The sequence below is a fragment of the Odontesthes bonariensis genome, chromosome 18 (genome assembly GCF_027942865.1).
Source record: "Odontesthes bonariensis isolate fOdoBon6 chromosome 18, fOdoBon6.hap1, whole genome shotgun sequence".
Lineage (NCBI taxonomy): Eukaryota > Metazoa > Chordata > Actinopteri > Atheriniformes > Atherinopsidae > Odontesthes > Odontesthes bonariensis.
The window spans coordinates 16255963-16365680 of NC_134523.1; the positions used below are offsets into that span (position 1 = coordinate 16255963).

At 41.0% G+C, this 109718-nt stretch overlaps 8 protein-coding genes and 1 non-coding gene across 21 annotated transcripts; 5 read left to right on the top strand and 4 right to left on the bottom strand.

Annotated features, from left to right (window-relative positions):
• Window positions 1-695: 695 nt before the first annotated feature.
• On the top strand, window positions 696-14612 carry LOC142368311 (phosphatidylinositol 4-phosphate 5-kinase type-1 alpha-like). Of its 5 annotated transcripts, none has more exons than XM_075450455.1 (17): window positions 696-829; window positions 1197-1344; window positions 4613-4839; window positions 5272-5306; window positions 5534-5620; window positions 6431-6561; window positions 6700-6817; window positions 7030-7182; window positions 8482-8781; window positions 8910-9118; window positions 9241-9324; window positions 9762-9810; window positions 9892-9976; window positions 10063-10221; window positions 10315-10525; window positions 10885-10969; window positions 11053-14612. In XM_075450455.1, exons 3-17 carry the CDS (start codon window positions 4821-4823, stop codon window positions 11056-11058), a joined length of 1731 nt encoding a protein of 576 aa, XP_075306570.1. In that variant the 5' UTR covers window positions 696-829; window positions 1197-1344; window positions 4613-4820; the 3' UTR covers window positions 11059-14612. The 5 variants fall into 5 exon arrangements, with proteins under 5 accessions (XP_075306570.1, XP_075306567.1, XP_075306569.1 ...); XM_075450452.1 differs by lacking the exon at window positions 4613-4839 and adding an exon at window positions 5028-5069; XM_075450453.1 differs by lacking the exons at window positions 696-829; window positions 4613-4839 and adding exons at window positions 934-1023; window positions 5028-5069.
• Window positions 14613-16098: 1486 nt separating this feature from the next.
• On the top strand, window positions 16099-21710 carry LOC142368313 (26S proteasome non-ATPase regulatory subunit 4-like). The gene is made up of 10 exons (XM_075450457.1): window positions 16099-16149; window positions 16763-16903; window positions 17044-17158; window positions 18121-18207; window positions 18328-18396; window positions 18544-18759; window positions 18992-19100; window positions 19185-19316; window positions 19415-19467; window positions 21143-21710. The coding sequence occupies exons 1-10, from the start codon at window positions 16124-16126 to the stop codon at window positions 21311-21313; spliced, it is 1119 nt and encodes a 372-aa protein (XP_075306572.1). The 5' UTR covers window positions 16099-16123; the 3' UTR covers window positions 21314-21710.
• A 219-nt stretch (window positions 21711-21929) lies between these two features.
• On the top strand, window positions 21930-30196 carry znf687b (zinc finger protein 687b). Of its 2 annotated transcripts, none has more exons than XM_075450450.1 (10): window positions 21930-22033; window positions 22735-25083; window positions 25418-25713; window positions 25802-25986; window positions 26238-26414; window positions 26524-26686; window positions 26985-27383; window positions 27540-27640; window positions 28012-28099; window positions 28303-30196. In XM_075450450.1, exons 2-10 carry the CDS (start codon window positions 22749-22751, stop codon window positions 28903-28905), a joined length of 4347 nt encoding a protein of 1448 aa, XP_075306565.1. In that variant the 5' UTR covers window positions 21930-22033; window positions 22735-22748; the 3' UTR covers window positions 28906-30196. The 2 variants fall into 2 exon arrangements, with proteins under 2 accessions (XP_075306565.1, XP_075306566.1); XM_075450451.1 differs by having other exon boundaries at window positions 25451-25713.
• LOC142368356 (small nucleolar RNA SNORA13) lies at window positions 26753-26888 on the top strand. Its single transcript, XR_012767325.1, has one exon. It is a non-coding gene; the product is annotated as a small nucleolar RNA SNORA13 (small nucleolar RNA).
• Window positions 30197-30778: 582 nt separating the features above from the next.
• Window positions 30779-34704, bottom strand: aqp10b (aquaporin 10b). Its single transcript, XM_075450458.1, has 6 exons — window positions 34405-34704; window positions 33806-33932; window positions 31889-32026; window positions 31474-31592; window positions 31071-31288; window positions 30779-30980 (listed from the first exon to the last, which is right to left on the bottom strand). Exons 1-6 carry the CDS (start codon window positions 34702-34704, stop codon window positions 30779-30781), a joined length of 1104 nt encoding a protein of 367 aa, XP_075306573.1.
• Window positions 34705-48374: 13670 nt separating this feature from the next.
• On the bottom strand, window positions 48375-50621 carry hax1 (HCLS1 associated protein X-1). Its single transcript, XM_075449386.1, has 7 exons — window positions 50431-50621; window positions 49907-50166; window positions 49596-49801; window positions 49449-49512; window positions 49243-49376; window positions 48914-49034; window positions 48375-48810 (listed from the first exon to the last, which is right to left on the bottom strand). The coding sequence occupies exons 1-7, from the start codon at window positions 50493-50495 to the stop codon at window positions 48737-48739; spliced, it is 924 nt and encodes a 307-aa protein (XP_075305501.1). The 5' UTR covers window positions 50496-50621; the 3' UTR covers window positions 48375-48736.
• Window positions 50622-51791: 1170 nt separating this feature from the next.
• ubap2l (ubiquitin associated protein 2-like) lies at window positions 51792-77981 on the bottom strand. Of its 7 annotated transcripts, none has more exons than XM_075450116.1 (30): window positions 77912-77981; window positions 76470-76607; window positions 74406-74483; window positions 73272-73382; window positions 72731-72905; window positions 72319-72420; window positions 72154-72199; window positions 69126-69170; window positions 68233-68339; window positions 67835-67894; window positions 67678-67730; window positions 67417-67502; window positions 66819-66999; window positions 66421-66616; window positions 65901-66229; window positions 65557-65729; window positions 64350-64440; window positions 63201-63240; window positions 62871-63069; window positions 62688-62754; window positions 62155-62482; window positions 61632-61720; window positions 61473-61526; window positions 61282-61363; window positions 59195-59412; window positions 58706-58811; window positions 57390-57515; window positions 54829-54896; window positions 54505-54699; window positions 51792-53273 (listed from the first exon to the last, which is right to left on the bottom strand). In XM_075450116.1, the coding sequence occupies exons 2-30, from the start codon at window positions 76563-76565 to the stop codon at window positions 53178-53180; spliced, it is 3597 nt and encodes a 1198-aa protein (XP_075306231.1). In that variant the 5' UTR covers window positions 76566-76607; window positions 77912-77981; the 3' UTR covers window positions 51792-53177. The 7 variants fall into 7 exon arrangements, with proteins under 7 accessions (XP_075306231.1, XP_075306229.1, XP_075306230.1 ...); XM_075450114.1 differs by having other exon boundaries at window positions 64350-64470; XM_075450115.1 differs by lacking the exon at window positions 77912-77981 and adding an exon at window positions 77730-77898 and having other exon boundaries at window positions 64350-64470.
• A 985-nt stretch (window positions 77982-78966) lies between these two features.
• Window positions 78967-81512, top strand: LOC142367430 (protein C1orf43 homolog). The gene is made up of 7 exons (XM_075449402.1): window positions 78967-79318; window positions 79408-79509; window positions 79599-79707; window positions 79829-79882; window positions 80166-80332; window positions 80449-80507; window positions 80890-81512. The coding sequence occupies exons 1-7, from the start codon at window positions 79256-79258 to the stop codon at window positions 81095-81097; spliced, it is 762 nt and encodes a 253-aa protein (XP_075305517.1). The 5' UTR covers window positions 78967-79255; the 3' UTR covers window positions 81098-81512.
• A 181-nt stretch (window positions 81513-81693) lies between these two features.
• On the bottom strand, window positions 81694-104624 carry tuft1b (tuftelin 1b). 2 transcript variants are annotated; one of them, XM_075449401.1, is made up of 13 exons: window positions 104529-104624; window positions 104341-104407; window positions 90406-90483; window positions 90204-90299; window positions 89980-90054; window positions 89430-89495; window positions 87278-87361; window positions 86393-86503; window positions 83967-84190; window positions 83702-83807; window positions 83315-83398; window positions 82918-83009; window positions 81694-82787 (listed from the first exon to the last, which is right to left on the bottom strand). In XM_075449401.1, the coding sequence occupies exons 2-13, from the start codon at window positions 104383-104385 to the stop codon at window positions 82715-82717; spliced, it is 1134 nt and encodes a 377-aa protein (XP_075305516.1). In that variant the 5' UTR covers window positions 104386-104407; window positions 104529-104624; the 3' UTR covers window positions 81694-82714. The 2 variants fall into 2 exon arrangements, with proteins under 2 accessions (XP_075305516.1, XP_075305515.1); XM_075449400.1 differs by having other exon boundaries at window positions 90204-90302.
• Window positions 104625-109718: the final 5094 nt, after the last annotated feature.

The window sequence follows — 109718 nt, forward strand, 5'->3', positions numbered from 1 at the left end:
GAGCACCATGTTCTACTGCTATAGACCCACAACATATGCAAAATGTATAGATGCAATCCTTCTCTCGATAGTGTACTGGTAACTGGATAGTGGGACTGGATAGTGTAGTGGTAACATTGCCACCTTTCATGTAGGTGACCTGGGTTCATATCCCCAGCATGAAAGGTACTATCTCCAGTAGGGGTCCTTAGGCAAGACCCCCTCACCCTACCTGTAACTCACTTTTGGATAAAATGCATAAACATTCTCCTTAAAAGTTACAACAGTTGGGTGCATCAGTTTCCAAATACTTACAAAGTGTTGTCAAAACAAATGGTGATGAAGCACAGGAGTTGTTTTTTTTTTAAGTTATATGAGCATTCATCTAAAAAAACATTCCTTAAATGTTAGTATTTAATGTAAATCAACAATTTTTAATCAAGTACAAGTTCCCAAATCTCTGCAATTTGTATTTTTTTTAGTTTTGGGAGGAAACGCGATTGTGTCATTACTTTTCAAATTAAATTTTCAGATCCTCTGAAATGTGTTGGAATTGTTATTCAGTTATGTTGTATCATGTTTCACTAAATATGACGCCAACGTGACGTTTCTTGTGTTATATCGTTGATGTCACGTTAAGGTTTTTGGCGGCCTTGCAAGTGTGCGTTTTATTGCGAAAAACCCAGAGTAAACCGGAAGTGTTGTTCGTCCTTAGGTTGGCTGAACCGATCCAAAAACTGCTGCTTCCGCATTGCTTCCTTGTTTACTTGTTTTGGGGGAAACATTTCTTTTAGAAGAGGAATTTCTCTTTTTCGGGGAAGTCTCAGAAGTCCTCCACAAGGATTTTCGAGTAAGTTGAGCGTTTGTTTGTGTCTTTTGTCGGAAGTTGTGGGTGTGATTCGCTCGGTTAACCTTAAAGCGGAGGTAGCAGCTAGCTTTCTCGCCTCTCTTTGATTAAACATCGCAACACAGACACTTCGTTGGGTGTCATCTTAACCAGTCGAAACATGTTCTGGTATTCTCATTCGTGTTTGTTTCTCTAAGGTACATACACGAGTTAACCTACAGTACGTGTTAGCGTAGTGGTTTAGTGGTCTTGTCGTGGTTTTGTCCCGATTCTCCATCGGCAGACCCGGTCAACGTGGCCGTTTCTATAGAATTGTGGCATCAAGTTCTCTGAAATGTCTGTTTTAACGAGCTCCTGTTTGTCTACACAGATCCACGTCTGCTTGAGCTGTTTTCATCGAGAAACTTGATGGTGAAAGTATAACGAGGGACCAGTTTCATTAAACTCTTCCGTTTAGTTTCTGGTTTGAATGGCCACAGCTGCAGAGGAGCCTCCAGGGCTTCAGGGCCACACTGCTAGTAAGTACTGTGTTACTGTACACCACCTGTCTTTTAAAGATCAGTTGTGTTTGACTTTAGTTTATTTCATCTCAGCTTTTTAGTTTATGCACATAGGTTGTTTTACCCATTGGGTGTCCATGACTGCCTTTTTAAGTTCAGTTAAGATATTCTTGAAGGCTCCAATTTAAACGAGGGTGTCTCTTTACACAAACTTTGGGCCATTTGACAAAGCCCACACCATACAATTTGAAATGAAAGTCTTACAGCTCTACATGAGGTGCCACCAGGGACATAAATCAGAATTAACTTCCATATACACATGTGAAATTAAACTCATCCACATACTATACTCAAAACCTTGCACAAACACTAGTGAAAAGCTCTCACATAAACTAGTGAAAACATTTACCTCTTATATAACCTACTCAAAAGCTCTCATACACACTACTGAAAAGCTTTCATATATACTAGTGAAAAGCTTTACCTTTCATATATACTAGTAAAAACCTCTCATACACATGTCAAACCTCTCATACACATATGTCAAACCTCTCATACACATATGTCAAACCTCTCATACACATGTCAAACCTCTCATATACACATGTCAAACCTCTCATACACACATATGTCAAACCTCTCATACACATATGTCAAACCTCTCATACACATATGTCAAACCTCTCATACACATATGTCAAACCTCTCATACACATGTCAAACCTCTCATATACACATGTCAAACCTCTCATATACACATGTCAAACCTCTCATACACATATGTCAAACCACTCATATACATATGTCAAACCTCTCATATACATATGTCAAACCTCTCATACACATATGTCAAACCACTCATATACATATGTCAAACCTCTCATACACATATGTCAAACCTCTCATACACATATGTCAAACCTCTCATACACATATGTCAAACCTCTCATACACATATGTCAAACCTCTCATACACATATGTCAAACCTCTCATATACACATGTCAAACCTCTCATACACATATGTCAAACCACTCATATACATATGTCAAACCTCTCATATACATATGTCAAACCTCTCATACACATATGTCAAACCACTCATATACATATGTCAAACCTCTCATATACATATGTCAAACCTCTCATACACATATGTCAAACCTCTCGTACACATATGTCAAACCTCTCGTACACATATGTCAAACCTCTCGTACACATATGTCAAACCTCTCGTACACATATGTCAAACCTCTCGTACACATATGTCAAACCTCTCATACACATATGTCAAACTTCTCATACACATATGTCAAACCTCTCGTACACATATGTCAAACCTCTCGTACACATATGTCAAACCTCTCGTACACATATGTCAAACCTCTCATACACATATGTCAAACTTCTCATACACATATGTCAAACCTCTCATATACATATGTCAAACCTCTCGTACACATATGTCAAACCTCTCGTACACACATGTCAAACCTCTCATACACATATGTCAAACTTCTCATACACATGTCAAACCTCTCATATACACATGTCAAACCTCTCATATACACATGTCAAACCTCTCATACACACGTCAAATATTTGTGGATTTCAGTTGAAACGGAAGGCATTTCAGTTGAAACAGGAAGGTGTTTTATTAAACCGGGAGTTGTAGTTTTAAACAGAAGTCATTCTGGTTAGCTTCGTGCATTTTGTGCAATCTCCTGCCGGTATTTTATGAAATAAAATAAACGACAATTGCTCAGCCACCCGCTGAATACCTCACACAAACAGCGGCATTACTCAACTGTATTTTGGCTTCAACGGAGACCCTGCAGCTGGCAAAGACATGCTGCGCTGGCAGGACGGAAAAAGCGATGCTAAGCGGCTATCCACCGAGTCCGGAGCTGGAGTTGAAGTGATCGGTTGCTGCCCAAGCCTTGTAGCATTTGACAGGGTCCTGATCGTCTCCGTTGAAGCTAAAATACTGTAGACGCGCGCTCGATTTTCAAGTGTAGATAGCGCGACCGTGCCTTTCCGAAGCGCAGATGGCGTGACTGCAGTCCGCTGAACACCTCACACAAGCAGTGGCATTACTCAACAATATTTTAGCTTCAACGGAGACGATCAGGACCCTGTCAAATGCTACAACGGAGACGATCAGGACCCTGTCAAATGCTACAAGGCTTGGGCAGCAACCGATCACTTCAACTCCAGCTCCGGACTCGGTGGATAGCCGCTTAGCATCTCTTTTTCCGTCCTGCCAGCTGCAGGGTCTCTGTTGAAGCCAAAATAAAGTTGAGTAATGCCGCTGTTTGTGTGCGGTATTCAGCGGGTGGCTGAGCAATTGTCGTTTATTTTATTTCATAAAATACCGGCAGGAGATTGCACAAAATGCACGAAGCTAACCAGAATGACTTCTGCTTAAAACTACAACTCCCGGTTTAATAAAACACCTTCCTGTTTCAACTGAAATGCCTTCCGTTTCAACTGAAATCCACAAATATTTGACATGTGTATGAGAGGTTTGACATATGTGTATGAGAGGTTTGACATATGTGTATGAGAGGTTTGACATATGTGTATGAGCGGTTTGACATATGTATATGAGAGGTTTTTACTAGTATATATGAAAGCTTTTCAGTAGTGTGTATGAGAGCTTTTGAGTAGGTTATATAAGAGGTAAATGTTTTCACTAGTTTATGTGAGAGCTTTTCACTAGTGTTTGTGCAAGGTTTTGAGTATAGTATGTGGATGAGTTTAATTTCACATGTGTATATGGAAGTTAATTCTGATTTATGTCCCTGGTGGCACCTCATAGCTCTAGGCCCTCTAATGTACGTGTTGCCAAGAAAGTAAATGTTTCCTTGTTCCTGTGAGAGTGTGTCGCCTTTTTTTCGGGCAGCTGTTTCACAGCAAAACACTGTAAGGTGTTGAGTGTACATGATGCTGTGCTGATTACCATGCTTCTGTATGTTGATATGGAACAAAGCTTATGTACTCTCAACACTCACAGCCAGGTGTAGCGATCAAGTGAGTGTAGGAATGAATTGGTCAAAACTGTAGAAGACAGATATTCTGCTTTTCTTGTTTTTAGTAGAGCTTTAGCTCTCAAAATGCTTGATTGTCTATATCTTTGCGACAAACAACCTCAAGTTTTTTGGAGAATTTATTAAAGTAAATTCTTAATAATATTTCCAAATACATTCAGGGTTGTGTATAATTTTTTTTGTTTTATTCTCGAACCTCATTAAAATGGGTTTCTTTTTTTTACATGCGGTGCACAGATATGTTTATCACGTTGGTTATGAAGGGTCGAGACGGACTGAGATGTGGCCGTAGAGACTGATCCTACAGTTTCAGGGAAGAAAGCGCTATCTTAAAGTTGGAATGCATGGAGGTTTTGTACACAAAAGACAGACTTGGAGCTAACAGGAGTACAGTGTGGCATCCAAACAAACCAAAGTCAACTTCAGATTCCCCTACAGTGCTTTAATGCTCAGCTTATCTTTAGGTGAATAATTTACATTCATCAATCTAACTGAGTAGTCGGTGCCATTGGGGTTGTTTCACTCTAGAATGTGTAGCTAGCGCCATCGTGTGCTTTAACTTTCTAGGTTTTAACTGCCTTCTCTTTTTATTGGCGTTGTATGAAATCACTTTAATAGCGTCCCTATTTAATTCCTCCTAATGCACACAAAGACCTGCAGAGTCAGTTCTGGAGGGCACTGTCTTCTTTCAGAGGTAAAAAAAACAAGGTGTGTCTGCATGCTTGTTGCTTGTGTCAGAGTTCCTCTGCTATGTTTGTTTTCTGTAGTGGGGAGTGACGTAAGGCTGTGTTGTTTGATATTAATGCATCCAGTGTAAGAACTCTATTTGCCAGATCAACTCATTGCCTCTCCTCTGTGCGGGATTTTTGTCTAACTCGTATGTTTCCTCTGCTCAGATTCAACCGGAGCCCGAAAAAATGTTACTACAGAGGTGAGTAATAACTAATTTGTCGGGAGGAAATGTGCAATGATCTGTCCCTCTGCGTCAGTTAGGAAGTAGAGATTTCTATAATTCTAAACGGGGTGTAATTTACCAATATTTTGCTGACATGTCCTCTTCTCCTTCCTGTTTGACGCATGAGAATGTTCGATGTTGCTTCAGACTTCTGACTTCTTTTCCTTTAGTAACTTTCCTCTGTTTTGTGTTCGCGCTGACAGGGTCCAAGCATCGGCATGTCACAGGCCATGAAAAAAACCATCGGCCATCGTGGAATCAACCCCACAGGAGAGACGACGTACAAAAAGGTGCAAACAGAGACTAAGGAGGCTAATTCTTACCCAACCAAGCGTAATGCGTTGTTTAGTCTGCGCTGTTGTGAAAAGAACATATTTGTTGTGTTATCTTGTTGAGTCATATTTATGGTATCGGTTGGAATTGTGTATTAGCGGCAGATTGGCTGAAAAAGAAATGCCGAATCAGGGAGGGGGTTCAATTTGAGAGAGAAAATAATCCGATTATCTGAGATTTAAGTCGAATATGTTCAAAGAAAATCCAGGGAAAACCTTTTTTTTTTTTTTTTTTTTTTTTTTCTTTGTAAAAATAGCCACAACCTCATCACACCAGACACGGCTGCTTCCCGTGCCTCATGTCTGTAGAACATAAATCTCTTCAAAATAAACTGTAATATGAAATACGATGCTCTGATTCCAGCCCTTGAATTATGTGGGAGACTACAAAGAAAGGAGCAAGTGGCAGGATTGTGAATAATGTTGGGTCTCCTCTCTTCTATGCGCATGTGGCGTTCCTTGTTCACTCCCAGTGTCTGTGGTGCGATGAGGTTAATGGAGCTTTACAAACTGAAGAGATGGTTCCTTGATTTGTGATATAAATCTCAGAGAACCTGTTTTTGTTTTTTTTTCCACTTACAAATGTGTGACATTCCAGTCTCAGAGAACATTTTCATGCATTTTCCGGTTTTGTCATAGAAATTTGACTTCGTTTGACACTCGGGGATAAAATCCCTAAATCATATGATGTATGCAGTGTGATTCAATTACGGGTGGGTTGCAAAATCCCACATTCAGCCATCCTTACCTGCATCTGCATTCTTCCAGACAACATCATCAGCTCTGAAAGGTGCCATCCAGTTAGGCATCACGCACACAGTTGGCAGCCTGAGCCAGAAACCTGAGAGAGATGTGCTGCTGCAGGACTTTGAGGTTGTAGAAAGCATCTTCTTTCCCAGGTGAGTAATAATAGGCTGTGAGGATTAATAAATATCTTCCTTATTTACTGTTTGTGAATATATTTGACAGTAGAAACATACGACACTATTTTGCTTTGCCGCCCTCATCTGGAATGTATTGTTGTCTTTTTTTGGCAGTGAGGGCAGTAACCTGACACCGGCTCACCACTATGGAGACTTCAGGTTCAAAACGTATGCCCCGGTCGCCTTTCGCTACTTCAGAGAAATGTTTGGCATCCGACCTGATGACTACATGGTACTTTTCTTTGCCCGGCAACTATTCCGCTCGGAAAATGTGTCAAAACTCGGCCTCTAAAGAAAGCCTGTGAGCTGCAAAAGGAATTGAGCGATTGAGTAACTAGGAAGACTGAAACTGGGGAAGTGTGAAGAATGGAGTGTTGACACAGGAGAGGCAGAGGTTGGGTTCGTATCCCTCGCCTAACCACTCTGCCTTTGTTCTTTTTACAGTATTCTCTGTGCAATGATACACTGATTGAGCTGTCAAACTCCGGGGCCAGTGGATCTCTGTTCTATGTCTCTAGTGATGACGAATTCATCATTAAGACAGTGCAGCACAAAGAGGCAGAGTTTCTACAGAAACTTTTGCCAGGATACTTCATGGTAAGCTCTAACGTAATGTGCAGAATTGTGCTTCTGACTGTGTCACACAGAAAATCACGCGATCATAATCCTCTTAGGGGGTGTGTCCACATCGGGATTTTTCTGACAGAACAGCACTGGAAGGGTGCTGGAAAGTGCTACATCCCAGCACCCTTTCCAGCTGGGAAAAAAAAGTATTCCCAGTTGAGAGATTATTGAAACACAGCTAACAACAAGCTTGATACCTGAAACTCGTACAGTAATGAAAGCACAAGACTTTCTAGCAGAATTCAGTGTTTGGACGATCAGCTCCTTCAAATAGGCCGTTCCATGTTTGTGATCATTTCTGTCTGACTTGTCATTTTGGATTGACAAACGCAGGCAGAACTGCTTCTCCTCCATCGCCACTGTGACCAGGGTGACAGATTATGTCTATTTGATTGTCTCTGTAGATTTGCAGTCATTCCAGGTCATGGTAATCCTCAGTGCTTGAATGTTCTATCCCTCCTATTCAAGCACTTCAAACGTTCATATGATTTGTTGCCTGAAAGGGTCGTGTGACGACACCAGCGGCTCTCTGAAGAGTTCGCAGATTTACAACTAGCAGAGCTTTGAATGCTCTGATGAAAAGACATCAGGTGACAGATGAATACTCTATTGATGAATGGAGGGAACCGGTTGCACTGTAGCATGTTTTAAGGGATATTTCTTGGTGTAGCTGTCCCACGATAATTCTCCCCGACTCTCCAAACTGAGAGCAGTCTGACCGCTGTCTGCCGCAGGTGAGACGCTGACTGCTCATGAGTACTTCACACAACCCAACCTCAGAAAGAGCGAGAGGTGTAGTGCATCCACAGCTGAAAGGATTTTGCAGTTAAAGAATGAGTTAATTTCGTGGAAAAAATGATTTTGAATGTTTAATCTGAATGGGCTTGGACTCGAGAGTCATTTGTATCACTTTGGACTGGGTAGAACAAAATAGTTTTTATTATGTTCTGACATTGCAGACAAAATGTTAAATATTTATAATTAAACTAATTAGAAGTTGTACATTCCATTTTGGAAATAATACTCAACATTGGTTTTGTGCTGCTTGATGTGGAAGAGGTGAAAGTGGTTTACCTGTCGTTTACCTTTCCACCATTTATTTGCTATTTTAAAACAACTGTAACGGGATCAAGAAGTCTGCAATTAGACTTCAGGGATATGACTGATTGTTAATTCCAGCAATGGCATGTTTTGAGTCATTTGACTTACAGGTTACTGACAGTGATATGTTTTGTAATATGTTCTCTCTCCATCCTCTCTGTTCTTCCTCAGAACCTGAACCAGAACAAGCGGACCTTACTACCAAAGTTTTATGGGCTGTACTGTGTCCAGGCAGCCGGCAAAAACATTCGCATTGCAGTCATGAACAATTTGCTGCCGAGTGCAGTCCGAATGCACATCAAATTTGACCTAAAGGGCTCAACTTACAAGCGGCGAGCCTCGGCCAAAGAGAGAGAAAAGGCCGTGCCCACGTACAAGGACCTGGATTTCGATCATGACATGCCTGGGGGATTGATACTGGAGGGGGACAAGTACAGTGCTGTTTGTAAGACCATGCACAGAGACTGTTTGGTGAGAACTTTCACATGAATATGAAATTCCAACCATGACATTGTTGAAAGAAATGGATGAATTTACAGCAACCGCATCTTTTGTGACATTTTCATCTAAAAAACTCGTGTTCCTTGATTTCCCTTCAGCTCCTGCAGAGTTTCAAGATTATGGACTACAGCCTTCTTGTGGGAATTCATAATGTTGATCAGGCCCTTCGAGAGCAGGCCAGCGAAGAGGCAGTGGCAGGAGCTGCAGACCAAAGGAAGCCACAAGGCCAGAAGTCCCTGTACTGCACCGCTATCGAGGCCATCCAGGCAGAGGCAGGAGGCGTGGGGTCTCTGGAGTCAGAGGACAAGTGAGTGCCGGTGTGCTTGTGTCCATAGAGGGATCGTGTGCGCAGCAGCTTGCCTGTACCATACTGTTACTCCAGTGGAGTCTTGACATTTGGCGTTGCAATAAATGGGTTTTATTTTACAGGACAGGAGGAATCCCAGCACGAAACTCAAAAGGGGAGAGGCTGCTGGTGTACATGGGCATCATTGACATTCTGCAGTCCTATAGGTAACAGACGCACATATTTGCCCTTTCTCAGTCTCTGAAATTCAAATATCGCCCACATAGAAGCGACGCACATCAGCAGAGCACCAGCTGTGTCAGCGATCTGTCGACGTTGGCACATTCAGGTCGTTTGTGTTTAAGTTACAGTCAAAGACCAACAGACGATGTCAGCAGCGACGCACATAGTGTGTAAACTTAAAACCCTTATAACCAATCTGCTGTCTGTTTACACAGATTGGTTGACTTAGATGGTCTGTTCTGTCAGAAGGGTTCAAATGACATGACTATAGCATAATGTTGAGCCCAAGCTAAGCTCCATTTTCTTTATAAGAACCACAATGTTCAATTTTATAGTTCTGCTTTATAGGTTTCTGTCAATCTCCATATGTGTGATGATGTAACCTCTCAGATGAAGCTGTGGTTTATGTGACGTTTTTCAGATTTGTAAAGAGGCTTGAACATTCCTGGAAAGCCCTGGTTCATGATGGGGTAAGGTGCCTTTCCTTTCTTTGTTTGCTTGTATTGTTTGTCAATAAAGATGTTGACAAAACCATTTTTTCCCCCCCTCAGGACACTGTATCAGTACACCGACCAGGTTTCTATGCAGACAGGTTTCAGAAGTTCATGTGCACCACCGTCTTCAAGAAGATGCCGTGTAAGTGGACTTTACGCCCATCTAAGGATAAATACATCATGTCAGTTCCACAGTTTAGATTCTTAACTTTTCTGTCTTGCACATAGTTAAGACCTCCCCATCTAAGAAGCGCCGTGCTAACGGACCCATGAAGAAAGCAGCTGGCATGGGCCCGTCTTTGTCAACCCAAAGCAGCATCAACAACCACCCGCCTTCACTCCAGCAGCAAACCAGCTCAGACACCAGGGAGGACACAGAGGACAACGGTAAGAATGCAGCAGGTTCAACTGTAGGGTAGCCAGAAGAAGTGCTGCCTTTCGCAACACAGTGTTTAAAGTTTATCCTCCCCTCCCATCCAGTCATGCAGTCAGGTCGACCTGACCTCCTCCCACAGACCTTACCACCCAGCGATGCTGGTATCAACACTCCAGAGACCTCCATTTCCTCCTCCTTGGGAAACTCCGAATTAGCTCCCTCAAGTGAACCTCTGCCTCACTCTCAGGATACCTCGTCAGTGGGAGCGGGTGGAAGCAACACATCCAAGGACCAAGAGAACAGCACCCCCTTGAGGTAAAAGGGAAAAAGACACATGAAGAGTTGTCGTCCACATTAAGTGGATATAAAAGTAATTTAGAGGTGCCATACCTCATAGATGCTAGTTTCATGACAATACTGATGTTCTTATGATAAAAAGTATTAATAAGTGACATAATGCCCAATTAGAGATCAGTTAGAAATGTATGTTTGCGGCAGTGGTGGATCTTTGTGCTTTGGAAATGAAACTGCACCCAGTTTCTGAGCTAAACACAAAAATGCCTCTAAACCAGAAGCTCCTGAAAGTCGGCTTCTGTGAAGGATGTACAGCATCTTGGTCACCTACAGGGAAACTCAAATGTTTTATATGCTCACGCCTCTTTCTTTGTTTTCAGAGCTCAGTTCCAACTCGGCGAAACTATTGATTCAGAGGATACAATCTCACTTAGTGATAGCATTCCTAATACAAGCAAGTGCTCTGTAAGTAGATTGCAAGTTCTTCTGTGACCATTCTTACTTCTTATCATTTAGTAGTTTTATAACCTGGTCCTTTTGGTTTGCAGGTGTAGATGTGGAAAATCAAACTAGACTCGAATGAATCAGAAAAGAATTTTGGAGGAAATGGCTGAAATGTTTCAACCCCCTTGATTTGATTTAAGGTACCAGAACTAATAAAGCCATATAGTATGACATTGATACCAAGTGGGATTTTAAACGTTTGTTGTTCTTGTTTTCTACACTCCGATTTCTACATCTCAACACAGTTTATAAGAGAGTTGTTGTGTTCTGACACTAGTAGTTGTGGGTATGTTAATGTGGGTGGTAAACACTATCATTCATTCTATTGGAGTGCCTGTATTCATGACCAATTATTGTTCTTGGCCCTGATTTGCTTAGTTAAGCCAGCATTCATTACAGAGTGTAACATCAGGATTTTTGCCTTGTTTGTGAACAAAAATTCCTTATTCATGCCTTGTTTTTTTCAAATTCATTGTCTTTTTTTTTTTTTAATGAATTCCTCTTTTGTGTTTACCACATTACTGTAGCATATGCTCATGAAAACGTTGCTCAGTGTGTCTCTTTCCTACCAAGATACTGCATATAAAAGATGGACGTAACTACAGCGAAGTGGCTGTTTTGCAACTGTATTTTCTTGAATCAGAATTTACCATTTTTGGACGAAAGTGTGAAGCTTGAGAGGGATGCTTGAAACTTGATTTGACAAAAAATTTTGTCTTCGATCCCTAATATATGTTTATTTATGAGCAATCACCACACAGATTTTGATTGAATGTAACTAATGAGGCCATATTGACTTGTAGGAAAATTTTATTGGCTTTGCATTTCAGGAGAGAAATAGATTTTTTTAAATGAGATGTGTAGCATCTGCCAACTAGTGGCCATCGGTGGTGTTGCAATATAAGGCATTTCCACTTGGGCCTCACTTCTGACACCAGCCTGTCTCTGTCTTTTACATACGGTCTTTGAAGCCACCACTCAGAGGTTTCTGCTCTGTGTTTAATTTGGACGCTTTAACACAAAAACTTTCTCTCGGGAATGCACCTTTATTAGAAACGCTATTTTTTTTTGTACGGAATTACTTGGGCTTACTGTAAATGCCCATGATGCTGGAAAAAGTTGTGACCCACAGCTTGCAGTTTAATTCAACTAAGTCTTCTAATGGACATGTACTACTATAGAGACTGTGAATCCTAAATTACCACCTTTAATGTTCAGGTTCGAGCGAAATTTTAAAAGGTGGTTGGTTTTTAATATATTTGCAGACGTCGAATACATGTGATCAAATGTGACTGATGTGGGTCGACTAATGACCACAACAAACTGACTGGTGGCCTGTCTCATGAAGCAAGACTGCTGAGTTAGTCAGCAAAATTTGGACTGAATCTTGTCTTTCAAGGTTGAGTTCAAACTGAGATGTTTTTGTGGCAATTAACGCTACTGACCGAGCTTGCAAAGAGCGTCGAGGCTTCTTACTAATCATGTCACGGGGACTCAATGAACATGTAATGACGTTATTGCAAACTGGCCCGATCATTTTGTTTTTCTCTGCTATGGATCGAATGTGGTCGGCTCGGTTTGTTTGTTTTTTTGTCTACTTATTAGCTGGTCAATTTTGACCCATTTTCACCCAAAGCAAAGGTATGGGTTTGCAGATGGCTCTTGTTCATGCTATTGGAAATAGCAATTATAGTAGCAAATGTTTGCAGCTTGGTCGGTACATCTTGCGTGACCTTGTATGGCGCCTTTTCCAACTAAAATATACTATTACAGAACAATTGCCCTGATTTCTTACTATAAAGATATGACCCTACCTCTCTGGATTAGGGTGTCACTGTCTGATTCAGAGGTCCTGCAGTAAATTCTGCCCTCATGAAGGTTATGAAATTTTATATTTGAAGTGTCAGAGAGATTTTGATTCAACTTCTTGATGACTTTGGAGGCAGTTTGTACTCTGGTACGATACTATAGTGACGTATTTTTATTATTTTGTCCACACTGTTTATATCAGTACGGCCAGGTTAAATAGGAGAGCTGCAGCTGAGTGTACACAGCACGGATGCTCAAATGCGAGTCATTAACACCTGAAACCAGGCCGGTTGCACATGTAGCAGTTCCAGACGTGCCGACTTGTCGGTAGATACTTCATCAGTGTAGACACAAGTGTTCCCTGATAGCCTGTCTGTGTTAGAGTTCCTTGTTTGGTTTATGTGTGCCTTAAACATTTGCTACATTACACTTAATCACGCAAAAAAAAAGAGCATGATCGAAGAGCAACATGTTGCAGCATAGAATAAAACGACTTGCTTGAGCTTTACTGTCTTCACTGTGCTCTAACTTCCAGTTAATAAGAACAAGGCTTGTATGCGTGGGAACAAAAGAAAATAACCATTGAAGTGCTGCATTTTCTTTCAGTAATTTACACTTTACCAGTCTTTTCATGTGTTTGCTGCTGTGTAGCTATGTGGAATAGCCATTTATAGCATGACATAGTCTCAGCCTGATTTGTGTTGCCTTCAGCATTTAGATATTATCCTTATTAGTCTGTTGTGCTTATTGAAATCTTCGTTTGAGTGCAATGCAGCAACTTCTGCAAGGATGTTGATCTTGCACACGAGTGCTTTGTAATTGTTGTGAACAAACTCTCGCTGCTTGAATAAGTTGTGTTATCTTTGCGTGACAAGGTTTTTTTTTTTTTTTTCCAGAGATAAAGGTAGATATAAAATGAGATTCACAAAACGGGCCCCGGCTGTCTTACATTAGCTATTTCTCATAAGGAAAACATGGTGATGGCTGCCTGCTGCGTGAAAGTGAACAAAACAAAACAAAACGGTGCATCAAACTGTCGGAACTGTGCTTCAGTTCAAACCGGTTTCCAGATGTGTGTTCAGTGTTTTTAACCTGATGTCACGGTTGGACCACATTTGCTTTGTCAAGTGTCACAGTTGTTTGAAAAAGGAAAAAAAATGCAGAAATATGTTGGATTTGGATTTTCAGTCTGACAGCACTGGACTGTGCAGTGAAATCCTTTTGTTTACACCACATATGTTTGTCAAAATGAGTAAAGCTGTGCAATATATAAAGGTTTGTTGACCAACGTCCAACCAAGATGCATTTTTTGCGATCTTCCACATCACCTGTTAATGGTATGTAAGCAGTAGCACACGCAGCCCATGAACCAATCCTGTAAATATAGTGATATTTATTGTGATATTTATTGCTTTGTTTAGTTTTTTCTCTTTTTTTCCCCCAAAATGTTTGTTCACGTTGACGAGGGGCTGAAACTGTGCCTTTCCCTACACAGCACAACAAACTTGCATCCAAGGCATTCAGCTGTTTAATTAAAACCTTTGTTTTGTTGTTGCTGCATTATTTTGATTATTTTAACAACTGTTAAATGATCTGGTGTTTTCTTTATGCATTTCTCTTCTCCTGCCTTTGGAATTGTGCATTACAGAAAAATGCATATGTCTTTGTACAAGGATCACATCAATGCCTTTTCACAGAATCTGAATTTATTATGTCGCCATCTCGCTCTGTTTGGGGCTGTCATGTTTTGTACACTTGTACCTGAAGTCATTGAATAAAAAAAAATACAAGCTGATTGTGTTTCATTACATACTGCATTACAGACAATCTCAGCTGTCGACAAAGAATTTGTCGAATATCAGGTGCATTCATTTTTCTTAATGAGATAGAAACTGGTGACACATTTAAAGGAAAAAAAACTACGTAAGTGCAAGGCAAATTTGTTCACATAGATAAATTCAACAAGATGTTTAAAAAGGCTTTACAAGACAACATAAAATACATTAAATCAAAATTAATCATCAACATCATTCTGTACATATAATGAATAATTGATTAAATTTGATGGTAAACAGGAAAATCTTTTATTTGATATAAAAGGAGCTGGAACAGTGGCAGAACTGCAACTATTTAGGACTTTTTTTTTCTCCACATATATGACGCATACAAACGGAGAGCAGCTTCTTCTTGTTTAGTTCTAACTCAGAGGCCAAAAACTTAACCTATTCCAGATGGCCTAAAGGGCCCAGAAGGTTAATAACGAGCCAGATGACCTGCAATATATTTTGGCCCAAGCCATTTAAAACTATATAAACCAACAGCAATATTTTATCTCAGATCTGGCTTGATAATTTGTCGTGTCAACACAGGGCATCATGTTCCAACATAACAGCTTTGTTGCCCCTTTCCATTAATTTAACAAGTTAGTTTAACACCGTCTGTTGTGTGGAACACTTTTTCCTCTGAATATATTTCCTCATTTGGTATATTGATAATGGTGGTAGAGGATGCTGTTAAAACACATTGGACCAGAATCTTCTATGGGTGTCAAAACTGGGTGGAGATCTGGTGATTCCCAAGGCCATAGCATGTGACAGCCATATTCTCATATTAATCCAACCAATCAGCGAATCTTTGGGTCACGCTATTGATGGGATTTTTGTCATCCTCATAGAGAACCCTTCCATCAAGATAGAAATATCATAGGATAAAGAAGGTCAGTCAGGATGACTTTGTATTAATTTGCAGTGATTCTTCCCATTAAACAGAAAAGTGGACTCAAATTGCTTGAAAAATACCTCTTACATTATAACAGAGCCACCAGATCCTCTACTTGAAGGTGTCTAGAGTTCCAATATTTCACAGTATTGGAGATTTATAACCTAGGATTAAGTTGCTTGATTTTGCAAAGACACCCATGTGTTGGAATATTTTCTGCATGGATAAATAGTTTAGTCAGGGAAATTATATATATAAAAAATAAATAGTAAAATAATCTTACAATCCTTTTTATTTTAACAATATTATTTTCCTCGTACTCAGACAATATCATCATAATAACTGGGGAGAGTCATTGACGCTGTAAACCAAGGCTGTAAAAGAATAATAATAAGTATAATTAAAGAAAATTTTATAAGTTGAAAGTTTAAAGCTCGTTAGTGCGCCTTGACTTTAGATTTACTGTTCACCGCATCAGCAAATCGAAGGTGACAATGACTGACCAATGAGATTACGCCTTGTTCAGACGTTGTCCAATAGTATGCTATTTTGTAAGACTACGACAGAGAGCAACAAGAAGTTACCAAAATGGGGCTGGAAAGTACTATGGTCTGGTAAGAACTCTAAAGATATGTTTTTTAAAGTAATTGTTCAACTAATGGCGGTTCATTTGTGGACGTAGTAACTAAACACTCGATAAGGTCGTCGATCGATCTCAATAATAAGCTAATGTACCGGCCAACTTGACGGATATCTTCGTTAACGGTTAGCCGGCTAACGAAGTGTCGACCGGCTGAGTCATTGTAGCTACAGTTAGCTTTAACTAAATGTGGTCTCGGTGTTATATTTATGTAGCTCTAATGTATATGACATCATTTTGAAATGCTACAACTTACATTTTTGTGGTTTTTTTAATATACATTTTGAACTGAAAACACTAACGGAGCCATTGTTTAGACGAGCTACTCCTTTGATGTCACCACTTGCTAACGCTAGCGAGCCGTGCTAGTTAGTTTGTTCTGTTCGAGTTGTTAAAATCTTGTTATCACCTACCTGGTTGAGGGAGAAATTAGCCCCAGGGAGCTGACTGAAGTTGACCTAAGGTGTATTACTAAAGCAAACACTCCGCCAGGCCTTATAATGTTGTTATGGAAATAAACCAACAATAACTAGATGTTTACCAGACTGGTGTCTGAAAGCCCCGTTAAACTGATATCTCCCCTTTAGTGTGGACAACAGCGAATACATGAGAAATGGAGACTTTTTACCAACAAGGCTACAGGCTCAACAGGATGCTGTCAACATCGTTTGCCACTCAAAAACACGCAGCAACCCAGAGAACAACGTGGGCCTCATCACCATGGCAAAGTAACCATTTCTCTCTTTATTGAACAATCATTGTCAGTCATTTTGATAAAGTTGTACAGTTCCTTTGCACTGGCGTTTTTGTCTCACATGGTTGTGGATGATGGATTACAGTCTGCGTTTGTGCTTGTGTTTTTATGTAGTAACTGTGAGGTCCTCACCACACTGACACCAGACACTGGACGCATCTTGTCCAAACTTCATGCTGTCCAGCCCACAGGAAAGATGTGCTTCTGCACAGGCATACGAGTGGCTCATGTGCGTAATCTGCTGTTTCGAACGTAAAAGAGTCTTCTTTGCAGTTATTGTGTAATGTACTTGTAAGGTAACAAATGTTTTCTTATTTAAACTTGAACTGAAGTTGAACTACAACTTTGCTTTCTTTGTAAACTGCCTTGAGGTGACCTCTGTTGTGAAATTTCTCCATACAGATGAAACGGAAATTAATTTAAACTGAATTTTGTCACAGCACAGAAAGAGTATCAGCCATACAAGTAGCTTGAATTTGAATGACTTAAAAGAATCAGCAACTATATAAAAGTCGACCTGAAAAATAAAATCTTCCAGAAAGATGAGGGTGCATTCTGTTTTTAAGGACTTCACTACTGAAAAGTGTTTGACATCTCCTGCATCTGCCCGTTTAAATGGTACTAACTGGGCAAACTTACTTTTGAGTTTGTTGTAGCTGGATCAAGCTGTTAATGCAAACTGTAGATATAAATACTTTTGTGTCATTGCAGCTGTGATTGTCTTAGTTTGATAAACAAAACACAAAAGGCAGCAGATACTAATTGGAGGACATTAGTCTCAGATGAAGGTTTGTTAAACTGTCTGGTGTTACGTTGTCACTGCAGTGGAGGGTGTTATGAACAGACAAACTGTTCATAACACCTATTCTCTGAGTAGATGCATGTCATTTTATCAACCAACAAACAGGCTTGTTGGCTTTGAAAAAACTTTAATAATTCAACAAATTGCATTTGGGAGATACAAGCAGGAAGGTCTAAAATTATATTGCAATGCTTTGGGAATCTCAAGTATTACTCCAGTGGGATATGGAAATATGATTTTTAACTCATCCAAATGTGAGAAACTGTTTATTTACAAGAAGTTCACTAGTATTTCATTCTTTTCTCTTCTTTTAACACGTATGCGTTAAGAAGCAAATCTCTCATCTGTAAATTGGGGGTTTTGCTTTTTGTTTCTTTTTCCATGTGTAGCTTGCCCTAAAGCACAGGCAAGGAAAAAACCACAAGATCAGGATCATTGCTTTTGTTGGAAGTCCTGTGGAGGATAGTGAAAAAGATGTGAGTTGGAAGTCTTCCATCACCTTTCACGCCGATGCTTTACAAAGACATATCATTTTTCTATATCTGTGTATTCTCTCTGTCCCTTACTGTTTCTCTCCCAACTTGCTGATCATGTAGCTTGTCAAGATGGCAAAGCGCTTGAAAAAAGAGAAAGTGAATGTGGATATCATCAACTTTGGAGAAGAGGTGAGGAATTATTGGTTTATCCTTAATTTTCACTTCTACAATCTATGGGATCAAAATTGTAATTTACTTTTTTATTAGTTTAAATGTTCTTTCTTTCAATATCTGATGCTTCTATTTACAATTTTGTGTGTCTGACTATTCATTCAGGAGGTTAACACAGAAAAGCTGACTGCTTTTATCAACACTCTAAATGGGAAGGAGGGAACAGGCTCCCACCTGGTTACAGTTCCCCCTGGGCCCAGCCTGGCTGATGCGCTGCTGTCCTCTCCCATTCTGGCCGGTGAGGGAGGATCTATGATGGGTCTTGGTGCCAGCGACTTTGAGTTTGGTGTGGACCCCAGTGCTGATCCAGAGCTGGCTCTGGTAAGCACTGAATAGATGTGTGTTGTGAGTGCTGGGTAACTTCAGTTATGTATATAATGCTGATCCTGCACATGACAATATTGGAAAATGTGGTTATGGTCATCATTGAAACAGGCAAACAGTGCAAAAACAACAGCTTTTCTTCCTGTACTTTTCAAATCATCAAATACATTTGTTTACATGAAATTCAATTATTACCTCTCATTGTGCTGCCTCTATGCCTTCGCTGTAGGCCCTGCGTGTTTCAATGGAGGAGCAGCGACAGAGGCAGGAGGAGGAGGCCCGCAGAGCTGCTGTGGCTTCTGCAGCCGAGGCAGGAGTGCCCACGCCCAGCGCAGACGGTAACAGGAGGGTTGGCAAAAAGTTGCTGACAACTCGGATAAAGGCTTGTTTGCATTTGACTAGAATCATTTTTCTTGTCTCAGAATCGGAGGAGGCCTTGTTGAAGATGTCTGTATCTCAGCCTGAGAGCGGTGCAGCCGTGCTTCCTGATTTCAGCAGCATGACGGAGGAGGAGCAGATAGCCTACGCCATGCAGATGTCTCTTGCTGGAGGAGGTGAGTTTCAGTTATTATAACTATAAATGTTACTGTTATTCACAGTCACACTTCTGTGTTCTGGCTCGTCAGCTAAATAAGTGTCCTTATTTTTACAGAGTATGGGGAAATGGACACTGGAGCCCCTATGGACACTGCAGAATCAGCCAAGGTGAGTCATCATAACGTGTAAATTCAAACGTTTGTTTTTTCTTTTAAGTATAGGACATAAAGTCGAGGTGATATTGTGAGGTATAATTTCTGTATCAACAGCATTATCTGACTTCCACTCTAATACAAAGGCCGATTAAATAATCAGTATATATAAACATTTTTATAAGGAAAATGTCTTTTTCAAATAAAATGTAAGGAGAGAGACCTTTCAGCCAGTATATTTCCATGCCCCACAAGGCATTTTAATTGAACTACTGTCCTTGTCCCACTATACCAGTATAGGAGCAGAATTGACTTATTGAACAAAGTATTTCCCACTCAGTCACAATACGTGGCTTTTTGCTCCCTTTCAGCTTGTTACTAGTAAGCTTTTTCTGTAGCTAGGGCAAATTATTATGTCAAGCCGTGGATTGGACGGCTTTAAAGCTCTGTACGTTTCACGCGTGCTGCACACTTTCCTCGTTTATTTTCTTCCTGCTATCACTCGTGGTTATTCCGTTATCAGCTTCTACTGTTCAGGGTCAAAGACCAGGATGGGAGCTGTAGACAAAACAAGTAGGCCAGTTTATGTCCGATTGCATGTTTATACACACGAGTAATTTGACTTGCAACCACATTATCTGAGTCTGTTTGAAATTTATTGGGATTTTAGTTGGACAAAAATGTTTACATTTAAAGTACTTTAAAAGTCTGGTTTCAGACTGAGGTTTTACGTGTTTTGGGATTTTTTTTTTTTTTCATCCTCCTTCCCAAAAAAATCAAGTTTTTAACCTTTTATGGTGTCCATAAAATGTCTTTCTGTGTTGAGACATCTCATGTGCAAAATCAGCCATCAGTGCTATGGATGAGGATTTATTTTTGTCCATAGAGCAACACAAATGATTGTTTTAGGCAGGTGAGATCAGATCCATGTGCTACATAGACTATTAGAGGAACCGGTCCAAACCAAGCCAGACTACTGCTAGCTTCAGCAGTGAGCTCTCGGGCTAGCCCAGCACTCCTGGAGCTAGGGGCTTCTGCGCTGTATGAACTTCTGGTCTGCTCGCCGAGTACTGCGGCTTCTCGCTCGGCCGTGCTTTTGCTGTGTGCTGCCCATCCTGGGAACTGGAATACCATGGTAGCATCTAGTCAGCTAGCAGCTTTGAGTTAACCTTGGTTATGTAGGCGAGGCCAGGTTAGCATATTCATAGATATCTGTTCACTGAACAAGGAGGAAGAGCCATATCCCAAGCAGTTTTAAAGCCGTGATAGTTTTTTTTTTCTGCCAAAAACATTTAAATTAACTATTTGGAGGTGCACGGGTGATTGTTTAGAGGATTTATCATTTCTAAAGAGGGACTTTAAGTATGAATTAAGTTTCATACCTGCAGCAGCCGCTAAACCCCATTTGTGTATAGAACCATTCACGATACCAAACCAATGACCACAGCCTTGACCAATAGTATTCTGAATTTAGGTAACAGATTCCATAAATGTTCTGTGGTGGAAAAAAAAATAAGGAAACCATGAACAGAAAAATTACAACAGGGGGAAAATGCTTTGTCAAACAGGATTTGCTGTAAGTCAACAGAGTGACTCATAGGATGAGCAAGACGGTGATATTATGACAAAAAGGTGTTGATGTATGCAATACTCCATCCTAACTGATTGCATCTGGTGTTGGTCTTACAAAGGAGGAGGATGATTATGATGTCATGCAAGACCCAGAGTTCCTTCAGAGTGTCCTGGAGAACCTGCCTGGTGTGGATCCAAACAACGAGGCCATCCGCAACGCCATGGGCTCCCTGGCTTCCCAGACAGGAAACAAGCCAGATGGCAAAAAGGATGAAGAGAAGAAGAAATGAGGGGGAAAAACTGTCGAAAAATGAACAATTGCAGCCTTATGCAGGATTTCTTTAATATAAGATTGCTGATGCACCGCCATGCATGACAGCGCTTTGACATTTAATACCATCCTTTTTCAATACACTCAAAGACAGCAACCTAGGGGGGTTAGAGTATTGAATGACAACTTAGTGTCTAATTTGACTGTTAAGAATTTCCCAGAAATAAAAAGTGATAAAGTTAGAACTGGGGTCTGTTCTCAGACAGCCTTGTACACTCTTCACCATACAATTTTATCTACATGGTATTATTAATTGACCAAACAGAAAAATCTGTGATGACAAGCTTTCAAACTAAACAGTTAGCCAAACACCTGTCAAGTCTTTGTGTTTTTGCAATAAAAGCCATCTATAAATGCGTGGCCTTTTGTGGTGTTTTGCTTCCAGAGCTTCATTGCTGCAAATGTTGATGTTAAGAAGACAAAAAGCTGAAATGAGAGCAAACCATCAGTTTAATGAAGATAACACTGTCTTAGCTTCAAGCAGCTCTCCTTACTAGATGTTTGAAATTAGTTTGTTCTTGGCACCCCCAGTTAAAATGAACATACGTGTCGTTTGCAGCATCCTCCATGCATTTTTCCAGCGCGATCTCAGCCTGATAGGATGTCCCGGGTCACGTGACGGGAAGCGCAGCATTTTCAGCTGAAAACGAGCTAGGATAGTCGGGAATCGCATATCCAGGTAAACAATCAAAATACATGAAATATTAAAGGAAAGTCCCCTCCCCAGTCACGCTTTTCTGTGACATCGTCGACCCTACGATCACCGGGTTTAGTCTTCTGTCAACCCACACCTCAGCAAACCGCTCCGGTTGCTTTTTAATCGCGAACGCTAGCTAGTTAGCTAAATGACCCCTCTCTGTCTTGGCTGGAGCGCAGCGGCCAGCTAGCCAGCAGCCTTCAGACGGAGCTGAATATCGCTAGCAAAAAATAACGGAGGTCGCTGCTACAAAACGCTCTCTCGACCGAGTCGTGTCTCAAATGTCCACCGCTGCACAACATAGCATGTACTAAAAGCATGATTGGAGTAGTGTTTTTCATTCATGGTAAAAAAAAGGTGCTGAGCCTGTCACCAGAGATGGGTTTGGCTGCAGCACTGCCGCCGCTAGCGCACTAGCTGGCTAACTACATGCTAGTGCAGGATCCTTGTAGTCAGCCAGCTTCCTTGATGACAAGCTAACCTGCTGGAGCTTGCCAGTTTCTGATGAGCGAATGTGCATGCATGACATTTAATGTGCTGGATTTATTATGACCATACATTTTAAAGACAAAAATGTTTTTAAAATGCCGTTTGCAGCCTGGTTCATTGGTAACAACACAGGCAGATTCATGCTGGTGTATTTGGTTGTGTTCCTTTACCGAGTCTGTTTATTGCGTTTACAGGAGTCAATCCCGGTATGGGGGACATGAAGACCCCAGATTTCGATGACCTGTTGGCAGCATTTGACATTCCTGACATAGATGCCAAAGAGGCCATCCAGTCTGCCCCAGACGAGGCAGAGGGGCCCCATGGAGCTGCAGGTGCACCCCTTGGTAAACCGGATAGCGTGGTGGGTGTTGGGTCAGCGATGAGACCGCCAAGTCCCTCAGACTCCCAGGCGGACACCTCTATTGTGAGTGTGATTGTGAAGAACAAAGTCCGTCATGAGACTGTAGATGGAGGGGAGGGAGACGCAGACCAGGATCCCATCGACGTGATCACGGGGGTAGACGTGGGTCCCAGACTTGGTGCGTGTGCGCCTGGGATGGCTGAATCTGAGGCTCTCAACCATAACGGTTTTGGGGTGTCTAGTGTCTCCACACCGCTTCCCCTCAGCCAGGCGCAGTCTAACGGTGCGCCGTGGTCCATGAACACCCCTAAAGTGTCCGAGCCAGCAGGTGCCAGTACGGCCAAATCTCACAAGCAGGGTGGGAATATTTTCAACAGACTTAAACCACTTGTGGCGCAGGGATCCGGAGATCCAGTGGGTCGGGCCAGGAAGATGCAGCTTCTGCAGCAGCAACATCAGCAGCAGCAGGATACAGTTCAAGAGAGAGCAGATGGGGTCAAAGCATCATTACCTTCTTCTTCCTCTCTGCCAGCTGGCTCGTCTCCTCTGGCTGCTGGGGGACCTGTTGGACTAGCCTCGCCATTCTTTCCACCTTCCAAGCCTCTGCTTTCAGCTTCCCCTTCTGCGCCCTCATCTCACCCACTGCACTCATCTCAGCCTTTTAACGGAGCCCCCAAAGGTGGCTCTGCTGGATTTCAACACCCGCAGGTGGATGAGGAGGATTCTGACCCAGATTTGGGGAGTCCTCTTGTAATCCAGGAGAGCCCCGACTCTCCAACCTGCACTCAGCTGAGCCGCCGTTACAAGTCTGATTCTGTCTCACAGCCCACCTCCTCTGCTGCATCTCAACCTAAACCAGGTGACACTCCTTCAGGGTCATCTCTGACTTCATCAACCCCCCAGGCTGTCCCAACAGAAAGTCCCCAAGTGGAGGACAGACATCCAGAACATGTCATTGAAGAAAGAGACTCACCAGAAAGCCCTGAACCAGAGATGCCAAAATCAACAGCTCAAGTCACAGCGAAGAGATGCTCGAGCCCTGCTGTGGCCTCCTCTCCACCTCCCTCTGAACTGCGGGAGCCTAAAGAGGAGGAGGAAGAGATGGAGGTGGGCAATGGGATAGATAAGGTTGTTGATGCTAAGGCTGACAAGGGAGAAAATGTGAAAGCGAGTGAGGAAAGTATGGAGGTGGGTGAGGACAAGTCGAAACCCCTTTCCACTGACGGAGGAGAAACGGGTATCTCTGCACCTGCTGCCTCTGGAGCTCCGTCCCGACCCCTCAAAGTTCGGATAAAAACAATCAAAACCTCCACAGGTGGAATCACCAGAACTGTGACAAGGGTAGCTCCTAAAGGTGGTGCTGCAGGGAAGGGCTTGGACTCTAAATCTCAAACTGGGGAGCGTAAGGCATTAGGAAACAAAAACCAAAAAGCTGAGGCTTCTCCTGGTCACATGACAACAACTTCCCAGAAAGTAAGCGCTCTCAACGCTCTGCCAGTGTCTACACTCGCAGCCAGCAGCGTCATGCTCGCAGCTGCCACTAAAGTTCAAAACAAAATGGCTTCGTCTGACAAGGCAAAGGTTTCTGCCACTGCGGTGAGCATCACTAAGTCTGCTGCCCTGCCTGTAACTCCTGGGGCAGCTTCATCACCCAAGTTCTCAGTTGCTGCTGGTGGGATAAGTGTACGCACAGCCACCAACAAAACGGCAAACGGAGGGAGCGGAACCATCATAGGCAGCACCCTCCAGTCAAACAAACCCGCCTCCATTGTCAACAGCACAGGAGCCGTCATCTCCCGGAGTCAGTCGAGTCTGGTTGAGGCTTTTAACAAAATCCTCAACAGCAAAAACCTTTTGCCAAGCTACAAGCCCGACCTCTCGGCCCCTCCACCGCCGGAGTGGGGTCTCCCGCTCCCAGCCACAGGATACCGCTGCCTGGAGTGCGGAGACGCTTTCGCCCTGGAGCGCAGCCTGGCACGACACTACGACCGACGGTCGCTCCGCATCGAGGTGACCTGCAACCACTGCGCCAAGAGGCTGGCCTTCTTCAACAAGTGCAGCCTGCTGCTGCATGCGAGGGAACACAAGGAGCGTGGGCTGGTCATGCAGTGCTCGCACCTGGTCATGAGGCCCGTCACCGTGGAGCAGATGATTGGGCAGCAAGACATTACACCAATTGGTGGTAAGTTAAGACGCAGCTCGCTGTCATTTTGATTCACAATCTGCCGTTCGTTGTTGCTATTAATCGTTGAGCCCGTTAAGCATTTTCGATTCTGTTTTGTCGAGTTGACCAAAAACTTTCAATTTTTTTGGGATAAATGACAAATAGTATCAAAACTCCTAATGCAAAAGACTAACCATGACTTCATCATTCCTCTTTTTTTCTCTTTTTGTTGATTGATGAGTCACAAAAGATGTATCAACCTTAAAAACTACACACCTCCATTCACGTTTGGGTCATCTTCCCTGACCATCACCCATTTGTCTCCTCTGTTCTCCACCCTTTGGCTGACCAGGCCTGCTCTCCTCTTCGTCCTCTTCTCCTCCAGTCTCCTCACCCTCCGCCACAGCAGGGGGCGCAGCCGTCGCTGCCACTTCCAGCCCCATGAAAGACGCATCGTCTCCGGCAGCAGCTCAGCCTCGGCCTGTCCGCCGCGCACCCCAGGGCCCCCAAGCGCTGATGCCCCTGCCCTGCAAGAAGGCTGAGGGGCTGCAGTACAACAACTTCAAATGTCCAGAGTGTCAAACGCAATTTTCTGGCAAGACAGAGCTGGTCACTCACTTCCAGCAAATTAGAGGGGCTCCCAACTCGGTGAGTCTAAGCGATGAGCGAACTGTGTTGCGCTGCAGCCGGTCACTGATTACGTTTTGCTCAAATTTTCCTTTTCTACATCTTGCAGACGTGTACACAGTGCTCGCCTCCCATGATGCTTCCCAACTCATGTGCCGTGTCCGCCCACCAAAGGATCCATAAACACAGAGCGCCTCATGTCTGTCCAGAGTGCGGCGGAATCGCACGGCAGGCCAGCTTCCAGACCCACCTGGAGGAGGCCTGTCTGCACTTTGCCAGGCGCATCGGCTACAGGTGTGGAGCTGTGTGCTGTTTGAGAAATAGTTTTAGTCATTTCTTTTTTTTTTTTTTTTAAATGCATCGTGTTTATATTACTGCAAGATGCAACTTTTCCCAGTTTGTGCCTATAAATAAGAATAACTCTGACTGCCTTGAAGTTGTACAGGCGCTATTGAGATGCTCAAACTGTATCTGGGACAGTATGAAGTCGGAGTCGGTTAAAGAGAGTTATGGAGTTAAACATTGTCACTTTTTGCTTTGTCAAGGTGCTCGAGCTGCCAGGTCGTGTTTGGAGGGTTGAACTCCATCAAGTCCCACATTCAGACTGCTCACTGCGAGGTCTTCCACAAGTGCCCCAGCTGCCCCATGGCATTCAAGTCTTCCCCCAGCGCTCAGAGCCACATCAGCACCCAGCACCCGACACTCACTGGAGGACAGGCCAAGTACGTTACGTGCACCATTTCCACCTGAGCAAACTTTTGTCCTCTCAAACGTCAGAGCAGGCTTGAGATTTGGTGTCCCGTGTTCATGAATTCTTTTCTGATTCCGCAGGATGATCTACAAGTGTGTGATGTGCGATACGGTTTTTACCCAAAAACCATTGCTGTACATGCACTTTGACACTCATTTAGCCAAGCAAAAAGTGCATGTGTTCAAGTGTCCTGACTGCACCAAACTCTACGCCCAGAAAGGTTCCATGATGGAGCACATTAAGGTACGTTTTTGGAAAGGATCCTTTTCATACCGCACAAATTTGAGATGAAGCATCATGTCACATAATTGCCTTTTTGTGTTGCCCGTTCATGTGTTTTCTACAATGAATGTGGTGTCAGCAAAGGCATACATCAAATATTGGATCAGCCTTAGCAAGGTTCCTCACTGGTGACCTTGTCCTAAGTTCTGTCCCAAGTACAGCACTTCAGTAATTAGCCCCACTCAGAAGTAGTGCGTCAGATATTGTTGAATAGATTTAGTGCTATGCTGTGACATCATGCTCCTGTCGTCCCGCTCAGACTGCTCACAGAGGCCCCTCAGCCAAACAAGAGTCTCAGCCCGACACCTCTAATCCCCCCTCAGCCTCAGCCAACGCATCCGGTCCGTCTGGCCTCAAATCGAAGTCCTCTGGAAAGCCGGACACCTCTGATGGCGAGGACTGGGGGCGGGAACAGGAGGAGGAGGAGGAAGAGGAGGAGGAAGATGATGACGACGACGAGGGGGACGAGGACTACGAGGCTCCAGGGGGCCACTCCGGTGCCGCCGCTGCTGCTGCTTCTGCTACTACCGCCGCCGCCGCTGCAGGGGGCAGCAGCGCTCATTCAAGCGGCCCGACAGAGTGGACCTGCCCTCAGTGTCAGACCACCTTCACTGACAACGAAGACTACCTGAGTCACGTGAAGATGGAGCACGGCAAGGTGGGACATGTTGCACCAGATTGTATTCAGCCCGTTTATTTCAGCCACTAATTGCGAGGATGAAAACGTTTCTATGAAAACAGGTTGCCGAGCAGACAGATAAACTGACACATTTTCTGGGGGGATTCATTGGGTCTTATAATTCGTGTTCCACAGTTTCCCTGTCGGATTTGTGGCGGCACTTTCAGCACATCCTCCAGTCTGCGGCGTCATGAGCGCGTCATTCACGAGGGCAACAAACGAGTCTTCCATTGCCAGTGAGTCTCTTAAGTTTTCATTACAGGCCTGATTGAAGCAAAAATTCTCTCAGTGTAGCGTACAGATATGTACTTAGAGCGTTAAGAGGAATAAAAATGCCGAAACACCATTACTCTGGGCTTATTCTAAGTGACTCCACTATATAATCTGACCAGCAGAGAGCACTAACTACTCAATTTATACATTTTCAAAGTCCTGGATACTGTTCCTTTGAGAACCAAAGTCTTTCAGTTCAGTATGAAGAATCTGTTATACTGGTGTGTTTATTTATTTATCTTTTAAAGTTGCTAATGACAGGGTTTCAAATCTCTTAAATATTGACCTGTCATTGGTGGATGTTCATTGAAGCCTGTGTGATTATTTTCTTTAGATATTGCACAGAAGGCAAACGCACCTTCGGCAGCCGGTTCTTGCTGGACAAACACATCCGGCTCCATCACAGAACAACAGATGGACAGGTGGGTCCGTTTTACATTCTACATCATTCTGAGCAGGTTTTGGTCATATAATTGTTATTTGAAACCCCCAAAATCAAAAGTGTTAGCATTATTTGACTGTTCATCTTCATAAGCTACACAGGTTTTATGTTGAGTTGAGTACGGTACTGGGACACAGTGATAGAATTTGAAGTGCATGTGTTAAGCCTCGCTGTGGCCCTCAGGGTCCCCCCCTCACCAGGAAGCGTGCTGCCACAGGGGCAGAAGGAGCAGGCAGTTCGTCAGAGCAGGACGGCGAAGTTGGCCCTCCTGCAGGCCGGGCAGGAGATGAGGAGGAAAACGCCACAGAAGACGGCGGCGGCGGTCCTGCAAAGAGAACCAGGGCGTCCATGGCGTCCACATCGTCGGCGCCGAGCGAGCTAGAGGAGGAAGACAACATCTTCCGCTGCGTCCCCTGCGGCTTCTCCACAGAGGACGGGGCGGAGTTTCAGCGTCACATCCCGCAGCATCGGGGAGACACCGCTTCCTTCCAGTGCCTGCAGTGCGGCGTCTGCTTCGCATCGGCCGGTTCTCTTAGCAGGCACCGCTTCATCACTCACAGAGTCCGGGACACCCACAGCGACGCAGAACGCGGCGCCCCCCGTGCTCACGGCTCCCCCGACGGCTCCCCTGCCGCCTCCCCTCAGGCACAGGGCGAGGACGGAGAGGGGAATCTGATCTGCAAGGTGTGCGGTCGGCGTTTCGACAAGGCCTCTGACCTCAACACCCACTTCAGGACCCACGGTATGGCCTTCCTCACCGCACACAAGACGGACAAGCCCCAGTAGGAGGGGTGGGGGTGTTGCCTGAGACTGACGGGGCTGTAGAATATGAATGTTGATGAAACACAGAGCTGCTCCTGTGCCGTTTTTTTTAGCAGCCACAAACATTTTCCTCTCTATGGCACCCCTTCTGTGCGATTGTAACTGCATGTTTGATTACTGAACTCACCTGTGGTAGACTCGTGAGGAACATTTCCCTGAGTAGAGCATTTATATATCAGCCATACTCTAATACATCCTGTCCTTCCATTTCCACCACTCTCACTGCACTGACTGTAGCCACATGCCTGTTTCTAAATGTAACACACGCACACACACACACCTCCCACTGCACTCCTTAGAGCTGTAGTGCAGATATTCTTTACGCCACATTATATCCATGCTGCTTGCCTCAAAGTCCATGCTTGTTTTTCCGACGTTTGGTCATGTTTTAACACCTCCAGACACCTCTAAAGGCTCGTAAAACCGATCAAGCCGAGACATCTGAAGCATGAAAGGGAGTGTTTGGAGAATTTAACACTGATTTTTTTTTTTTTTTTTTTTAATTATTTTTTTTTATCTTGCTTTTATTTATTTATATGAAACACATTACTGCTGTTGGTATTCGCGCGGGTCTGTCACGTCAGATTAGAGCAACGGAGATATGAGATGAGAAACACTGATGGCATTTCATTAGGCGACAAGGTTACAGGAGGTCTGTAGCCTGTGTAGTGTGAATAATGTGTGATGTTGTTAATTGTTAAGTTAGAAGAAGACGAGGGGAGGTCAGGCTTCCTGTCAGTAGTGTATGTGTACGAGTTTTGCCATGTAAATGCATAGTTACACTAAAAGAAAGCATTCTGGTTTTAGTAACTTGCTATTATAATGTGAATACGTATAGTATTTGTACTTGTACCGTTCCCTTTTTTCCAAAACTAGTTGAAGTTTAAAAGAAAAGAAAAAAAAAATCCCCCCCAGAGATACACCTTGTAATTACAAAGCAGAGGGAGAACGTGGGGGGTTGTGTTGTCTTAACGTGTATGAAAACAAATGTTTATCTCTTTGAGACGATTCTTTTGTATCTACAGGATCAGTGCTTGCTGTACTCACATTTCTTTTGTATGTTCCAGCCTTTGTGGTCACATGACGGAGGCCTGTGTGTGGATGTTTTTGGTTTTTTTGTATCTTTTATATGTCATATCATATTTATATAGCTCGATAGTGGAAATGTCATGTCATTTTCTTTTCCATGGTTGTGGTCTGCTTGCTGAAATGCCATACACTTTTGTGCTGTTTGGAAATAAATGTGTAAAAGATATCCAACAGCTGCAATGGGTTCATGGGAGTCTTCCTCAGAGCCTTGTTTGCACATAGGACTATTTTCAGCACTCGGTTAAGGTTACATTTATTTAAAACTCACAATATTGTTGAACAAGACGTTTCTTCAACCCTGTGAGCATTTCTTTAAGGCTTGTTGAAGCATAGTTAAGTGACACGAGACAATATAAAATTTCCCACCATTATTAAATAGTTTAGCTTAGCAGTTACAATGCAAACATTTCCCTTTTAGCATTTTTTTCTCCCTGATAAAGCCACTTGATGAAAAGCCCCAGGATTGCTAAAGTCTCCCTCAGAAGAAATAAGAATAGCATGACTTTGTGCCCATCCTACCTGTAGATATTTACTGGAGAGCTCCTTTAGTTCAGTAGGATTCATCCAACCCTTCATATATTTTCATAGCAGTTTAACAGCAGTTGACCAAAGATTTAGCTGTGGAATCAAATAGATTTTAGAAATCTAAGCCTAGAGCTTCTGACGTTGAAAGACTGCTTTAGTCGCTAAACTGCATTAACCCAATACACACGGTTTCCTCCCTCTTTAACATGGCTCAGTTCTGCCACTAAGTCGGTTTTCCACATTCTGGTATCACTCCCTCCAGCTCCAGCCCCGTCTTGCTCTCATTGGCCTCCTGACATGATGTCTGGCACTCGTCCGATGTGGGAGGATGGTGAGCCTCAATCAGCAGCTCGTAGATCAGCGTCCCCAGCAGCGCCCCAACACATGGAGCCACGATCGGCACCCACCACCAGCCTCCTCCAGCCCTGTGAAAAGAGTTTGGATTTTAAAAAAAAAGTCTTAACTGCCATTGCATTCATTAAGGTTATGCAGGAATGTTTTTTTTAAATATCTACTTGAAAACATCGATTCCCCAGCCGCCGATGTACGTGAACAATCGAGGTCCAAAATCCCTGGCCGGGTTGAGGGCGTATCCACAGTTTGAGCCCATTGAGACGCCGATGACCAGCACCAACGCTCCCACCAGGACCGGCTGGAGGCAGTCGGGGACTGAAGTGTTCCTCTGGTCCCCGAGAGCCAGGATACACAGCAGCAGAGCAGCGGTGCCAATCACCTGGAAGACATGGAAACGGTTATGCAGAAAGCAGAATAACCTTATAGGCCCCACAAATTAATACAAGATTCATGTGTATATAGTTTCTGGATATCAAATTACTTTTGCCAATCTTTCACCCTCGATTCTGATGGCAACAAGGATAGGCCTTTTTAAAGATGATGACAACGACGACAGTAACTGACCTGGTCGATGACTCCTCCCCACAAACTGAGGTAATCAGCTGGGTAGGTTGAGAATATACCTGCTGTGGCGGCGGGACCCGTCACTGTCAGCTGACCCCCGCTGTACATTAGGATGGCGTCTGCAGACATTTCATCATCGCACATCCAAACACAGATATTCAGAATGCCCAGATAATATACAGCTTCGTAAGCTTGAACAATGATACTTTTTCTAAATGCATCAGTCCACACGAGTAATGGCTCCCAGTGAAATGTATCATTTGCTAAAGAGAAAAAAACATGCTTCAAGATATATTTGAACTTTTTATACGAGTGTTGCTTCATCTAAATCATCTCTTTTAAAAAAATGTTATTTGTCTACATTAAGAAACTACATCGACTGTAACCATGCATCTGAAGAACATTGAAGGCTCACTGTGGTACTGCAGACCAACCGTGGCTGCAGCCAGAAAGGCTCCGAGCACTTGGAAGAAGATGTAGAAAGGTAGTTTTATCCATGGATGTTTGCCCAAGACACACAAGCTCAGAGACACAGCAGGATTAAGATGAGCGCCTGCAAAAGAAATAGATAGATCTATCTTAAAACTGGTGGACTGATTAGATTTAAATATTTTTTTTTGTGGCTGCAGTGAGCAAAAAATGTGTATGGATTTAAAAAAAGAAAATAAATCAATTTACAAAAAGGCTGCAGAATTTTATGAAAACGTCTCCAACTGTTAAGCATGGAGGTGGACCAATCATGCTTGGAGCTTGTGTTGCAGTTAGTTGCATGTGTTTGGTGCCAATGTTAGTGGTAGAAGGAGGAAGAGACTAGAATATAAGCAGCAAACATCCCAGTACAAAAAAAACGCTTCAAAATCCACAACGGTCTACCACAAAAGATGAAAAAGGAAGGTTTTGAAATCCTGAACTTGAATTTGTGGACATACTTCAAAACACCAGTGCATGCAAGATGGCCGAAGAGTCTCAGAGATAGAAGCTGCTGGTGGGAAGAATTGATGAAAAATCCACCCAAACAGGAAGTGAAAGACATTTTTATTACGGTTTCGCAGATCTTAGTACTAAGATTAGATTTTTTTTTGAACAGCCAACAAGAAATTTGTGTCTATGGAAGTCGAGATAGTTGAATTTTATTTCCCTTATAGCTTTACATCAAGATCAGAAGTTGATTGCCTCATTATCTTGAGATAAGGGTAGTTTTGTGTGATGATAAATTTATGTAATCTTGAGATAACAAGTTGAAATGTTCCATTTGTTCAGCAGAGTAAAGTTCGGTTTCCACCACCACAAAGAGCGGGATGTCCTGAGAGGCAGCTGCTGGCTGAACTACAGCAGAGTTGGTTAAGATATGATCTGTGCCCACCAGTGTTTTTGCACAAACACGTTAAAAATGAGCACATTCATGAGAGCCGCTCATTATTTCTATTGATTTTTAACTGAATGAGGCCATTTTCACCTGATCAACACGAGAGCAGCTCTGTCTCACAGCATCGGGCGACGTTCTTTGACGACAGTGAATGCGTCAGGCAGAATTTAAGGTGCCAGCGAAACCCAATGCCCTTTGCAATGAATCGAGCATCAGTTACAGACATGGATACTATATTTGCAACTAATGTAGCTGCTTCAGGACAGTTACAGACAGGTTTGTCTGCACTCAAGCAGCGGACAGCGAAACGGAAGCTGACAAAAAGTGAAGTACTAAAACAAAAGTTATAAGACCGCTGTAAAGGAGAGAAAAGAAAAAGGAAGTGAACCTCCGAGCTGAATCTGAGGGATGGACTTGACGACTTTTGTAATGCAAGTTAAACTTTTGTTTTGGTCTTGGCACAGACAGATGTTCAAGGAGTCTGTCCTCACCTTTTAAAAAAAAAAAAAAAAAAAAAAAAAAAATCTATTTTATCCTAAATCACGGTTTGATTTCGAGTATCTTGATGATTAGTAATAAAATTGATAAATGAATAGATGTGCATGCAACTGTTAGAAGTCCATAGATGCCAAGATGGCCAGGGTCTGCTACCATGGACAGAAAAGGTGCACTTTGTGATATGCAGAGAACTTGTATCTTGGCCTTACAAAAAAATTCCATGTGCATCCTTTTAAAAAAAATAAAAATAAAATTGTTTTCTTTGACAAACCTGTGACCTACATTAAGCAAAAGTTGTGCTTGGTGGCTCTATGTTGTTGAATCAAGCAGAGATTCTTCGTCTTCAGCCTCAACTGACACAGACTTGTTTTGAAATGCCAAAGTTTAAATTCTCACCACTTTATGATGTGAAAAACAATGTCCAACCTTCTAACATTTACCTTCTAATAACTGTCTGCAGTCTCTTACCTGAGACCCCACGAGAGACAAAGACCCCAAATGTTACTCCAAGAGCAAAACCCAGATTGATTGACAGGTACTGGCCATTTTTATCTTGAGATGTGGTCACCTGGGCAACAGAGCCACATCCAAACAGCTGCAATGACAGGAGATGAAGAGGTGTCACAACACAGGTCCAAACTAATGATTGTATTTGTCCGTTAGTGTCCATTAAAAAAAACAAAAAAACTTTGCTCATATTTACTCTGAACTTATTTTATGAACTTAATGTCTGAGCAAAGTGCTTTATGATCTGTGCTGTAAATGTTCATTGGTTTGACAGGCATCAGAGATAAAACAGCAACACTGTCCACCAATCTCGCACATGATCCTCTCTTTTTACCTCACCCACTCCTCCCCCCTCAGTCACTGTAACTCATTTGTTCGGCCAAAGTCCTATAAAAGTTATCCATTGGGTAGTTTCACTAAACAGATGCACAGGCTTGTCTTTTTTTTTTTTTTAAACAAGAAACCATGTTAAACACTTGGCGTTTTGTTTACTCATGAGTAACCAGCTGAACTTTCTTTGCTTGGCAGCTTCCCAAAGTTAACAGCAAATAAATACTTACAATCAGGATGTAGACTCCCAGACATTCAGCCAAGCACTCCCTGACTAGTTGGCTTCTGATCCGGCACCTCTTCAGCAGCCTCTGCATCTCTGAGTTTTCTTCTTCACTGTCCTGGCCCAGGTGAGCTTTCAGAGATGGGTCACTGTAATCAGGTGGATCCGTCCTGGACAGCTCTGCACCCTCTGCCTCACTGAGCAGAGTTTGCCCTTTCATGCTGGAGCCATAGTCTACGTCACACAGTTTACTGCTTGGCTGGGGTGTTGCATTCAGGAGAGGATAGTAGTTCACTTTGTAGGACATCCTGAGATCCAAATCACAACAGGAAAGGTCTGAATCATCTCTTTGTACCTCTGTGAAGCTTGACAGCAGCTCACTTTACTGGTTTGCTTTGACAGCAGCTGATTGGAATTGGCTCTGATTGATCCTTCTCTTTGATTTATTACTCTGACTGAATTACTCCCTTTCTTGATAAAAAAAAAAACAGAGCCAGACTCTTGACATTGCTTTTCAGCTGAGCTTTGTTGTTGTAAAAACCGCATCCGCAGATTTTAAGCAAGGTTGCCATCAGCTTTTATGTCACAACTTTGCAGAGAATGTAAAACAGACTGTGAAAGGATGACCACACTTGAGTATTTTGAGAGTGAGGCACTTTTGCAAAGTTATGTTAAAATTGGCTTTGTTCTTAGACATTATAAATGAAATAGTCTCAGTACTTTTCCAACCCTCTCGGAAAGAGTTTCTGTTCCGAGTAAAATAATGGCATATTCCTGATTTGAAGGTGTAGCTTAAGCATTACAATTATGTTTACTATTTCCATGCCTGTGCAATGAAGATTTGCTTGCTGCTTTTAATTGCAAAGAAGACCAGCTTACACATGAGCTTACATAATGATATATGAAGTCACATCAAAAGGGGGATGACAGATATCTCCTAACTGGTTGTGCTACATCTTAAAAGGTAAGTGGCTCTTGCAGTTTGGGGGGTGGCTGCTAAAGTCTTGCTACTGGTAATACAGATGTGACACAATACAGAATATTACATTCCTACCTCAGTTATTTAACTGAATTAGTTGAAATGATAAAATCACTTCAAAAGGGGGATTGTTAAAATTGGCTTTGTTCTTAGACATTATAAATGAAATAGTCTCAGTACTTTTCCATGATGACCTAAAGTGATCCAGGAGTAGAACGACAAAACAATGAGGAAAGCCTGGGAAAGCAAGGGCAGATTCACACACACACATTGGTTTGGGCTGATCCAGAGAATATGACGAAGCATGTTGAACCTACTCATGTCCAATCATACTCGGTCGAATGTGAGTCCAACCTATGCTATAAATACAGATGATACCCGGAAATCAGGGCCAGTCTGACAGACTTCCTGCGGGAGCTCTGTTCCACTGAGCCCAGCGCTGATATGCTTTGATGTGTGACTACAAATAAACAATTCATTTTCACTTGAATTACTTCGGTCAGTTCTTGAGCCTCCTACTAAAAGAACCGTATCTAATAAATGGTGCCGTGACACGAGGTTCGAAGGCTAAAGGACCACCGTGCCGTGCGACCGACCCCCATCCGAGGGAGGACGCCTCGAGGTGATAGGAGAGACTACTTTTTTCAGACAATCAGGCGCCAAGAAAAAAGGTGAGCAGAACACCACTTAATGAATAAATGTGAAATTTCTGCATATTGAATAACCTAAATGAAGTTGTCTGAATTAAGTTGTCCTCTGGTCATGGTAAATCCAAGTGTTAATGTACTGTCTGTTTGCATTGAATGGTGACACGTCCAGTGTTTAAACACAGAGTTACACGCAGGGAAAGTAAATAAGTGTCCTGACAAGTGAATTCGAACAAAGTGACAAGATAAATTCATTTTATAAATGAATGTCCCATGTGGGGAGCTTGTCTTCAAATTTTTTCCGTGCACTAATAGCTAAGTGTGGCCGAAGTAGTTTATAAAATCCCCAAATTGAGGGGGGTCAACTAAATAAATAAATAAAATTAGTGGAATTCCGACACGGAAGGGTTCTCCTCTGACGAAAGTTAGGACGAGGGATTGAGACTTCTGGGGTTCGATGCAGTTTCCCGAAACAAAGTCGGATGTACTCAATAAATTTATACTGTAGGACACAGGGTCAGATTTTTTTTAATTTTCATGCAACTGTGGGGTGGGGTTCGCCGCTCGAAGATATTTGACTGCGCCAGCAGATCTCGAGTGGTTTCTGTTCAATATTGGGGTTGGTATAGATAAAAAGGGGGAAAACGAATGGCTGCGCGTGCTACACGGGTCGATTTGTTCGGGGAAAACAGTATTTTTATGGTGTGAATATGTCACAAAAAATTGAATGAAAGATGGAAGAAATGGTCCCGAGGTGAGAAGAAAAACGAGGGACGGATAAATTGGACTGGAGAAATGCAGAAAAAAAGAGTGTGCGAGTTTGCTCCACTGAGGCTGAGTGTGTGTGTTCAAAATGTTTTCAAAACAAACGAGAGACTAAGAATCAAGCACATGCATGATACGGAAGGAAAAAGTTGATATATAATATATTTGATCCCAAAGTTTGACAAAAGTTAATCATTTTTTTTCAGCATCAACACACTAATAAGAGAACTATAAGGAAAAAATTAACAGATTTGGAGGCTTGACCTGAGGCCTGAGGTTTCTAACTAAAGATCAGCTGTGCAGCAGCATTAGGCTACAGGAATAATGAATAATGAAAAGCCTCAAACGCTTTTTGAGCCATAATATTCCCAATTTAATTTTATAGTTGTTCTCTTTGCCATAAATGCGCACACCCTAAGATTGTCTCTTCTCAACCCTGTTTATTCTCTCATTCAGCCCTGAGAGTGAGAACAATCCAAACAGACTCTGAGTGATCATCGGCCTGAGTTTATAATGATATACTGATTATATTAGGGGTTTAATTTTGTACTAGAGCAAATAGTATTGATTCATCCATCTATTTTAAAATGCATATGATTAGGAAAGACACCGACTGAAAACAGCTTTACAATGAAAAAAATCGCAGAGATGAGATAAGAAACAATAAATCCATGAACAACAGTGTTTGAGACATTCATACAAATTGTTGCTGAAATAGGATTTAACATCTCTCTTAAAGAGCTAAAGTCAAATACACAAGCAGAGTGTTTAGGAGATTTGCTCCTTTTAATTAAAATACAATCTGAAAAAATGTTCTACAAAGTGAAACTTTATGATTCCACCTGAAAAAGGACTGAGATCAGGCAGTCAGACCATATGACATAAGTTAAAAAACCAGGATTTAGGACTTAATATCACGGCCAGACGGTCAGATGTCAAACAATTTGATAACATATTAAAGTTGTTAAAGCTTAGCCTTTATTCTTATTATGAGATATTAACTTAACTTTAAAATTTTAGCTGCTCTAAATTTTGTCAGCCTCAGGTCACCAATTCAATGGTTATCAGCAATATTTAGATTCAAACTAAACCATTTGACTATTTAAATAAATCATTTAACTACTTAACTGCAACAGATTTATGAAACAATTAATATGCTAACTTAATAAAGCAGCAAAGTGCTTCATAGAAGTTTAAATAAATTAGGGCATTAGGAGAATAACAACAGGACAGCTGCAGCAAAGACTGAGCCATAACATGACAAGTCAAGGTTTGTTTTTATGGCGCATTTAAAAACAATGAGCAGAGCGCAACTAGGTTAGCCGAAATAAAGATCTATGCAGACACAGACTTAATTTGGCTGAAGCTATCCCTATTAAGCATTATATTATACATTATTTAACCTACTATTTTATATGATATATAATATATGATCTATATATGAATGTTTTCAGGTGGTCCCACATGAGGCCTGGGCGGGGAGAAAATACCCTGTCCATAGCTTTTTTGGGACACTATGAGGACTTGTGAGAATGTGGAAAAGGTTCGGTTGCCAGGGGACAGCCATGGTGAGTGGGGGCTGAGGAGATCCCAAAGGGGGTGTTCCCAAAGGGGGCAGTAACGGCTTGGGGGACAAGGGCTACCTGAGGGGGGAGGAGAAGGACGCCAATAGGTGGCGTGATGGAAATTCAAACTGTGCTGAGTCATTGCCTGTGGTTGAAAGAAAAAGGATATGAATGGAATGAATGAAATGTTCTGTAATTAGGTGTTTTGGGTCATCGGAAGACGTTCCATTAGAGATGACCAGAAAGTTTTAATCTACTACACTAAATCGATCAATCAATCAGACATTATTTATATAGCACTTCTCAATCCAAGAAGATGTAGAACAAAGACCTTTCAGATCGAACGAAGCAGTGAAACCCAAGGCCACATACAGACACATATAAAGCCACACACACACACACACACACACACACCACACATACTGGATCCTCAAAGAAAAATAAAGGATGAATTAGGATAAATAAAGAAATAAAATTAACCTAGGCTTTTAATATCTGTATGGAAACATGTTAAGGTTAGGAACAGCTCTGATGTCACACCGTTGGTACCACATGAGGTGTTTCTGATTCAATTAGATCCGGAAAAAACTTAATGCTGATCCTGAACTGTCTGTGTACGGCTCAGCATCACGAAACAGCCACTGGTAAAAATTAAACAACATTATTACTAGCAAACAAGTAAGAATAAAACAGATTATGCTGAAATGTTATTTTTAACGATCTGACCTGAATTAAGAGAGGACAGACAATATTTAACCTAAACAAGTTAATCAGTTATTAATGGAAAATAAATGTCTGCTTTCTTGATGCTGTGCTGCGCCCAAGATGAGATCTAACCACAAATATTTCTGTCCTGCAGCAAACAACAACACAGGACGAGAAACTGCAGTGGAGCAGTTCGGCCATTAATTAACAATTTATCATGGTTTACTAAAACTTCTCAAATTTTCCCAAAAATTCTGTGTGTGTTTGTGTCTTCTTTTGCATTAAGACTTCCCGGACCTGGAAGAGGAAGACATGGAATCAAACTCATAATGTGAAGACCACTGTTTGTATACTTAGGCCCCAATGAAAACATGAGGTTTGCTTAAGCAAACCCAGAAATGCAATATATGTTTGTCAGCTGTTGTCTGTCATTTGTTGTCCTAACCTGTGGTGTCTGGTGTTGAGTGTTGTTTGTGTGTTGTCATGATCCCAAAACTGTCTAAATGATTTTCCACAGCAGAATAAATGGATAATACAGAAGATCTCATGAATGCTGGACAGCAACTTGGTGAGAATTCTGGTATTGTCCTAAAAACAAGGATTATACCAACTGTGTTGATGTTGATCGTGAGGATGTGTTCCCTAGATAATTTGAATTTTTTCACAGCAAAATAAGGAGATGGTATTGGATTTCTCATTAAGGCTGCACAGCAGTTTGATGACTATACTAGTTCCTTAACGCAAGGGTTATACCAACTGGCCAGTTGTTTTGTTTTGGGTTATGTTTATTTTTTTTATTTCTTTGATTTTCTTTTGTTTTGTTTATTTTAACTTTGGTTTTGTTTGGGGTCCATATGAAAAATAAATAAATAAAGAATGAATTGGGCATTGAAAATGAACCTTTCAAAGAGAGAGATGCCCCAAGTATAGAAATACAGTGCAAATGACATTTTGCACTACTGCGCTGGGAGATTTGCTAATATTATTCCACAGATTCAGAACCACTACAGGACGTACGGCCGGAGGACTCATAAGCTTGAGTTCTTGGAGGCCTTTCCCATCATGCCAAGATGATGGTGGAGAACTACACAACGAAATTATCCCAAAAGAAAATTAGTTAGGGAGGGGATGCTGAATATCCCTCAAGGAAGTGATGTACTGGTGATCTCTCCTTCCAAGATTAGTTCCGGATCAGAATGCTGAACAGACGTTCAGCCGAGAGGAAAACAGAGCACCGACAGGATTGGACCACAAGAGACCACACGACTCGTCATGTGGTCATCTAAGAAAGATATATAATTTAAAAGAAAAGTTAATCATAATTGTTCAAGAGGCTAATATACTCATATAGTCGAGCCTTGGTTAAATTTATATTTGTTGTTTCATTTTTAAAGTGTTTAGCTAATTCCTCTTAAAGGCTGATAATGAATCATTTTTAGAATGTCAATTGCCAGTGGGGTGACTCGGCTGTTTGGAGCGGGACCTTAGACTTTGAACGGTAACAAGTTGGTCGGTCGCTAAACGGAAATGGGGCCATAGGAGAATTTTTCCCGGTTCAGCCATCGGGTTTTTGCTCCTATTCGCTGCAAACGGTGGACGAGCCTGCTGGTAATGTTAATGGCCTTATGCAATGTTTGAGTCTCAGTAGTATAGAAATGATGTGAAAATTTTTGATTAATCAGTGTTGTGATGTTATGGTACTTATGGGGGAGCAAGGCCTTGCTAGCCACATAAGGTTTTAGGCCATAATGAACAAAGAGTCCACACAGATGATGGGTTCGGGGCCACATACATACAATACATATAGCAAATTATTATTTTCTTCATATAATCTATTAAGAAATGTGCTCATTTGCGGAATTATTATCAGTTGAGTAAGGAAGGTTTTAAACTTACTAGAAAAGAGTCTCTATTTCTGGAATCTTGATTAATACTCCTGATATAGAAGGTTTTGCTAACTCAGAATTATTTTCTAAATGTGCCTATTTGTAGAGTTATAATCAGTGACTTATGAAGGTTTTAACCCTCTCGGAAAGAGTTTCTGTTCCGAGTAAAATGATGGCATATTCCTGATTTGAAGGTGTAGCTTAAGCATTACAATTATGTTTACTATTTCCATGCCTGTGCAATGAAGATTTGCTTGCTGCTTTTAATTGCAAAGAAGACCAGCTTACACATGAGCTTACATAATGATACATGAAGTCACTTCAAAAGGGGGATGACAGATATCTCCTAACTGGTTGTGCTACATCTTAAAAGGTAAGTGGCTCTTGCAGTTTGGGGGGTGGCTGCTAAAGTCTTGCTACTGGTAATACAGATGTGACACAATACAGAATATTACATTCCTACCTCAGTTATTTAACTGAATTAGTTGAAATGATAAAATCACTTCAAAAGGGGGATTGTTAAAATTGGCTTTGTTCTTAGACATTATAAATGAAATAGTCTCAGTACTTTTCCATGATGACCTAAAGTGATCCAGGAGTAGAAAGACAAAACAATGAGGAAAGCCTGGGAAAGCAAGGGCAGATTCACACACACACATTGATTTGGGCTGATCCAGAGAATATGACGAAGCATGTTGAACCTACTCATGTCCAATCATACTGGGTCGAATGTGAGTCCAACCTATGCTATAAATACAGATGATACCCGGAAATCAGGGCCAGTCTGACAGACTTCCTGCGGGAGCTCTGTTCCACTGAGCCCAGCGCTGATATGCTTTGATGTGTGACTACAAATAAACACTTCATTTTCACTTGAATTACTACGGTCCGTTCTTGAGCCTCCTACTAAAAGAACTGTATCTAATAGTTATCAGCTTAGTCTTAAAAAAAATTCTGTAAGTGTTTGTGCAGCGCAAAAATACCACAGCTCAGAAATTAAAGTAATAATTATGTTAATGTGTTAAATGGTTAAAGCACTTTCAGAACACTTGTATGTTAGTATCAAGTACACTAAATTAACTAAACAACATAGCAATCAAATCGATATAGAAGATCATAGTAAAAGATGTGTGTTTGTGAGACAGAGAGAGAGACCAAGGTAAAATACTCAAAAGTAGGCCTGTTATTTCAAATGTTCATAATATCTCGTATTTAAGAACTCTTTCATGTGTTTTTTTTTTATCTTCAACGACCAGTTATAGTCTTCAAAAGAATGTGATCTAACTTACAACAGAGTCAGCCCGCCTCTTTGATAAAATAAGTTTCTTTGTCTTTTTCTTGCTCGTAGTTGTTCTGAGATTTGTCCTGAATCTTTCTGAGATTCTGAAGACTCAACTGCGAGTTTTTAAGCTAAGCATGAAGCTCTCTGAGAAGATTCAATAGAATCTTTATGGTCTCTGGTAAGCCTAATCTTCGTCACTCAGGCAGCACTGTATTAAAAAAAAAAAAAAGAACAAAACAAAAGCGTACATGATTCAGTCATGGAAATCACTACATAGGCTCGGGAGTGCTTCTAAAAAAAACCCAACACAGTTCTTCACCGCATGCACAAGTCGGAGGTAAATTTCTTCTGTGGACCTGAGCTTGTTTCATATGGACAAAGACGAAGTGGAGAAAATCTTTTCCCAAAATGATGGACAATGCATTCTCCAATTTTCATTGTCAGTGCACATTTGAAAAGCCGGCATCCATGATGGTATGAGGGTGCATGGCAGAGCGAACTAAGCGCCTGCTTATGGCTCCGTGGCCACTAGGGGGCCCCCAAGAGCAATTGACAAAAAATATGTATGAGGGATCAAATATATATTATCGTACAAAAACACAATTTTATATCAACAGAGTGATGCTGCTGATGTAGGCCCAGTGATGCTTACTGCCTCTTTAAATGTCAAAGCTCCGCTGCAACGGAAACGTGTGTCTCCTGCCCCGTGCAGTGCGTGCAGGTGCGGTGCGCATCCAAAGTGCAGGTGAAGGCAAAACAATTCCATGGAAGACTTCCATGGCACAAGAAAGACTGGCAGTGATAAGTATTAAAAACAAAGTTGGCCATCAGAATTATTACAGTGATGTCATAAATGACTTTACCTCCAGAAAAGCCAGGAAGCAGGTTTTAAGGAGTGGGTGGAGTATTGAGGAAGAACAGTTACAACAAAAAAGGTCAAATGTGTGGATTAGATTTAGAAACTTTTGCACATAGTTACATACATTAACATAGTTTTAAGACCTAATTATTCAACTTTATTATTGAACCATTTTTGTTACCTTGTTTCAGGTAACTCTATTCATTTACATCATTATTTAAGTATTTGCTTGATATTTTAGTTAATTCTGTCTCTTTTTGTACAATTGAATTTGTTATTCATTTTAAATATCAAAGTGATTTTATTTGTTGTTCTTGCGCTAAAAATTATTTTTGCACATTGCTGTTACAGTTTTTTTAAACCAAAAATAACAAAACAGATGACACTTTTACTGTAAATACAATGCTTTATCACCTGGAATGTTGTGGAAATCATCCCCAGGGTGCTCTTGTAGCCGAATTTTGCGATTAAAACCCATCTGGACATCATTCATTCATTATTTATGTTATTAACTGGGCCTTAAATGTGTAAAGACATGTCAGACTGACAATAGGATAATGTAAACACTGAGTTTATAGTGTAAATGATCAACAAGAATAGTATTGGCAGAAATAGAGGGCCCCAAAATCCAAATTTGCTTAGGGCCCCATAGAGGCTTGGGCCGGCTTTGCATATCAACATGTTTTGGAGCAACGTATGCGGATGTCCAGAGGACGTCTTTTTCAAAGACAATCACAAAGCACATTCTGCATGGCTCTGTAATGAGAGCCTGGTTGTGAAACCGAACCGACTTTATCCAGGAAGAATGGGAAAACGTTTCCGTTTCAGATCTGCAGCGGATGGGCCCCTCAGTTTCCAAACGCTTACAGGGTGTTGTTTAAAGAAGAGACGAGGTAAAGAAATTAATTTAAAAAAAAGCTCTGCTGTGTAGACAGAGCAACGAGATTGGACCAAGACCTATAAGGCCTCACATCATAAAAAACATGAGTCATGATGACAAAAGATCTGGATGAATAAGCCTCCGTTTAAAGTTCATTTTATCCTGCTGATTCTGACAAATTAATACAAGTCACACAACACATTTTACCATAAAATTCTTTGAAGCTGTGGCGCCCTGAAGGATAAAGCTGCTTTCAAAGGAAAAGTTCAGTGTTATCAGGGTTACCTCCATCCACCTCATGAAATGGCCAAAGGGAGGAGACCTGGGCCCAGTTGTTCAAAAAATTTAATCTGGATCAAAATGATCCGGATTTGGAATTCCCATGTTTTGCTATCCAGGATCACCTGATCCAGATTACTTTTATGCCAGTTTTTTAAAGAAACTTTGGATCACTGTGATCCGATCCAAATACCGAATTTCAGAATTACCAAATCTTGGTTAGCAGAAGTTTAAAATAGACTCAATAGTGTAGCCTACTGGCTTAGCAAAGAACAACAGGTACACCTAAAATACAGGTGGCCACAAACAGCCATTGTTTGTTTTAATGTGAAGAAACAGAACAATTATAATAAACTAAAACATTTACATTGCTTATTTTCTTATGATAAGTAAACAAAAAAACAGCACAGTCCAATATTCAAAAAATATTAGGATTGTTTACAGGACAGAGACCAGCTCTTTCCATCTCTGCCTTTAGGAGTTGTATCTCCATTTTAACTTTTGTCTGCTGCAGTTGGGTTAGCAAGAGTTTCTCTTTTGCCAGTTGAATCTGCATTTCCGCTTTTTCCGTTTCACGTTGCAGAAGCAGCTCATAGGTGTCACCATCTTGGCCCGAGGAACGTTTACGTTTTCTCTTACCAACTCTAGATACAACTGGCTCCATGCTCACTTGGGATCCATCCATCTCCTCCTCCTGAATCACTGGAGTCAGGTCCAGGGCAAATTCCTCTGCAGGAAGATTCAGCTCACATTCTCTAGCCTCTGAAATTGTGGCCTCTCCATTCCCTTCTACACCTTCAATTCCATGAAGAGCCTCTGAATTTTCACCTCCAATGATATCGAGGACCATGTCGGTGTAATCACCCCTTTTATATGTCTTGTTACCTGTGCTAGGGTTTTTTGCCTCACTGAGGTCCTTTGTTGCCTTGGCCCGCAGGTTTTTCCAGCGCAGTGTAACTTGTTTTGTGGTCCTCTTTTGACCAGACCCCATGGCATTAATCCGGTTGGTGATGTCTTCCCAAATGCTCTCTTTACCTTTCTTGGTGACTTCCCCACCCTTTGCTGAGCTGAAACCACCTACAACAGTGGCAAAATTGGCCCGAACACCCTCCAGCAGTGCATACGTTTCTGCCACAGTGAAATTAGGCCCTTTTGACTCCATGATTTCTCCTTGGTGTAGCCAACACTGATTTTATAAGCCTTGACCATTATTGCTTTGGCCTGTGATCAATTAGGCATGCAGCAATCAGCTTGTTGGTGGTTAACTGGATCGACCACTTAAACACATCATGTTTTGCACACATTTCTCTTAACCTACAGAGGCATCCACATGGCGGGTATTGTTCATCGTTACCATAGGAGAAGGCACCATGCTAGGGTGTATGCTGAACGTGCCAAACCACTTGAGCAATACACGTCAGAAGAACTATATGCACGGTTTCGCTTTGGGAGAGATGACATTAAGTACATTGCAGATGTCAGACCAACACTACAACACAAAACCCAAAGGAGTCATGCTTTGTCTGTGAAGGAACAGTGCTTAATTGCGTTGCACTTTTATGCATGTGGGACTTTCTATCAAGTAATAGGAGACAATATGGGAGTGGATAAATCAACCGTGAGTAACATGGTGAAGGTTGTGTCAGTGGCACTGGGTAGTGGGATCAATCAGTTTGTTTCCTTTCCCAAGGATGACCAGATTGCTCAGACTAAGCACACGTTTTTTCACATGGGGAACATGCCTAACACTATTGGTGTTATCGATTGTACCCATGTGCATATCCAAGCACCTCGTGAGAGGGAGTGGGAGTATGTCAATCGGAAGGGGAGGCACAGCATCAACATACAACTTGTGGGTAACGGCGACCTCATCATCACCAACTGTGTTGTAAAATGGCCAGGGTCTGTCCATGATGCACGCATTCTAAGACAGAGTGCACTTTACAGAGAGCTTCAAACCAACCGACCAAATGGCATTCTATTGGGAGACAGCGCTTACCCTCTTCTACCATGGCTAATGCCCCCTTTTCCAGTTGCAAATACACCTGAGCTGGCACGCTTCAACACTGCTCATTGCAAGACAAGATGTGCCATTGAGCGCTTAAACGGAGTGCTGAAGAGAAGGTTCGCCTGTCTGAACTACCTGCGAGTAGAACCGAAGGTGGCATGCAACAAAATCTTGGCCTGTATTGTTCTGCATAACATTGCAACCAGGCGTCATGTCCCTTACGATGCCAGTGACAATTATGATGGACCTGAACCTGATGTAGACCCAGAACAGCCACTACCTAATGAGGGACACACTGGACATGTAATAAGAGACGGAATGCTACGAAACTACTTTTAACTTAGCTACTGAATAACTGAGTAACATTTTTTGTTGTCTTTAATTCATATGGATGGCTGGTAGCTCTGAGATTTTTCTTTCGACATATCTCATTAGATATGAAATGCTTCATAGCTTTTTTTTGTTTTCTTTTTACTCATCATTATCATTTTTAATTATAATTTTTTTTATTTGTATTCATCCAAAATATGAATAAATGTACATCATATGAAAACATTGATTTTGTCAGAACTCATTTTGTTTTAAAAAAACTTGACATATTTGGAAAATCACAACTGAATCCACCCTTCTGATGGGATCAGGATTATCTTGTTTTTTTGGATCAAATATATCCCAAACCAAGTTCAAAGTTTTGAACAACACAAAACGAAGGTTTTATCCAGATCAAATGTAAGAGCGGATTACATGATCTGATCTTCTATCGGAATCCATCTTTTTGTTTTGAGCAACCCATTTTCAAGATTTGATCCAATCCGTTATCCGAAATCCCATTGGATTACTTTTGAAAAACTGGGCCCTGGTTCTAATCAGGTCTTAAAATGAGGTCAATGAAACCACAAATGAACAGCATCACATGACATTACACCTTTTACATGATCTATTAAGAAGCTTTATTTGTCATGCATACACATGAAATTTATCCTCCGCTTTTAACCCATCCAGGTTGGCAGCTGTTGACACACACAGGCACAGGGTCCCACACTCATAGAGACAGATGCCAACCTGGAGCGGTGGGCAGCCGTTCACAGTGTCCGGGGAGCATGGGGGTACGGTGCCTTGCTCAAGGACACCTCGGCCGTGACAAGGAGGTGGACTGACACCCCTCCAGTTGTCAGTTTCACCAAGTTTTTGAGGGGCGAGAGTGGGAATTGAACCTGCCAACCTTCCGGTTATTGGATGACCGACTCTAACCACTGGGCCACGGCTATGTGACACAAGCAGGGTCAAAATGCAGAAACACTTCATGAAAAACTAAGTACACCCTATAATTCAACAGTTTGTAGAACCATAGCAGCAGTAACTAGATTAGGAATTAAGATAAACTCTACTTTACAATGCTGCTTCAGTTCATTGAGGGTTGCAGGTTTTTACTTATACAATGAACTCTCGTACGGTTCTACATTTGCTGGAGGACTAAGGATCATCGTCCTGTTTCATGTTCCAGTTTGGCTCAAGCTTTCGCTGTCAGATGGCATCACATTTGTCTCCAGAATACTTTGGTATACAGAGGAGTTCAACTCAATGACTACAAGGTGCCCAGGTCCTGTGGCTGTAAAACGAGCCCAAAGCATCAGCCCTCCACCTCCGTGTTTGACAGCTGGTATGAGGAGTTTGTGCTGATATTCTGTTTGTTTTTCTCCAAACGTGCTGCTGTGCATTATGTGCACTGCACAGTCTGACCTTGCTGGGACGTCCACTCCTGGGAAGAGTGGCAGCCGTTTTGAATGTTTTCCACTTGTGAATAATCTTTCTGTTTGTAGTATGATGGACTCCAAATTGTTAACCCTTCCCAGATTGATGGGCAGCAACAACTGCTTCTCGAAAATCACAGCTGATGTCTTTCCTCCTTGGCGTTGTGTTAACACACACCTGAATGCTTCCGACCAGCAAACTGCCAAGACTTCTGCTTTAATAGAGGTGCTCACATCTCATTTTGTGCCACTTGAGTTCAATTCAGAAACTGTGCTGCCGTGTTCTTTGGGAACTCCTTTCAAACTCAGGCTTTCAGAGAACTCGTGTGCAGTATTTTATAGTTCCTAAAAACACGAGGCAAACAACTATGTAAATACATACATCCTTTATTTGATTCCTCTTTCACACACACACATCCGTACTGGCTTGTCTGCAAGACGATACAAAAATAAAATATTTCACTTCGCTGTTCTGTGTCTGATGTGTCTCACTATGTCTTCATCTCCAGTGTTTAGGATTGGAAGCTTTCTAGCCTACGCGCTCACTTTAGCACTGCTGTTTTACCTTCAACAAGCCAGCAACTTCTTAATCCAACACATTCAATTTGGCAAAGCAAGATCATGCAAGTGTCTGTCCATAAATAAGCCAACACACATCGGGAGACAAACACCTGTTGTAGAGGGAACAAACGCTACAACGGACCAGTCCAGAGCGCAGGCTGCAATTCACGTCTTATTTAAAGCCTCCAAAGAACTTGGAGAACAAAGAGCCGTCATCCCGCAGGTCTGAGAAGCGGTGTGGACCACCTGGAACCAAAACAAGAACACAAGCATTCAAAATAGCTCAAAATAGCTCAAACTGCTGCATCTGTTGAAATACTCTCCTTTCCTGTGAGGAAAGCGGACCTACCTGGCGGCACAGATCCGGTCTGGTGGTCCGGTCCCTCGAGCATCCCACCACCTCCTGAGCGAGTCACGGTGGTTTCCTCGTTGCCTTGGCCGTCCCTGACTGTACGCCTCTCCTCTACAGTCTGAGACACGGGCAGCAGGCAATCAGGGAAAAACATTTATTCACTGCTGACTGGAAACAGCACATCTATCTTATGCTCTGAGGCCCAAATCTAATACGATTCCTTAGATATTCAGAAGTTCTGCGGTCATGCTTTAACCCATCAGACCTCTCTTGGGTGTGTAAATTGTCTTTGACATTCCAGTGACACGTCATTGAAGAAAACTCACCCCATCAGGTTTCACTACTTTGGTGACAGTGACTGACTGGAAGAAAGATCGGATCCTGGGCTGGCTCGGTGTCTGACCAGCTGGCGGTGTCAGAATCCGATCCAGGCCTCCAGATGACACAGCAGAGTCCAAATCTTCATGGATTAAGAATGGAAAATCAGCTGGGGTCAATATAATAATCTAATAAAATAAAACAGGCCGCCTACCTCCGTCTTCTTTGAGCTCCTCATCTGGAGTTCTCTGTGGCCCCTGCCTCCAAACATCATTAAACTATTAGGACACAGTAAGAAAATCTTTAGTTTATGGTTCTAACATTTGTTGCAACAGGAAGAAAGTGTTGGTCATTTACTGACTTTGGAAAAAGGGGTCCAGCCACGAAAAGGCGTGCCAGGGAATTCTGGTGACTCATAAGAAGGTTGGATGTCACTCGGGGGCCCTTGTGTGTCACTGTCAGGAGATTTTAGCATCAGGTCTCTCAGGGGGTTCTTGCTGCCTCGACCTTTCTCTGCTCCGTCCTGAGGTGGAGGTGGAGGTTGCGGCGGGATGATTCTGGGAACACCTAACCCACAGAGCAGGGAGACAGGGTGAGACAAGCCCAGAGAACGGCCCGCTTTCGGTTCCGGATGGTGATCTAAACACAGAGATAACAGCTCCGTTTTCATACCGAGGTTTTCAGACCCTGGCTGTTCCTCCCAGCGGCCCAGCTGGGTGAAAATCTCCTCCATCTCCCTGAGGACGTGGCCGAACACTGGAGGCTCCTGGATCCTCATCCCGTCCGGACCAAAACTGAAACCAAACCTCCAGGCACCAAAAGGGTCCTGCTGGTCCCCTCTAAAGCCGTCATAGTGGAATCCATCTTCCTCTATATCATCATCGTCGTCGTCATCGTCATCATCACGAGTCATGGCATCGAAGAAGGGGTCCCTGGCAGAGGAAATAAAACTGATCAGAGTCCATGTGATGTTTCTGCATCAGCAGTAAAACCTGCTTTCAGTTAGTCCGCGAAATAGACCGAGAAGGCCTCAATCGTATTACACCAAGGCTTAAATAAAACATCGACCATGCAAGCTAAGGGACCCCCCGTGGTCTTCCTGGAAAAAGAAAACACTAATCTTGCCCTTGATAGAGCTGCTTCATTACCTAACAGCAGGCAACTTCTACTACTCGGCTTTGACTCTACAGACTCACCTTCGGCCTCGATAGTTGCCTCCAGGCACCCCGAAGAAGCCGCGAAATAAATCAAAAACACTCATTTACCGACAGCGTCCGCAGAGAGCCAACAACCATCATTTAAAATGTTAAAAAAAAATGACGAGAGTCGCACCAAGACAGCTGCAGATGTCAACAGTGTCGTAAAGCGTTCTGGACGATTCAGTGTGACGCAACCTGTCGTAATACAACGTTTACCGTAAACACGAGAAACGGCGCGCAGCTGAAATTACGAGACGACAAAACGGAAATGTGACTGAAATGAGTCGTTATGGAAAAAAGATACAGACGTCTTCTATGGGATGCCGTTTAAATAACTGAGTAAACAAACCACTGAAATAACCGGACATATTAAATAAATTAGTCAAATAGACAGAAAGATTATATGTGGAGTTGATACAGTACAATATATAAATATCCTTACTTAAGAATGACTTTTTTTTTTTTTTTTTTTTTAAATGGATATTTTTTATTTGATTTCAATCAAGTTTTTTTTTCACCTTATTTTCTTATGTCAAATTATTATTGATCATAAACCCGTTCACACAGCGCTGGGTGGGAAATGACCAAAAGTTCAATGAAGTAAATTAATAAATGTAGAATTTACCTAAAATAATAAAAGGTTGACCGTTGAAATTGTTAATTTAAAATATATATATATCTATCTATAAGTATTTCCACCTTCAATCAACAAAATTTTTGTTTTATTCTTAAATACAAGATTATTTTGGAGTATTTCTGCTGTACGGTGTCACTATATACTAGTAAAATCTATGTGCGACATTCACCATGAACTTCTGATGTGTACTTGCGCAAGCATCGTATTGTCGTTTCTTGGCAACGCAGCAGACTTTACAAACTCAAATGTAAAACATTGCTTGAATGATGAGGAGCCCATTTACACCTCTGTGAAGATGATGGTCTTAAAATGTCTAAATTGTTGGACTGGAGTCAAATGTAAGAACAGAGCAAACAGAAACATTTAATATCAGCTAAAGAAAAAAGCAAATTTCTTCAAAAACTCAACTGGCAGTAAGATGACCACTTATTTAGGTGACATCTCGTATTTTAGCAAAGGTTGAGTTAGATTCTGCTGCTGTCCTGGAGTCTCAATAAGCCGAATCAAACCAAAAGGCTCCACATCAAAGGTTTCCAGGCTTTCAAACACAAGGTTGCAACGTTTTTCCCTTTGTTTATGAATCGTTACCTTATTAAACCATCATCCAAAGCCTCCGGGCCACACAAACACAAGGAATCGCTGTCAGGTTGTTAGAAGAAGAGATGCCGCCACATTCACAAGCCACAAGAAATGGTTTATTAAAAGACATCAACATCCAAAATGATGAAAATGTCTTTTCCTTGTTTATTTACTTAATATTTATATATTTTTTACAAAATAAAAAAAACAAAGAAAAAAAGCTAACAAGTCTGCAAGGATTTGAGAAGGAAAAAAGAGAAAAGCCATCAAACAGGGACTACAGTACTTGTTTTTTGTGGTTTTTTTTTTTTTTTTTATATGTACAAGACAGTTTATCCATTTAATTTTTTTTAAAACGCACAGTACAAAAAGAAAAAAAAAAAAAAAAAAAAAAAAGATCACTGACGGGAAAAAAAACAAACCCTAAAACGAACAAAACCCCCCAAAACAACCCATAGTACAATTCTGTCCATCAGTATTGGATGCTGTAGATTTCCCTACAATGTTCGGGGACAGGTGGCGGGGAGGAGGAGGTGGGTGGTCGGGGGCCTCGGAAACAAAATAAAACACACTGGAAAGGCAGATTGGGTGTGTGTTGGCCTTGGAAACGATTCATAACGTCTGTCAAAACAAGCAGGACCCGATGCGACGTACTTAGAATTCATGAAAACAGTAACTGTACAAGCGCTGGATAATGAAAAATCCTGTGCTAGGCCAAAAACAGAGCACAGTACACAACCACGACCCCCAGTGTGTACGAACATGCACGCAGTCACATGACAAACACACTTTTCCTCACAGTCCAAAGCCAGTGAGCTCGCTTATATGTCTTTATATATAATATATCTATATTTGGTAAAAAATAAACTTCACAACTCTACCAATTTAGAGAATTGTTTCTTCAAACTTAAAACGACATAAAAAAGAAAAAAAACAAAACAGCAAATTGTTTTGGGGATACTTTTTTTTTTGTGGGAGGGAAAGAATTTCCATCAATATTGAAGAGAGGCGAGTCGAGGGTGAGAAATACAAAACCAGCCTGTCCCCCCATCTTCAGATATTACTTCATTCCTCCCCTTCTGCCAGAAATAAATGGGGGAAAAATAATAATAAGAAAATAAAAGACCATACAAGGAAATGTTCATTCTTTTAGAAAGCAGTTCCATGTTACATACAGGTCAAAGAAAAGGGGTGGGGTCGGGGGTTCATCACAATACAAATTCCCATTTTTCTCAATTCACCTCTTGACTTTTTTTTTTTTATAACCATTGAGCGCCATTTATCTCACCCCCCACCCCTCGCTTCTAAGCTCCTCCTGTCCCTCCGTGCGTCTCAGCAGGGATCGTTCTCTCGGCACAGCACCTCCTCTGACCGGAGTCAGAGCTGCAGGAGTGCTGGGCCAAGAGACTGGGGAGGGAGATCTCTGCAGGAGGAAGAGGGAGTTTATATGTGGAGACCGTTTGCAGAAAGAGTTGATGAGCCTCCCCTTTCAGCTCGAGCATTGTGGGAGGGGCCCGGTCAGTCGACGTTAGTTGGCCCCCCAGTTGTAGCTGTTGTACGCCGACTTGTTGATCTGAGACTTCTGTTGAATGGACGCGTTCTGGTTACGCTGTCCAGTGCCGCTCTGTTGAGACAGAAAAGAGGAAGAACATCACGAGGTGTTTGCACTAAATACCGTACAGCTTAGTGACACGCTGTTACTAGTCTTAAAAAGACACCTTAAAAGGCGTCTCAGGAGCTTTAAAGTGATTCACTCATCACATCTACATAGTCAAACGTACACACTACACAAGCATTAAACCTGAACTTCAGAGTCAAGTCAGAGCCTTTACATTAACTTATATTTATCACATAAGCCGTAGAAACTGTGGTGGTATTCTCCTTTTTCAGCTTGCGAACACGGAGCTTTAAGTTCTGAGGATGAGCACGAACGAAGCTCCAAAAGACCGCAGGATACGCTAAGCAGCCATGATAAACACGCGTATCGGTAATTAAAAGCAAGTATATTCCCGGCTTAAGACATACAAGCCTGACAGAGTACAACACTTATAAGACTAATCACAACCACAGACCAGAAAAAGAATGTAAATCTGACACTAAATGAAGAGTAGGCACCATCTCCTCATGTCCTGCTGCTGCTTTGAGAGGAGCTCTTCTACATCAAGCCGACGACAGGAAGCGGCAGCGATGACCCCCCGAGGTGTCAGTAGCAACAGATAAAACAGCTGCTCTTTAACACTGCAGACAAAACCTCAAACTGCTGACTCTGACGCTCAATCCACACATGTGCAAGAGGAATGGAGCAGGAGCCTATGAAATATTCACTAAAGTGTAAAAAAAAAAAAGTAAACAAAAGCAACATTTGTATGAAATCAGGTCAATGTTAGGTCAGTATTTGATATCCAGCATCGTTTTAGCTCAGTTATGGGCCAGTTCTATGTGATTAGACTTACAGGGTCTGACAGTACCGACGGTGCGTAACAGACAAGAGAGACAGACGTTACAGATGCTCCAGACAGCCGTTTGTCAGCTTGGTTTAACAGCACTAATGAATGCTATGAAATGCATCTCCTTGCCTTTTCAAAACAAAGAGAAACAGCCCAAACAAGCTCATTACAGTTCGAGTTAAACTGAATGTTTCACTTTCAGACCATCTTCTACTTAAACATTTCAAGGAAAAATTTGGAGCAGGGGCATCTTCTGTGCTTCCCCTGATAAGTGAACAAACATAATTCTGTTGCTGAGTAATTCCGAAACCTAAATACAATTCAGATGGTCACTTTTTGACAGATGCGGTCCAGCTGCAGTCGGTGGGAAGCACGAAATGAAAAGCTCAATCCGAGCATGTACACTACCTGCCCATCTTGCTGCAGGTGGTGGTGCAGAATCTGAGAGTGGGGTTGTTGGTGCGGAGCCAGGATGTGCATGAAGGGGGCCGGAGCATAGCCGGCGGCAGCTGGGGGGTTGATGGGCCCCCCGCTCCCCAGCGCTGAGGGCAGGCTGAATGACGCCGCTGGTGTCCCAGCGTGGAAACCCTGCTTTTCGAATGACTGCAGGAGTAAGTCAGAACCAGGCCAATTATGTCACTTTAACCCGCCCACATGGACAGAGAAAAATAATCCCCTTTTTGTTGAGAGGAGCTAAGAATTTTTGATCTAACAGTCATTTTCTGTAATTACCTGCGTCTTTGTGTAAACGGACCCTGAAATATCTGGGACCCCCGTGTTGCTCGATGTCACAGAAACTCCTGCAGAGACAGGGGAAACAATACAAGTTCAAGCTAAAAACTGGTCAGCTGACCATGTATAGATGACCAGTCCCCCTCCCTGAAAAAAAACATCACCAATCCAACCATGACCAGCTGCAGGGGTTTGGTGAATTAAAAAAACAAAACTATTTATTCATGATCTGGTGTTATTCTGCAGCCGCTCACGTGAGCACTGCATGGTGGGAGATTTTCAGCTGGAAATGTGAGGGAGGGGCTTTATGTCAGCCTGGAGCGCAGGTGGCAAAACGCGATGCCTATAGTAACCCTGGAAACCGCAGTTTTCTCCGTAACTGGGCAAAAATAGTGTCTGAATAATTGATGGACACTAATAATAATAATAATGATATCGGAGAATATAAACAAAAGCGAGGAGCGAGCAGCAAATAGGTCGGCAGAAAGGCAGAAAATCGGCTGCATCTCTCCCCAGCCCACACGATTCACATTTACTACAGGGCAGTGTGGAAGGTCTCCGCGAGAAGTCCGGAGCAAATGTGGATATCCGTGTTTGCACATACCGCCGCTCCGGGGCATCTGCAGAACATTTCAGGGCTCCGGTGCTTGTGTGAAAAAGGCTCAGGTCAGCACACGCTCACTGATGATTTCAAAAGGCGAGGAATGACATGAAGAAACAGAGGGATGAAAGAAAGATGGTGCTGAGGCGTGTCAGCCTGTATCTGGTGGTTACTGCCCCGCTTGTTTCAGCAGACGCTGACCCCCCCTCGTATCACCATGGAGACACAGAACAGGGTCAACTAGTGTGCCAAACCAGGCGGACGCTTGACGAGTAAACTTTTCTTTTTTTTTTTCTTTTTTTAACTGAAGACGTGGCAAGAGACATTTTCTTAAATCACTGCTTCCTTCAGTTCCCTAAAAGTTGGATGAAAATGTGAGAATATCTGAAGACGACTGAAAAACTGAACAGAACCAGGAGTTAGAACAGGTGTAATCTACACAATAACACTGTTGGAATTTGTTTTGAAAGTCATTGTGGAAAACTGTGTGAAATTAATCCCTTTCTTTCTATGTTCTAAATGCACCTTAAAGGAATATTTCTTAATGCTCCCATCAGCGTAGAATAAGATCAATATAGTTGCTATATGCTAATGCATGTTGTATCTATTCTCGCATCAATCAAAACCAAATTGTGCTCACAGAAAACTGTCCACAGCATTCTCACAAACAAATATGCTGAAAGCTCATCGTGGTCAACTGAAGCCAAAGAACAACCACAAGATTAGGCTACATCACACCATTTTCTGAATTTTTATATTAATGTTTTTTAGAATTAGACTGATTTCACTCTCATATCGTTTCAAAGAAAAGGACAATAATTTGCAGCCGTGATTCATTTAACGGTTTAAGTTCTGTTTAAATCATTCTTGGAGTTGGAAACAATAGTTTAGGTAGATAGTATAGGATTAATAAGTTTATGTGGTTTTCCTCTAAGGTTAATTGTAAGAGTTTGCCAATCTATAAACACATTTTCTTCTAAACTTAAACGTATTCAATTGAAAAAGTTGCAGAAGTGTTATAAAATAGAAACCGAGCGATGTCCATGTTTATAAGAAAATGAAAAAACGGCCACTTCAGAGAGGTTCAACAGTTTTGGCAAGAAAAATCAACATTATGGCAAAATATAATGAAGATGTGCAGGTTGTAGTGGAGCTGAGTTCCCAGTGTAACCAGTGAAAGTAATCTACTCTGATGGGTGGGAGTCCTTTTGTTTTTCATTGCTTGATGCAGAGTCATAGAAATACCACAACACAATAACACAACATTGGCCACAGTGCCAAAATACTGATAATCCAACCCAGAGCGACTCCTCTGCAGGACAAGCTTGCTTTCATTTGTGAACCAGGTGAGGTTGCAGCTGATATTCAACATCTCCCAGAGCGCAGCATTATTTTGACAGTTGCAGTTTTTTTTTCTTAACCTTTTCTTTGCTGAGTTGTAACCTACTTTATTCACAAAAAAAAAATAAATTAAAAAAAAAAAACAAAAAAAAAAGTGAACTCATCTCTGTGGAGATGGACAGACCAGCAAAGATGACATGGATGAAGAGCAAGCAACACAGAAAATGGCACCTGAATCCACCAGGAGTAACTCATAATCAATTTGTAGCAACCAGGATTGTTGAAACTTAACATATTTTTAGCACTAAACCAGATTATTAATCCAATTAAAGAAATCTCAAAACAAGATTGGACTGATAATGAGTTACCCTGGCAGAAGTCAGGTGACAGAAAGAATGGCAAACAAGGCTTGTACGAGAGGCAGGCTGCCCTGGACCATCTGAAAGCATACGTAGTGTGAGGGTTTGCCCTACAGGCGCAGCTCACCAGCAATGAGGCGAAAGGAACGAGAGCAAAGAGGGGGAGAGGGATGGCTGGTGACACGAGGAGGAAGACGGGAGGAACAGGGTTTTTTTTTTTTTCCTTTCTTTCTTTCAATTTGGCATGTGGCGGCACTCACCGACTCCAGGCCCGGTGACAGAGTTGGTTGGCTTGTTTTGTGCAGAAGCAGCAGCGGCCACGGCAGTGCCGTATCCGCCCTTACAGAAATCCCCACTCCCTGAAGCCTGGCCCACATCCTCATAGCCTGCAACAGTCAGACACACAGCCGCAGCCCACAGCGTTAGACACACCAGGCAGGGGAGGCAGACCTGCATCAAATAGTACTTGCAAATAATCCGCAGTCTTTTTTTTTTTTTTTTTTAAGTTTAACCTAATGAACAGTTTTCACCAAATTCTGACAATACAGATGGTGTTGAGGCCCCTCCGCTGTAATTATCTGATTTCGGACACCAACTGCAATGTCTAAATGGCAAAACCTGTCCATCCGGTCCAACAAGCCGGTCGGATTAATCGCCGACATCATTTGCAAATACCATTTGACCTAAGTCTGAGGGAAGGAGGTGAAGGGAGTGAAGGGGGCAGGCAGGGTATGTGTGTGGGAGGGGTGGAGAGTGAGCTTGAGTTGGGTAATGGCAGAAAGCAGCAGATGGTGCAGCTTAGAACAAATAGGTGATGCACGTTTCGTTGGCAGGTGACAGGGAAACAAAATCTTAAAAAAAACAAAAACAAAACACTGAATTACTGAAAAAGAAAAAAACAGGACATAAATCAATGGTGAAGAAATAAAATAAAATAAAAAAGCCACAAGGAAAAATAAACTGAGCACAAATAATGGCCCAAAAAAGAGAAGATGCCTTCATTTGTAGAAGTTTTTAAGATCAAGCTGCGTGAACCAGACGTGGTTGATGGTGAAACCCCTGGAAAAACTTCCCTTTCTGAAATGAGCAAAGCAAGCCATGGAAGACAGCAGGACACCAATAATCTAACTCCTGTATTTTCAAACTGAACAAACTATTGAGGCTTCATTTCCTTTTCCCATTCATTACTCATTAGACGTCATTTAGAGTTAAAAGAGTAGAGTTAAGGTGCTTTTGTCTCATTAAGTTCTTCAGACATTTCCCTCTAGTGCACAAGATATATCGAGTTCTGTCACCTTTTTGGATTCTTACTTGGAACTTTTGAAAGTCGGACAAGAACGTTTCAAGCCATGAACAACCGTCTTAACACAAGCATAACAAATGCCATTACACAAGCACTGTGTTTATGCTTGCAGATGCTGCGGCGCTTGAATGAAGTATGCACTCCGACACCATAAAGGAGATCAATGAGTTCATCGTAACAATCAGCACAAAGTTATCGGTATGCAGGTATATAGGGCAGGACCTGCATGACCCTCTTAACGTGCCGTTTTTCAACATCGTTTCATTTGCTCACCAGTGCTGTATCCATGGGAACCGTAGCCACTAGCCTGCTGGAAGGGTGTGGCTGATGCGTTGACGCCGACATTCACACCGTGCTGCTTTGACGAGGTAGGAGCCACCTGGACAAACAAAATCAAGGCATGTAAAGTCAGGAAGGAGAAAAAAGGCAAATTATTCAAAATCAGATGAATGGCAGGAATTTAGATATTCAAACATAATGCATTTAAATATCAAAATATAAACTTTTCTTGCTACAACAACAACATACACACAAAATGTATTTATTTTTAATCTAATTTTTTATTTATTTATTTATTTATTTTTTTTGTTTTACACATTTCGTGGTCACCGTCAGTCTTTTTCCTGTCCCATTTTCCTTTTGGAAAGATATTTCTGTTCTATGGTATCATAATGAAGGAAAACGTCAAGAGAAACAGACTAAGGGTTGGAGTTGGAGTTCCAAGCTAGTCGAGTCAGCTTGTGAAGCAGCTCATTTTCTCACCGGAAACACAGCAGGTCCATATTGGAAGGTATTGGGCAGGCCTGGCATGCCAGTGTAATATGGGAGGCTTGTGTAGCTGTAGCCAGGCGGCAGCGCAGGGTTGAGAAAGGGCTGCTGTGTGGTGTGATGCGTCTGGGTCTGATTCTGCTGCGTCTGAGCCAGCGTGGTGGCTGGAGCCGGGGACGATGCATCACCTCGACCAAACTTTGATAAGTCACCTGAAAATCGAACGACGGGGAGGAAAACAGAAGTGAGAAATTAAATCAAAGGTTAAATCTTGAAAGTGACACAATCAACATGAAGTAACAGACATTTTGGTTTGCTGTAAAGTGCCATGAGGAGGGAGGCTGAACAAGTCATTACCACCACCGTTTCAATTATTACGGTTAGTAATGAAGATCGAATCATTAAGGATTATGGGGGTATGGAATAACTATTCCTAGTTTATAAAATTTGCAGAATTAATAAATCAAAATGACAACTTATAAAACATATTTATAACAGGGTACTTTTCTTTTTCACGGTGTAAGAGTTGATCACACTTATAGGTAAATCCTTGACTTATCTATCGACTTAGTCAAATTAGCCCATTGTTTTATGTAGATCCTTAAGTAAGGAGTCATTAACCTTTGTACGCATCAGTTACGGCTCAAAGAAAATTACATCCTCTTTAACCTGCAATTGTTCTTCTTTTGAAATTTCACATCACACCAATTATCATTATTACTATTGGTAAGACAGCAGCTGGCAACACTCATTAAAAAGCGCTTTATAAACTCCTAATTCCATAAACTTACATACTCTTCTCCCACTCTGTGCATAGAAAGCAGAATAAAGTTTCAAAACAAACTGGACTTGAATAGATTCTGAAATTTGTATTCTTTTGTACTGGATATAAAGGTTTTGAACAGAGAATCTATTCTGAACAGAATCACGATCCTCTGAATCTGAATAGCGTCATCACACCTGGTAATTCACCGATAGATTAAAGGATATATTCAAAGTTAGGCTGCCATCTCATAGGATGTGGTGTGCACCATGCTTGCTGTGCGAGGTAGGGCACAGATCAAAGAAGAACGATGAGCACGCACAAATCATGTCCAAGTTCGGTGCCAGTGGCAGTGGCAAGGCATATCCATGAAGTAGCTACTTTTTCTAACTGCAAATTTGGATATATATTAAAAGGGTTCATAAAATCCTGAAATCAGGACATGAGATTTTAGGCTAATCCAGGAGCTGCCCCAGTACAATGGAAGCTTCCAAGTCTACTTCAGGCTAAATGGGGAGTAATTTGACAGACTATTGGCGAGAGCAACACAGAAATGAGAAGCTATTTTAGGCATCCATCACTCTACACAGTGGACAGTGATTGTTTGAAGTGGGTGATTTGTTGAAATCTGCCAAATTCCCGCCAACTGGGTGCCTCGACATGTCTTCACAGAGCACTGTGCCCCAGCTGATCATTTCAACTTCGGCAAAGAGCTGAAGGTCAACACGCCTAACCCTGCACTGCAACCCATTCTCACATTGTGTAACAGAGACATGGGTTTGAGGTGCAAACCCTATCCTATGTGAATGCCCCATTAGTCTGATGCACCAGATTGTTTGTTATATAATTCATCTAAGAAGCTGTTACAGAAAGATGTTTGAAAAACAAAAAAACTTGACAGGTACTTCGATGAGCCTTCAGTTCATCACAGTATATGAGAAGCCAAGTTGAACAAGTTAGTAAAATCTAGCTCTCCACCAGGAAAAGCTTACATTGTTAATCTTTAATACATAACTGGAAACAATTTCTCCATTTTCATTCAAGCAATTACCCAATAACTGTATTTACGCTATATAATTTTAGTCGTCTTTACTTCCTGGTGTCAAATGCAGTAAAATCTGCTCAAGGGCACGAGCCCAACATGATCCATTTATGATGATCCACAGTTAACTGGACAGACATCCTGCCAGAGTCACTCAACCACAAAACCTAGTCAAGTAATTCTCCTTTTTTTCTCTTCTCGATGTAAACAAAAGGAATTTCAAAGTGCATGTGAGCTTTAAAATGTTAAAATGCGAGTTACTAAAACTCAGTTTACCAGAGTACGGGTTGCTCGTCAGACTGCCCTCTCTCCCGGTCAGTGCCGTCGTGGGAGTTGCAAATGGGATGCTGTAGTAATCCTGGAAAAGTAAGAAAAATATGAAACATTAATCATGAGGAAATTACATACAGTTTGTGGTTGACGTTGTTCTCCTAGCATCAAAACACTTTTCAGGAAACGAAACTCACCAGCGGTATTCTTGTCTGCAGCATCTGTAAGTCATCATAGCCGTACATCTGAGGCTTCGATGAAGCAAAAAAAAAAAAAGTGAGATAATTACTAAATCTGACAAAAAATTATCTAATAAGCACAAGTAAAGGTCATCACTGAATGTGGCTGAAACTTACAGGGTAGGCATGCAGTAGTCCAGGAGCCATAATGTATGGATTGGGCAGTAGAGGGGGCACTCCAGGTGGCAGGTTTGGAGGCGCTTTCCCTGTACACAAAAATAAATAAATAAATAAAAGGTATTTACGAAGCAAATCAGAAAGAGCAACGGATTACCAGTTGCTTCATCATGTACACTGAAAACAATTCCAAGTTTCAACTAGAGAAGCAATGTATTAAGGTTTAGTTTAAAATCAACCAGTTCACCCTCATTGCTGTCTCAAGGAGGACATTTGTCCATGAAAAAGGTTCTGCCTTCATGCCAAATGAAGATTAAAGCTCATCAGTTACAGAAAATAGTCTTTTGGAATTGTTATGTCAATCACAAAAATTCATAAAACCATTTTTATTAGCAAGTTATTTTGAATCCCTACAATTAACGTATAAAATAAGCTTGGCCAAATGTCTTTAAGGCCAAATGAAATATTAACAGGTGGAAATCATCATGTAGATTTCAATGAGTTAATTTGTGAGCCGTTTAACCTGAGGATGCTGCAGAGCTGCGTGTGGTTGAAGAGGTTGCTGAAGAGGGAATGGTCGAGGATGTTGTGGAGATGGAAGCGGTTGCGGGGGCTGCTGATGGGGCACCCATGGAGGCAACGTTAAGGCCCATGGCCAGACTGCTGACAGGGCCTAGGCCGGATGCAGCCGAGACAGTGGCAGGGCCCACCGAGGACGCCTGAGGAGCTCCCAGCGACACCTGCGCGGCACCCACAGAAGAAACGGAGGAGGGGACTGATGAAGACTGCGCAGCTGAGACAGAAGAAGGGAAGGAGGAGTGCAGGCTCGAGTCACCGTCTACGCTGGGATGCTGTAGAGATGAAGGAAGGAAGATGTGCTTAGAACTGATGAGATTACATTTCCATTAGAGTAAATGGACATCTAATGTGTCCGTCTACCACCACAGGAAATGCAACTTCGAAAAAGCTAACAGAAGAGGGAGAAATTCATAAACAACTCATTTTTTTTTTCTGTCCGGGACAAATCAAACTGACATGAGCACATAAAGATCTCACCATTAAGGTCGAGTTGGATGTCCGGACTGAAGATGGAGCAAGGCTGTTCTGTTGTGATGGATGAGAGCTGAGAAAATGACAGGAAAGTTAAAGGGATCTTCCAGATGCCACAACATCACACAATAATTTCTTTAACGTAAAGGTAATAACTAATGACACTACTGTAATTTCACTGGATCTCACTTGTTGTGTTGTGGAGAGGGGATGGTGCTTGGCGGCAGGTCTTCATTGTGCCCAAGAGCGCCGAGTGATGTCTGATTGGATGAAGTCAACAAGGAGGCGGGGCCCGAGCCACTGTCTGCCAAAGTGCCCATGCTGGAGACCAATGCTGGCGTGACCGAATCAGAAGTCTGCTTGACTGATACTGCAGAGCCTGCTGCAGCTAGGGAGATAAATCAGGGATTTTAATGGAAGAAATTCAAATCAAATATGTATCAAATTGTGGGCGTGGTAACGTCTCAGGCAATTTCAACTATACTTGTCAAAATAAAGAACGGGGAAGTAGACACTTACCTTCCACAGATTGCGTTGCCTGCATTGAACTGAAGCCATTCTGTAAAAACAATAATGAATGTGAGCTCACAGGTTTCTACAGAAACCGGCGATTGAAAAAAAAAAAAAAAAAAAAAGAAAAAAAAAAAAGCTGAAAAAGGTGCTTGGCTCTTGGAATCAGTCAACCAAAAATTTCAGATTCAAACAGGTCAGGTTTAACAGGTGCATTACAATTAACACAACTTAATGAGGGGTAAAATGACACCATCTTCATCTAACGTACAGTTTAGTTACTAAACCTCTTCCCTTTGTAAATTAAACATTCAAGTTTAAGACATTACAGCCAAATCCTATTTCTTGGAGTTAGCCATTCCTCTTAGGACAGTTACTGGGTCTTTTGGTTGACAAAAAAAAAACAAACAAACTAACAAAAAAAAACTACTACTCATACGATCCATTTCACCATTATAATACATCCTGCTGCCATATATAATTTTTCATTAGATGTTACATTTCTGTAAATAAGTCATATTTTTATTCTGTTTCTTTTATATACTTAATATTTACACAGTTTTATTTGTTTTGTTGGAGTCTTGCAATGAAATCTAGCTCAAATGTACATTGTGAATGTGCTTTTGATTGACAATAAAGTCTGTCTAACTCTGAAACTAACTCTAACCCCAACTAACTAGTGTGTTTATGTAAATGATCACTAAAGCTCAATTAAGTCCAGTGATTACTACAACTGCCGAAATGGCCGATTAGTTTGTCTCATTGTATTTTACAGCAATGTGGGCAGAATGCACCCTTTTGCAGTTGTACGTAGTAAATCAGGGAAAAGTCTTCAGCACCTGGAAGTGCTGTTGGATCAGTTTATGAAGAGTATGAAAGACTGAACAATCTTCTTGTACTTCACTACATGCCATTTAGCGTATATAATGGGCAACAGAATCTGATATAACATAACCCAGTAACATGTACAAGCCTTAAACATGTGATGTGATATTTTTTATTAAACTGTCCAAAAAAAACCTCTGCCACTTCGGGTGAAACGGGACCGAACAGTAATACTCCAGAAAAAAAATACAGGAACAAGCAGAGCTTGAGCATCTTACACTTACATTTCAAATATTTCAGAATTTAAAACGACAGGGGAAGCTATGGTCTAACCTTGGGCTGCATATCCTTCTGAGGGGAGGAGGAGACCGAGGGAGGATAACGCCGCGTCTGAGAGGCTCTCTGATCGTACATGTCCATCTGGCTGGAGTTGGAGAGAGTTGGAGTCGACTCACTGCAGATTGTTATGGTATTGACAAGACCAAATTTGATTGAGTATAATTAGTGGTTGTGACGTGCACACAGATGAGTTATCCTCTAAATAATTTTCAAAAGACTAGTCCATTCACTTGATCATGAGCCAGCTGTTGGTGCTGCATTAAAAATAAGGATATTGAGAGACTTTAAAGGATAAGACCGGTTTTTTGACATTGGGCCCTTGATTTCACATTATAACATGATGTTCTACTCACCCCTGCTTGTTGTTGAACATTTGGAGCTGTTCCGAAGATATTCGCGAGGCGTCTGGCTGCTCTCTTGAGATATTCGGCCATGAAACGGTTTCCTATGGGCAAGCTTATACAGGCACAAACTATGCTGTTTATAATTTATTAATTACTGTACATTAGCACTGATAACGTGGAGGTGTGTCGCTTACTTAAAAAAATCCGGGTTATTGTAATTTTGATTTTTTTTGTCGTAAAGTGGGTGTTACTGACGTCCTCGTCGTGCTACTGCCACAGACAGCCCACAGACCTGCTGCCTATTTATTCATTCGGCTAAAATTCAAAATTAGTAACCCGGATTTTTTTAAGTAAGCGACGCACCTCCACGTTATCAGTGCTAGTGTAGAGTAATTACTAAATTATAAACAGCATAGTTTGTGCCTGTATAAGCTTGCCCATAGGAAACCGTTTCATGGCCGAATATCTCAAGAGAGCAGCCAGACGCCTCGCGAATATCTTCGGAACAGCTCCAAATGTTCAACAACAAGCAGGGGTGAGTAGAACATCATGTTATAATGTGAAATCAAGGGCCCAATGTCAAAAAACCGGTCTTATCCTTTAAATGCTTGTTGTACAATGGTTATAAGAAAAACAGCATTCATTTAAAAAATATATCTACTATGTATGTAATTTCAGCTGTGCAGAATTAGTCACATAAACTTTAAATAATGTAACATTCTCATGTTTGAGAGGTGTACACAAGATGAAACCATAACATAAGATGGTTTGGGTGGATGAACTATAGGATATTGTTCTTCCAAAAGTATTCATGTGTTTGGACACATTTAAGTCGCTGTGTTTTGGAATTTACCAACCTGCTAGGGGTTGTGTAGAGGCTGTTCTGAGCCAGGTTGCCTGGTGTTGTTGTGGCAGGGGAGGACTCGTAGTCTTGTAGGACTGGTTCTGACCCAAACTGCAGTGCTCCAAACTGAAGATTGAGGCCCGAGATGTCCGTTGATCCAGGCATCTCAACAGCCATAGCTGGAATCTGAGAACAATCAGGTGCATTTTGAGCTTGCTTTTACTGGAACCATCTTATATAACCATATATAAGACCTTGCATCTTTACTCCCCCTTTCAAACATTAACTGCTTTCCATGAGTCTGACAGCAGACGAACATGTCGGCATCCAGAACTTTTTCTAATATCTAAATTCTACCTTTGTAGTAATGGAAGTCCTCTTCTTCTGCTGTTTGAGTTTGTGTTGCTGCAAAGGCAGTGGACTTGAACCCTGGACATCTGAGGAACTTGGGGAGACTTGCTGACCTAGAGAAGGGACTGCCGTCATTTTGGGAAGGGAGGAGGCAGGTGGTGGCACCACATGGGGTGAGGATGCCGTTTGTTGTGGTAAGGAAGATGAGGAGGAAGGAGGGTGCCCTTTGTCCTGCAGGAAAACATCCAACATGGACGAGGTGGAGGTGGCGGCCTGGTAAGGCTGCCGCTTTGTAAAGGGCGTATGGATCCCAGACTCTGGCTGCGTCTTCATATCTGAACAATAGTGAGTAAAACAATGATTAGAACAAAATAATTATTTTAGGGCAGTTAGGATTCTGTTAAACAGAAAAAAGAAAGATCTCCACTATTATTTTCACCCATACAAAAAAAAAAAAAAAAAATAAATAAAAAAATCAGTTCACAAATTCTAAATTCAGTTTGCTAATACAATGGTGCAATCTCACCATACTGTCCCAGTGAGTTGGCACTGGTGTCCCAGGATGAGGGGGTTGTGTTGGGAGGTCCAGTCTGAGGGTGCTGGGCCGCCAGCTGGGCCAGTGCCTGGGCTGTTTTATACTCCAGAAACTGGGATCCAGTGGTCCCTGTACTGGCTCCCTTAGGGTCCCCAACTTCCCCAAATCCCTTATTCAGCATGCTGACCTGCAGTGTTGAAAAGATTAGAAAACACAGTTATCACAATTATGAAAAACTGGTGCTGTATTGCTAAGACTTGATGTAAGTGGGCCCATTCCTTTTCTTATGTGGTAAAGAAGAGGTTTAGATATAAAAGTTAAAAAGCTGATTTACATCAGTTGGAGTGGATACAATTGCAAAGCTATTCAAAGCTGCAACAGGTTCTCACCATGCTGTGCTGAGTATAAGGGGTGTTGGAAGATGTTTGGGAGAGTGGTACCCCTTGCTTGGAGTTGCTAAAAACCAGTGATTGGGACAAAGAGGGGGGCTGGTTAGCCTCGATGGGGGCGTTTTCTGTCTCAGAGGAAGAAGATGGAGGAGTCTTTCCTAACAGGACTGCAAGATCAATCCTATGAAAAAAAAAAAAAAAAAAAAAAAAAAAAAAGGAAATATATCAAATGGGTCAAAGAGACATTTAAAACCTCATTTTATTCAAATAAATTACTGTAGTGCAGCATTTGCTAGTCAATCAGTTATTTGGCAGTTTAAAAAAAAAAATAAAAATCTGATGACATCTTTAAGATGGCCCCCCCCACTATCAATGGTCAAAACAAAGTTGCCCTTACATGAAATACATGTTGATACGGAATTATGCTGCTCAAAGTCATGCAAATGCAACACAAACAATTAAATATAAAAACAATCAATTACTCTTTTGAAACTTGTTTAAATGAATTTCTATTCTTGAAATAATCAATTTTTTTGCTCAATCAAAAAATTATATACTTAAGAATGTAAGTCTAATACTAGACTCCTACACAACCCACCTCTGTCCTTTGGTGATTGTAACATTCTCCTGAGGCAGAGGCATTGATGCCACACTGGAAGCTGTGAATATCTTGGTCTCTGACAGCTGCAGAGGTAAGGGCAATAGAGGGTGGAAAACAACATATTTGGAATAAAATAAGCATGTCGACTTTCAGTAATACTGCACCAAATTCTGTTAGACCTCAAATTATTCTTTAGAAATGCTAACAAAACCGTATACATGAATAAATGGGAATGACGTGAAGCCCTGAAACACTCACATCCTCATTCCAGTCCTCAGTACCCCACTCCTCCGGGGCAGACCTCCAAGCACCTGCAAATCAAAGAGAAACAGTTCAATACCATCATATTAGGGAAGGAGTTACAAATAAAACAGGGAATGCGTTAAAAACAGGAGAAGAGTGAAGACCAGTTTACCCGGAGCAGAGTCAAACTTGGGTGGGTAATTTGTTCCCTCTCCTGCGGAGTATTCCAACCCTGAAAGCAAAAAAAACAACGAGGAGATTAAACACAAGGTAGTGCAGATTGTAACTACGACAGAAACAGGTGGCATTTCTTTTGTCACCAGGTTAAACGGACATCTGTTCATCAAAAATCTAACAGGAGTACAATTAATCTCATTTTCATGCATGTGCAAGAGTGCATGGATCAATGAAAGAGCCACCAGAAAAGTGTCTTTTGAACACAACCTTTCATCTTTACTGCAGGAGCTTCTTTGGGGGCAAAACAAAAACTGTTTTGATGATGAACAGCTGCTGAATTAATAAGATGAACTTCCTTAATAGTAGGAAACCTTTCTTAATAAATCATCTTACGTGCTCCTTCCTCTAACTCCATGCTTCCTGTGTTGTTCCAGGTACTGCCCCCTCCATAGTTTTCATCTGTCTGGGCTGGCTCTGCATAGTCAGCAGGGTTGAATGTTCTGGGAAAGACAGAAGTAAGAGTTGAGAACTGAGTCCACGTGCTGACCGTTCCCAAACAGCTGAAGGGGGTGTCAGCTCCAGCAATGACACTTGCCACAGCTGGCTGACTGGGGAAAGAAAGTTCCTGTCTTGCCTACTACAGGTTAAGTTTTTCACAATGCTAGGCGTGGCACAAAAAGCAGATCCAACCTAAGTTTTTACGAGGATCAAACCATCAATGAAGTTGATGTTCAGCTTGCCTATAGCGCTTCAAATACAGTTTATATCAGCCCACAATACTACCGTCATCATTGGGCTTTTGATTTAACAGGAACAATAAACATTGAAGCAAGAAAAAAGAAGAAATGTACACTTCCATATTATAAAATCTGTACAGAAAATAAAAACTAACAGTACTGAGTAAGCATTTAAATGCTTTTTTTTTTTAAATTTTTTTTTTAACACTTCTCAGTAACAGTTGGCACCGCATGTCTTTCACTGGTTTGACACATCTGTGTATGCAAAGAAAATTACAGCTGGTGCAACCTGGCAACATGACTGAGAGCAACAAGTCAGACTAAGCCAAGAAGCTTTCATTACCCATGTAAGATCCTTCCTGTGCAAATCAAGATACATTTCTGGCTTGTATGAACACATTCAACATCACACTTTAGTAAGCTCACATCTATTTATAGAAAGAGGAGTCATATCATAAGTGATAATGACGGATTAAACGGTTTTATGGTACTCAAAAGTCCCCCTTCAAAAAGCAAGAATAACAGGCACACCAGAGGCGATGCACTCACCTCTCACCTCCTGCAATATCATATCTGGACCCCTTATCAATCTGGCTTTAGAGGAAAAATAATGGCAATAATTACAAGAGGAACAACAAAGTAAAAGTAGAAGATCAATCTTTTCTTTTTCACACCACATCCCAAAGCAGCTGCATAAGCAAAATGTCTTGAAGCTGCTGGTGGCAATACGGTAATAACCATTCTGCATTGCAGAATGAGTGGGTGAGCAGTGCAAAGTAAAGCAATGTGCTTTAAGTCACAGTGGGTCAATACAGTCCAGGAAAACCTAAATCACCGGAAGGATAGGCTACACAAACATAGCTGTTATGCAAGAATAAAAGCAGAGTAGTGCTGTTCATTAATGAAGATTCTCCTAAAGAAGAGAAAAGAAAAATAAATAAATCACGGATTTCAATGACATTTAAATAAGCTCAAAGCTTTAAAACAGCCACACAGAATGCTTTTGTCATTATATAAGTCTGCATTTAATAACTCTGCATTCTTTAAAAAGAAAAGAAATCTCCATCCCAAGTCTGCTCGTCTCAGGTCTTCTTACCATTTTCCTGATGTATACACACACACACACACACACACACACACACACACAGTCATGAACCTTACCCTGGCTCAAAACTTATTGGCCTAATTCCACCTCAGTTTGCATCAGAGCAAAACTGCTTCAACATTTATTGCAGCAACTATAAATTTCAACCAAATTCACAGGCTTTCTAGATGGGCTAACATGAAGGAGACTTAACAAAAAAGACTAGACTACCATCTCTTCTGTCACTCTTTTCTGCAAACTTCATAAATTAATTCAAATATAAGAACAGCTCAGTTGCCTCAGAGGAAACACTACAAGCACCACGAGCCAAACAATGAGAAGCAACTTTTCAAAACAATCCAACTACACACTGAAGGGAGTCATTATTCTTAGTAAAAGCTTCTGTATTGAACATCCTTACACGGGGTTACATCAGCAATACATCCAGTATGAATATACCTAAAAAAATAATTGATTTATGCTGCCAATGCTAATGAGGCCCGAGAGAGTACTTGAAGCACTTCACTTTTTTCATGACTACGTTAGTGTAAAAATGTTATCACTAGTTCAGTGATTTTCACCATGTGCGTCCAAAAATCTTTGACCAAGTTTACTGAATGCACCAACTACACGTGCGTCTGGAACAACCTCCATTCAGACAATTACAAAAAGAAAAAAGAAAGAGCAATGAGCAAAAAGACACCATAAAGCCATGTTAGAAGCTTTGGAGGAGAATCACATTTAGTCACATTACTACAATGCTGAGATCACTCACATCCATTTATGGGGAGCTTCAACACCAGAAGATATTTAGGACCACCGGTGCGCTTGCAGGGTCCCAATTTGAACAAGCTAACCTTAACTCAACTGGCTATGCTGACTAGCTTCCGTCCTCACAGCTAGCACTACCCATCAATCTAAGGGCTCTTATACACCAAGCTGACAGTCTGCAGTCTGGAGCATCTGTGACCATCTGTCTCTCTTGTCTTTTTGGTGTGTAATGCTCCGTCTGCACTGCCGGACCCCCTTCAAGGCGTTTTTCCAGCCGATTCATCACATTTAACTGCCATCGGATCTGTCAGTCAGACATCGGTTGTTCAGTGTATTGAATTAACTCTGTATAAAGGTATTGTGACTTTAACTGTTATTTCTAGATGTGCAAAGCCTAAATTTAATTATTTTTCTTTTCTAAAAAAAAAAAAGCATGCAAGTACAAAAAAAAACAAAAAAAAAACATACTGTACGTTTGTTTTAATTGAATGTGACCATTGTATGTTGGAGATGGCTGCTAAAAGCTTCTTTTAAATGTGCAAAATACACATGACACATCCAGACATGTCAGGGTAATCACCATCATCTCATCACACAGCAATAAAGTGATCAAAGACTTTATTTACTTAAAAGTCTTGAGTGCTCTCTTTAGTAATAGCACTGAACTGACATGAATGGCAAGCTGGTAAACCATGTCTGCTAGCAACAACAAGCACAGGCAGTAACAACTGTTGTGGCTGTGAGGTAACGGGAAAATATGTCAGCTAGCACTGCACTGACGGCATGTGGGAAGCCTCAGCACTTCTCTCACCGAGACCAACTTCAGTTTAGAAGTTATAGACACAAAGTAGTTTGTAATATTCAAGTCAGTATCTGGGTCAACACTCACTGCAACAAATATGCTTAAAATTGTTGCACTTTTTCACGACAGTGAGGAACGTAAACTCCAAATATCACAAGAGGTTATGTAATCTCACTTTTATTATTTGCAGTACTGTTTTACGAGATATTTTGGAAGTCGCATGAAAGCTTTCAGTTACAGTCTGGTAACCACTGAACTGCATACAAGCAGACATTCATGCCCATGTTACAGTGGTTACAAAGTGCAGATTTTAGTGACAGAAAGATTTATTCAAGCTTCTATGAGGAGGAAGCCACATAGCTGTTGAAATCAATAGAAAAAGCCACCTTTGTTACTTAAACAGACAACTACCAAATCTAAGTACCAAACCCAGTCCAACAGCGATGCTGCACATAGGATGACAAGGAAATTAGTCAAGAATGCCATCACAAACACTTCCTCTGTCATGACACCTTACTGCCCGTATTAAATGCTAAACCATCAACTGACTCACTCGTGTATGCACAGACAGAGGCCTGCACGCACACAGTGAAACGGAGACAAAGAACACACAAAACACAGACTGATTAGTGCTACAGCCCAGGGCCAGAGAGCGGAGACTGTAAGGTTAATAATTTGAGTTCCTAATATCCTTCTTTGTGGATTTATGTAAATTTCACTCTAAATAAAGTGTTTAGACACTGTACTCTCCACAGAGATCCTCAGCCCACACTGGTCTATCCCATTGGCTGATGTATGTCCTCCCTCCTTCGGATTAAGCTTTAACAATAGACTGAGGTCCTGCTCTCTGGTGACCATGGCAACAAGTAAAAGTGGAACAAAAGACCATATGGATTTAGGCAACACAGGTATTCCCTTACCCCATGCCCTGCGCTGAAAATCTGCCACCTCGGCGTCCAGATACTCCTGTGGTGGGGACAACAAGAGCTTACAGCACATTCTTAGTTTGAATTAGAGGTCACAAAGAAAAATGGCATCAGATATATTTCTTTCACAGAGGAGTTTGAATAAAGAGGATTACTTACCCACAGCTCCCCTTCCTCTACCTTTGCCCCTTCGGCCTCGCTCTGCTCCTCTCCCAGCTATTCCGGCTTTACCTCCATCCAAGCCGTTCTCCTGGCCACGAACTTGAGTGATGAAGAGAAAATGTCGTCAGATTAAGACACTGCAGTTCATGCAGAGCACAAGAAAAATAAATATATCCTCTGCTGCACATACTGGCTTGCAATCTGTTAAATTAGGACCATGGTTAATGATGAAATGTTCAAAAACCATCAGAGCAAAATAGCAGTCTGTGTTTAACAGTCCCCCAGGACTAAATGTGCAGCTTAAAAATATAGCATTGTTTGGGAAAAAAAAAAAATCAACAATATCTATATTTTGAATAACACAAGCAAACAAAAGTAAAACAGTCGAGTAGAGATGTGAAAAACTTACACTCTCGGCCCCTGCTGGCTCCACGGCCCCTGCGTGGAGCACCACCACGACGACGTGCAGCATCTTTCTCTCCTCCTTTCTCTCTGTTTTCTTTCCCTTCCTCTCCAGTTTCTGCCTGGTTGGTCTCCTTCTGACCAGACACCCCTTTCTTCTTACCCACCATTTCCCAGGAGTCCTTAAGAAAGGGTTTCAGTTTCAGAAGTTTTTGTTTATGTCCAGCAAAATATATTTTCAGCTAAAACTGGTATGGTACTATTAGTTTGTCCTTGCTGCACTTGCATCTGGTTCCAGGTTAAATTCATGCACGTTTAAATTTTGTCCATACTTCAAATATAATAGAGGTGTGACAAGAAGTCTGTGAAAGGCCAGCAACAACAAACTATGGGCAACTAAAGTCTTCTAGAGAAGAAAAAGCCCTGTGTTCACAACATGCTAAAATTGTCACAAACAGGACCAGTACAGTTTGCCCAGAATGAGTTATCTAAGCCTGAGTAGCACTGACTTCTCCAGAATCTGGCCCTCAAACAAAGCCAATACTCACAGTGTCTGGGCTTCCCTCCAGCAACACGTTAATGGCTCTGTTGACATCCCCATTGCAATCATGCAGTGCGATCATAGACTCATCCTGGTCCTTGCCTGTGATGTCAATCAGCTGAAAAAGGAGGAGTGTTGTGATGAGACAAAAAGGTGACTCCTGGCATGCTCATTTATACACACTTGCTAGGTCATCACTTGGATTCAACAAGGCAAATTATTGGAGTTTTCCTGTTTTGATGGCAAGTGCATATCAGACTGTTTTCAAACTGTGAAAGAGTGGTTCTGGGAGCATGAAACAGGTTTCACACATGGGTTATCCAAGACAAGAGTCTAGACCTCAACCCCACTGAGAATCTCTGGAGTGTCCTGGAGAAGAACTACACAGCGCCCCTACTCTCTGGTCAACAATACAAGACCTTTACAAAAAAACTAAAGCAACTTTGGACAGAAATGATTATCTTAACACTGCACAAGCTTCTTAAAAACTATGCCAATCTGTTTATCATTAAAAGGTTACAGAACAAGATGCTTGCTAAGAATTCAGCAGCACGCTCATCACTTAAGGGTCTTCGTAATACAGACACATAACAGGTGGCTAACAGTATTTTGAGCACATAGTTAATATTCTATGAATATGGTATGAATACCATTATCTAGCATGTAAGAGATAAAGTCTCCAATCAAAGAGTCTTAATGCCCTCTTATTAAACTTTAGAAGAACTTCATAAGACAATATTTTGGGGCTCTCTATTTAAACGATGACTTAATAATTATGGCCAATAAATCAAATTCTTTAATGCCAGATCTTGTAGATCTCAGTATTAATGAAAGTTATTCTGACATGATAACATATGTACAATAATCAATTCATCTTGTCAGGATTTATAGCCCACAGCATCTTGCAGCACAGGACAAGTTCAGTCAAGTTCTTCTTATGTCACTAAAGACAACAGCATGCCTCAGACGGAGCAGTTCACTAGTCTGTCAACAAGTTTGGAACACAAGGTGCCCCCACCCACACACACACACCTAATGCATAACATAGCAAATGCAACTCTATACTGATACGCCAAAGTGGCGCCATTACAAAAATGGGGCAACAGAAAACAGACAGACAAAAGGATGAACACCTGCTCACCTGTTTGACTTTCTCTTCAAAGTCTGCATCATTGTGGTCTGAAATCATCTGAGCGAGTCGAATCTGCTCTGCGGTGGCCTGTTCCAAGAGGAGTGGAACATCCAAAATTTGCATCAACAAACAGAAGCAAAAGATCTGCATTCTTGTAAAAATGCAGGGAGAAATTAGTGTTCTCCAAGTCTGGCTCTAAAGTAGTTATGAGTAGACAACATTCAACAAAAGCTTTGCTACAGATACAGCATCCCCCTGAATATTGTACAGCTAATAGCTACGCAGTTTTGATTGACTAAGCAGTTAGTTGTGGAAAAGGACACAATTTTCTGAATCTGAATCTTGACCCGACCAAATTTTAAAACATCAAATTTTTTGAAAGTCTGGCATTACATATGTTTAACAAACTAACACCACAGCTTTATAGCTAGCTTTTATAGCTAAGGATGCCAACGTGGAGATTCTGTAATAGTGCTTCTCTGATCAGCTTGTTTTATTTATAAGGAACATCTCAAAGGAGGTTCCAAGATATAATAAATATAGTAATTATGCCTGTTAACCATCTGAATGAATGTCATAGAAGACGACAAACGGGGTGAACAACGCAGTGGACGATAAAGAACGGATCATGTGATACAGTTCATATGAGATATTGCTTTGTCATTAAATTTGGAAAGAGGTTATTACAATACTATTGGAGCTTTTCTAAAAATAGTCTTCTTCTACAATAAACTATTATGCGTAATCTGAAAATAGTTCAGTTCATTGAGAACATGCTTTAATAGCAGCCCAAACACTTCTGTGAAGTTACCTGGTTAACTGAGATCAGTACTATACAACTGTAATAGTTCAGAGTAGTTCTTTGTTAGAGAGATGAAGCAATCTATACAGCAAAGCCTGCATTAGTGAACCACACCAAAGAATAGCAACTTGGAAAAAGAAGTTATCCAATGTAACTCAATTTCTATGCGTAAACTGGAAGCTAATACAAGCTGAACGTCCCATTTACTGAAACTACTCCATAACAGGAGAGGGACTGTGTTGAAGGAGATGGTGTTTACATCCATTAGACTGACTAAGAAAACAGCATTTAGAGAAGCAAAAAGAATACTGGTTGTTAACAATAAAACCAAGACTTTATTTTTCCTGTTTTGCACAAAATTTATGTTACAGCAGCACCACTTAAATAAAATTTAGTACACACTGGCTTTAGGCAACCTATAAAGCCTGGGAACCCTTTCGGTGAGAAGGTCTGATTTCAGGGAAACTCAAATGTGTAAAATATACAAACTACTTGCAAAATATGCACATACATACATGTGATGTGGATGTCAATAAATATCCAGAGAGACACAAACCGGTCATTGCATATTCTTCCATCTTGATGACAATGGTGTCTTGCACGGGGTAATAACAAAAGAAAAAAATGGGCAAAATAAGGACAGTCACAGCTTTTATGTTTTTGCTGGTGTCAAAGAGTGAAGTCGGACAGTTTATATGGTTTGCCATATTGTTTCTTCTTTAATTTTGGGTGCAACTGTCTACAAAAGAAAGAGCTATGGCAAATCTTATATTATCAAATCTTTAATCCATATTTAGGTATAATTTAGAAAGGAGGTCGAGGTTGATTTCAATTGATGTGGTCTGAGATGCATTGTTAGACTTCTGAGGTGGTACACTGGGCTTTGGGGAAGCTATAGTGTAGGCAACAGTGCAAGTTTTGCATTTATCTGGCATTCATATTTAATTTGCGACAAAAAGCTGAGATTTCCTCAATGTCAAACTGCCGTGATCCTCTTGTAGCACTTTCCCAACTTTGAGTCTACTTTAAAGTTATCAAATCAGCTTTGTGATAGGGCTGGTGACACCTGTCACAATCCTTTACAGATCACAATATGTTGAGATATACCTATGGTATTAAGGTTTCTTGTTCATTGCTGATGGGAATTAGGAGATTTAAAGGAAACTATGTATCCAAAATCAGGTACAATCTGGTAAAGGCCAGCTTGACTTGCCTATAAATCAACCCCAGTACAAATCACTGTATGGGTGGAGTAAGGTGAGTGAGGGTACCTGAGGCCTCTGCTTGTGCTGTGTCTGGCTCTGTGTCTGGCCCTGTGTTGGCTCCCAGCTGCCACGGGCTCGATTCCCGCCCATGGACGTCATCATTTACAGTATATACAAATAACAGTATTTACAAAGGAATAACACCTGAGGAGATAAAGATAAGAGGGGTGTTAGAGACCAGTGAGCATGTTCAACATTTGAATTGTACTTCCTCAAAGAGGATGGAAGCTTATCATCTATAGAGCTGGGAAAGCAGACAGCGGTATTAGCTTTGTTCTAAGAGACGCCTGGAAAACGTTGACAAAAGCATTTTTTGCCACCCTTTCTCAGACATATCTTTAACTAGCCGCAGGGCTGACCTGAAAAACAGACGTGCATTGATGCACTAGGTGCTGCTGCTTTTAAAGCTTACAAGTGTACAACTTATTTACCTCTTATAAGATGATGCAATGCTTTCTACATCAAAATAGTCAAGTGGTGTTCACTTAGCCTATATTGTCAAGCAATCAAATATCATCACAAAGCCCTCAATACGTAGATATAGGGTGTATACATAGCACGAATGAGAAAGACCAGACACAAACATTGTCAAGTGCATCAATAACAAATTGACACCCCCTGCGTTGGTCGGAGACTGCTTTATCTTCCACGCGTTACGTAAAAACGTGTTTTGACTAGCCCACAAACAAAACCCAGGGCCAGGGCCCGTCGAACATATCCCACTTCCACTAGCCAGCCACATGGCCAAAGTGCTAGCCCAATTGCTAATACTTGAGGAAAGCATCCAGCTCTGAAATTTCGGTAGGCTTCCGCCTCTCACGGCTTCACCTCATGGCGACACGAGGCTAACTAACAGGGGCTAGCTCGCTAGCTAACTCGCTGTCGATACCTCGCTATACAAAGCAGCGTTCCTGGGGTTAGTTAGCGTAGCTTAACAGCCCACAAGTCAGTTAGCTTACCACCAACTAATGGGCCGGAAAGCTTTCCCGTTCCGCATGATAAAACTAAAACGTCCATGCTACTCAGTTGCCACAAACTGTCTGCTAACGACAAATCGCCATGCTAACTTACGTCGTTTCGCTTATCTGGGCAACGTTAGCTACATTAGCAAATTAGCAGCTTCATGTAATGAAGCAACACTGCAAAAATGACAGCCAATTTAGCCCTGGTATAACCCGATGCCCGGATGCTCGACTTAGTAGATGCCGAGGCTGCAGGTAGGCCTGCAGGCCGCAGTAATGAAAATAAATAAAAAGCGATACTGACCAGAAACCCGGCTCAATTTTATACACTGCTACACAACCGGCCGACAAGAGGGCTCGTTGCCGACCTTCTATGCAGATTTTGGGCAGGATATATAAATCCTACACTTAAAGTTGATATAACTAAATTGAGAAAATAAAAAGGGCCGACTCGCTCACACAATAAGCGAGAGCCTGTGAATTTACCTGTTTCTTTTCCACTCTGACACCACGGATAGTTGCGTCACGTGGTTTACAGAACGCTTCGAGGAAACCAGACCCACACCACGTGACCACTCACCAATATAGTTTAATACGTTCACCCGAATTGTGGCGAGTCAAACTAAAAAGATACACAACACAGACGATAACTTTCTTTCAAGCAGTAAAACGTAGATACAATAATCAATAGTGCTGCAGACACATATGATATATGTCCTCATTGAAGAAATCTGAGACTTGTTCAAGTAAAGCACCACGGTTACCCCAAAATGTGAGGAAATAATTAAATGGCATATAAACTCTATTAAAGGCTATTTGAACATAAAAAAAGAGACATACACTGCAGTGTATGTGACAAAGTATAAATAATACAAAAGGTATACATTTTTAAGTTTGAGCGTGTAGTTAATTTCATATATACAGTCTAATGGTACAACAATATGTAATGTACCGACACGTAAAATAAATAGTGAGATGTATCACTTTAAAATATGAGGAAATGTGTAAGATAGTATATTTCAGAGTGCAAAATATAACTATCACAACAAGAAAGCAGAAAACCTAAAAATATAATAAAATAAGTCAGAACAAAAACAACAAAAAAATGCATGTGTTTTGTTTATTGTGTTTTGTAAAAATAATTGTGTTTTCTTAAAGATGCTGCCTTTTGTGAAATGTCTTTATTATTTTTTTTGTTATTGCACTCCATTTTGTTTTGCTGCTTCTCCGAAAATATTTTCTTAATTGCTTTCCTCTCAACTGTTGTGTTTTCTGTTGTTTTTGCGTATTGAACCTGGGGCCATTACTACAGTTACTTTTGATATTAAGCTGTTAAGACAAAAACACGAAAGAAAAGTTAAACATTAAGAATTCACTATCTAAAATTAACTTCTGTAAATGTTATATGTAACACTGAAGGTACGAGTTTGGTTTTAAGGACTTTTAAAAACGTGGGGCTGAATAATTAATAAAAAACAAAAACAGGTAAGTTGTTAAATTTGACTTGTCCTCCTCTGAGGGTTATTACGGTCATGTTGAGCTCGCGCATTAGCTCGCCCTGTCGGTGTGCAAAGCTAGCTCAAGCTAACCTGCGTAATCTCGCCCACCATATCCAAGAACATGGAGAGGAATCGCGGCTCCGTCATTGTGTAATTATTTTTCCTTCAGAAGGATTTTTTATAAACTGCAGCATGATAAACAGGTTTTGCTGTTTTTGTTTGTTTTACTACGGCGATTCTCTATTAAATTAATGTGTTAGTAGTCAAGCTAATGTAGCTACTAAACGTTGTATCCATTGCTAGCTGTAAACAGTGATCACTGACAATCAGCATGGCAGACTCATCGCCTTTATCAGGGGTCAATGTTGTTTTGGTCATGGCCTATGGCAGCTTGGTAAGTTGGTTATAGTTTTGTTGAATATTTAATATGCAGTGTGTTGCTTTGGTGAATATAAACCCCATCTCGTTTGGCTTTGTGTACAGGTGTTCGTGCTGCTGTTCATCTTCGTTAAAAGGCAAATCATGCGCTTTGCGATGAGATCCCGCCGTGGACCCCATGCACCTATTGGACACAATGCACCTAAGGTACCGTGAATCCTCTGGTACAAGCTGCTGTACCTATTCTGCGACCAGAGAACAGTTCTATTGTATTTTCTGCGTGGTTTAATTTTCAGGCTTTGAGGGAGGACATCGACTCCAGGCTGTCCAAAGTCCAGGAGATCCGTTTCGAACCTCGTCTCCTAGAAGAGGAAGATGTTCGGTTAAGGCGGGGATCACAAATAAGTCAGTCACCCTTTCATCTTGGTTATACTTCTCAGCTAGCTTTCTACTCAGTCTTCGCAAAGTGCATGTTGCTGCTTTTGTGTGGTGTTGATAAAAAAAAATCCTGTTTTGTGTTTCAAAGGTTGCTACAACTATCTGTACAGAATGAAAGCCCTGGATGCCATCCGTGACTCAGGTGAGGATTAAAGCTTGATGTTTATTGCTTTCCAAGGTGACTGCATTATTATCCTCTTTGTCACACAACCGATTACATTAATGTCACTCCCATTGCTGTCATTATCAGAAATACACTTGAGCTATTCCCTCCCGTAGAGATGCAGCAATTCAAATCGACCCATTTCAGTAAATTTGTAAAAATGGTCTCTTTTTTATTTTTCCAGTCATGTTCTTTCACAGTGACCCAGTGCCGAGCTTTGGAGTACTGAAACCTAATTTTCCCCTTTCTCTTTGGACTCCAGGAATTCCTCTGCGGGAGATAAGTTGCAGTCCCAGTGCGTTTACTGGACGCAGCTTCAGGAACTGGCTGTTGGAGTTGCGCAACTCCCACTCTCTGATCAAGAACAGCCGCAGTGCGCTCATTGACCGCTTGCTTGAAGGCTACGACAGTGCTCGCCATGGAACTGGGGTGGGTAGTAGTCCTTTATATGATGGCTGATGATGAAGATTACGGTTGAATATGCTGTGTTTAAAGGTAATCGGCTGTTCTAACATGACTGGCTTGTCTTCAACCGTGTGTTTCAGGTGTTTGGGGAGGCGGAGTTTCTTGAATACCAACAAGCTCTGAATGAATTGGCTGACGTGTAAGTGCTGCTCTGCTGGTCCAGATTCAAGGTTTTGTGCCGTATTTCACACTGACGGGTGAAGCCGTGGCAACTTTCCAACAAAAACTGCATTTTTTTTTCTTTCTTCCAAGTATTTGCATGTACATATTGTGATCAATGTGAATATATATAGTATTAGTTTATGAATGGAAAATTATCTCCCAGTTAAAAATTGAGTGAATAAGAGTTTGTATGCAGTTGCTAGTACGGCAAATCTTAATAGCAGCTTCGTACTGCAATTATGTTCATTCATACTGCTATAAGGTTGTGGTGTCTTCATTTTGCATTGCATGAATGCATTGCCCTCCATCTTGCACTGTAAACCTGTTTCATCATCCCTCTTTCCTGTCTCTTCTCTTAGTGTGAAGGCCTACTCCAGCAGCACCAGCCTGGATCAGCATCACCAGTCTGCAGCCAAAGACCTGACGGGCTCTCCTGTCCGCAGCACCTCCTCCACCATCCAGGTCACCTACCTGCCCTCCACGGGCCAGCGCAGCAAGAGGCCCAAACACTTCCTGGAGCTCAAAAGTTTCAAAGACAACTACAACACACTGGAGAGCACGCTGTGACTCTTTTAGTCTCAGAAAATGTTTATGTGGCGTGTGACCATGTGTGCACAACCGTTACAGAACATCGCGTCAGACTGCATTTGTGCTTTCAGGTCGAGCTTTAAAATTGCGAATAAGAAGATAATGTTTTGGGAGGACTGCTCTGTAAAATCTTTTCTTACTGCAGTGGAGCCCTTATGTGCACATGCTTCACCAAAGGCCTTCGGTTTTAGTTTGGACCCAACAAATCGTGTTCAGAAGACAAATATGATTGTGGCCCACCTGGCAAAGATTGAATTGACATCTTTGTAAAAACTGTAAATGAACAGCAAGACAGATTTATTCAACATGTAAATACACACGTTAGCTTTTGATTACTTATGTGTTTGTACAGAGGTGACCTATTTATATGAGCAATGATAAATTATTTAATTGATGCCGTTTAATTTGTATTTCTATGGAAGTTGCACTCGTTTGTGTGTTGACATAAAGAACCTTTCAACCTTTTTATAGTTGGCATCCTCCAAACAGCCACGAGATGGCAGTAGTGTATGGTTAGGTAGTTACTATCAGACAAAATGATAAAGGTTATTGGTCGTACAACAAAAGAGCATCAGTTCATTTATTTATTTATTATTAAGATTAAATAAGATGGAACAAAGGCTAAAATAAAAAAAGGGAACAGGCTAAACTTCAGTGTATCTATCTACAAAGTTCACAGTAAAATTACATTGTAAAAACTTTTTGGATCACAACAAAGTAGTTTTCAGAAATGGGGGAAAAAAAAAAAACAATTGAACAATATATAATAATGTCAGTCAAATTAACATCATTAAATATGTAACATTTTAGCACATAACAGGCCTGGGCAGCAATCATGTTCAAGCAACATTTGGCAGGATAAGAAAAAATGTTTTCCCCAGTTACTCTTAAGGTAAGTCAAACATTTTGCACAGTAAATTTCATTACTTCTCCATATCTGACCTACTCTGTTGGAGAGATATATTTCAGTTAAAAGTAAATCACATTTCACACATGCGTGCCTGTCATTCGTAATGTGGTGCAAAGCACAAAGGAATTCGACCGTGACCCACCGAGGGAGCTTTGTTGAATAGGCTGCAGGATTAGGAGGAGAGGAAAATGCTGAGCACACGGAACGTTATTTTTTGTACATTTGACCTGCTAAAGGGAAAACAGTTTCCAATTGACTCAACTCTTACGCTGACCTGCTGAAACGTCTTATTCAGATTCTGCATGAGAAAGAACTGGACGTAAACTCTTGCGACTGCCACTGCATCCTGCTGACAACGCACAGACGTGTCTGTAAAAACGCCAACAAGTTCAGTACATTTCTTCGCATTGCACAGCCGTTTTTTGTCTCTCACTTCAATTTTTCTGAGGATTTCTCCTGTCTTTCCTAGAACCCTGCTTATATTCAGTTTGGACACTCAGAAAACCAACAAAGCAACTGTATGTGAAACAGCCCCAAATGTAATCAGGAGGTAATGACAAGCTCAATGTGCGTGAGGTCTGTAAAAATAGGAGTTTCTTATCACTGCAGATATATTCATACACTGGTGGGCGGTTAAATATATATTTACTCAATATTTTTCTTCTGGTCTTTGATTGTTGTATCACTCAAGACTTGATCTCAATGATTTTAATGAACGGGAGGGCTTTGCTGGTCTGTGTCGTCGGTGTGAGAGGTTTGCTGCAGAAAAGAGTAGAATTTGATGTATTATTTGAAAACAGCATGATAAATATCAACAACCTCTCAGCTAGATCACTTTAATTAATGATTAATGATGAGCAGAATAGGAAATTAGGTGGCAATAACTTACCTGTACACAATTTCTGGCTTGTTCTCAGTAGATGGAGGTGGAGGGTCCTGACCTGCCAGGAGGTACTGCATGTGGTCATGCATTTCTCTGTTCTGCAAACAGAAAGAAGTTCAAACTATTAAATCGTGTTTTTCTTGGTTTCTTTTTAAGTTGCAAAAGGCACAGATTCAATCAGAGCCAAGCTTGAAAGATGAAGCTGGGGTAATTTCTACTTATTGTGCATTAAGATCTTCTAATTAACAAACTGGTGTTAAATTAGAAAGTAGATATACTATAAAGAAATCATCAAATAAGAAAAATGAGAGGAAAATGCAGTAGATATAGAATCTAAGTAGGAAAACGTTTTTCATGGATGTGTTCACATGCTTTATAAATGTGAGAAAAGGAGCATGCTGACCTCAGCTTCCAGGAAAGCCACCTTTTCCTCCAGATCTCTGATGACTCGGTCCCTCTCTTGGAGGACTGTTCGGGAGTTCTGCAGCTGTTACAGACAAAACAAACAAAAACAATGGGAGATGCTCATAAAAAAATAACACAATTCACTTTTCTCCTGAAAGCAGATGCAGCACCACTTATTCATTGCAAGCCAGCGTCGTTTCATCACACATTTCTGCTTGGCTCCTCTCTCACAGATCAATTTTGCTTATTGTATCCGCCTCCTTAAAATCTAATTTCCTCATTAATGGCTTCCTGTGTGTTTGTGGGCGCCAGACGGCTCATTTGCATTGTCTGTGTTTGTGTGTGTCCGTGTGCACTTCCAGCCAACCTTTTTGTTTCTAAATACCTGTTCAATCATGTGGCGGACCTTCCTCTGCTGACTCTTTAGCATGTCGTCAAGGTGATGAATCTTCTCCCTCAGGACAGCCACCTCCTTCTCAAGCTCTGCACACCTGCAAACAATCACATGAGAAAACTCAAACGAGTCCTTACGTAACGTATGCATGATACAAGTCATGCTGACGTGAGAAGGTTTTGTTTATGGAAGGTGTATTTGAGATCCATGATAATAAAAATGACCATTGCTCTTTTGGCATAGTACACAATCTCACCTTTGCTCCTTCTCCACCCCTTCCTCTCCGTTTGCCGTCAGCTGCAGCAGCTCCGCCTCCCCGGCAGCCATCTTGTCTTTGAGAATGCCGCTCTCAATCTCCATGCCTTCCAGCAGCCTCTGCAGCTCCTCCACCTGCTGACCCCTCACCTCTGACTGCTGCTCTGCCTTCTGAAGCCGCTCTGACTGCTCAGCAAGGCGGGCACTGTACTCGTTTGACTCGGCCTGTAAGAGGAACCACAGAGTGAAAACGGCTCTTTGATGTTAGAAGGTGGTTTACTTGAACCTTGTAATCACGGTCCTGAGAGGACGGTTTAATCGCCACAACAAACTGGGTGGGGGGCAAGTTGTTTACTGACTGAACATGCAAACAGTTTAGACAGATTATTCGAGGCACAATTCTGAAGGTTTAAGATCCTGACATGTTGGAAATAATGCTGTTGGAGACTTGCTTTTCATGCTTTTAAGGACTGAATCATAAGTGAATCATAATCAATTTTCCTGTCTGTGTCTGAAGCAGATAACCAAGTTCAGAGTATTGATTCATAAAGATGCTTTTAGTGTCATAATTATCTCTAAAGAAGGTCTCGGCTGAATTTGTAAGAAAAATGATTTGCTACACTTAGCATCTCTTTTATCGAATATTAGCACATGCAGAAATTTTAAAGGGGTAATGTACATCCTTAGAAAACCACTGGGTGTCGCAACTGAGCAGCAGCATCTCAGCCCAAAAAAGACGGAGCCAAAACCAAAGCTGTGTCCACTGTGACCTATCGCTAAGGCACCAGGGGTTCAACAAGTACCCTGAAATTATAGTGAAATTAATGCCTCGATTCACTTCTTTAGTCAGCCCTTAGCTCTAAAAAAAAAATAAAAAAAATAGAAAATGTGGGGGTGCAACTGGGTAAAAGGCAAACGGCTCAACATCAAGTTTTTTCTTCATTTCAAATTCAGTCGATCAGGTGAGACAAAGGAGATGATCATTTTTACGAACGACTGTTCTCTCCAAGAAAGAAAGTTTAGTGGGGACGGCATCAACTATTTTGCCTCGCATAAGCCATCTTCTAATGGCACCTAAACTGAAATCCACTATGATCTTTGTATTACAATTTATCATCCCAAGTATGATGGGCCTGGTCATTTCCTACTGACAGAGTTTTAACAATATGTGTTAACTTGTCTTCCAAGTCTGAACTTGATAACTCGCTGAATGTGTTGCAGGCTGCAGTGTTGTTGTAGTACTTGTTGTTTCTTTTTGTTGTTTTCTCTAAATTGTCTCATTCTAATTAGATGCTCATGACAAGAAATTAAGCCACAATAACTAATATAACTAAGGTTTCAAAGTAAGTGGTGTCACATGTCTGCACCAGTTTAATTTGGCCAGTGCAGCTAACACAACAGCAATGGTGAAGTGCAAGACAAGAGAGAGCAGATCAGCGCATCATAATATTTAAGTGTGTGGGCAGTAGGGATGGGAATCGAGAACCGGTTCTTGTTGAGAACCGGTTCCCAGTGTTTCAATTCCGATTTTGCAAACGATTCCCTTATCGATTCCAGTGGGCGCGAATGACGTCACCACACAACGTTGCGTGGCGAGTCCAGTGCAGCCAGCAGTCAACAGTAAACATGGCGCCCAAGTGGTACAAACGCTCGAAAGTTTGGTTATACATCCCTAAAAAGACGACAACAGGGCAACTTGCGAAGTGAATATTTCACCAAAGGGAGGAAATACTACCAACATGCAATAACTATGAATGAATGTCGATCTGCTCCGGACTAACGTTGGTGAATCTGAACCCAGCAACGTTAGCAACATTAGCATGTCCTCGGCTAACACTGCAGGTCACTAACTAACAAACACTGCCTATCATGTTAGCACCATTTGCCTCATTGTAAAACCTGCTATTAGTAACGGTTAAGGTTAAATGAATGCCTTCTCAGGTATTACATTTAGATGAAATCATGAGAGGCAGAGCCTGACTGGCTCAGAGCCAGAGGCTGGTGGTGCTACCCCCAGTTCACCTCTACCTCCAGCTTCTCCTTTCACCAGAGCAGGGAAGAGTTAAATTACCCAGGCCAGGATAGACCAATGTGGACCTCACCGTTGTTGTGTTTGTAAGGTCATGACTCGTGTTACTTCTAAACTAAACAAAGTTGATGCTAATCGACCTTTTTCTCCAAATGAGAATCGATAAGGGAACCGATAAAGAACCGAATCGTTAAGCAGAATCGAAAATGAAATTGGAATCGTAAAAATCTTATCAATTCCCATCCCTAGTGGGCAGTGTCTCTACATGCCCTGACAGACCTATTATAAAGATAACACTGACAGATAATGAGAATGGTGAGCAATGTAAAAGCAGCAAAGGGGTGAGTCATGGCTGCGGGCAGGAAACCGCGTCATGTTACTCATCTCCTGAGACAAACCTGCAGTCTGTCTGTCTCCTCCTGATGCCGCTTCTCCATCTCCTTCAGCTGTGCGTACAGACGCTCGGCCGCCTCCCTGAGCTTCCCGCTCTCCTCCTGATCATCCTCCACCTAAGAGAGCAGGCAGACAGGTAGCGACAATTAGACTTAAACTTTACTTACGACTTGAGCCTGAAAAGAAAGCAAGAGTTAACAAACAGATAAAAGAGGCTGTGGATGGGAACTTTGTGAGGTTTAGCCTGAGGTAACAAAAGCATCCTGACAAGAAGCTTTTAAACTGTGAAAAGATAATCTTTTATAGCTGGGCTTTTGCTTAGGTGGACAGAATAATTTCCCTCCCAGACAAACAGAACACTTTGGACTTTGCATTGCGATATAAACTGACCTAGCTTAGAAAGAAGGGCAGTGTAACCTGATCCAAGTTGACCTGTATACCACACATGCACAAATCACTGGGTAAGGATACACACACACGATTCCTGTCAGCTCTTCTTCCTTGGTGGATAATGGTGTTGCATTACAGTAGATGTTATGATGTGCTGAGTTGAGAATAATGGATGGGAAATGCAATATCATGTGTGTGAGTGTGAGAGCTGTGTGTGCAGCCAGGGGATTCCTTGTGGTGTGTGAGTGTGTTGGCAGCTGCAGGCAGTAGGCGGATGTGACTGGGTAGGTGCTGATGGGCCACACTTTCCATAGCAAATTATTCACCTGCGATTTTCATAAAAAATTTGAATGCATTCAAACCAGTTGCAGTTTAAATGAACTTCAGTCATGTCCGATGGTTCATTCGTTTATATAAAACTGACGAAAAATCAGATCACGAAACCCACACAGACAAACCTTTAGAAGCTGCTCGGAAAGGCTGAGTTACGATGAGCTTACCTGAGCATCAGGGAGGACAGTATTCCCATTGGAGACAGCTTTTTGGCTGCTGGAAATGTTAACTCTGAGGCCATTGACTGGATACTGAATAGAGAAAAGCAGCGAGTTAGTGCTTTATTTCTCCTGTCACGCTTTCAATGTGCAACCAGTGACTGAGAAAAATAAAAACAACTTTCCTCAACTCGTGGGATTACACAGAAGTGCGATTATGCTGCTTTTTCATCTTATTCAAAGCAAGAAGCTGTGGCTTATTTTCCAATTACTTAAAAATCATTTGATTGAAAATAATTTCTTTTTTAAAAAGTTGTGGCGCTGGAGAATATGTAAAGAAAAACAACATTAAAGGATTTGACCAATAATTCAAATCATTTTGAATTTAATATAAAGTAAATACAAAGAAACAAAAGAGACCAAATACACTGGTAAAAAACCTGCTAATATCTGGTAACATTTGGCTTTCGAGTGCAATGAGGAAGTGCTTAATCAGCATTTGGTTCAAGAGACTCGGCAATAATCACAGGTATAAACCGGCCTCCACTCTGATGAGAACACTTGGCTAGGATGCACACAAGTACTGTCACCATATACCAGTTTATATGATAATCGATATGTCAAAAGAGTTGATATTGTGTTAATAATTTTCATATGATATCCTCCCTCCTCTTTAAAACGTAAAAACAAAGTTGAATCAGTTGTATGGGGATATTCTTTTGTCAAATTTTCTGTTGACATCATCATCAACATGAATGCTTTCGGCCAAAATAATCCCGTGGTGGAAGTCAGATATATCGTGACAGCCCTGGTGCATTGACAGTGCTGAAGGCTACAAAAGTGAGCACAGCTCGCTTTTTCTTCACAGAAACATACATTTACCAACAGTAACACCTCTAAATGTGGCAGTGAAACTGACAGCAACAGCTTTCAAACAATAAGAGACAGGTTTGATCGATTTCGCCTGTCTACAAGACCTCTGGTTGCTCACTGTCTGCCCTGCTGTACGGAGCTAACAACCATAGTCCAGTCAGAAATAGTAACGTGGCCTAATTATCTTAGAAAGTCGCATCATATAGTATATTTCTATTTCTATTCTATTTCTTCTATTAATCAGAAACTGTGATCAAGCACAGTCTGCAGGTTACAGAGTAATGCCGTCCCTCCATGTTGTTGTAGTTTCAAGCCTTTTGGACGTTACTGTGGACGTCTTGGACGTTACAGTGGACGTTACTGGATATAAATCCAGTTTTGTGTACTTTGTAGCTATCAGTGCATAGAGGGGAAACACGCTATCACTGATAATCAAAGAGGATTTAATTGGCTTTTTATAGCAGGCCTGCCACTGTTTAAAAAGCCAGTTTAAATACACTTCTTCTGAGTGACATTCGCCACACTGTACATAATGTCATCAAAAGATTCTGAGAATTTTTCACAAAAGTGAAAGCTGAAAAATCAATACAGAGCATTTAAAACAGAGATGTAGGGTAGCTGTAATGGAAATGGAACACTTGTGAAAACCATTAACCATAAAGAGTTAATGAGCTGTTAAATGCACAGGCGCCATGTTAAAACTCTACCATTAAAAGACAAAAGCATATACAAACAAGGCCCAGAAAGACAGCTGCTTGATTCTCTGAGCCTGAGCTAATTTAAAATGGACTGAAGTAGAATCTGCATCCTTCAAGTTACAGAAGAGAAGAATCATCCTGCTTGTGGCAGTCGAGCTTTTCTCTGTGATGAGTGCTGAAATGTTTTTGTTCTTCAAAGCATTTCTCTGATGATTCTTCTGCCGACTTGTTCTTATTATTTAACAGTTTTGCTTGCTTTGTTTAAATATTTATTGAATTCTTAGTTATTGTCTTTGTAAATGTTGTTTTATTAATTTTCAGTCTTTTTTTTTCCAAATGTGGGTTGGGGTTATTGTTGAAGTACTGAAATGATTTTCGTCGCTTGCTTGAGCTTTGTCCATTGACCACTTTGTCCATATTACTAACCTGATTTACCAAATTTACTGTGTGAGAAATACAGCAGATCCTAATGTTGTAAAAGCTATTTCTGCTATAAGTATGGTTTGAAATATAAATCAAATATCACTTCTGGTTTCAGATAACTTTCTGGTGATTTACCAAAACATAAATATGAAGCAAAGGATGCGTACCTTGTTGTTGTTACTGTTTTGCCTGGCTGCCATCTGCTCTCTCAGAGTCTTCAGACAGTATCTGACCTGGGAACAAAAACGCATCATGCACCAAAAAATGTTTACCATGCAGAAACACATCTATGAATCTAACTTTATTTAAGATTAGAAACTTATCATGAAAGAAACCCTGTCCTGTTCTGTACTCATTAGCCTCTTTCACACATAATTTGCGCCTTATTTGTGCAAAAAAAACACGTCTTCGTTAACCGCTGGAAATTTTTGGTCACTCAGTGGAATTAGTTGAGTGACGACAGCACCACTGGTTAGAGTGGAGAGTTTTGCAATGGCGTCTTGGTGTGTTTTAGCACACGTTTGGTCTCTTTTGGCAGCTATCAACTCAAACCCTGTTCGACTCCGACTTCCCCCATCCCATCTCTACACGTACTTCGACACATTACACGATGCGCAACATAGACGCATCAGTTCCGGCTTGAAACAGGCACATGAGAAAGAGGTTAGTGAATGCGACCATAAGGGCTGTTCCGTGCTCTATCTGTCACACACTGACCTCCTGAATCTGCGACACCTCGTCTGTCAGCATCCTCACACTCTCTGCAGTCCGTGAGCGAGTGTCAAGGTAAACCTTAGTGACACAACAATAGAAGTACGTCACACAAAAGAACAAACACATGTGAGGATACTGTACTATAGGTAAACGTGAAATGAGGAGTGGTTTGCACACGCATACAACTATACAAACAAACGTATTTACAGCCACACTAGTTCGCATACCTTGATGACTTCAACTTGTTTTTCAGTCGGAGTGACAAGCTCAAGTCCTTGTTTCTGCTCTTTAGGTTTCTGTGGCAACACCACTGCTATGCTGCTCTGCTATGTTCAGTAAAAAAAAAAAAAAGTAGCAAAAGTTAAATATAGTTTTTCAATACTCTCGGTAAACAACATGAGAAATGCGTTTTCTTCTTTGAATTTGTACCTTGCCGCTGTGCCACTCCAAGGTGTAGTCTGACTGATTCTGACCTTGTGGGGTGAGTCTGAGCTGCCTGTAGCGCTCCTGAAAGGAAAGATGAGAGGATAAGGGGAACTACATGACTAAGTGAAACGTCGGGGAACTGTAAGAATAAAAAACAACCAGCAGAGTATAGGAGGAGGAGCTCAAACTGAAAGTTAAGCAGGAATGGGAGGGTGGAGTAGAGAGAGTGAAAGGCGCTAGTTTTAGTCATAAAACTTCCCCATGACTGAAGTTCCTCTGTGGGGGCCCCACATTTAGACCGTAAAGCCTAGCAACACACAATGAGGAGACATTTCCACCGAGTCCTCGTGGCCAGGTCGGCTGATTCTGACCAAACACGCGACTCTGAGTGTTGGAGAAAATGAAACCAGTCCAGTGCAGCTGGGGCCAGAAATACAAACACTCAAAGCATCCATGACAGCTTAGTCACTCTCAACACGACTCTGTCACCTTGGCAACAACAACAGATAGTGTGGGAGGTTTTTGTCATGCATACTTACCCCCTCAGTTTAAAGTATTTATAGAAAATAGTTTGGAGCAACAAAACACGATCCAAATGGATTAACTTTGTCCTGGTCCATATTCTATCCTATTCTGTTCTATGGTAATACTATAAATCTACTCTGTTCTAGTCATAACCCACCATTCTATGATCTACAGGATCCTATGACCTTTCTGTTTGTCTATTCTACTGCATTTCTAGATATCTGCGTTTTATTCTAGTCATGCTTCTATTCTATTCTCTCAAAATGTGGACATGTTCTATCTATTCCATTGTTTCCACTCAGTTTTCATTCTTAACACAGTAAATTTGACCTATTATGCTTTTATTCTATTTTATTTGTATGTATACCGTTCTATTCTGTAGGAACTTCTGTATTGTGCCTATTCTATTGTCCTATAAAAATTGGTATTCTTACTTCTTCTCTTCTGTTCATATGTATAGTCTTTTATATTGTGGAAATACGCTGATAAGTCATAACATTATGACTATTTGATATTTACAGGGTCTCTACTTTTGGTATCAAAATGTCGAGGCATGGACTCTGAGCATGTATGGTGTGCTACCATTCTGGCACCATAATGTCAGTTGTGGATCCGATGTTTATCCAGCACACTCCACAGAGGCCAAGTCAACCCCTTAAAACACCACATTTGCAGCGTGTCAGGGCAAATGCTGAAAGAGGCCTCTGCCATGAGGGAATACTGTTTCCATGAATGGGTGTACTTGGCCAGCAAACAAGGTAGGTGGCCCTGACCACAGCAGACCAGGAATATACTGCAACAGCTGCAGTTTTGAAGATGCTTTTTTATGCTATGAACACATCATCTTCAAGAACAGAGATAATAATTAATACTTTTTTTCACTTCACCTGTTAGTGATCATAAAACTTTTTGGTGTTTATATAATCATCTATTCCTTTTATATGCATATTTCATTCTATGGGTATGTTAATTCTTTCTCAGATAGGTTTTTTTTCTTTTCAAGTCACGTGTGTTTTGTACTACTTCTCCTTGATATGTGCATTATCTTTCTGTGTTGGTATAAATATTCTTTTCTATTCTATTCCATGCGTATCGGAGAGTGAGATACAGTTGGTGGAGTCTCTTCAGCATTTTGTAAAGACAGCCTTTAAAGTGCAATCCTGTTTTCGTCCAAACATCTTTGTGCAACTTTAATTATCATTCAATTTTTTCTTGTACTGATGAACTAATGATTCATCACATTTCCAAAGAGACTATACTAAAAGCACAAGATGTTCTGTGCTGAGCACAGCTACTTAGTCAAAGTTCAACTCCTACTCACTTTGCAGTTAATCTTTTTCATGTTGTAAAACTTCATATACCGTCAAGTGAAAGAGAAAGCCCACTCCCTTTCAATCTTAAGATTTTTTCATATGATAACAGAATAAAGAAAAATCATCTGAGCCTCACCAGGTCTTAAAATTAGGAAGCTAAAATTTCAGCTAAACAACACACGACTTATTACACTTTCTCATTATCTATTCATCAAAAACTAATGCAAAATAAAGTATGTGAAGACGAAGTACATTCTTACAGCTTCCACGGGAATTAAGAGGGTCAGTAGCAGGCAGCCAGGAGCTGCTAATCCGATGGACTTGAATGAATGATCATTAGCACATGAGATCCTTGCTATAAAAGCTGAAGTTTTGGCTGTTTGCCGGTCTGAAGGATTCCGGAGGTCCATTGTGGTGTCAATTTTGGTGAGAGATCTCATGTGTGAGGCTGAGCATAAATTTATGTGAGCATAAATGAAGCATACGGTGATTCATTGCACCGTTTACAACCATCCTCAGCAAGCCTTCCAGTGTGGGAATCTTTTTATCGATAATCAAACAGACCCCAACATAGGATGGAAGATTAATGGAAACTTACGGTTACTGTTTGTTGGTATATCAAGAAAAAATCTTCTCAACTAAACAGAAATCCACTGTAAGAATAATAAAGACAAATGTTAGATTAACTGACTAATCAAAAATCCCCCAAAATTGTAGATTAACTAATATAAAGCTTATAACATTTTAATGTTGATTGTTGTTGATATTGATGTTGCTCAAGTTGGGGTGGTGGTGGTGGGGGGGTGCAGTGTGATGTTGTGTGTGTGAGTTCATGCATTGATGAATTGATTTGATTATTGATTTTATTATGTAAAGCACTTTGTGCTGCTTTTCAGTGTGAAAAGTGCCATTTGAGTTTTTATTAAATCACACGACGCTGTAACAGTAAATGTTTCATCGTTAATCTGAGAGCTTCTATTTACCTAATTTCAAGAACTTGTAAGAATAATATTTATTTTTTCATTATGTCCTGATATGGGAAAGATTAGAATTAAAAAAGGGTGTACTTTCTTTTTTTACACACATGGTAGAAGGGACAACTCAAAATGATTCTCTCTATCGAAGTGCACAAATCATTTTATGTCGAGGTGAACTTTATAAGACAAAGCACTGCATTTATTCCGACAGTAACAAAGACATCAGATGTGGAGTGATCCAAGGAAACACAAAAACATGCCTGTGGATGGATATGTATACTTTAAAGAAACTTAATGTCTTAGTTTAAAAAAGTCAGTTAAAATCTCTAAACACACATGACCTTTCATTTCCCCCCATGGCCAAACAAACACTTCCGTTGACTTCGCATAATCCCTCACAGGAACGCCCATGCTCCATGAAGTATGTCTCCAAATAAGTTTTGTTGCTTTTTCTCTGAAAATAAAAGAAAACATTTTGACCTTTTGACGACTTAATCCACGTCTGGTGGAGAATAAAAGTTTTAACTGCAGGTGAGTTCTGCAACACCGTCTTATCGCTCACTCGATGGCTAAATCTTTTCCTCCATGTCTTTTGTGTGTATGCATAAATATGTACAAGTATGTGCATGCTTTCTTTAGAATTATTTGTATGCAGCAAACGTGTGTGCAATGTTCCTGAATCCTACGGTAAACAAGTCTGAATTAATATTCCCAGTGGATGCCTTTGAGAGTTTTTTAGTTCTTTGTAGTTGTGCTGCTCTTCGTGGCCCTAATTAAACTTTGCTTGGGTGTCAGCTACAGAGCTGTTAGTACAAAGTAGATTATTGTTATGCAGAATTTAAAAGCCTGAAGCAAAAAGAAATATATTCACAACATACCAATAAACACTAACTTAGTTGGAAGTTAACTGATAAGACAAAGCTGGAGATGATGTTGCATGTCCTGTTGTTTAGTGGAATGTACATACATACATGCAGCGTACAAAAGCAGTGGAAGCTGAAAAGTTATTCAGACAAACTCTGATATTTTCCTGATCAATTGTCTTATTTTCTCTAACAGAAGTATTTTCTCTCTCACAGGGAGCGAGGCGTGTGACTCAACCATGTTCAAAAACATGTGAGGACAGAGAGAAGCAGATGTTCTCCCGGGGCTTTTACCACGCAATAAAACAGCATGAATCTTCACGAGCATATATATATATATTTTACACTATAAGTCCTCAGGATTTTACTATCCGACACTGTCCGTTAAAACATACCCCCTTAAACTGAAGACACATTACATGAAGCGATGCTGTGCACATACTGTTCCAGGTGGAAATTTATAAAAGCCACTTACAGTACACACCTTTAAGTAGTTTCTGTGAAAGACAAGCCCAGACACATTTGCTACATACCTCACCTGTTCTCAACTTTAAGACAATGCCGCTACAATAACCTCAAAGGTATGCACACGTACTATTAAACTCATCTAACAGTTTACTGTTAATCAAGAAAAAATATGTGAATGTTCACCTGATGCGTAGAACTGTGTCATGACACATGACATGGCATAAATGTACATATGCATTTTTTTTGTCAGATTTATAAATCGTATTTGTACATTTGAAAATTCCAATCTCTGACAATCACTTTTTAACTCTCATTTTTAACCGTAAATGGTCAAAAGGTCAACCGGCATCCTTTGAGCCTGTACAGGATGCATGATTTTTATGGTAATGATCAGTAAGGAGACATAGATATACATATTGATCGTAGTATGCTGGCTGTGAAATTAAACCGTTTTTTTTGGAGGCATATGGCAGATTATGAGCCAATGTCGTGCTAGAAAATGAAAACCACGTCTAAATATTTCTTGACTCATTAGCAAGGTCATCGTCAGCCATTACACATGACCGCGGTGCACGGCAGTTATAGCACCCACAAATTTAAATATATCAGAAAAAATGAACACTTTTTGTGATTTGGTGATCAGATGCGTGGTCTGATAAATGTGTGAGGTGCTCACATTCTCATTCCACAAGATTTATAAATACCAGTTTGTTTGGAGAAAAAGGTGACCGTATGTCTTCTTTTGACTACGCCCTGCATCCAGCCAAAATATGTCAAACCACTCCTCCTTTCCTAAGAGCAGCCACAAACTACATCTGGCTTCCAAATAATAACCAAGCAGTACAACCAGCAAGTTTTGTATCCTGTCTTCAAGTCATAACAATTACAGATCATTACGATATAGCAAGAAAAATGCAAATGATCCCTCTGAATTACATTTGAACTGAGGTCCCCTTGTACAGCATTTATGAGCAGGGATCACTTAACACTTACTGAACAGGAATAAGCTGTAGATGTTTGTTCTTTGCGTGACAGGCAGCAAACCTGTGTGTGAATGGGTGGAAACAGATTAGGGTTTAAAGTGTGTGAACACGCCTGCCATAAGTCATGCAGACGCAAACACAGATGCAAGGCTTAAAAGAACAAAGAGGGGCAACCCTGCAAGTAGTGGGGACCTCATTTTGGTACTTCAGTAAGCAACCATTTCTCTGCTTTGGAATTCAAAGAAAGGCTAAATGGTTTGGCTTGAATGGCAGGCCTTTGTGTGTAACTGTGTCACCTGAAAATCATCAAAATTGAAACGCTGACAGGCGAGCCAAGATTTAACTCCGATCTGAAGGAGCGACAGCTAAATGGCTCAAGGGCCTCTCTCTCCAACAGATACAAAGAAGATCGTGAGACAGACACATTCCGGGAGGAGTTTGCGCTGAAACTAAGCGCTCTGCTCCACTGCCATTCATGCACAGGTCATAAAATACATCAGTAATTAAGTACACGTCTGTAATTTTCTACTATTAAAAAGTTAACTATTGGTATGGTCTGCTACTCAAATGGACCAGTCCTACTATTTATGGTTAGTTCCTTAAAGTTTCTTGACATGCTGTTTCAGAGGCAGGGTTATATCCTGTTTTGCACTGTATGTTTACGGGACTAGCAACAGCAGCATGTTGGAGCTCAAACTAAAGAAATACACGTTACAAAACAAAATGCCGAACACAAACACCATCACTGCTCATCATCAAGCATGCCAATAAATTTCAGGGAAGTACCATAAAGTCCTTCACTGTGTAGTGTGGAATGGTCAGGTGCTGGAGAGGTCAACTTCACAGCACCATGAAAAGAGCTCCACTGTGGGTGGCAGAGAGATTTATTAACATCCACTCCAACACAAAGTGCTTATTATGTGTCATTATGTGCCATAAGAACCTGTTCTTGTGATCATGTTCCAAGGGGAAACAAAACATTGAATGCCTTCATTCTTTTTCCGCGTCGGTCTGCCTAATTTGCATTTTAGCCACTTTTAAGATGACATAACAGCTCTGATGTGCATTTATTCCCAAAACATGACAGGCTTACCATGTCTAAGCTGAAAAAGATCATTTGAGACTCAGGTTACAGAATGATACTGCTTATTACTTCCTCTGCAGTGTCCTAATTTATTCCTGCTATGTGGGCACGTGCAAACTCAAACTTTTTTAATGAACATAACGTGATCCAGCCTTTCATGTATCTGCTCGGTGCGTCAGCTTATTATTCTTGACATATTTTCTAGACTTGTTCAAGCAGCTAAGGGACAACTTAATTTCCATTTCTACAGACTAACTTCAAATTCACTTAGGGCATTTATTGCATGACAGTACATGTTTAAATATAATCATTTTCAGGGCAGGAACCTCAAGGATATCAAAAGAGAATGAAAATATCTTAACCGATAACATCAGCAACAAAAGCTGAAGTGTTATTCTGTAACAGATGACTGATTCTCCCTCAAAGTTATGTAACCATGTGACATCAAATGCTGTATAAACTTGCTCTTGTTTTGTGGAGTACTTAATGAAATTAATGTGGAAGTCTATGGAGATGAATGCCGTTTGTTTTCGTGAAGGCACTGCAAGTCATGTCTCCATGTTTAATGGGTTTAGTGAATGAATTATGCAAAAAATACTTTACATTGTAATTACTCGAGTTTGATTAATCATCAGTATCTTAATATTCATGCTCTGGGGAGCCAGTAACTGATAGTCTTTTGTTTTATATTTAAAAGCGGATGTGGAAGTCAGAACAACTCTACCTTATTCACTGCAAAACTACATACAACTCCCACAACTTCTAAATGTATGTTAAGATGACAAGAGTGACAGCAGTACTATATATTGTAGGAATAGGAAAAGGTGCAAGTTAAGTGTTGCAAGTTAATCCTCCGCTGGAGGAACCTCTATAGCCTTTTAGCAGAGGGTTGGTAATGAGGCCTGAGTGGGAGTCTGTTTTCAGTCTCTGGTGCCCTGCTTTCAGGATATCAGACCATGTAGCCGGAGGATGGAGCAGTGTTACAGCTGCTTAATACATCTCTACTCTGACTACTGCTGACAGGTTGCAAGGTAAAAGTTCAAATTTGAATGCATTAGAGTAAGGAAAAGTCAAGTCCAACGACTGCAATCAATCTGCAATTTTTTAATCCATTATCTGAGGTTTTGGTTTCATCTAGAAAACATAAAAAATGGTAAAAAATAATTACTTGTAATAACCAACAAAAGCCTGAAATTACACAACGGAAACCAAAAGATGTTCAGTTTGATAGTCCAAAAGAAAAGCAGCAGCGCTGCCCAGTCTAGAGGTCGTGTTATGCATATTATTTCAGGGTGGATCCAAGTCCCCGCAACTGGTAACTTAACTGTAGGAGACCAGGAACTTAACAAAGTACTGGGCTGATGTTTTACTGTGGGGTTTGCAGTGGTAAGCATTTCTGGTTGGTTAGATACTATCAGCATCCTATTGAAGTTCAATCTCCACCATAAGTATGTCAACTTTTAGTCATTCCACAGGAATACTAGTTCACCCTTTCTTAAGGCAACATTCAAATTCTGCTTATATTTCCCCATTTCAGCAAGATAGGGACACAGCGTGTAGCAAAGGTCGCATGCAGATAAGAAGCAGAGATTGGGAAATGAATCGATCTAACAGGGAAAATAAAACATCGATCTTTGATTGTTTCACTGCAGTTACACTCTAAAGTAGAAGTAAAATCCCCCAAAACCAGACCAAATATAGAGCATCAACGAACTTTGAACTGCAGATACAGCTGAAGCACTAGCCGTGGTATTATTTTCTGTGCAGGCTGCTTTGACCAGCGCTGCATTACAGACTCTGATACTTTTACTTTATGATTGACTTAATTTGCCTATGCTACCCTGTACTTTAGACCTCACATGGAAATTTACAAGAGCTGAAAAGATTCTTGAGCTTGTTGAAAAAACCTCTGTGGCCTTTAAGTTCCTGCTGCTTTTGGTGAAAACGCAACTAAAAGCAGCTGTACTTTTCTTTGAAAATTATTTTATGATCCCTGGAACTTATTTGTAGTACTATGCAAACACGATTACCAAATTTTGAGCGATGGTTTTGATTAGCTCTCTTAATTGATTTGACATTGCCTCGTTTCTGCGAATCAAAGTCTTGCGTGTTGCTCCAAGCAACACCAATCTGCTATGTCAGCAACCAGCCAACCACAAGGTAGGTGGCCATTTTGTGAGATAGGAACAGCTGTTAGTGCTATAGATTCAACAATATTTTACCAGCTGGGAAAATGTTGGTGACATCAGAGTGCTCCATATCAACGCTGAGAAAACAACAGCCTTTAGCTGAACTCCCCATTTTAAGATATTTATAAAAAGAGCAATCAAAAAGAGTCAGATATAATAAGCTGCATTACTTTATCATTGCTTATATTGTCATATTATATCATAGCATTTTTAACTAATTACTTTTCAAAAGTAACTTCCAACACTGTCTGTACTGCATCAGATGTGGATGAATATCTTAGAAATCCCTCTAGTCTGACTCATTTCTAGGTGACATAAGTGTGGACTATTAGATCATCCTTATACCATCAGTGACCTTGCATGGTGACTGCAGGACTTACTGATATCAGCACTCAGGCTACAAAGTCTCCCATGACTGCTACTCACTAATTTGGAGATGATGTCAAAGTCCTGATCGACAGCAAATAGAAGACCCAAGCAGATAATGCTAGAAATTTACGCACTAGACCTTGCTTTTTCAGCAACCCACAGTAGTGTGAAAGCCATCCATCTCTACCTGAAGTCCAAGCATAGAAGTTGTATTACCAATAAACGCAACTAAACATCCTACAAATAATTAGAGAAGTCATAAAATGAAAAAACACCTTCTTGATATCAACAAATTCTGCTCCACCTGATCCCTCACCACTCATAAACGTTTCCCATCCGACTGATATCAACTGTATGTGTCACCAATAAAACATGATGTGAGTAGCTCTTTCAAGAGACAAGATGTAGCGGACAATATGGGATGCATCTAAAGGGCTCTGAAGATTAAAAATATCTATTTTCAAGTACCTCCTTTTGAAGCCGCTCGTGTTGTGCATGTGTCCACAACCGTCTAGAGAAACCCAAATGAATCACATCCCCTAGCACTTCATGAAACAAAACAAGCACCATCACTCAGCCCACACTCCTTAGACTCAAAACAATCCCCATACAATTCTTTACTTTATCTCACAAAGAATCACGCTGATATCTACCTGGGCAGACAAAGTAGTCTGGGACTCTTCCCGGTTTTGATCAGCCAGCTGCAATCCAGACTGTCTGTGCCTGTGTGACTAAGTGTGTGGGAAGTTGCGTTGCCTTACAAGGCTGGGTGAGGCTCCACCAACTGCCCATCCCTTTTCCATCCAGATTGTTCTCCAGTCAGAGAGCTACGGTGCCAATCCAAGCAGGCACATACTGTTGTCGTTAGCCTCCCCTGCAGGACTCTGATGCCACACACACAGTGGAAAAAACTGGAGGGAACATTTCCACTGACTAGATTATACACAGAACTGGGCTGAATCTAAACTGTTTAACAAGTTAATCATTATGAATAAACTTAGACAAAGCCTGATAACAAAACTCAACCCTGTCTTCAGTTCCATTACAAAATCGATTTATTAGACGGTCTAATTTGTTCAATGTAAATGAGTGAGAGTGTTCACCAAGAATACTTATGTGGATCTGAATGAATGCATGTATACTGTGATTTATTAGTTACGATTAAGGACAGTAGGAGGAGAAAAAAACCCAGTAGAATGACCAGGTCTCATTTATCTTCCACACAGTGACAGTGGTAGGTAGCAGTGCTCTGAGGAATGTGTGGTGAAAGTTACATAAGACAGATTAATGAAGCGTCTTTACATAACAGTTACTGGCTCAGTGAGTGTGCGCAAGGTAAACAAAACTGTGCAAACAAGAGTCGAATGCTGCTCAGACCAAATATGTTCATGTTTTGTGCGAGTTCGTGCTCATGTGTTCCCAACTAACAATCTGCGTATTAAACGTACGTCCCTCACTCTATGCTTTTCATTATCGTTTTAAAGTGTATTATAAGCCTGAAATTAATGATTACTTCCATTTCCCATTGTTTTATTAATAATAGTGTATGGAAATACATCACAATATCAGCATGTCAACCATATAGGTCGATACTGAAATACTGTCACATCAGGTAATAGCAAAAATTCAGTCACTTGTTAATGTTTGTTTTAAAATGTAACATAAAATCAAGTTTTCACATGTGGTTCAAAGGGGTTTTCTTATTTTGCCATTTGTAAATGTGTGTGTGAGTGTGTGTGTTTTATATGTTCACAGCTTCCTGAAGGCCATCACACTACAGGTAGGCATAGCTATATTTGTTTCATGAGCAAAGGAGACTGTGCATTTACAGTATCAGCTTTGGGAATTTGCTAAAAAAGTTAGATAATATCAGCATATTTATTATAAGCAAAACTCTAACACTATGTTTCCCCCAGAGCTGCAACAGGTGGTCAATAAAGTGACTTGGTATATTTGGCTTATTCATTTAGCTTATTCATCTCTAAAATTATTACTCCTCATTTACTTACATATATTTGTAGCAACTTATAATTATGTCAACATGCGAGCAGTGCAAACGTGCCATCCCAGGATGTTTGTATCAAACACAAAATGGCCTTTTGTAGAGCTCTTATATGGCCATGTAAATACGCTGCCGAGTTGACATAAAACAGTTTAGAATCCAGCTAAGCCATTTTAATAACATCTTTGCCAGCTCCACTCAGCTTGTTCTCACGCCATGAAAAGACACAAAAGCAGAGATGTTATATATAAAAAATGTGGGGAAAAATATCAAAAGCTGAAGTAGAATGAGAATGATTTTCCCATTGAAAACAGCAAGCTGTTAGGGTTTGCAGAGCAGGCTCTGAAAGAATTCAAAGCCTGTGTTTACAGAGATCCCAGCACATTCCTCTATGACCAGCAACCAAAAATCCTCTTTCACCATCTGAAAGAAGATGAAACAACAAATTCATCCTGCTCTACTTAAATCTAACAACAATGCACAAAATTAGATCATGAACTAGCGTGTTTGAGCTGATTCATGCATTTCCTGCAACAAATCTACATGAACAACTTATGTGATCATTCATGCCTCCGTGCTGGCCTGTGCAGTCATGACAGAATATATCATCTACCTAACTCGGTAATTTGGAACAATGAATTTCCTTCAGACCATTAAAATAAGCTATTCAATGTTTAATCTGTCATGTCTCACTGATGTTTGTCAGTTTGATTGAGTCCCATCAGTCTCTGAAGAGAAAGTTTCTTCTAAAAGTATGAAAGGAAAAAACTATTGATGGATTGCCAAAGTAAAGAACAGATTTCTTTTTAACTACCAAACCAACAAGCCTTGGCACATTCTTGGTGAGTCTGCAACTCCAGATGAGAGATTCTCGCAACGATGGCTGAAATTGCTACAATAGTTTTTATGCAATATAGCTAGAGGATGTTCATCTGTGGCCTTTTAACTCGTCTCAACACATCAGTTCATTGTTCTCCAGTAAAAGCGTGACAGATCATTACATTTCTGTCTTTACAATTCTGAGTAAACTTAAGGCAAAAGTTACTGATAAATTAAAGTTCAACTCGGGCAACAAGCAGGAACTCGGTCCAGCAGCTGCACGTACTGCTTGACCAGGATGTTGTTTTGTAGCAGCTGACATGCAAGAAGTGTTTCCTTTTGTTCTTTAAAACGTACAGCTATTGATTTAAGGGATCATTTGGAACCACGTTTATCGCCTGGAGGGATAATAACTGTTCAAGTGAATTATCTGAGATAAATAAATCATATCTTCGACATACCACAGTTCTACGCTTAAGATGAGAGGTGTCATACTCATTCTACCTGAGAGGACACACGCCCAACACATCTTTCAGTCAGATTGAATTTCGGTTGAATTTATGGTTTGTTCCACCTGTAGGGCTCTTGACAGTGAAACTCTTGAGCTCCAGGCAGACTGTGACAGTCACGAGTCTTCAACTGTTACTCTGACAAGCAATGTGAAGTACCCGTTCCTCATGAAAAACATGATGACATTAATGCAATATTTTCCAGTGTAAATAATGTTGGTGATGATCAGTGGCTGCTCGCAGGTTAGCTATTATCAGTCAACATTAAAAAAAATACGCTGACTTCGGGTAAATACCAGCGAGTTAAGGTTAAGGTGAGGTTTTTGCCTGTTTCAAAGAAGACTCAATACGCATTTAGGAGGAATGGAAGTTATTATTGAAGTAAATGAAATGTAATTCCTCATAAAAATGTGTCTGATTCACATTTCTTTCCTTAAGGTCGCTTTAGATTTGCTTTGCTAGAGCATGGAAACCCAGTCATTGTGTGTTGTGTTGCCAGTGGTGTGTGTGCTTTGAAAACAGATAAAAGTGTCCAGAGCATTGGGACTGACGCAATTAGGTGAAATTTAGAAATCAGATTGTACACTTCAAACCACTTCCACAAATAGTTTGGATCAGATTTAATAATAAAAAATAAAAAAACACATTTAATTTTTTTTCACCCCTGTTCCAACTCTCTGAAATCCATTTGGATACAATGAAAGACCGGTACAGGCTGGCAGTCTAAACAAGGTATGTAAGTTTAGTCAATAGATCCAAGTCAACAACTTAGTGAACTTTAGCTCTTGCTTCAGGCACGTAAAAAAAACTGCCAGAGAGCATCCAAGAAAGCTAGTGATGAGCTCGGAATGTTGTAGGGGAGCACTTAGGCGTCAGATATGAATATTTTCTTGTTCAATAGTGCCACAAAGTGCAGTAAATAATTCAGAAACAACAACAGAATTTTTTTTTTTTTTGAGAAATAATTCATTTACATATAAAATATGTGGATATCCTAAAGGATTAATATAGGCATAGGTTACTAAAATACCATTGAAGTTTCGTTGATGTGCTGGAATTTCAACATTGTTTCAGTATCCATTGTAATCGAAATATCATTGAAATCTTGTTGATCTCTAGGTATGATTTCAACGTTGTTTCAATGATAATGGAGGGTGCAAAATGTTGTAGAATCAACATCAGAGTTCGACGTTGATTCAATGGCTTTATCGTTGACAGCGGGATGTTGATTAAACATCGTTTCAATGACTATTATCTGGGATTGTTTCAAGTGAATCTAAGTGATTGATTTGAAATCTTTCAGGAAAATGCCATGGGATTGTAAAATGGTGTTCCCCTCAAGAAAATAAGAGGCATGCCACCTTTGTCAGTTGTACAAATAACACCACACATATGCAGTCTGCTATATCTCAGGTTTAAAATGACGATGTTGTCTGTTTTGCTATAATCATCACATACCATACGGGTCAACGCACAATAATACATGTAAATGTACAGTAGACACAGCTTTACTAAATGAAGATATGTGATTCGGGAAAACTATATATACCTATATATATTCTAAATCCTCTCAAATATGTTATTCAAATGAGTTATTCTATTATTTTTCACAAGTAAAAGCTTCACATTTCTCGTGTTTGTTACGCAACATGCGTAAAATAGGACCGTCCGGTTCGCTACAGTCCTTCAGAGCTGTGGCACTAACTGCCGTTACTCTTTGCTCGGTTAGAAGTAAAGTCTGTAGCCCAAATGTACCAGTTGTGTTACATCTGTTTGGGATTTGACTCTTCGTCTGTAGGTTAAGACATTTCAACAATGCCCGCAACACGTCACTCACGTTAGTTTGTGGGTCCTCTTCTCCATTTTCCACGCCGCTGCTCATCCTTTTTATTGGAGAGTGAAGCCTGTTCGGAGGAATGACAGAGAATTTAGAGTTGTCGAAAGTTTTCGGACATCTTTCCTTTAATATTGGCCCTTGGAAACTCTTTTATACGACAGCAATCTAGAGGAGAAGTGAGGAGACACCTGGATCCTGTTGCGCTGCGTGCCTCCGCTCTCACGGTCTGTCCAGGTAGTAAATAAAGCAGACAGGTCTGCCACGTTCCCGCACCTCATTTAAATGGAATGTACTAAACCATTCACGAAGGACACACAAATCAGTACAGACGTTTTGTGCGAGTTCAAGACACCTTAACACCTTATTTGTTTCTTTTCCTCTACATGTGCTGTGAATCACCTTCCAATTGTGATGCTGAATAAAACAACAATGATTCATATGTCATTTGCACAGTTAGTCTTTAGAGTTAGAGGAGGGCATCCAACCTGTTTCATGAAAGGATCAGTGAATGGAGGTGAGGAGGTATTCAATTACTTATCAAAAGAGTAACTTACATGTTTGTGATGGGTTTGAAAAAGTTATGAAGGAATTTCACAAATTTTCCAAAATTCAGAACTTAATAATACCTCAGGACAGATCATTTATATATTTACTTAATCTGGATGTCAGACAATATGTTGGCTATCTTGGCTCACTTATGAGATTAAAAAACACAGTCATATTCTGTATCCTGGATATAAGCAAAAGTAAGCTGAAAGGTATCTGTGAGCTATCTGTTTTCCAAATGTCATCTGAGGTGGCTCTCTGTGAGAACCCGTGTCATTGTGCGTTTTTGGACCCTGTTCTGGAAAAGCAGCCACTGCTCACAGATTAAACTTTCTTTCTAAAGTAAGCTAAATCTCTGACTTTTTTTTTTTTTTTTGGTGTCATAACTATTTGACCCTATCTAAACAAGACAGGGTGTCTAATTAAAAGGCTTTAAAAGGTGCACAATTTTCAGTCCTTGCATAGGTTTTAGATGCATGTTAAATACAATGATTTCCTTATATATAGAATATCGCAGTTATAGCACAGAATATTAATGGAAATGGATCATTTAGTCAAAAACTCACAATGCTAAACTGTGTCTGACCTCAGAGAAGTTGATGCCATCTCCATCCGGCAGGCATTTGATGTGAGTGCTGCTGAACCACAGCATTCTGTATTCAATCGCCTGCTCGATCCTCCTCCACAGGGATCCCATGTGCCGGCTCACCTCATTTGTCTTAAATCAACAAATCTCGTTCAACAAATTTTCTGTTACTGTCAAAACACCACCTCGAAATGTTCAGGAATCACAGTCTGCTGCTTTCTCTGCTCTGTAGCTAATTCTGTGCTAGACCTGCAAATAGGATATAGTCCTGTTTAATAAGAGTCCTGCCACACGTCAGGTGGCTCTGTTGCCACTTCCTGTTTGGCCTGTGGCTGAACTCATTAACCTATGGTGGCATAGACTTCTTAAGACTTTGTGACATCCAGTCTGACACATCAGCCCAGAGATGTCCTTAGCAGATGACAGTTGCTGTCACAATGTGAGAACATTGTTGACTAATGGATCAGTGGCCTAAATATAATCTTGGGAAAGGGAAAAAGTATAATACTTTTTGTCAGCTTGTGAAAGTCTTAATCAGAAGCTCTCCATGCATTTCTTACGAGCATAAAATTCAGTTTAAAAAACATCCCATCACGTGGTGTCTCAGGCACACATAGCATTTTATTATTACCATTCATCAGGGATGTGAGGTAATACATCAAATCCAAAAGGCCATCTAATCCCCAAACCCTAATCCTCCTTTATGATCTTATTTCAGTGTTCTTCAGTTGGGGCTGTCATCATGGCATTTTGTTTTGCATCCACTTTTTGCACATCACTCAAACACAATAACCTGTTGTAAATGCAGCACATCTGCTTTGTATGAGGAACCTCTTGGGATGAATAGACTTCATAGGAGTGACACAAATTCAAAAGGCAGCTTGTTTTTAAAGGACCAACCCAAAGTAAACACACAATGGATCTACTGAGTGAGTGTTTGGGTATTATAAGATCACTACATTACATTTTTAGACTGTAAAATATTGTTTCACATCACTTTTTTTTATGGTAAAACCATCGTAAAGTTGCCGTGCTTCATAAATTAATGTATGCTTAATGTGTTTTTATTGACACAATAACTTCTTAGGACATTAGATGTGAAAACAAAAATGCTGTATACAATAGCGCTGTTGCCATAACTCCCAGTTAGAAAAGCGACTGCTTACTTTCTGACAGCCTATATCTATATCTGTACACTAATTACATGTTATTCTCTTAAGTGCACAATCATTTCTACTTCAGACTAAAACACCGCTATTCAGGGAAAGCGGCCAGCTTTACTAGATCTAATTTGTCAACAGCTCATACTGACATGTAATGTAGTGAAAGAACTCCAAAGGTAAAGCCTGGGAAGTCAGGGGAGTTGAGGAGAAAGACAGTGAGGTTGGGAGAGGTGGAGTCATCGTAGCAGCTTGATGTCTTCAGTAATTACAGTAAACCTTATAAGGATTACAGATTGCGTGTCTCGAGGCAGAAAATGTAGCCGCAGCTAAAAGAAACCCACTGCTGGCTTGTTCTGAGAGGCTCTGAGGGAGGATGTAGATTTAATTAAAAGCAGAAGTATGCTGAGGAGGGACATTTCAGTGGAATATATTTTGATAGTTAAAGCACTCATTCATAAGATCAGACACGTTTGGGACAAAGAACTTAATCCGGAGGACAATTGGAGTTTCTTTTCATGAAATACTCACCCCATGAGGGGAGCCATTCTTGTCTCCTTCTGAGAGATTTAGTTTGTGCCTTGCACAGACTTGAAATGATTGGGATCATCGTGTGCTCTTGCTTGGTTTACTATCAGTCAATTATGATAAAGCACCATAAACCCTGGAATATAATTAGGTGATGAGCAAAGTCATATATCTAAACTGTCTGGGCTTGGCTTAATTGCTTCCCTTTGGTTGTGATGAAGTGAAAATCCTGGAGACTAAAGTGCTTCTATTCTAAATGATATTTTCAGACTGAACACTTGTCACCTCATTGTTGGTGCCTCCATTCTGACTGAGAGTATAGAAAATACCCTTTGACATAAACCAGTGGGCATTCTTACACTGTGAAACCCGCTCAGTAGACAGAGCAGCAAAATGCCTTGATCTTGTATTCTCTGTATGTCTGTAAAAGTGTGAACTTGGCTCAGCTTGGTTAAATTTTAAACTGGTCCCAGCATATGTTAGGTCTGCTGTCAGTCTATGCCTTTGAAACCCAATATCAACACAAGCAGATATGTTGCCCTCACCTGTATGGCAAAGAAAATTCTGTACGGTTCTGATTGCATTTAAGTGTTTGCATTCTTAGCTTTACACAAAATACGCAATTTAGATGCCTAAAAAAATGCTTCTGTTTACATTTCAGTTTAGAGATTAGACCCAAAGGCAGTACATAACAGACAGACATACTCCAAAAAGCAGAAACTAAATCTTTAACCAGTGAATAGTTAGAATAATTGGGTTAGAAAAGCAATGAAAAACAAGTCTGAGGCGTACATCTTGACTAGTTAAGCTGGCGCCCCATGTTCAGAGGCACAGGAACTGCACACACTGAAACACTACACTACAAAGAACACTGACAAAAGCTGGAAGAGAAAAGGAAAAAGACTTTAAAGCATGTATATAAAGGGTAATGAATCAAGAGGGCACAGGTGTACAGTGATTAACTAGCACAAAGTTAGTGGGGAGGAAAACAAGTGTACAAGTGCAAAATATTTTCAAATAAATATGAACGTGATTAACAAGACCCTCAAAACCATGAAAGCTTTTACATTGCCATTACCATCTACCATTCCACGAACACAGTAACTCGAGTAGCCTTGAAGAAATTTAATAAAAGTTTCCAAAAATGTTCAGTCGAGCTCAGATCAGTGTGATAAGATGAGGACGGGATGTTGTTTTAAGTCCAAACAGTTAAAGGTCAAGTCTGAACAGACCTGCATGTAAACTGCAACTTGACTTGTTGACGGAGGCATTCATCCGCAGGGCGGTACTTGTGTGTTATGTGTGTATATTTTGTGGCTGTCTTGTTACGAGGAAAGGCGTGTTGGCAGGTTAGTCACCTTCCTCAGAAGTATTTATGCTATTACAATTACAGTTTGTGTGTATAACAGGTTGCTCCAGTCGAAGGTAGGTATGCTGCAACTTTTTTAGCCTTGCTGACTTAGCCACACAAACCCACACATTTGTAAAGCATTTATTTCATAACGCAAATGTTTTTACACACTTCAGCATACAGACTGAAGGAGCTGGTGATCAAACCACTTCGTGTTGGCGGCTGACCCACTTTAACTTCTGGCCCACTGTCACTTCAAATGAACAGGCTGTGCTCAAGACATTTTCAACCCCTCCGGGCTTTTTCACTGTTTCAGGTCACTAATTTGAGCATTTTACACTTTCTTTTTTTCCCCCATCAGTTATGCTTTTTGTCATTTGAATTTGTGTACCAGTTTTTTCACGAAGAAATCAATGTCAGACGATACCCAAGTGGAGATGTTGGGTCACAATGTAGAGCCCCACATTTGGTGAAAACCTAACACAGGATATCAGCATAATCACCTCATACCTACTGTCAAGCATGGTGGTGGAGGGCTTATGATTTGGGCTTGCTTTGCAGCCACAGGACCTGGACACCTTGCAGTCATTGAGTCAACCATGAACTCCTCAGTTCCTATATCAAAGTATTTTAGAGTCAGATGTGAGACCATCTGACCGTCAGCTAAAGCCTGTCTGAAACTGGGTCATCAACGGGACAACAATCCCAAACACAGCAGCAAATCTACAACAGAATGTTTGAAAAAGAAAAGAATCAAGGTTCCAACGGTCGAATCAGTCCAGACCTCAACCTGATTGAAATGCTGGGGACCTTAAGAAAGCTGTGCATAAACAAATGTCCTCAAAACAACAGTTTGACAGATGGATAAAGTCAAGGTGTCGTTGCTAAAGGTGGTTCTACAAACTACTGAACTTTGTTTTTCCTCAAGCTGATTCTGCATTTCCTGTTAAATTTAGCTAAATAAATAATGACCAGCAGCTCATAAGTACCAGGTAATTCTCATTACATGCTTAGATGTAAAACCTCAGAGGTGAAAAACGCCTTTTTCCAACTCATTATACGTCCAATTACAACACACCAGTTTCATATGATCGTTTAAACAGTTAGTCCTCTTACACTTTTCCTGAAAGTGCATTAGAAAGATAAACTAAAGCAAAGATCACAACAAACAAACCCAGAGTTAAAGTAACTTTTAAGATGCTGACTA

Excerpts from the sequence above, each read along its gene's own strand:
- LOC142368311 (XM_075450452.1), top strand. The coding sequence starts at position 1,296 with ATGGCCACAGCTGCAGAGGAGCCTCCAGGGCTTCAGGGCCACACTGCT. Across the intron at positions 7,183-8,481 it reads TTTTGCCAGGATACTTCATG|AACCTGAACCAGAACAAGCG; the intron begins GTAAGCTCTAAC and ends GTTCTTCCTCAG. Across the intron at positions 9,977-10,062 it reads CGTCTTCAAGAAGATGCCGT|TTAAGACCTCCCCATCTAAG; the intron begins GTAAGTGGACTT and ends TCTTGCACATAG.
- LOC142368313 (XM_075450457.1), top strand. The coding sequence starts at position 16,124 with ATGGGGCTGGAAAGTACTATGGTCTG. Across the intron at positions 18,397-18,543 it reads TCATCAACTTTGGAGAAGAG|GAGGTTAACACAGAAAAGCT; the intron begins GTGAGGAATTAT and ends CTATTCATTCAG. Across the intron at positions 19,468-21,142 it reads ACACTGCAGAATCAGCCAAG|GAGGAGGATGATTATGATGT; the intron begins GTGAGTCATCAT and ends GGTCTTACAAAG.
- znf687b (XM_075450450.1), top strand. The coding sequence starts at position 22,749 with ATGGGGGACATGAAGACCCCAGATTTCGATGACCTGTTGGCAGCATTT. Across the intron at positions 26,687-26,984 it reads CCATGATGGAGCACATTAAG|ACTGCTCACAGAGGCCCCTC; the intron begins GTACGTTTTTGG and ends CGTCCCGCTCAG. Across the intron at positions 27,641-28,011 it reads AAACGAGTCTTCCATTGCCA|ATATTGCACAGAAGGCAAAC; the intron begins GTGAGTCTCTTA and ends TATTTTCTTTAG.
- aqp10b (XM_075450458.1), bottom strand. The coding sequence starts at position 34,704 with ATGTCCTACAAAGTGAACTACTATCCTCTCCTGAATGCAACACCCCAG. Across the intron at positions 33,933-34,404 it reads TGGGAGTCTACATCCTGATT|CTGTTTGGATGTGGCTCTGT; the intron begins GTAAGTATTTAT and ends CTGTCATTGCAG. Across the intron at positions 31,593-31,888 it reads GGTTGGTCTGCAGTACCACA|ACGCCATCCTAATGTACAGC; the intron begins GTGAGCCTTCAA and ends AAATGTCTGCAG.
- hax1 (XM_075449386.1), bottom strand. The coding sequence starts at position 50,495 with ATGAGTGTTTTTGATTTATTTCGCGGCTTCTTCGGGGTGCCTGGAGGC. Across the intron at positions 49,513-49,595 it reads GCTGGACCCCTTTTTCCAAA|TTTAATGATGTTTGGAGGCA; the intron begins GTCAGTAAATGA and ends GTGTCCTAATAG. Across the intron at positions 48,811-48,913 it reads GACCGGATCTGTGCCGCCAG|GTGGTCCACACCGCTTCTCA; the intron begins GTAGGTCCGCTT and ends TTTTGGTTCCAG.
- ubap2l (XM_075450114.1), bottom strand. The coding sequence starts at position 76,565 with ATGATGACGTCCATGGGCGGGAATCGAGCCCGTGGCAGCTGGGAGCCA. Across the intron at positions 67,000-67,416 it reads ACAATCACCAAAGGACAGAG|GATTGATCTTGCAGTCCTGT; the intron begins GTGGGTTGTGTA and ends TTTTTTTCATAG. Across the intron at positions 62,483-62,687 it reads CATCCAACTCGACCTTAATG|CATCCCAGCGTAGACGGTGA; the intron begins GTGAGATCTTTA and ends TCATCTCTACAG.
- LOC142367430 (XM_075449402.1), top strand. The coding sequence starts at position 79,256 with ATGGCAGACTCATCGCCTTTATCAGGGGTCAATGTTGTTTTGGTCATG. Across the intron at positions 79,510-79,598 it reads TTGGACACAATGCACCTAAG|GCTTTGAGGGAGGACATCGA; the intron begins GTACCGTGAATC and ends TTTAATTTTCAG. Across the intron at positions 80,508-80,889 it reads CTGAATGAATTGGCTGACGT|TGTGAAGGCCTACTCCAGCA; the intron begins GTAAGTGCTGCT and ends CTCTTCTCTTAG.
- tuft1b (XM_075449400.1), bottom strand. The coding sequence starts at position 104,385 with ATGAGCAGCGGCGTGGAAAATGGAGAAGAGGACCCACAAACTAAC. Across the intron at positions 89,496-89,979 it reads AGGTGTCGCAGATTCAGGAG|GTCAGATACTGTCTGAAGAC; the intron begins GTCAGTGTGTGA and ends TTTTGTTCCCAG. Across the intron at positions 86,504-87,277 it reads CTGTCCTCCCTGATGCTCAG|GTGGAGGATGATCAGGAGGA; the intron begins GTAAGCTCATCG and ends CTGCTCTCTTAG.